At 41.2% G+C, this 141063-nt stretch overlaps 10 protein-coding genes, 1 long non-coding RNA gene and 5 other non-coding genes across 27 annotated transcripts in view; 5 read left to right on the forward strand and 11 right to left on the reverse strand.

Moving 5' to 3' along the window:
- Positions 1-2262: 2262 nt before the first annotated feature.
- LOC144052760 (small nucleolar RNA SNORA50) lies at positions 2263-2399 on the reverse strand. The gene has a single exon (XR_013294312.1). It is a non-coding gene; the product is annotated as a small nucleolar RNA SNORA50 (small nucleolar RNA).
- Positions 2400-24948: 22549 nt separating this feature from the next.
- LOC144052679 (uncharacterized) lies at positions 24949-37019 on the reverse strand. 5 transcript variants are annotated; one of them, XM_077566955.1, is made up of 14 exons: positions 32291-33301; positions 32048-32194; positions 31481-31561; positions 30419-30663; positions 29897-30112; positions 29582-29716; positions 29119-29253; positions 28676-28810; positions 28409-28543; positions 27111-27333; positions 26466-26582; positions 25495-25564; positions 25254-25408; positions 24949-25099 (listed from the first exon to the last, which is right to left on the reverse strand). In XM_077566955.1, exons 1-14 carry the CDS (start codon positions 32848-32850, stop codon positions 24949-24951), a joined length of 2505 nt encoding a protein of 834 aa, XP_077423081.1. In that variant the 5' UTR covers positions 32851-33301. The 5 variants fall into 5 exon arrangements, with proteins under 5 accessions (XP_077423081.1, XP_077423082.1, XP_077423084.1 ...); XM_077566956.1 differs by having other exon boundaries at positions 27111-27306; positions 32291-33299; XM_077566958.1 differs by having other exon boundaries at positions 32048-32214; positions 32291-33299.
- LOC144052746 (U2 spliceosomal RNA) lies at positions 33488-33678 on the reverse strand. The gene has a single exon (XR_013294300.1). It is a non-coding gene; the product is annotated as a U2 spliceosomal RNA (small nuclear RNA).
- Positions 34279-34442, reverse strand: LOC144052727 (U1 spliceosomal RNA). Its single transcript, XR_013294282.1, has one exon. It is a non-coding gene; the product is annotated as a U1 spliceosomal RNA (small nuclear RNA).
- LOC144052739 (U2 spliceosomal RNA) lies at positions 34912-35102 on the reverse strand. Its single transcript, XR_013294293.1, has one exon. It is a non-coding gene; the product is annotated as a U2 spliceosomal RNA (small nuclear RNA).
- On the reverse strand, positions 35703-35866 carry LOC144052721 (U1 spliceosomal RNA). Its single transcript, XR_013294276.1, has one exon. It is a non-coding gene; the product is annotated as a U1 spliceosomal RNA (small nuclear RNA).
- Positions 37020-37649: 630 nt separating the features above from the next.
- opa3 (outer mitochondrial membrane lipid metabolism regulator OPA3) lies at positions 37650-48476 on the reverse strand. Of its 2 annotated transcripts, XM_077566968.1 has the most exons (4): positions 48367-48476; positions 40472-40687; positions 39269-39449; positions 37650-38485 (listed from the first exon to the last, which is right to left on the reverse strand). In XM_077566968.1, exons 3-4 carry the CDS (start codon positions 39408-39410, stop codon positions 38157-38159), a joined length of 471 nt encoding a protein of 156 aa, XP_077423094.1. In that variant the 5' UTR covers positions 39411-39449; positions 40472-40687; positions 48367-48476; the 3' UTR covers positions 37650-38156. The 2 variants fall into 2 exon arrangements, with proteins under 2 accessions (XP_077423094.1, XP_077423095.1); XM_077566969.1 differs by lacking the exons at positions 40472-40687; positions 48367-48476 and having other exon boundaries at positions 39269-39495.
- ppp1r13l (protein phosphatase 1, regulatory subunit 13 like) lies at positions 39399-57237 on the forward strand. The gene is made up of 13 exons (XM_077566963.1): positions 39399-40013; positions 49076-49138; positions 49249-49370; positions 50503-51019; positions 51531-51623; positions 51714-51802; positions 53238-53604; positions 53737-54188; positions 54353-54487; positions 54588-54721; positions 55012-55178; positions 55839-56032; positions 56591-57237. The coding sequence occupies exons 2-13, from the start codon at positions 49102-49104 to the stop codon at positions 56624-56626; spliced, it is 2343 nt and encodes a 780-aa protein (XP_077423089.1). The 5' UTR covers positions 39399-40013; positions 49076-49101; the 3' UTR covers positions 56627-57237.
- Positions 57238-65323: 8086 nt separating this feature from the next.
- Positions 65324-83879, forward strand: tmem91 (transmembrane protein 91). The gene is made up of 5 exons (XM_077566966.1): positions 65324-65684; positions 71755-71806; positions 72127-73771; positions 78430-78576; positions 80956-83879. Exons 3-5 carry the CDS (start codon positions 73361-73363, stop codon positions 81109-81111), a joined length of 714 nt encoding a protein of 237 aa, XP_077423092.1. The 5' UTR covers positions 65324-65684; positions 71755-71806; positions 72127-73360; the 3' UTR covers positions 81112-83879.
- A 1217-nt stretch (positions 83880-85096) lies between these two features.
- exosc5 (exosome component 5) lies at positions 85097-87132 on the reverse strand. The gene is made up of 6 exons (XM_077566967.1): positions 86999-87132; positions 86541-86654; positions 86166-86287; positions 85722-85862; positions 85502-85591; positions 85097-85256 (listed from the first exon to the last, which is right to left on the reverse strand). The coding sequence occupies exons 1-6, from the start codon at positions 87093-87095 to the stop codon at positions 85161-85163; spliced, it is 660 nt and encodes a 219-aa protein (XP_077423093.1). The 5' UTR covers positions 87096-87132; the 3' UTR covers positions 85097-85160.
- Positions 87133-88258: 1126 nt separating this feature from the next.
- bckdha (branched chain keto acid dehydrogenase E1 subunit alpha) lies at positions 88259-94389 on the forward strand. Its single transcript, XM_077566477.1, has 8 exons — positions 88259-88564; positions 89255-89431; positions 90146-90232; positions 90319-90427; positions 90869-91030; positions 91129-91335; positions 91533-91674; positions 92594-94389. The coding sequence occupies exons 1-8, from the start codon at positions 88442-88444 to the stop codon at positions 92940-92942; spliced, it is 1356 nt and encodes a 451-aa protein (XP_077422603.1). The 5' UTR covers positions 88259-88441; the 3' UTR covers positions 92943-94389.
- A 340-nt stretch (positions 94390-94729) lies between these two features.
- Positions 94730-98069, reverse strand: b3gnt2l (UDP-GlcNAc:betaGal beta-1,3-N-acetylglucosaminyltransferase 2, like). 2 transcript variants are annotated; one of them, XM_077566479.1, is made up of 4 exons: positions 97927-98069; positions 96161-96700; positions 95945-96060; positions 94730-95451 (listed from the first exon to the last, which is right to left on the reverse strand). In XM_077566479.1, the coding sequence occupies exons 2-4, from the start codon at positions 96596-96598 to the stop codon at positions 94854-94856; spliced, it is 1152 nt and encodes a 383-aa protein (XP_077422605.1). In that variant the 5' UTR covers positions 96599-96700; positions 97927-98069; the 3' UTR covers positions 94730-94853. The 2 variants fall into 2 exon arrangements, with proteins under 2 accessions (XP_077422605.1, XP_077422604.1); XM_077566478.1 differs by having other exon boundaries at positions 96161-96824.
- A 461-nt stretch (positions 98070-98530) lies between these two features.
- On the reverse strand, positions 98531-104016 carry napab (N-ethylmaleimide-sensitive factor attachment protein, alpha b). Of its 2 annotated transcripts, none has more exons than XM_077566569.1 (11): positions 103807-104016; positions 103118-103197; positions 102922-103038; positions 102292-102338; positions 102132-102209; positions 101427-101482; positions 101230-101314; positions 100801-100905; positions 100649-100717; positions 100390-100440; positions 98531-100303 (listed from the first exon to the last, which is right to left on the reverse strand). In XM_077566569.1, exons 1-11 carry the CDS (start codon positions 103869-103871, stop codon positions 100202-100204), a joined length of 855 nt encoding a protein of 284 aa, XP_077422695.1. In that variant the 5' UTR covers positions 103872-104016; the 3' UTR covers positions 98531-100201. The 2 variants fall into 2 exon arrangements, with proteins under 2 accessions (XP_077422695.1, XP_077422694.1); XM_077566568.1 differs by having other exon boundaries at positions 103774-104013.
- Positions 104017-105824: 1808 nt separating this feature from the next.
- bicra (BRD4 interacting chromatin remodeling complex associated protein) lies at positions 105825-124479 on the forward strand. Of its 5 annotated transcripts, none has more exons than XM_077566115.1 (15): positions 105825-105942; positions 108640-108685; positions 108788-108833; positions 109756-109821; positions 110387-112522; positions 113426-113578; positions 116066-116659; positions 116799-117105; positions 117185-117282; positions 117720-117854; positions 118939-118985; positions 119097-119245; positions 119765-119859; positions 119935-120040; positions 121101-124479. In XM_077566115.1, the coding sequence occupies exons 2-15, from the start codon at positions 108645-108647 to the stop codon at positions 122540-122542; spliced, it is 5415 nt and encodes a 1804-aa protein (XP_077422241.1). In that variant the 5' UTR covers positions 105825-105942; positions 108640-108644; the 3' UTR covers positions 122543-124479. The 5 variants fall into 5 exon arrangements, with proteins under 5 accessions (XP_077422241.1, XP_077422243.1, XP_077422240.1 ...); XM_077566114.1 differs by lacking the exon at positions 105825-105942 and adding an exon at positions 106153-108130; XM_077566117.1 differs by lacking the exon at positions 109756-109821.
- A 1143-nt stretch (positions 124480-125622) lies between these two features.
- The window catches only part of ehd2b (EH-domain containing 2b), a 16466-nt gene continuing 1025 nt past the window's right edge, over positions 125623-141063 (forward strand). The window contains exons 1-7 of the mRNA XM_077565721.1: positions 125623-125884; positions 128811-129042; positions 130129-130305; positions 134404-134501; positions 136322-136734; positions 136942-137106; positions 138738-141063. The exon at positions 138738-141063 is cut by the window's right edge and continues 1025 nt beyond it. Coding sequence (XP_077421847.1) covers positions 128822-129042; positions 130129-130305; positions 134404-134501; positions 136322-136734; positions 136942-137106; positions 138738-139298 — 1635 coding nt within the window. The 5' untranslated portion in view covers positions 125623-125884; positions 128811-128821 and the 3' untranslated portion in view covers positions 139299-141063. The remainder of the gene's footprint in view (positions 125885-128810; positions 129043-130128; positions 130306-134403; positions 134502-136321; positions 136735-136941; positions 137107-138737) is intronic.
- The window catches only part of LOC144052003 (uncharacterized), a 7989-nt gene continuing 862 nt past the window's right edge, over positions 133937-141063 (reverse strand). Inside the window, exons 2-3 of the long non-coding RNA XR_013294093.1 lie at positions 134377-134470; positions 133937-134301 (exon numbers count right to left, since the gene is read on the reverse strand). This is a non-coding gene — a long non-coding RNA (uncharacterized LOC144052003). The remainder of the gene's footprint in view (positions 134302-134376; positions 134471-141063) is intronic.

Consider the following 141063-nt stretch of genomic DNA (forward strand, 5'->3'; position numbering starts at 1 on the left):
AATATCATACTTGCAGAGTTTGTTTTTGCAATATAAAATTTAATTAAATAGTTAACATGACATCCAAACCACCAATACTGGGAAATTTGCTGAATAGAGTATCAAGGAGGCAATTTAGTTGAATGTTGTTAAAAAACAAAAAGTTAAAAAAACATGACACATCTGCAGCCATGAATCTATCAATCTTGGTCTTTTCCTTCTCATAGTGATCTTGAATTGGTTTTCTGCAGTTCTTTGTCTCTATTTGGAAGGATGATGCTCCTGCAGCCTCTTGTGCATTTTCTTGCTGCCTTTGTTGTTTTTAAACACGCCAATGTGAAAAAGACGGTGCTGTGTTGCCATCCAATCTTGGCAGGGAATGACAACTGTCTGGAAATAAGAAGGGATCACTATTTTGCTATGCGAGTACATTTAAAAACTCAAACTGACACCCCAACACTACTCAGCGTGGGAGTGTTCTGACAGGCAGAGCGGAATAACTTTTTTTGAATTTATGTACGCTTTGTTATCATATCCCCCGTGAGCCCACAACATTTATGTAGGGCTGGGCAATAAATCAAATTAATTCGATACATCCGTCATTTTAAAAAGCAAATCGTTAAGTTGAATTTCGTCTTTTGGATTATTAAAAGCTGTTGTTCTTATGTTGTGTTACATTGAAATGTTTTTGTAAGTTGTAATTTTGCACAAGTGGCAGAATGCTGGATGTTTACAATAGCTACCAACTACTTAATTGTGGCTTTTAAGAAAAAAATATGAATGCTAAGTTTATGTTTACAAATTAGTAACAAAAAGAAACAAATTTAGATTCAGTGTACATTATTGTTGTCTGAACATTTTGCACAATTATTTTTGAATAAATGAATCCTTTAAATAAATGTTTTTTGGGTTTATTAGATTTAAATCGATTAAAACCGTAATCGTCCTGAATGTCTGTAAAAAAAGAAGATTTTTTTGGGGGGGGGGGGGGGGCATATCACCCAGCCCTACATTTATGGCAATATTTCAAAATATTACATTTAAAGTTGTAACTGCGTTAGTGTGTCACCTTGCTTATGATTCTCATATCGTCAGAATCTAATACTGGCCCATGACTATGAAAAAAAGCAATAAAAATGATCTAGCTCGCAAGCTAGTTCTTACCTCCACTTCTTTCAGGAGCATCTGTGGACGAGGCTCGGCTGCTCCCAGTTGATCCAGACGTTAACCACTCATCTGAGGAGTCAGGTTCACCATATTTACCTGACCAGGATTCATCAGACAAGCTGGGCTGTTGCAAAACGCGATGTAAGCTACATTGACTTGTATCGCATGAGCTGGGTTGATTGTCAGCAGTTTTTTGTTAATAGTCTCTGTAGCTCTGGGTCAGTTTGACAGTACACCGTTTAACACGCCTGACATCGATAGTCGCCCGTCATGTTAAAAAAACTATTGACAAATTTTGACGCCATTGGCAATTAAAGGTGTCCTAACATGAGCTTCGCAGCGACAACAACATCCATCCTCTGGATGCCCTAATACTGTGTCAAAATATTATTTTGTGAAATTATGCCTTATTGTAGAAATACAGGCTCCACAAGATGGTCTACTGTGAGCCCAGTTTCAAACGGATGGATTTGGGTAGGCGTGGCCAAGGCTTGCCCGATTCCAAGCGCTTCTGTTTACAAAATGAGTTGTGCGTGGCCAAGGCTCTCCGGCTTCGGTCTAGTACACACCGTCTTGGGCTACCTGCTTTTTTGCTCTTCAGTTTCACTAGATGATCACCAAATGCCACCTTTATGTACAAAATGCCATTACAACATTATTCTCTGTCCTGCCCACCTCGGCAAACTGGGTTGCCGCATCCCACACGGCGGTCTTTCGACGGAGCCGGCCGCAGTGAACCTCCGTGAGAGAAAGAGTGGAAGTCCCTGCTTGACCGGAGATTAGACGAGCCAGTCCCCGCTCTATTGTGGGGGACCCTCCGCGAGAGAGAGCAGGGAACGGCTAGTCTCACTGATGCCGCGCGGCACTGCTTCCGCGGCCGGCGGCTTCCGCGAACAGTATAAAACCGAAAAAGGTGGGGTTAGTGACGTATAAAACCGATCTGCTAAAACAGCCCGTTTGAGAGTGCTGTTTGAGCTGTGTTGACAGACACCGCCATAGACAAGGGAAACAAGGGTCGTTTTCCTAACAACTCTGGGGACTTGGGGGAATGCATATTATGCCCAAAAACCTCAAAGAATTGCAATTTTGAAGGATGATCAGCGTTAATATGAATGAAGTTGTGGCTTGCTTTTAAAAGAGCCACTTGGAGAATGGCCAAGAGGCTCCAGTTATGAACAAGCCTATTTACTTTAGCACTGTAGCTTGGCCCGAGTGGTCACGGGTCAGACTAAACGGATTCAAAGGCAGTGCTAATAACCTTACACACATTACCGATAATTGGGCCTAAACCTGAATGTCCAATATGTCAAAAAAGTTATCCTGCAGTGTGTTGAGAGATATTTTCTCTGCGATCTGCCCGGAATATATCACGGGAATGCAAATATTTACAGCAACAAACACCTGTTTTATATTTATGATCTCAAACCCTTATGTGTGTGGTTAATGCCAAGCCAGGGACTCTGTGATTGCCGGGCACAAAGAAGAGCAAACTGCTTGCAATATAGCTAGCACATAAGCTAACAGCCTGAAGCTGTTTCTACTACTACTTTTTGTATTTTATGGCAGTCAGATGACCTGTGTGTGTGTGTGTGTGTGTGTGTGTGTGTGTGTGTGGTCATTTTGAGTATGTGAACCACCGTTTATCTCCGTTATTTATACAGAAATTGCTGTCTGCACTGATTGCACTTTTGCCCGTCATGTACGACGTTGCTTCGGACGCAGTTGATTGTTGTGCCAGTATACACTGTATTTTTCTAAACCTTTTATGCCTTCAGTTCTTTAATGTTTTGTTTTAAATATTGTTCACTGCTTGCTGTAACACTAATTGCCTTTCGGGGACACAAATAGCCAACCTCAATGGTTTGAGGAAGCAGCCAACCAGGAACAAGCATGAAACCCGCCCACCAATCAGAAGCGCGAGTTGGCACAGCAAAATTTGCCCTGATGCGTGACCGAGAGGATAACGTCTTTGGAACTTGGAGCATACAAAAGGCGTACTACTTCATCTTTCTTTGCTAGCTCAAAGGAGCGGCGGGTCGGATTTAGCAGCGGCGCAGCTAAAATGAATACGCTGGGCCTGTATGCAAAATCTGCATGAGGACTGTAACAGTGTGAGATGGAATATACTTCGTATTTCCGGACTTATCTGAGGACCGATATCCCATGCTCACTGCTTCAAAGAGATGTTTGTCGCAGAGTCTGCATACGTTTACCAGCTACCGGGTACTATTAAGTCCATATGACCTCCAGAAGCGCACCACAAAGCGCTTTTATTTATACCCCAAAAAATCAGTAATTGATTTAGTTTTGTCCATGGACACACATCAACCCAAGACCGCGGAATGTAGGTGAGTGCATCTGTGAGTGCTCTGGAGTGGGGGTGGAGGCTGTGTGCTTATGTTTGCGTGTCGCGTAGATGTCGAGTGTGCGCCCACAGCGGGGTCCATTAAAGAGTCCAGTAAACCGAGAAACAGTTTGTAAGTGTGGAGGACCGCTAGACGTTTGTGCGCGTCCGCGGGGAATAGTTTATGCTACGGTAATGCTATCTGACCTTGGCTCCGCGGCGTAAAAGCAGCGCATGCACGTCAGGTGCACACTTCAGCCAAATGTCATGGAGTGACGGACATTCAAATGCACTCTCCGTGAGACAAAAAATTATTACAAATGCAACCGGAGCACACAAGTGAACAAATCTGTGACCATTCTAGACAAGATTGGCTGTTAGCGCAAGATGAGTCTTAAAAAAAAAATGTCTAAAATTAGCAACAGTATTACCGTATACCCCGGTGAAATGTGGGGACAGTAAAACGGTGTCAAAATTTGTATACTGCCGAACCCTAATCTGAGATACGAGTCTTTTTTGTGACAAGCACGATCACGGAACAAAACTTGTTAGTCAACGTATATGGTCTCTCTATTTGAAGGCTTTTTCAAATCACGGGTGGGTTTGTAAAGGCTCCAATGCAATAAACCGGGGTGCATTGTTTAAAAAGAACGATCCATCAAATTCCCTCCTCATACATTCGCTTTTGGACAATTAATGAGGAAGTACCTCTTTTCCTCGCGGTGCTCGTAGTAGTTGTAGCCCCTGCTTTCCTCGTGTGGTCGCTTTCGGCCATACTGCCCACTTCTCTCAGACTCCGCCTTCACTTGCTCTGCCAGACCGCTGCCACCTTGTCCACGTTTCGGCTCGGACTCATGGGGCTCCCGTCCAGCATCGCCGGCCGACTCTGGGGTGTCCTCAATTTTGATGTCCCCTTTAGTTTCTGTAATGAGGTACAACAAACACTATTTGGTCAGTCTCTGTACCAATAGAGGCACCGTCTGAAATAAATAGTATATATATAGTATATTGTAATTCCTTCCCATAGTCCTGGTTGACAAACACACATTCAAAGATTCACATTTTAACCTTGACAGCTATTCTCTCAGAAATTCAGCTTTCTATATGACACGATGATGCTACAAGATGGCATTAAATCCCTGCCTAACAGAGTTGTAATTGGTGCCAGGGAAAAATGCATGTCGAAGTGATGCATATCGGCTGAGAAATGATCAGCTTTCTATTTTGTAATACCCAATATGATTTAAAAATAATAATAATTCTCAAAAACATATCACAAACAATTTTTAAGAGTAATATAAGTGTTTCAGCTATTTTTCAAGTGTTGTGGGATCATAGTTTGTGGTGTATATATATAGAGTTTAAAACGTTTAAACCAGGACTCTGTAATTCAAGCAAAAGCTGCTCAAGTCTCTCATTACACCACTTCAACAATGCTACATTTAATTACATTTCTACACTGTCTATCTTGTCAGTCGTTAAATTGAATACAAACTAGGACGTGTCTGTAATTTAACTGTCACACACCTTGTTTGATGTCGACGCCTTCCTCTTCCTCCGGTTCAAGTTTGACATCCGTCTCTGCGATGGGGGCGGCTTTGGGAAGGTCAATGTCGGCGCTGAAGTCAGGCTCGCTGTGGTCGGACACCGGCTGACTCTCGTGCGGCTCAGCCTCGACCTCCGGTTCGGCTTCCTCCTCCTCATAGTAGCCACCTGAATCTCTGCCTTCATCTTCATCCAGCAGCAGATTGCCGTCGTCTTCAGCAAGGGCCTCAGCTATGAATGTCCACAGAGAAAAATGCATTACTTTGATTAGTTTGCTGCTCCTTTCACCCCAATTAAAACACGACAATTATCCAATTCTACTTTGTTTCCATTTGACTTTCACAAAATGTTTACTACAATGTCTTTGTTCATCTAGCTATTCCAGCGATGTATAGTGACAACAAACAATGGAGTGTCATTTAATTCTACTGATAGCTTTTGTGCTCAACTAAACAGGCCCAAATTTAACACGTGGCAAATCATTTATTAAGAGTTTTTTTCAACCCTAGCATGTCAAAGGAATCAATATATACCATGATATGAATTTCAGCCTATACTCACTAAGCTCCTAGTCCCCGTTTGAAGCAGTTGGGTCTCTACCAAAAATATGGGGTAAAACATTTACTTATATCCTTACATTTATACATATACAATACAAAGAGCATGTACATTAGTACAAAATTTAAAACATGTTACGTAAAAAATATTTGTTTTATATATACTATGAGACATAATTGCAGATTTATATGTGTATGTAAAACAAGTATACAACAAAATTGTTAATTTTAACATCAGTCACGTACATGTAGTGCTCAAATTCCTGTGTTGGCATTTCTTTCTCAAAGCTACCCCTGCGCCGCTTGGTGTTAATTACATTTATTAGTTTTAAACAACCCCGAACCTTCTGCGTCTGTTTTCTTCCTCTGTATTCCTCACTGGCAGCCATGTTCCACTGACAACAAGCATGGTTCTGGGTGGCATAAATATGTTTTTAAAATTTATCACAGATGCCGACATTTTTTGGGTCCGATTTTTTTTTAGGTCGTCTTAACTGGCAGGGTGTTTTTGGCAGCCCTACATGCATATTTATGTTTAAGTGTAGGCAAGACATTTGTTTTTAGTTTAACTAAATTAGTAAAGTAAGTAAGTTAAATTAGTAAATTGAACTTATTTCACTGTTAAAACTGCATTATTTTTTTTTAATTTGTTCCTCTGCTAGACGTCCCTTTGAAATTAAAAACTGTAACGGCGAGCACATGGTGAACAATTAACACAGGAGCTTGTGTTCGTTTAAAAGAAAACTTTAGAAGTTCAAACCGGCGGTTTACCTTGCTGCTCTTGCGTTTCGCCCCCGTCGTCGTCGTCGTCGTCGGCGGGGATGTCCTCGTCGTACTCCTCCGCGCCGCCGTCGTCCTGCTCCTCATCTCCACCCTCCGGCGACTCGGCAAGGGCTTCCTCCTCCAGCGCCGCCTTGAGCCGCTCCACCAAGTCCGCCTTCAGGCCTCTGGAGTCCAGGCCGCGACGCTGGAGCTCGTCCTTCAGCTCGTTCACTTTTAGTTTCTTCACGTCGAAACTCATCGCGTTGCCTGGCGTGTGTGCGTGCGGTACAAAAGGCTGGGTGGGGAAAAAAGCGCAAGGGTGTGAGACACTGGAAAGTTTCACAGCTTTGAGTTTAACTCACAAGGACGCTGCATTAGCGCGCCATTAACCGAGCGTTATGCTAACATTAGCCATTCAGCTATATGGTTACACATATTCAAAACACGTTACAAACGGGGTAAAGTCGACGTAGTAGCGTAGTTGTAACCGCTAACAAACAAATTTGAGGACGTACAAACGTGCAATTTGTCCACAAAACCACCCGTTTATAGTTTTCGATTACGCGCTTATCGCCTTCGATGTTACCTAGTTAGCTAGCTTAGCAAAATGGAGCGTGCGGTGCAGTGTGCGCGAGTTGCAACGTTACAACAACAAAAAGCGCAATTAGCAAACGTGCGTTGGCTTCACATGCAAGTTGTACACTTAGAGCGCCGTTCGCGAGGGTAATAACAAAAGTTACACGGTGAATTGTGGAGTTCAACTCAAGGCCTACCTCTTCCAACGCGGGTCTCGCGGGCAGTAAAAGCGTAGTAGACGTGAAGCGACGACTGCCCTCTAGCGCCCCAGCCAGCCACTTCAAACCGCCGGAAGTGAGGATATTGCCGGAAGTTGCAGTTTGCACGATTTCCACCCCGTTTATTTAAAACTGTCGTTGAAATAAAAAATGAACAATTTTACCTTCAACTACCAGTTATATTTTAGTACTAAATTACGATGAAAATTCAGTAAATTATTGCAGTATCGCCCACGTTCATTGAAACGGAAATTACGTAGCGCAATACTTAAAGGTTCCTGGGCAATGTAGTTCAACTGAATGCCCGCCAACAGCAGTCATCTTGCTAGCCCTTATTGCAAATTAAAACGTTTGTACAATCACAACCCTTACATTGAATACTGCCGGTAAAACATCATATTTCCTCTAGTAATTAAAAATAAATGACATGACAATTTTGAGGAACAGAGAAACACCAAGAAAGACAGTGGCTGGGATGACAATTTTATTTTATTGCTTTAATGACACCCTCAACATCTTAACAGTGGTTTTCTCTACAAAACACTTAAAAATTGATTTAATGATGAAATTTATTTGGAGTAGAAATAAAACTGTGTACAATTTTTACATATGACAAGGTCCAGGATGTATGAACTTTAGAGTTAACAGTTATGTATGTATTCGGTCACAGGTGTGCATTTTCACTACGCAGCATAGTTCTGCTTTGTGTGGTAAGCTGTAAAACATTCTCCTGGATGCAAGGCGACACAACAGGACACGCACCACATTCTAGTATCTTTGCGCAGGCCTTTGCGAGAGCAGACCCTGCAACATCTTCCTGATCTCTTTTTGGCGTCTATGCTCCTGCTAGCTGTGCTCAGGTATCCGAGTTTGTGTTTACCGAGCTGTCCGTCTAGCCTGCTGTCTGGGTCAGTCCTTGGTGACCTTTTAGAACACGCCTCTAACTTCGCAAATGCACGTTCCTCCTCCTCCTTTTTGACCTGCACAAACGCATGTCGCTTTACAGTCCAGGACTTCACTACATTGCGAATGAACTCCAAAAGGGTTACACACGCCTCTGGGTGCCTGGCTCTGTAGAGGACATGGGCATTAGACATGCATATTTGAAACAGATAGGCGACAAACTTCTTGGACCAGTTTGTTGCCTTCCGGACGAAGGGGTAGTATTCAATGTTCTTGTCCAACTTTTGCACTCCGGTCATGGAGGAGTTGTATGCAACAACGCAATCTGGCTTTAATTCGGGACCCTTGTCTTTGTGTCCCTTCTGTGACACGTCAACATTCCGCATTCTATCTTCGTGGCAAGTTGTCACCATCCGTTTGTCCTGCCACGCTACAACCATCACTCTCTTATTGTGCCGCACCAATTTCTCGGCCACCCTAACGTCATTCTTTGTCACCTGCCTAAAGATCTTAGGTTCTCCCCTATTCTTCTTCAGCGTTCCACAGACATTGGTTTCTGCTCCCAGTAAAAGCTCACACATTGCTACGGAATTGTAGGAATAGTCCATATACAGTGTATAACCATGACCTGGGAGACGGTCAAGGAGAGTGAACACTATCTCCGACGTAGTTTGAGCTTCCCCAAGATCAGGCTGCATATTGAAACAATAGCCTGTGGCGGAGTCGCATAGTATGTACGATTTGATTCCATATTTCACGGCTTTTTTGGGGTTGTACACTTTGAATGATACGTGCCCCTGCCACTGCATCATACTCTCATCAATGCAAATGTTTTGCCCCGGTTGATACAGTTCCTTGAACTTCCCCACAATGTAGTCAAATACTGGGCGGACTTCGTACATTTTGTCAGCGTCATCCTGTAACTCTATATTGTTGTAATTAAGGAACTTCCAGATAATCTGAAATCTATTCCTTGACATGGTCCGGCTAAAATGGGGTGTTATGTCGACCTCGTCCTCACTCCAATATAGTGAAATGTTTTGCTTTATGACATAACTGGTGATAAACGTGAGTCCAAAGAAGGTTTTCAGTTCTGGGACGGACACGGGTTTCCATGAATTACCTCTATATGACAGTCTCTCAGACGGATCTGTAAGACACTGAATAGCATACAGGTTGGTGTGATCCGCAATATCTTGGAGGAGCTCGTCAGTTAGGAAGAGCTCCAGGAAGTCGGCTGGCATGTTGGAATCCAGCTCCGCGGCAGTACTCCGGGGTCCAGGAGTTGCGGCGAAAGAGAACTTATTTGGTTGCCAGTCGGCTTCAAGCCAGCTACAGTCTTTCTTATGACTGCATGCAGAATCTGTAAATGATACATTAACAACAGTTACCATTATATATATATATATATATATATCTTTTAAATGCTGCGGTGTGAGGTGGACGATTTTTTTTAAATGTTTTTTTTTTACCTTCGTTCAAACTGTCAACATGTGTTGCACTGGAATCGCTGCTTCATGCACGGCATGCAAAATATAGAAATACATATTACCATAAAAATACATGTTTTTTTTTTAATTGCAACCTGAAATGGATTACATGTAGTTAAAAATAATGAAATACTTTTTTTTTTTTTTTACACAACTTTCCTCTCCAGACTGCCAACTGGAGGGGGATCCCTGCAGGATACATTTCCTTTTTCGTATTTTTTTATTATAAAAATAATAATAGACAAATAGTAAAATTTCTTTATTATAAAAATGGGACAGAACATATGAATGAACATATGTGTGAGTGCATGAATAATGTATCCATTCCTCTATGAAGCGTCTTTGAGTGTCTAGAAAAGCGCTCTATGAATCTGATGCATTATTATTATTATTATTATTATTATTACTACTTCTGCAACCATGAAATTTATGTTTTCTTTTTTGTTGTTGTATTTTTTGCTTTAGTGACACCTCAAGCTGAACATTGATTTTCTCAGAGGAGGAAAAAAAACACTTACAGTAAGTCTTTTTTCTTTCTGGAGAGCTCAGTATTGTTCATTCGGTAATTTTACCCATTTGACATGTCATCATCATTGCGTGCGTGCGTGAGTGTGTGTGTGTATTCATTAGTTCACCTAAAACCTATTAAAAAATCCCATACCGTTCACCTAAACCGAACACTTCCAGCCAGAGTCGTGAGGCCGTCAGGAGACCCGAGGAAGGACCAAAGAAAAGAAAGGAAAGTGAAATCCAGCACCGAGCACTTAAGTCTTTTGATGGCAACCTTTATTTACAAACTGTAAAATGTTTACATCTGACAAAAAAAAGTAAGAACTTTTGAGTTGTCTACAGTTATGCATGTATGTGATTTTCACACCGATGCACCATAGTCCTCCAGAGTGTGGTAAGCTGTAAAACATTCACCTGGATGCAAGGCGACGCAACAGGACACGCACCACATGCTGGTGTCTTTGCGCAGGCCCTTGCGGTTGCAGACCCTACAACGCCTCCCTGGTTTCCTTGCTGGATTCACACTCTTGGCGGATGCTTTCAGGTATTCCAGTTTGTGTTTGCCAATCTGTCCGTCTAGCCTGCTGACCGGATCCATCCTCGGTGACCTTTTCGAACCCCGGCTGTCCGCCGAGTACCCGCGCCCTTCAACCCTGACGATTGCATGTTCTTCCTCCTCCTCCTTTCTGACCTGCACCAACCCATATCGCTTTACGGTCCAGGACTTCACGACCCTGTGCATGAACTCCAAGAGGGTTTTGCTCTCCCTGGGGTGCCTGGCACTGTAGAGGACGTGGGCGTTAAACATGCATATTTGAAACAGGTAGGCGACAAACTTCTTGGACCAATTCATGGACTTTCGAACGAAGGGGTAGTATGAAATGTTTTGATCCAACTTATCCACTCTTATCATGGAGGAGTTGTACGCAACAACACATTGTGGCTTTAACTTGGGACCCTTGTCTTTGTGTCCCTTTTGTGACACTTCATTCTGCATTTTGTTTTCGTGGCAAGTTGTCACCAACTGTTTGTCCTGCCACGCTACTACCATAACACTCTTATTGTGTCGCACAATCATCTCCTTCGCCCCTAAATCACTGTTTGTCGCCCCTCTAAAAACTTTAGGCTCCCCACTATTTTTCTTCAGTGTTCCACAGACGTTGGTTTCTGCTCCCAGCAAAAGCTCACACATGGCTACGGAATTGCAGGAATCGCCCATATACAGCGTATAACCGTGACCGGCGAGGCGATCAAGGAGAGCCAACACGATATCCGACGTGGTACGAGCTTCGGCAACATCCATCAGCATGTTGAAGCAATAACCCGTGGCGGAGTCGCACAGTACGTACGATTTGATTCCATATTTCACGGGGTTTTTGGGATCGTCCACTTTGAAGGCGACGCGGCCCCGCCAGTGCAGCATTCCTTCATCGAGGCTAATGTTTGTCCCCGGTTGATACATCTCCTTGAACCTCCCCACAATGTAGTCAAACACTGGGCGGACTTTGCCCATTTTGTCAGTGTCATCCTCTGATGTATTATTGTTGTAACTAAGAAACTTCCATATCAGCTCAAATCTGCTCCTCGACATCGTTTGGCTGAAATAGGGCGTTGAGTCCACCTCATCCACAGTCCAGTACAGTTCAATGGTCGGCTTTTTGACATAACTGGTGAGAAAAGTCAGCCCAAGGAATGTTTTCAGTTCCGGGACCGACACGGGTTTCCACGCACGCCTTCTGCTACGTGGCAGAGTCTCAGACTCATCTTGGACACATTGAGTAGCGTACAGGTTGGTGTGATCCGCAATACTTTGGAGTAGCTCGTCAGTTAGGAACAGTTCCAAGAAGTCGGCTGGCAGTTTGGAATCGAGCGCTACGGCAATACCCCGCGGTCCCGGGGCCGCAGTGAAGGGGAACTTATTTGGTTTCCAGTTTGCTTCGTGCCAGCTACGATCTTCGTCATCACTGCTCCGTGCATCATCTAGAAATTAGACAAATTTAAAAAAAAAATGACCATAAAAATACATTTGTCCCCTTTTTATTTGACTAATTTATTTCTTACCGTCGTTAACGCTGTAAACGGGTGAGAGACTGGGATTACTGCAAAGAAAATATAGAAATATATGCAATTAACCCACTAATACATTTTCTTAATTGCTGCAATGTTAAGAAAAAAATGATATGCACACACACTGCCCTCTATAATTATTGGCATACCTGGTGGAGATGTGTAATAATCCCCCCACCCCCGCTTAAATATAGGCACTTTTTTGTTGTTGTGAGAAAAAAATCCATCCTCTAATTCAAGTGCATTTAACTCTTTGACTGCCAAAAACGTTAAATAACGTTTAGTAAAATCCGATGGAGGAGTGCCAAAGACGTTAAAAGACGTTTGTTTCAAAACAGAGGTGAAACTAACCATTTTCTATTGTTGATTACTGAAAAACGGAATAAGGTAGAAACAAACTTTTTTTTTTCTGATGAAAGATGAGAGTCCAATCTTTCATTTGGTAGTATGTGTGTTTCCATAGTCCAAACACATAATTTTCTGTGGACCTTGAAAGATCACTCAAAAATGCTTAAATCGGCTGGCACCCACGGCATCCCTTTTCTGAAAACGTCGTGGCAGTCAAATAGTTAATCAGTGGGAAAAAAATCCCACACAAGTTAACAAATTATTTGACTTTAAATCATGAGTGCCACAATTATTAGCACCCTCTGATGTTAATACTTTGCACAAACTCCTTTCGCCAACAAAACCGCGCCTCGTCGTCTTCTCCAAGATGGGAGAATACAGGAGCGATCCTGGCTGTGGCTCAGGGTTGTAAGAGACAACCTGTGCTACCTTAAACGTAACCATCCGCTGTCAGCTAAAGGATCATCTGTGGTCAAAATGAATCGTGTGATTAATCCGCATGGATTAATGCAATATATTTTTGTGATTCATTCATTATTTAACACAAGCTTTGACAGCACCACTTTTAACACTGAACCAGGGTTGCCAATAATCATGGAGGGCTTTTGTGTGTGTATAAATTCACTTTTTTTCCCTTTTTTTTTTTTTTACCTGTCGTCATCAGACTGCCATAAGAAGGGGGATCCCTCCCGGGTGCGTGATCTGTAAATGGAAAGTTCCGTCACATAAGTAAGAGCAACTGATTTTCCGATATAAAAAAAAAATTGTGGGACTAAATTGTGTTCATTTGACATGGAATGAAAGAGTGGAGAAGAGCGATTGCTTCCATCAGAATTATTCCTCCTTTATCAAAGTAGGCATGGGACGGTTAGTGGTTTGACGGTATATATCCGCAGTTGTAAAAAGTCACGGTTTTAAAACCGCGTCAATTTTTCCAAAAGACGGACAACTGGTCCTCACAATAATCTTATTACAAATTTACCAACTCGATTTGTAACGAACTTCTCAACAAATGTGACAATTAGCTTATTTTAACAAAATACAAAGCCCATAAAAGTGTTAACAATTCAATCTTTATTACATGTATCGGTAAGTGTCACACTTCATTACAAATCACAAACATGCATCACAGACATTTTTTTTTTTAAACAAAATCACAGACATTTGTAATCTCACTCTATATACACACACAGAGCAGGTCTAGATGTTGATAAAATCAATTACAGAGTTTCTTTGAATCTTGCTCCAGGATCCAGTTTGCCACTCAAGGTGGTCCTGGAGGACCAGTTGTCCTCCAATCAAACGTACTAGTATTAACTGATTTTTATTTTATTTGAGTTCTGTGCATGAATCTGTGGTGATTTGAAATGAGATTGGAGTAGGCGCGGAAAAGCGAATCAGAATTTTTCGGCTGGATGTACCAAATTGTTCTATATACGAAACCAAATTTTTCAAAACAATACATTTCCGTGACATTTTTTTAAATCTGATACTGGCCCATGCCTATGTCAAAGCAAATCAAAATGAGCTGGCTAGCAAGTTAGTTCTTACCTATGTGTTTTTCAGGAGCGTCTCGGGACGATGCTCGGTCCCTTCCCGGTTGATCCAGAGGCTAACCGCTAGAAGCCGAGTCAGGTTCATCAAGTCCATCTGACCCGGATTCATCAGACAAGATATGCTGTGGTAAAATGCGCCGTGACTGACGCTGACTGCCACAACATTAGCAATTAGCAATGCTAAGATTAAGCTAGCCACCGAAGCACTAACCACTCCTTGAGCTGCGTCTTTTTTCCTCACGGCCGCGACACCTTCTCATTCATAACTACTATGACTCATGCACTATTTCCGATCGAGTTCCTTGAATTTGTCCGACTTCCTTTTGGCAATGATCTCTCTCATGCACAGAGTTGCACTGCCGCCACCTACAGGCTCAGCTTGACAGTACACTTGTTTACAAGCTTGACTTCCCGTAAAAATAAAAAAATAAAAAAGTTCTGTGGCTCGTAACTAGAATAATCATCATTGGCAGTGAAGATGCACTCCATAACTTCCAATGATGATGAATTCCATGTAAAAAAAATATGCTGCAGAAGTACGACAACGAATTATCTGATGAATACCAACTACATAGTAAAGCTACTTACAGGTCTTCTGAAGGCGCCTCTTCAGGAGGGATACCTTCTTGCTGCGGGATTTCAATTTCTTATGAAGGCACAGGTTTGTCCTTTTTCTTTCTTTGAGTAATTAAGATTTTTACAGGCAGATGGTGGCCTTGCTTTTTTTGTGCCAGGAGGTCTTTATAGACATTAATAGCGCCGTCAATAGCATTTTGAAAATGCGATGCCCGGTCCATTTCCGGATCCCAATCTTCCGCCATTCCCCGCAGTTGCTCGGCCGCTCCCACCATTTTGGTCAGCCGTTCCGGTGACAGGCCGCTGTCGTCTTCCTCCACTGCCTCCTCCTCCTCCTCACTCGCAGCTTTCATTAGTTCAAGCAAATCTGCGTTCGTGAGTGGATTTGAGTGCGCGTCGATGAGGTCGACTACGTCGTCACGCGTCATGTCCTTGAAGCCCTCCCCTCCGAGCGACTTGGCCAGCTTGACTGACTCGTCTACTGCCGAATGGCAAATTTCATCTGGGGAGAACCCGGCGTAGTCCCGGACACAATTAGGCCACAGCTTTACCCAACAGGCATTTATTGTTTCCTTCTTCATCTCCTTCACGGCCTTTTGGATATTTTGGAGACATGTTGCTATCGTGTAATCACGCCAGCACGTCTCCAGCTTGACATTCTCGGCAGAATCCGCCGCCTCGACGAGGTGGCGGAGGACGTTACGTACGTACAGAGCCTTGAAGACGCGCAGGACGCCTTGAGCCGTAGGCTGAATTAGCGACGCTGTGTTTTGCGGCGGGAAATCGACCCGCACGCCTTCGTGAGACAGACCCAGCGCGTGGCCTTCTGTGTTGTCCATCAGCAACAGCACCTTGAACTCAAACCCAAGTTGGCTGAGGTACGACTTCACTGCCGGAATGAAGCATTGGTGGAACCAGTCGCATGTCAAGAGTTTTGAAATCCAGCCCTTGGGGTTATGCATCCAATAAACTGGAAGCAGGTTTTTGTTTTTGTTCTTCAGTGATCTGGGGTTCTTGGACTTGTAAAGTAGTGCTGGTTTTATCACGTGACCAGCAGCATTGACACACATGATCAAACTCAATCTGTCTTTGTGAGCTTTGAATCCAGAGGCTCTGGCTGCCTCGGTCATGATGAAGGTACGAGAAGGCAAGCTCTTCCAATACAAGCCAGTTGCATCCATGTTGAAGACTTGTTCGGGCTTGTAAGCGCCTCTCTCGACGATTGCCTTGAACGTCTCCTTGCCGTACTCGTCGGCTTCCTGAGCCACAGACGCAGCGTCGCCATACGGGCAAAGGTTCGAGAGATTGAAGCGTTTTTTAAATCTGTTGTACCAACCCTTGCTGGCATAAAATTCAGTGGGGTTAGCTGTGGACTTGATTGACGATGGTCCCTCTTGAGGTTTTTCGTAATCGCCGGGGGGGTCATCAGCTTTTCTTGCAAAACTGGCAAAAAGCTGCCTCGCCTTCTCTCTGACGTCCATATCCATTTGAACATTTTTCTTTCTGCAGTCAGTGATCCAAAGGGCCAAGGCGGATTCCATCCGAAGGATGGCTGTGTTTTGAGAGGTTGCGGTTCTTTTTGCTGACAGGTTGAAGGAAACTGAAGCCGTGTATCTGATTTTCTTTTCCTGTTTTTTGATGTAGCGTACCGTGGATTCGTTTAAGCCGTAACGGCAAGCGACGGTGGCATAACTATGTCCCTCCCGAAGCATATCCAGGAGTTTGATCTTCTCCTGAATGGTCAGCATCTTCCTGTGGCGCTTAAGATCAATACCTGAAGCCTTCTGAGGTGCAGGACGCTTGTGGGCCATTGTAGGGCTTAAAACGAAACAAAAAGGGATGATGCCGCCGGCTGTTCTGTTCCACATTATAGAGCCCAAATAAAATTAAAATACTGCAAACTTGCTTATAAATTCGGTTTATATGCATATTTAGTTTTTACTGTTTTAAACCTAATTTATGCCTTTAATGCTAAATATGTCTTTCACGTTGAATAAAAACCTGTAAAAAACTATTTTTTTTAAAAAAAAAATCTACGATCATACTGTTAGCTTAATGCTAACATAAAATGCAAAGTGCCATAGACTGGCTATGAAATTGACATTGTCATCAAATCTTTGAATAAAAAACAAACTTGAACACAAGCAATAGTAATACATCCAGATGGAATATCAATGCAGGCATACAGGTGCCAAAATATTACAATGTTGAGGTAAAAAACATTTATTTCAAAAAGTGAAAAATGTTGCATTAGTTCACCACACACAAAGTGAAATATTTCAGGCCTTACTTCATTATTGTTTGTTTCAATTTTGATTATGCCAGGAAAAAAAGGGGTCTTAAACACAGAAATATTGCCCTTCTAATATGAGTATTAGCTAATTTAATCCCAACCATTTTTATTAACGCTACCCTTGACCACTGGTTTTACTGGATTTTGACTTATTTTGCAAGGCACACAGAATATTGTTCTACTGCTTTATAAATATGGAACCTACGAAAATATTGCTCATTTTAAAAAATAATAATAAAGTATTTCCATGTTTTGATGTTCTTTAGCAATCAGAATTAGAATATACCCACCTCTGATGGGGGGGGGGGAAATGTATGTTAGTGAAAACATACATTTCAAGCATAACTGACTTCTTTTTTTGCGACAGCTCAATCATCAAAACAATGCTTTCCTTCTACAAAACAAAACACTACAAAAAGGGCTTTTGATAGCAAAATTTATTTGCACGTAACAAAACTATTGAACTGAACTACAGTAGATACAGGAGTGTGTGTTGTGCGTGTGAGGCTCCACCCTACAAATTACGCACAGTAGTTCTTTTTGGTGTGGTACAAAATAAAACAATTCCCCTGGTGCAAGGGCACGCTGCACGTTTCACACCACATTCTGGTTTCCCTGCGCATGCCTTTGCGCAGGCAGACCCGGCATTTCCTTTGTGCTATGGCCTTTTTGTTGGTGGGCGGCAAATATTTGAGCTTGTGCTTGTACAGCGGCCCATCGAGCCGACCTGGCGGGTCGGCCTTGTAAGGCGCCCTGCGCGCGCCGACGGAAGGCGCCCGGCGTTGGTGTTTTCGCGCAGACACGGGGGTGTCGACCTCGACTTCGATCTCCGCAACTTCTTCCTCGTCCACGTGCGGCTTTGTGGTCCAGGAGTCTGCGGCCGCCATGGTAAAATCCAGAAGAGATAGAGTTTTCCCGGGGTTTCTGGCTTTGAAAATGACATGTGCGTTGAACATGCACAACTGAAATAAATACGCAATAAACTTTTTGGGCCAGTTGAGTGCCCTGTGCATGAAGGGGTAGTAGGCCGTGTTTTGATCGAGTTTGTCCACGCCCTTCATGTGTGTGTTGTAAGCCACGACACACTCCGGCTTGAGCACAACGGCCTTGTCTTTCTCTCCTTTCCGGCGCACCTCGACTTTACGCATGGCGTCCCTGTGGCAGGTGGTAACCATCTTGACAACGCGCTTGTCCTGCCACGCAACCACCATCACGTCTTCGTTATGGCGGGCGACTTTCCCCTCGGCCGCCAAGTTGCGCTGCGTGGCCTCGTTTATGAGTTGCGGTTCTTCGCTGTGGCTGAGAGTCCCGCACACGTGAGTCCGCGCTTCCACAAGGCGTGTACACATGTCCACCGAGTTGTAAAAATTGTCCAAGAACAACGTGTAGCCGTGCCCGGTGAGGCGGTCCAGGAGCAAAAACACAATGTTTTCCACGGTGCAAGCTTCCCCCTTGTAAGGCTGCAAATTGAAGCAGTAGCCGGTTTCGGAATCGCATAAAATGTACGACTTTATTCCGTATTTCACGGGCTTTTGTGGGTTGTAAACCCTGAACGAAAGGCGGCCCTGCCACTTCAGCATACCCTCGTGGATGCAAATGTTTTTGTTGGGCTGATACAGGCTCTTAAATTTGTCCACAAGGTAGCTTAACACCTGCTGGACTCTGTACATTCCATCAGATTCATGATATGACACATCTGTGTTGAAATGAAGGAACCTCAAGATATTCTGATATCTGTTCCTTGCCATGGTTTGGCTAAAAATGGGGTTTGTGTGTAAGTGATATACTGACCAGTACATGGGGAGAGTCGGTTTTTTTACAAAGCCTGTTATGAAACTCAGTCCAAAAAATAATTTGAGTTCTTCAACAGAAACGGGTTTCCATCCCAATTTTTTGCGGCGTGGCAGACCGCTGGAGTTTGCTTGAAAGAAATTGTCGGCAAAGCGGTTGGTGGCGTCGGCGACGTGCTGCAGCAGCTCGTCGGTTATGAAGAGCTGCAGGAAATCGACCGGCTGGTTCGACTCCAGCTGTGCAGCAGCGTTCAGTGGTCCGGGGGTCGCTGTGAAAGGGATGTTTTTGGGCTGCCAGCCAGTTTGCTGCCAGCCCGAAAGATCCCCGCCACTGCTAGATGCATGACCTGTAAATCATAGAAATAAGCATTTCATTGCTCCAAGTATTTATTCACCTTTTCGATACACCAACAAAGCAATGGGGAGATCTTTGACTAAATGAAATGAGCAGCAGTGGTTTTAGCAGAACTGACCAGATAAAGTCTCTCTTTTATGCATTGATGCCTATAGCTGAAAACAAAAACGCAAGTCCACTTATCTAGCTAGCGATACTACGGGGTTATGTAAACTGATGAGCGCAACTGTATGTACTGCATATATTTGTCCACATCTACAAGACGCATGGTTTGTACTAGGGATGTAACGATATTCCAACATCACGATACGATATTACGCTATGAGCGCGCGATACGATAATTATCGCGATCTTGTGGGGAGTTTGGCAATATAAAAAACAGGTCACAATATTGTAAAAAAAAAAATAAAATAAAGAAAAAATAAGCTCATACTAAAAAACAAAAAATAATTTTGTGCTTTTGTCAGGGATGTGATTTGACCAAAGTGAAATTATCTGAAAATTTAGCCGGGGGTCTGGGGGCCGCTGGCACCCAGCTAGGTCCAGGGCTCCAGAGCTCATGGGTTTTCTGTGTTTTTAAGTACTTTCAATGCACTCACATGACAAAGAAATAGACAAAACAACAGCATAAATTTTCAATGTATATTGAACTATCCCATATAAAATGGCAGTTTTAGTCAACTCAAAATCAGTCACATTCAAAAACATTGGACTGCCTTTGCTTTTAAAAACTATCACTGAGAATATCATCATATCTAACTAATGTGATTACTAAATTAACACATAAATAATGTTGAGGGGTTCAAATTTCATGAACAAATAATTGTATCATGACCAAATGAAAAGTAACTCATATTAGAGCATACCACAAATGTCTTTGTTATAGCAGAAGATGTTATCTGCCGGAGTCATGTGCATACACAATGAACTACTATAAAAAAAATAAAATAAAATAAAAAAAGAAATCTGACTTTTTTTTTTGGGAGGGGGAGATAAAAAAAGCGGAATTCCGCGAATTAGCGGAAAAATCACATCCCTGTTTTGTACATAACAGCAATACATATAACAACCTACACTTAATATTGAGACATTTCACTTGCTTCACAAGCATATTATGTTCCCCCTTCATCTGACAATTAGCGTGGATTTTAAACAAAGAAGGGCCAAAACCTGCCTTATGAAAATTAAATTGTACTAAAAAAAAACTAGCCACCAGAGGTTGCTATAACTGCAAAAACAGAACCGGACTTTATGAACAGATGAGCTGCTTTGAATAACGTGACACGATGGCAAAGATATTGTGGCAGTTTTAATATCGCGATATCACGATATTGCCGTTATCGTTACATCCCTAATTTGTACATACTGTATATCATTTTTTTTGTATTACTGTCAACTTTATAGTATAGTAGGACAAACTCATGTTTTTATGAGGGGTGACCGTTCAAGCGACAAACATGAGATTGCAAGCTAGTCAGGCTCTTATCTTACCTCCTCGTTCTGGTGGTTCCGGCGAAGAATCCCGGCTGCTGCTACTCCAGTCTGAAGGCACATACTCATCAGACATATCGGGATCCAAATCCGGCTCGCCTTCATCGCTATCATCCAAAGAAGCCTCGGGCAAAACGCACCACGAGCCATATGGAGCCTCACTTGGTGGCAGCTCGTTACATTTTCTGGAACGAAGCGTCATTCTCTCAACCAAAGCCACCCGATCACCGTCACGTTTAGATGAGGAAGCTTAAAAACAATCGAGTTAGCTGTTTTAGGCTTTTTTTATCCATCGCTTCGGTTCCTGCATTCTTTCCACAACTGCTTCTCTTTTTCCTGTAACACAATTCTGGCCGGTCTTACACCTACTGCCACCTGTCGGCGTTTTTTTTTTTTTCCTGACTGATCCTTCAGTCACAAGTTGCATCAGACCCTTTGCCATAATCATCCAAATTGAAACAAAGGCCCGAAATATTTCATTTTGTGTGTGATGAACTAATACAAATGATTAAAATAAATGGACTTCCCCATGATAATCTAATTCTTGGCACCCACATGTGTTCCACTTTGCAAAAATGTCTATTGCAGCTGTTTCATCAAAGCTACGGGTTGCCCCAAGGTGACAAATGCATGCACGAGATAAATAATGGCATACTGTAGAGAGTCATTTCCTTCCTTATTTAAAAACAACACAACAAACACACATTGCAAAAATAGTGTGGATTTTTGTTTTTAAATAAGGATTACAATAATGGCATTGGCATTCATTCTAATTGGGAACGATGATTTAGGACATGAGTGGTTTTCCACATATAAAGTGTGGATTTGGAATGTACCACCCCACCCTGCGAAAAATAGGGGTACATTTTAACGCTATTTGTTTTTAAGAAAAGTCACAACTGTCTCTTAAAAAAAAAAAAAAACGGTCCATCAAACTTCCTCTTCACACATTTACAAATAATGACCAAATACCTCTTTTCCTTATGTGGTTCAAGGTGGTCGGAGCCATTGCTGCTCTCGTACCGCCGCTTTCTGCTGTCGCATCGGCTTGTCTCAGACTCCATCTTCATCTGCTCTTCCAGACCGTTGCTATCTTGTTCACTTTGAGGCTCAGACCAATTGGCCCCAATCTCAATTTTTATGTCATCGTTCATTTCTGTAAGAACAAAAAGACAAATATGGTCACCAGCAAAATCAGGCTCGTCAGTTTTAATAACCAATATATTGAAAACGAACCACAGCATGCCTGGAAGTGAACTGTCACGCACCTTGTTTGATGTTGACGCGACCCCCCCCATCCGTTTCAGGAATGATCATCACCTCTGCGATGGCGGAGGTTTTGGGCAGGTCAGTATTGGTGCTGAGGTCTACCAGGCTGTGGACAGACTCGGATGCCGACTCTGAGTCTGCCTCTTCCCGGTAGCAGCTGCCCCATTCACTGCCTTCGTCTTCCTCTGGCAGCGTATCGCTGTCGCTTCCTTCATCTGTGAATGCACACAGAGAAATATGCTCTTTAAATGGGTTTGTTGCTCATGTTCCCTTCGTTACTGCAACACAGGTGTCTGTGTCTGTAAATAACTTGAACTTTAAGCTTAGTAAGTACATTCGCACACTACGTCTGGGCATTATTAACTCTTTCGCTCTCAGCCATTTTCACAGAAGCAATCCCCTTCACTCACGGATTTTGGCTGGATTTTGACTGATTTTCCAAGGCCCACAAGAATATTGTGTTGTATTGCTATAAAAACATTAAAACTTACCAAAAGAAAGATCAAGCCTCTTTGTTCGTCAGAAAAAAAAAGTATATTTCTATCTGTTTCCGTTTTGCAGCAATTAGCATTAGAATATAGCTAAATGTCATCATTATTCACAAATCTATTTAGAACGCTGAGTAATTGAGGGTTTTTCAACATGGCCTGGTTCATTTCCTATGCTCTGCTGCCACCTGCTGGTCGTTTGTGAAACAACTACCATTTCTACAACCGTTTTTTGCAGTCGAGAGGCTACATCAAAGCCTTCTTTATGCTCTAGCAAAAAAAAACGTATAAATACGTCTTTGGGACACGTATTTATACGTTTTGGGGAGCAAATGAGTTCAAAACGTGAATACAAACCCCGCAAATGTGGTAAATATTGTAACCTACTTTTGATTTCTCTTTTTTTTTTTTTGCGCTGAATGTTAACTGCTGTGTTTGTTGATGCTTATAGGTCTTGCCTTTCCTTGTGTAAAGCACATTGAATTGCCTTGTGTATGAACTTGCCTTGCCTTATTCAATAAGTCAGTTTCAATGCTGGCTTTCCCCCAGCTTAAACCTGGCAGCCCAGCATGCTTCCCTTGACCCCCACTAGGCTAAGATCACCCAAATACTAATTTTGAACTCATCAATGAACCAATCACGAGTAGCAGTCGCTTACCTTGCTTCTCTTCTGTTTCGTCCCCTTCGTCACCCTGTTCCTCGTCCCCTCCGCCCGGTGTCTTTGCGAGGGCTTCTTTGTCCAGCACTGCCTTGAGCCGCTCCATCAGTTCCACCTTGAGGCCCGTGGCGTCCAAGCCGCGACGCTGGAGCTCAGCCTTCAGTTCATTAATGTTCAGGTTCATCACGCTGCAACTCATCGCGTTGCCAGGCATGTGTGAGTGTGTACGTTACAAAGGCTGCAAAGAGAAAGCGCAGAGATTAAATTGGTAAATTTACTTAGTGTTGAGTTGAACTTAGTGAAGCGTTAACACGGAATTGAATGAACAATGCCGCTTACTCGTCGTCGTCCGCTAAAAGTAAAGCCGACAGCCATTTTATGTTGCTATCCGCTAAACACACAGGTGAGTTTTTTCTGCGAAAACCTAACAACGTAAAATAGCTGCCCTCTGACTTCAGCTGTGATGAGCCAATTAGTTCATGTTGATTCCTAATATATAAACCAGTAGTACAGTAGATGTTCTCAAGGCAGTGTCGTCACTGATCAGCCATCTTAGGACAGGGGACTGCTCTGGTACACTGTCAGTGGTATGATGGGTTGTTTACCCACTCGTAGCTTGCTGAATTATTTGCGAATTTACAAATGTAATGGTTTATTATAAAGTTATCGACGTTGCTAAGTTTCAGGCCTAATTTTAAAATCGTTTTTTTTAACGCAGCAAAATTGTCTGTCATCTCTAGCGTCATATCAACAACAAAAATGAAAATCAGTTGAGATTTTGGGCGAGTTTAGCAATTTACAGGTAATTCAAAGCCCGTGCTACATTGACTGTAACTTTGTGACTTCAACTTATGAGTGCTCCAGCAGCCCTGTCCCAAGATGGCCGCCATGTGACGATGTGTTGGTATAAACCTGTGTAGGCTAACATACTATCGTTTGCAGTTTAGCTACATGGCTACAAATATTGCAACCGCGTAAATAAACGGGGGTAACTTATCCACTAGCATATTTACAACCGTTACCAAACAAAATTGGCAACTACTTACACAAAGATATAATTTCACTTGTTGGTCGTTTTCGACCATATCGCCTTCGATGTTAGCCACCTAGCTTAGCACAGGCTTCGGTACAATGCATTGAGCGCAATGTGAAACTTTACCGCTTGAAAAGTGCCATGAGCAAAAGTGCATTGGCTTAGCATGCAAGTTGCACACTTTGTGAGGTGTTCACGTGGGGAAATAACAAAAACATATCACGCAAAGTTCTGCGACGAATTGTGCAATTCAAGTCGAGACCTACCTCCTCCGCCGCTAGCCTCGCGGGTAACAAAAAAAAAGGAGAAAGCGTGACGATTCTAACGACTGCCCACATCGCCCCGCCCAGCCACCTCAACCGCTGGGAATTGCGTTTGTAGCGAGTTCTAACCACTTTTATTTAAAATTACTTTTTATTTTCGTCATTTCAAAACAAAAAAATCACCACCTTCGAGTAGATAGTCGTATTAACGCCAACTTATGACGAAAATCAAGTTCGAGTACAATCATTGGGTGTACTATCGCCGACGTGCTTTAATGTGACGTAGCTAACGTAAGAATTATGGGTAATGTAGTTTAAAAAAAGTCATTTACATTCACTTTTTATCCATTTTTAAACCATGAAACGTTGTTCCTCCACCACTTCTTGGACCCGTATGTGTGGTGCTGTATCTAGAGACGTGTTGGTAATGAAGGTCGAAAACGCGGTTTATATTCATGCCAGGATAACTTTCGGGAAACTAACATGCAAACTTAATTTCCCAAAAGCAAAAAAAAGAAACAACTACAATGAAACCAGTAAAAACACAACCAACACACCATAAAACCACAAGTTGTAAAAATATATTTATTAAAATAAATCACAAATGTGATGAACAATTTTGAAATGTAAAGCTTACATTTAATTTGAGCTGTCACCCAACATGAACACAAGACCCGAAAAAACGGGGCCTTTGCGGCGCGTTTCATGCTTTAGTTGGAGAGAGGAGGATTGGCCTGCTGTATCGGAAACCGCCTGTGAATGCGTTGGACCACACAAGAGGGAATAGCAACACGCACCTCCTTTCCAAGAAATCCCCAGCACCAGCTGACAAATGACCTGCATGCCAATTTCCTCAAACGGCTGTCAGGAAATAACAGTAATTATTAATATACTCTGACCAGACGTAAAGTTTGTTCAAAATGTCGTGACTTTCACAATACAAACTTACAAAATTGTGTCTAGACTTGTTCAATCAATGTTTGTAGACTGTAGACATTCTTTCAATTTCACTTACCTTTTATAGCCTTTAACTTGCAATTTCCCATAATCTGCTTTATAAATGTTCAGGGCATTTTGCAGGGAATATTTATTTAGGCAGACTGGAATAAATCCTGGGTGGCGGGTCATGCAGTTTACTGCTGGATCTATCTCTTCCATTCTTTTGGCAACCTGTGCAGTCAGATGTGAAATAAATATCTTAATGGAAGTATACAACCAAAACAGAATCAATATCACTCATTGTGGCACTGGTTTACCATTGGTGACTCCCTGCAGCACACATTCTCTACCTCTGTCTGCATTGTACAGCAATTGCCACAGGTGCACCTGCAGCAAAAAGATATATTTTTTTATTTTATTATTTTTTTTGTCAGGCATCAATAAAATGCATATTAGGCACAGTATTGGAGTCACTAGCCGGGTTTACATGGAGACTTTAAGTTATTGCCATTAAATGTATTACAGGGATGTGATTTGACCAAAGTGAAATTATCTGAAAATTTAGCCGGGGGTCTGGGGGCCGCTGGCACCCAGCTAGGTCCAGGGCAGTGCCCTGGTGGGGGGACAAGGGTGGGCGGAGCCCCCCGGAGCTCATGGGTTTTCACATGACAAAGAAATAGACAAAACAACAGCATAAATTTTCAATGTATATTGAACTATCCCATATAAAATGGCAGTTTTAGTCAACTCAAAATCAGTTACATTCAAAAACATTGGACTGCCTTTGCTTTTAAAAACTATCACTGAGAATATCATCATATCTAACTAATGTGATTACTAAGTTAACACATAAATAATGTTGAAGAGTTCAAATTTCATGAACAAATAATTGTATCATGACCAAATGAAAAGTAACTCATATTAGAGCATACCACAAATGTCTTTGTTATAGCAGAAGATGTTATCTGTCGGAGTCATGTGCATACACAATGAACTACTAAAAAAAAAAAAAAAAAAAAAAAAAATCGGAATTTTTTTTTTTGGGGGGGAGATAAAAAAAGCGGAATTCCGCGAATTAGCGGAAAAATCACATCCCTGGTATTATTTTGAGAAACTGACAAACTGGTTACAAAGTGGCTAACAAGGCCATGGTTTAGGGGCGGTCCTTACAAAAGCCCTGAGCTCAACTCAGTTTTTAACTAAGAGGTGCATAGTTACCATATATGCATAGTAACCATATACCCAACCTGCAAGTTTGATGAGTTAAGTAAGTCAAAAATCACATTACCATTCTGAAACGTCCATCTTTAGACGTGCTTGACGTGGTGGCGGTTCTTCTCCTTCCGTCTCCTCTTCAGACTCCGGGTCAAAGGCGTAGGGTACAATTTCCGCCGTTGTTGATATCCTGCAGAATGCAAGTTGCAATAAGCGATGCAATCAGCACAAAGATGTTTTGCATATTTAAATTAAGAACGGCAAGTCATTCAGTGCAATGCTTGTTTACATTTTGAATATTAATGCCACATCCAGCCATCTCATCTGCCAGGCATTTTGGACCAAAATAGCTTGGTGTGGCATGTGACAATTTGTATCTTCGTTTTTTTTAAATGACACCGCCAAGATGAATGAGTTGAAGAAATGACAAAAAAAATAGCTTCAGAATTGTGAAAAAATAATAAAATCAAACACAGTGGGCGTGTCTGCAAAATGCGCTGAAAATTCCTGTGACCTGGAAAAACGGAAGCTACTTCGTCTAGCATCTTATGCCGACACCCAATGACACGTGACCCACAAAAATATATCCCCTTGACTCCGCGCTCTGAAGCCGTCATGCCAACTCAGTCACACTTTTTTTTTTTTTTAATGAGGAGAAAAACGGTCCATCAAACTTCCTATTCAGACGTTCACTTTTGGACAATGAATGAAGGAATACCTCTGCTCCTTGCAGTGTTTATTGTCGTTGAAGTCCCCGTTCTCTTCATGTGGTCGCTTTCGGCCGTGGGTTCTGCTTCTCTCGGACTCCACTTTCACCGGAACGGCAGAACTGCCGCCATCATTTTCGTACTTCGGCTCTGGCCACCCATTATTGGCAACTGCCACCGGTACATCTTCAACCTCCATTTTAATTTCTGTAATGAAAGATGTCGAAGGTCGACCTGTGTCCCAACAGAGGCTCTGTCTCAAATATATGCAGTAATCCCTCACATATTTGGGATTCACTATTAAGGAATAGATGGATCATCGGCCGGCCCGATTATCACCATTTTGATGAATATTGGCATCGGCCATTTTGAATAATCCGACAGCCGATAATAGATTGATTTTAAACTGTGGTAATTTCAAGGAATTATTTATTTAAAATTTCAGTTAATTTTATAAGAGATGCTGCTGACCCTGGGAACTCTCTGCACTTTCTAATTTTGTTTAAAATTCAAAGATAAGTAAAAGTTAAACATTAAGAATTTTTTTATTTAGTTTTTAATTAACTTTAAAACAAAATTCAACTTCAAAGAATTGTGTTTGTGGCACCTTTCTTCATTAAAAAAAAACAACAACCTCACAATCTCACTGCTGTCAGAAACTGGCCACCGATGGAAAAAATATCTGCCTCAAATAAAAACCAAATATCAAAATTTATAGAAGCATGGTCTACGTATATAGACTTTTTTAACCTAATTCTGGTTACTTAATTCTGTCTGTTAGCGAGAGCCACTACATCGTGATAACTTACATTGATGGTTCTGCATTTGGCAATTTATTATTATATTATATTATTAGTATGGGATTTTTTTTTAATGGGCTTTAGGTGAACTGATGAATACACACACGCTCGCACGCACGCACGCACGCACACACACACGCACACACACACGCACATACACATTCTCACCCACATACAAAAAAAAAATATATATATATATATATATATATATGTGTGTATATGTATATATATTTAAAAAAAAAACATTTATTAAATTTTTTTAATTTATTTGTTTTTTTTAAAAAAAGGAGAGCAATGATGAAAATAAATAAATAATAATAATTAAAAAAAAGAAACTGGCCACCGAGCAGAAATTGATTATCAGCCAATAAACTCTGATTAATAATTGCATTTCAATTTTCTGCTTTCCTTATTTTAATAACAGTTTTAAGGCGTCAAGCCCAAAAAGGTAAAACGATAAATTAACTGAAACTAAACCATTGTGTGTCTGGAATTTAACTGTCATGCACCTTGTTTGATATGAACATATTCCTCCTCGTCAGGTTCAAGTTTGACGTCTATCTTGGCGATGGCGGCCGTTTTGGGACGGTTGGTGTGGATCTTCAAATCCGGCTCACTGTGGTTGAGTTTGGACGGTATCGACTCTGGGGAAAAAGAAAACAAAAAAAACCTGTCTCTCTCTATTTATGAGTAAATTGAAAGCTTAGTGTGCTATTCTTTTAATGAAACGATAAATTAAACAAAATAAATCACTGTGTGTCTGGAATTTAACCCACCTTGTTTGATGCGAACATATTCCTCCTCGTCTGGTTCAACTTTGACATGTATCTCGGCGATGGCGGACGTTTTGGGATGGTTGGCGTCGATGTTCGAATCCGGCTCGCTGTGGTTGGGGTTGGACGGTATTGACTCTGAAAAAAACATATCGGTCCATCTCTATTCACTTTTAACAAATTCAAAGACGTGTGCTTTTTTCTGTGGCTCCTTTCCTCATTAATTAAAAAAATAATAATCCCTCACAATCGCACTTAATGTGCAGGCTGTCCAATTGGCTCCCAAGGAGAAACTGTGTGTCTTCTAATAAACTCTTGATTAATAACTACATTCCAATTTCCAGCTATTCTTCTTTTAATAAGTTTTATGGCATCAAGCCCAAAAACATAGAACTGAAAATCAAATGAAAATTAACCAGTGCGTTTGGAATGTAACTGTCAGGCACCTTGTTTGTTGTGAACATATTCCTCCTCGTCTGGTTCAAGTTTGACGTCTATCTCGGCGATGGCGGCCGTTTTGGGGTGTGGGGCATCGATGTTCAAATCCGGCTTCCTGTCTTCGCGGTCGGACTGTAACGACTCTGGGGGGAGGGGGGGGGCACATATTATTCTTTTTCCATTCGCGATTAACAAATTCAAAGATTTGTGTTTTTTTTCTGTGGCAACTTTCCTCAAAATAAAATTATAACAGCTCATTGTGCGCTGCTGTCATAAACGGATGCCCTTAAATTCAAGCAGAAACGGTTTGTCCTCCAATAAACCCTGTGTCTGATTAATTATTAAATTTCAATATTAAGCTCTTCTTCTTTTAATAACAGTGTTTATGGCATCAAGCCCAAAAAGATAAAACTGCAAATAAAACTGAAACTAAACGTCTAAACGTGCGTCTGGAATTTAACTGTCACACACCTTGTTTGATGTTAACATATTCCTTCTCGTCTGGTTCAAGTTTGACGTCTATCTCGGCGATGGCAGCCATCTTGGGATGGGCGGCGTCCTTATCCAAATCGAGCTTGTTGTGGTCGTGGATGGACTCTATCGACTCTGGGGGGGAACAAAATAAAAACCTATCTCTCTTTATCTATTCACTATCAACAAATTCAAAGATTTGTGTTTTTTCTATGGCAGCTTTCCTCATTAACTAAAAAATAATAATCCCTCACAATCTAGCTCATTGTGCTTAAGGTAAATAAAACAAAAAATAAACTATTGTATGTCAGGCACCTTGTTTGATGTGAACATATTCCTCCTCCTCTGGTTCAAGTTTGACGTCTATCTCGGCGATGGCGGCTGCTTTGGGACGGTTGGCGTCGATGTTCAAATCCGACCTGCTGTGGTCGAGGTCGGACGGCAGCTGACTGTCGCACGGCTCGCAGTTGACGCACGGCTTAATGTCCTCTTGCTCATGGCAGCCGCTCCAATCTCTACCTTTGTCTTCCTCTAGATGTGCCAAGTCACTGATGAGTTCATTTCACATTTTATTTGATTTGCCCAGTAAATGGCTATGGATGAGAACTTAAATTAAGAGCAGTGATCCTCACTCACAATTTCATTTTTTTCCCAGCTTCATGACAAATGTATTGTTAATAAAAATGCAACTTCATTTTGCACTTGAATGACTATTTAATTCTGCTTGTTGGTATTTACATGTGTTTTCTCTTTGAAAGCTTGTAATCATTGGCACATGCAACATATGACTTCATGCTCTTTTCTACAAAATCTAAAAAGTGTCAACTGGTGGTTTACCTTGCTGCTGCTGCCTTTCGTCCCCATCGTTGCCCGCTCTCCTGTCATGGCTTTGCTCCTCCTCCCGTCGGTCCGGCGACTTAGCCCGGGCGTCCTCCTTCGGTGCGGTCAAAAGCCGCTCCAACTGGATTGGCTTCAAGCCGCTGGTGTCCAGGCCGCGGCGCCGGAGCTCATCTTTAAGTTCATTTACACTCAGTTTCTTCAAGACGTCTTGGTAATACATTTGAGCATCCTTGGAATAAACGCTGAAAAGAAAAAGCACAGTGGTGAGAATTTGCATAGTTTACAATCGTGCCTGACCAATTCATCAGCCGAGCGATGTCTTCTTTTCCTTTCGGCTTTCCACTGCTCTCACACCAACTACCTTCATGTCCTCTTTAACTACATCCATAAACCTCCTCTTTGGTCTTCCTCTAGACCTCCTGCCTGGCATTTGAAAACTCAGCATCGCTCTGCCAATATTCTCACTATCTCTCCTCTGGACATGTCCAAACCATCTCAGTCTGGCCTCTCTGACTTTATCTCCAAAGCATCTAACATGTGCTGTCCGTCTGATGTACTCATTTCCTGATTCTATCCATCCTGGTCACTCCCAAAGAGAACCTCAGCATCTTCATCTCTGCCACCTCCAGCTCTGCCTCCTGTCTTTTCCTCAATCAGCCGACCGATGTGAATGACCGATCGGTGAATATTAGGTTTTCTTTCTTTATTTTATTCAATCAACACATAACATAAGACGAAGAATATGACATTCAAATATTCTCGCCCCTAAAAAACTGTTTTTTGCACATTTTTAATCACAATCCAATGTTGCTATAAACATTTAAAGTTGCTCAATGCAGTAAATGGCAATACAAATCACATCTGCCATGTGGCTGAAAATTTTAACTGCACACTCCCTTCTTCACATGCAAAGCTGTGCACATTTGTGTGAGTACAACTTTATTACTGCAGACTCCGCACCGAGGCTGGAATCGTCATGAGTTAAGATATCTTTACATAGGCAACAAATATTTTATACAATTATTGTTTGAAAAGCTGTGCAGAGAAAACAATGCCTACCTGTCTGATTCCTCCGCACTAACTGTGTTTCGCAATTTCAGAGATGTTGACGGAGCATTGGCCGCTCTAGTTTTCTCATATCTGTAAAGAAATGACAATTGAGGACAAAAAAAATAAAAACCCTGCTCAGTGTGATACGGTTGTGAATGCTCGAGAGCGAGCGAGAGAGAGACACTTCTACAGAACTTGCTGATGATACAAGTCAGCTGTGTTGGACGAGGCCGACGTAGAAAACAGGCAGGACAGTGGCTCTTGAGGACCAGAGTTCCCTATACCATATAGGCTATACTGTACATATACAAACATACAGGCTAACTGATAACAATGTACAAAGTCCAGCATGAAAATAAAATAAAAAAATCATTAAATTGACTGCGGCAAGTATTTGTTAGTATGTTTTTTTTATATATACACTTTAAAAGATGCATTGCAGATATTTTTTTATTATTCGCGACTGCCACCTCTGGCCTAAAAGCGTAACTGCAACCTGCGTGGAGCTCGTGCATGCTATGCGCATGAGTACGTGCACGCTTGTAGATTTTTTTAATACTGTACTGTAGCTCTTACCTTTCAAGCAAAAGCAGAGCCAAGTGCGGGTCGTTTTTCATACCCAGAGCAGCTCTAAGTGTTCTCCATTGCTCAAATGCTGGTCCGATGTTAATTCTTGTTTTTTGCCGTCGTCTATCAGACTCCAGTTTAGATCTTTTCGTCGTGCTCAGAGAAAGAAGACGTGACTGACCACTAAATGTTTTTACGTTTCTTTTTTTTTTTAATGATAAAAACGATTTCTATTTTTAATGATTAACTTACCGGTCAAGCAGAAATGTTGCTACTTCCGCATCGCTTTTGAATCCTTTCAGGTCTCTGAAATCCCTCAACCTTTCAAAGGCATTTCCTCCGGACATACTAATCGTTTCGTCTTGGGTTCTATCTAGTTCATCCTTTTTAGCCTTTGATACTCCTTCACTCTGCTCCTGTTTGTGAGTATTGTGCCCAGTTGTTGGCAAACAAGGGATGGGCATTTCTTTATTTTCTGTAGGTGGAAATTCTGCACATAATTTCGGCCAAATTCTTGATGCGCAGTTTGATTTACTAACAACTCCGCCCTCTTCATCAGTTTCGATTGTGGGAAATGAGTCACTTCTAAGGTGTAATTTCATGGCTAATCCGCTTTTGTACAGGCCAAGATTCACCAAGCAGTCCTCCGAGAAATGGCGATCACAGACAAACTGCTGCTGGATGTTTTTACTCTTTATCCTAACCCTCCCAATAGAGTCTAACCATTTTTGGCGAAGAGGTTTCTTTTTAGGAATACCGAACAAACTCCTAAACGTCTCACAGCCAAACACACATTTTCGCCAACTGCTCATTTTCTAAACTGAAAAATGACTTGTGCAAAAGCAATCGCTTCTCCCCCAACTCGGTTCAAAAGAATCGTTTTGACTGCAGGCTACTCGGAGCACGTGGACGTGTTTAGGGGGCGGCCCACTCAATCTTACACGAATAATGAAAAAAACAATCATTGTCTTTGCCTACTTACACACTCATATCCTTCGTTCGCGTTCGATGTTAGCTACCTAGCTAAACACAATGGCCGGGGCAGAGCAGGTATGCAAATTGAAACTTTACCGCTTAAAAATGAAATTATCACGTCATGTGTAGTGTTTTCCGCACACTACGCTATGTTGTTAGCGTTGCTGATACATTTTACGCGGCGAATAGTAGATCATTATCATTCCTCTCAAGTGCTCCGGCCAGCTAAGTGCCAACGAATAATCAATTCGGGAGCCGGAAGTTGCGTCACTAGCTATTTCTTATTCTTCTCCTGGTGTAAGGGCAGATTTACAACTCTGTGGTGCACACTGCCTCCTAGACCAATGGCTCTTTTGTGGTTTTCTCGAGTGCGCAGTTTTTGCTAAAAATTAAGTTGTCTTCACTTAAATCGCTTGAGAATTTTTAAGTGAATCAGACAACTTAATATCATACCATCTTTAATTTAACAATTTCGGGTGGTGCACCGTTCCTGGAGATTCTGCAATACCAGATCGATGCGTGGAGTGGACGGAGCAAGCACCTATTCCATCTTCCAGTTCCAAAAATCAATTTAATATATGGTCCCCGGATAGGGGACGTATCAGATATTAAACTGATAAGAACAGATACTACACTTGATCTTAGCCAAAAGGCCGAGAAGCGATACCCACAAAGGGTCAGAGGCAAGAACTCAATTCCAGAGACTACAACTTTAAGTTGCGGTTACACACATCACCCGACACGCCAAACAACGCATCGAACGTGTTGAACATTAATGTGAATGTTTTCAGATGTTCGTGTGTTTGTGCATGTTTTGTGTCACGTGCTTCACGTCGACCCAATAGAATTCGGCATTAAACCATGGATGAATAAATAAACTGAACTCCTTCTGCCGTATGAGAATAGATTTTTAACTGACGAAAATAATTAGTCATTTGCAATAACACTCGGTTGGTATAATGCTGTGGCTGAAACAGAGTAGCCGTTTAATCAACATTTTGACAAAAAGACACTTATTGGCTACTATTGACTACTTCCTGTTTCCTGCTTGTTGGCAAAATGACAGTAGCACTCGATCGCCGTTAACGTAGTGGAGCTGAACTACCTCTATTCATCAATTTGGACGAGAACCCTTCAAATTATTATAATTATTCCTAACTACAGCTGAAGTACATTTTGAATTACGGTCAGGGTGTTTCTGTGCGGAACGAACTCATGTGCATCCAATCCTGATTTTTCTCGTGTATTATTATTCACATATTGATCAGGGTAGAGCGCGAACGCAGTCCCCCACTATCAGAAATTATGCAGTCGAGATTCCCACATTTGGGGAATTCGCAGGGGTCAGCACAGCCGGAGTGCAATGGCTGAGCCTCACCCTGGGTGAACCACCTTCTTGATCATGGTATCTCCCCTGCCAGGTAAGTATGAGTTGGATGCGGCGCGAGCACGAGAGTCATTCACGCGCACACTATGTGAAGCGATGGTTTCATATCACGTGAACATATCCAAGTAATGCTTTTTTGACGTCACAAGCAGACCAACACATTCGGTTAGGAGTGTGTTGGATGTGCATCTAAAATGCTACTGCCACCTACAGGACCTCCATTCACATGACATGTATACTGTCACGATCACAAAACTTTTAATAACATGACAGCAAAAGTTGCACACAAATGAATATCTTACTAAGATTAAACACTTTATTAGTTTAACCTTCTCCAACAAGGCTGGTGCAGCACCCACTGCACCGTAATGTCCATCTAAAATGCTCCCGTCACCTCATAATGTAAACATCGCGTTTCTATTACTATGCATACGCGAATCTAAATGGCTTACTGATACTTAATAAGTACCGAATTATCCCAAAATTCTAGCGGTTTTTATTTGACAATTTCAGGGGGTGCACCGTTCCTGGAAGTACTGCAATACCAGGTCGATGCGTGGAGTGGACGGAGCAAGCCCCTATTCCATCTCCCAGTTCCAAAAATCAATTTAATATATGGTCCCCGGGTAGGGGACGTATCAGATATTAAACTGATAAGAACAGATACTACACTTGATCTTAGCCAAAAGGCCGAGAAGCGATACCCACAAAGGGTCAGAGGCAAGAACTCAATTCCAGAGACTACAACTTTAAGTTGCGGTTACACACATCACCCGACACGCCAAACAACGCATCGAACGTGTTGAACATTAATGTGAATGTTTTCAGATGTTCGTGTGTTTGTGCATGTTTTGTGTCACGTGCTTCACGTCGACCCAATAGAATTCGGCATTAAACCATGGATGAATAAATAAACTGAACTCCTTCTGCCGTATGAGAATAGATTTTTAACTGACGAAAATAATTAGTCATTTGCAATAACACTCGGTTGGTATAATGCTGTGGCTGAAACAGAGTAGCCGTTTAATCAACATTTTGACAAAAAGACACTTATTGGCTACTATTGACTACTTCCTGTTTCCTGCTTGTTGGCAAAATGACAGTAGCACTCGATCGCCGTTAACGTAGTGGAGCTGAACTACCTCTATTCATCAATTTGGACGAGAACCCTTCAAATTATTATAATTATTCCTAACTACAACTGAAGTACTTTTTAAATTACGGTCAGGGTGTTTCTGTGCGGAGCAAACTCATGTGCATCCTATCCTGATTTTTCCCATGTATTATTATTCACATATTGATCAGGGGAGAGCGCGAACGCAGTCCCCCACTACCAGAAATTATGCAGTCGAGATTCCCACATTTGGGGAATTCGCAGGGGTCAGCACAGCCGGAGTGCAATGGCTGAGCCTCACCCTGGGTGAACCACCTTCTTGATCATGGTATCTCCCCTGCCAGGTAAGTATGAGTTGGATGCGGCGCGAGCACGACAGTCATTCACGCGCACGCCATGTGAAGCGACGGTTTCGCTTATTAAACACGTTAACAATGATACGCACACATCAAATCACATTGCATACATATATGAATTTAAAACGCAGTGTGATCAAATACACTAACAAATATGCTTTTGATTGGCGTATTAGAAGTTCGAGTTGACATCCAGTAGCTTCCCATAATGCATAGCGGCACCAACACATTACGGCATAGAGAGACAATAACCTGACATTGGACTGTGCCCATTCACACCCCAAATCATGCAAGGACTCAAATTGGAACAAGACTGAGGAAAAAAATAATAATTTAAAAAAATAAATTAAAATTACCCGACTAAATTCAAAACAATAAACATAACCCGTCTGTCGAACGTCAAATACAGACAACACTTCCGGTTACGAGTGTGTGTTGGATCTGCATCTAAACTGCTACTGCCATCTACAGGACCTCAATTCACATGACACGGCGTGTACACACATTCATTTATTACTACATAGATTGAAAACACTTTATTAGTTTCAACAATGAGGAGTGTGAACCAGGGAGTTACATACTAGGGACGGGCGGATCGATACCAAAATATCGATATTTCATTCCAGCGTGTTCAGTCGATATATGCAATTGACTTATTATAATTTCTTTATATTTTTGGTATATTTTCGTGCAAACGAGCTACTTTTTCTTTTCCGCTTTCTACACGCATGTAAGCAGTCTACCGGCGTCTTAATTCTGGTGACTATAACTTTAAATTGCAGTTGCACACATCAGCCAAACACAATGGCACGTACCGACACGCCAAACAAGCCAGAGAAGCATTAATTTGCTCAGCTTCGCCGTTTGCCCTGTGTAAATAAATATGATACAAGCAAAGTTTGAACCTTGTTGTGGATTGCAACTAGCATGTCGCTAAATTAGCAGGCTAACATTCTGTGTTTACCCGTTCAACAGCATGCAGGCCAACTCGGCGTCGCTCTTCAGCCCGAGCCTCTCCTTCAGGGCTCGGAAACGGGTAAAGGAAAAGCCCAAATTCGCTCTTGTTTTCGAGCGTACACTATCTGCTGTACGTTTTGTAGCAGAATATACCCTCTTCTTGGCACTATCAGCCATTGTTTGTGAGAAATCGTTTTGACTCGGAAATAAACACTTCTTAAATACAGGATATTTAAACATAAACTTCTCGATCTTCACCTCTGGATTTCTGTTAGTATGTGGTGGTGACTTTGCTCCCCCCCCCCCCCCAGCCTGTATTTTGCAATTTTGTGTTTGTTTTGCCAGCAGCGGGACGTTCACAGTTGTTTACTCTCCAGCCAATCGCGGAGCGGGGGGCGTGTCACTGTAGGCAGACGGGACGTTGAGTTGAGTGACTTGAGTGAAAAAGTGCTCATTGTACCTAAAATGTATCATTTTTCGAGATATACAAAAACACAAATAAATTATTTGTACTTTTTAAAAAAATTTTTATTTAGGACTTAACATAATTTCTCTTTATAACATTACGTGGCCCTTGTGATTTTCTTCTTGATCATGATATCTTTTTTAATTAAAGAATTATACCTGAAATTCAACAAAAGATGCCTCCGCCAAATCTAATATTGGGGTCTAAAAACTCTTGAGGTTCAAGGTTCGAATCTTAGCTATGGCCTTCCTGCGTGGAGTGTGCAAGCTCCGGCTCTCCCATGACCCTTAAGAGAACAACTACTTTGGAAAATGTGTCAGAGGATTTTTTTTCCCAGCAATGTAATGACATTAAAGTATGCAACAATATTTTTATTTTCTCAGCAATTTGTACAAATTCATTATGAATTCCATTATCGTCTTCATTTGACACCATCGTTCATTCATTACGCCAGTTGCACATTAACCAGCCAAGTGATTCAGTGATTTTGACTGTCTGAGAGTTTTTTTTCCTATTAGTGGGAGAGGCATGTTAATAATTAACCAAGCCTCTCCTAAGTTATTAAATATCAAAAAGGTCACCGTTATCAGCTATATTAACAAATTTGTTGATGCAATTCCCTGCCCAATCATCCTACTTTGTAATGAGCATGCAATATCAACCACAGAAAATACACTATGAATATCATAGCAATCTCCTTACTTGCACACGTAGTTGCTCCGAACACATTCATTACAAAACACAGCCCCCTGATGATATGTCTACTTCTTCCTCCTTGCATGGGCGTGGCAATGAGTGAAGTAGCAGCTTCAGGCGTTACATTTTGCAATCGTGTGTTCTCGATCCAACTTTACAAAAATGTATCACTTTTTGGTGGGCGTTGGAAAGGAGACCAGCTGCCTGTTCACCTCTCTCAGTTGAGCGCTTAGCGTCTCTGTGGTGAACGTGAGCTCGGCTATTTGAGTCTGTAGGCTGGTGAGCGTCTGGTTGAGCTCGTCCTCTTTGTGACGCGAGTTGATCGCCTGTCTCGTGTACTCCAGCACTAAGCAGCCGCCGCCCACGAGGAAGATCACCGTCTCGCCCAGCAGCTCGGCGCCCAGCTCCGCCGCCGCATCCTCGTTCAGCGGCTTGATGTTGGCCCCACGGAAACCCATGATGCGCATCTTGGTTCTCATCTCGATCCAGTGATATACTGCAATGACATTACGTGGTAAAATGACACACTTGAATAAGGTATTGGTGCACTCTGGACCCACCTAACCAGGCTCCATAGATGGCAATTGTGGAGGAAATTCATAAAATTCCGATGATAGCATTTCACATAAGAATTCATGAACTCCAAGAGAACAAAAATGGGCAAAATGGACACTGTAAAATATCTAAATAGTGACGACAATGAGAAACGACTGAAATGCTTGAAAAAAAATTGATTCTTCTTTTCGTTAATGTGTTTATATATATCTTTTAATTACCTTAAAGAAATACTTAAGCGACTCAAAAAACACTTTGAATGCAACAGAGGCTAGATTTTCTTAAATGTGTTAAGGTAATTAAAAAATATTTACACATGAATGGGGGGCATTTATTGTCGTTAATCTGGAACCATTTTCAAGATAACAGGGAGCAACTAAATGTACATGATAAACAGACAATAACTAGCTAGATAAATTTAAAATGGTCGTCACAATCCGAACAAGTTTATTATTATTAATAGTATTTAATAACCACGATTGTTAGTAAGTGAAGTTACCCTGTTTGCTAAACGCTAGCATTCAATGACAAACAAGAACCACCCATCATGCCTGTTCTTGTCTACTATTGGTCAGCCAAGAGTATTCACAACGCCAATTGGATGCAAGCTTTTATCAAGCGCAATCTTATTGGTCAACGGCGAATGTTCGGCTATATTCGGTCCGGGGATGTCTGACACGGGAGTCTAGCGGTCACCAGACGCCCTTAGAGGCCAGTTACTCACGCTGAGCCGGCGGCAAGCAGATGTAAGTCTTGAAAAACTCGCTCCTCCGAGCCCCGGCTTTTATCCGGTTGGCGACGGGCTTGCTCAGATGCTTGACTCCGAGGTAGAGGAGCTTGGCGATTGGGAAGGCGCCGACGACCATCTTGAGGCGGAAGTGCGTTCAGATCCAGGGGCGGGACGTCTAGGGAAAGCGATTCACGTGGTTACCACGGTGACCAATCAGACGTCGCGTTGGCACGTCGCTGACGTTGTTATGACAAAATCACGGTGGGCAAGGAATCATTCATTTGTTTGCACACGTATTTGTACTTTGTAAGTCGATTACTATGATTTTTTGGGAGGGATTTAAAAATGTAAACTGAGGTTACTTATTAATTTGAAAATATGAGATAATGCATACATATGAATAATAACAAAATTTAATAAAATAAAAAAAAACTTTTTTAAAAATCCAATGTAAAAAAAGAAAGAAAAGAAAGAGCAGCATGCGTTACCTGGCCAGCTGCGGCTCAAACACCTGGCTCAGGTTACTTGCGTTTATGTAGGGGGAGGAGCAGGGGCGGATCTGGAGCTATGAATGTGTGTGTGTACACACAGACTCACACACTGACTGGGCAGCCGACTTCAGGAAGCCCAGAGGAGAAAAAAAAGTACAGTAGTCCGGATCCAAGATCAGGACACGCAGATTTCCTCTCTCTCGGTCTCAAAGGGAGAAGGAGGACAAGAGGTTTCCATTTTCTTTGAGGTAAGAGATTTCTCGTGCATTCCTGAAGGAAAGTTAACTCTCACCCCCTCCAAAATGACGTTGTGTGGAATTTTTAAATGCGTTTTTCCTTTTTTTGTTCTCAAACTAATGAACATCAGATGTTACTATTTCAGTAACAGTCTGGCTTGCAACCATTGAAGTGCCAAATCCAGTTCCTAGACATGACTGCACAATTCATTTCAGGCAGGCAGTTAAGTAACATAACAATCCAGATTTGTATTAATTTCATGTTCATTCATACGACTTTATGGTCGCATTTTAGGGACTTTTAGGATGCAAGATCAATGAGGTAGCGATTGTAAATGTTGCATAGATGAGTTCATAAGAATGCTTTAGAAAGTATTAAAGAAAAGCGGATTGCTTGTGTTTGTTTAAAACATATATATGAAGATGGCCTTATTTAATCACACTATTGAGGGTGGGGAAAATCCAATTACCTTGTCAGCCCGACAGGATGTTGACTAGGGCAGCACGGTGTTCCAGGGGTTAGCATGTCTGCCTCATAGTTCTGATGTTCAGGGTTCGAAACTCTTCAGGCATTCCTATGTGCAGTTTGCATGTTCGCTCTGTGTTTGCGTGAGATTGTTTTTTCACACATTCCAAAAACATGTTAGGTTGATTGAAGACTAAATTGTCCATAGTCATCCGTGACCCTAAACAGGACAAGTGCAAAAGAAAATGGATGCATGAAAAAAAGACAATTAGAGAAAAGGAACTGATGTGTAAAAGTCACATTCTGGTAGGTTTGAAGAGTGGGAGTTCTGCCAGAGGATAAAAAAACACACCAAAAAAATTACAAAGCAAAAAAGTACTTTTAATGATGTTTTGTCAGAACACATCAAGACTTACACAAATCCTTGTGTAGACTTGTTCAAGACTTGAACCCTCAAGGATTTTTGGCCTGAAGCTTGACGCAGGGATCGAAACATATTTGGGTCTTTTCTCACGTCTGCAAGCAAATCAAACCTGCTTGCAGAATGTAAAAGTGGGGCTCGGCCAAGTCGTGTGCGGCCACTTGCCGCAACTTGTTGTTCAACACAACAACACACCTGCAAATTTCTCCCAAGTGATACATTTTTTAATTTGTTTTGTATCTGTAATTCAAAAATATTTGTATCTCAAATCATCGTTGTACATTGAAATGAATGAAAATGGCATTAATCGGTTCCAGCAAAAAAGAAAAAGAAAATTGTAATGTGTTTTTAATGAGGAAAATAGCAATCAATAATATAGTACTTTATATTAGCATAGAGTATTATTTAGATAATTAAATAGAATGTAAAGTATTAGACAGATTGTGCATCATGATTAATTTTATTTTGGCCTCTGGTGTGCGTAACTTGCCGACTGTTGGAACAGTATAATAGAGTTATGCAGACACATCCAAAGACTTTCACAACTACTCTAAAAGACTCAATAAGCATCACTAAAAAAAAAAATCATTGAGGATAAAGAATATATGCCTGTGAGTATTGTTATATTGTCTGTCTACGTTTGTTCAAATATCTGTTGCTTGAAGCATTATAACCACACGGAAGCTATTTGTTAGCCCATCTATGGTGTTTCCTATTATGTGTCAGCATCAAGCTAGCAGGCTTCAAAACAAAGGTTTTGTGTTTAGTATAACAGTAAGTTTCAACATCAGTTCCAATTAGCCAAATTGCTGCTTGTTGTGAAGTGTTAAAAGAGGCAAATTGGTTGTGAAAATTTCAGCCTAATTCTCAATTTTACAACAGCAGAGAGCGAAACTTTACTGTAATAATGATTAAGTAAAGCCTCTGCATTTTACAATGATTTTTTAAAAAAAAAATTGCGGTTTAAAAACACACTCTGGGATCACTGTGGGAAAAGTGAAACTTGCAGTAGCAAATAGGCAACACATGTTCCGTACGGTTCTCCCCAAAGTGTTTAATCACAGTCGGGAAGGACACACAAATAGCCCGTTGCCCCAAACCACCACTGCTCCTGTGCATAAACACTCAACTGAACAAAAAAAAAAAAAAGCACATAATTGCTTGGAAGGGGAACATAAATTGTGGGAAACGACCTGCAAATCTCTGTGTAAAGGCCCCCACGTTGTTCCCCGTCTAGAAATGTTCAGTATGTGGTGCGGCACCGACAGATTCCTGAGTCACATGTAACAAAAAAAGCAACAGCAAAAAAGTGTATCATTTCATCTTTCCATTAACAATTTGTAATCAAACATTTCGAGTTAAAAATGAATTACTTGCACTTTTACTATGGTAGGTTGGCTTTAAAAACACATAACAAAATAATCCTCACTGAATATTTATATTTCAATCTCGTGAGGAAGTAGTTTGGAAAATGGATGGGTTGATTTTTATTGTAAAATCGTGTTTTACGATATATGATCAAAAGCAAGCTGACTTTCATTTACAACTTAAATTCTATTATTAGTTCTATAAAATTGGAATAAATTATCCCAAGCAGTCCATTATCATCATTTTGTAGCATTTCTCTTGCCTACACGGCTTCCAGTACATTTATGTGGATTAAAGTTATTTTGTCCAATCAGATTTGGACCTCTTTGTGTTTCTCAAATCACTGAAGTCATTCTTTTAATTTTTGATTACCAATTAAAAATAAATAGTATGAATAACACACCGATTGAGAGAGTTTTTTTTTTTTTTTTTTTTGCTGCTGGGTCTGTTTTCTTGGCCTCTGATGAAAAGAATGTGTCCTCGCTCGTTTGGTGTGTTTCTCTCTCCCTTTTTTTTTATTTTTATGAGGTAACACCATGCACCTCCGTGGCTCACTAGGAGAGAGTTGTTGTGAGGAACTAGGGCGTAACTCTTGCTAAATTCTGCAAATAGAAAAGACTGACTGAGCCATTCTTTGGTAGGTGACATGTCGGTTTGAGCATACTTATCTCAACGTGTGGGAATTGAGGATGTACTGTGAAGTCATGTTAGGATTTGTAATGTTTTGCACAATGACTACACAACCAACTGACCTATGAGATTTAGCACAGTTTCGTGTGATTTGGAGTCTGGAGAAAGTCTTGCTTGACTTCATCAAAGTCGTGTTTGATTGAGCGGAAATCTGACAAGGATTTGTGTAAGTGTTGTGTGTGGAGTCCTACGGCATTAAATGGAATTCTCAAGGGATTTGCAGATGTTTTCAATGGTTCTAGTGCAGTGGTGTCAAACATACGGCCCGCGGGGCAGAAGTGGCCAGTCAGGAGGTCCAATCGGGCCCGTGAGGACAGAACTCAAACCGCAGTTTTGCACTAAAAGGTAACCTTTTGCTCATTTTGTCTACTGGAGGGCGCCCACTTAAAATGACATTATGAAATTTGGCAGTTACTCAGGTTTTGATGCAAGAATTTCAGATTACTCGGCTATAAAATGATAATAAAAAATGGGAATATATTATTTACAAAACCAAAAAAAAGGAAATGTTTTGACCTGTTGTTATTTATTTACATATTAGTCTGACGTGTGAGATCAAATTTAGGACACCCCTGGTTTAGTAGAAGTCTTGTAGATTTCAGTGGAAGTCTTTTAGCTTAAGTATCATGAGATTGAATCATCTGAGAGTTTGTTCAGTCTTGCGGGATTTGGGAAAATCTCGTGTGATTCAAAGGAAGTCTTGCATGTCCTGGATGATTTAACGCAAGTCCAGCTGGATTTAGCAGAAATCCTGCAGGATTCGTGGAAGTCTCACAGGATTTGTAAATGTTTCCAGTAATTTAGCGGCAGTCTCGTGTCATTTGAGAAATGATCGTTATTTTACAGAAGCCTTATGGGATTTAGAGTCAATCTCCCTCAATTTGTTGAACTCCTTTTTAAAGTGTTTTTTGGCAGTTCTTGCGTTATTCAGCGGCAGTCTCGTGGGATTTCACATGACTTAGTGAAAGTCTTGCCAAATTTCACGGAAGTTGAGGATTTAGCAGCAACTGCCTTGTGCAATCAGTCCTCATGAAAGAGACGGAATTAAAGAAAAGAAAACATTACATAGCAGCCAAGTTCCTTGCAGGAAGGAAATCGTGGACTGAAACGGAAGATGTAGAAAATCAATGGAAGATTTGAAGAATTCAGCACAGTCAGAGCAGCAATTGTAAAAAAAAAAAAACACAGTAGCAGACACACCCTGCCTGATATTCTGCTTAACTAACAATTATTGTCCTCGACTTTTACATATACAGTCTGTCTGGTCCATGTTTGCATGTCAGGGTGGAACCGTGAGCGGCCTTTGTTCCAGCCGAGGAACCAGTTGCATGCTGAGAAGGGGCCAACGTCTTGTTTTTTTTTTTGCACAACTTCTCTTGAGAAATATCCCAAAGTGAATCAGCAGGTCAACAAACTGGGAATGAGGGACACCGCTAACACATTTTGTATCAGCGTGTCAAGCAATGGGTGGGGCTGTTAAGCAATAGCAAACTGTCTGTGTTGTCAAAGCATTTATGAACAAAAGCAATCCAGATTCACATTGAATTGGTTACGTGACCCGGATGTTTGGTAACAAGTATTGTTAACGATACGTTAGCTTGTAAGCCACCAATTTTCTATAAATCAAAAGTCTGGACACACATTAGTATTATAACGTGTTTCCAAACTGTATCCAAATGTTATCAAACTGTAGTGGGCATAGATGTAAGCCTTGTGGGACAGAACAAGAGTTAACAGCACTATTAGAGCATGTAACCATTGAGCTGTTTTTGTAGCATATAATCTGTTTTTGATTGCACCAAAAGTATTTATGGAACACGTGTTTGAGTGTCATCTTTACCACCTCTTTGAGGACACTCCACAGCGTAATAAATACTGCTGATAAGAAAAGCAAAGGAGAAAAAAAAAAAAAGAAAAGCAAAGGGAGTAGCAGTTGACCTAAAAACAAGTTATTTACAATCTACAATACATACAAACATTAAGATGACAGCAAAAAAGAAAATAATCAAAATTGATCATTTCACAAAGATTTATAATATCAAAGAAAACACAAATTTACGGTAAAAAGTGTCGATTTTTTTTGTAAAGAATATTTTATGAGAAAAAAATTGCCAAAGCATTTACATATAATAAATCAAATGATTAGTTTATTGCTTGTGTTGTATTAAAAAAATACATGGAAAGAGGACCTTAAAAAAATCGCATATCAAATTGTAATCACAATATTGAGGGGGGTCGCAATTTAGATAATTTTTTAGAAATCAAGCTGCACTGCTTTTTGTTTAGAGTTTGACATTTCCTGTCAATCCACCATACAGATTTTAGTCACTTCCCTGATAGTGGACCAGTGCCATTGCAACAAATCCAAATGACCTTTGGACACAGAACAAACAACTGTTTTAGAGAAACAGAAGTTCCATATGCGTTCCAGTAAACTTGGAGGGGGTGAACGGACTGAGCGGGGGTGTCGGGCCAGGAAGCGGAGGGGCTGGGCCAGGACGTGACTTGTGTGTAATTTGGCTTTGTGTTGCACACTGCTCTTGACAAAGATAAGATGAGTGTGTCTGTGTGTGTGTGTGGGTGACGTTGGATGTCTGCTGCGGAATGCGACTGCGCCCTGCACAGGCGAGCTTATCGATAGTCTGAGCCTGTTCTCTGACGAGGGCTCTGACTAAAATTTGACAGATGTCACTTATCATGCCGCTTGTGCCGTCTGGCAGGAAATAGGCACACTTGATGAATGTGACCTATAATTGGCAACACTTGATCACTGACCTGTAGATATGACCATATAGCCGATAGCCCATACACGCCCATACAAGCCGTTGAAGTCACAGGGCGGCCATCTTGCTCCTCCCACCTCGCGAGCAGACTACTGCATAAACTATATGGTATACGTACAGATGAGACATATACAGCTCGTAGGCGGTTAAGTATAAGGCCGGAGGCGGGGTGGGTGTTTTTTTTTGTGCCGGGGTAGTCACTATTTTTTATCAAGTAACAAAACAAAACAAGTGGACAGTATGTGCTGCTTAGAAGACCCCCTTTTTCTTTTATTGCTTAGTTCCTTAGACCCCACTATTAGATTTGGCAGAGGCATCTTTTGTTAAATTACAGTTAATTATTTTATATATATATATATATATATATATATATATATATATATATATATATAATTTATTTATATATATATATATATATATATTATTTATTTATATATATATAATTTATTTATATATATATATATGTATATATTATTTTTATATATAATTAATATATATATATATATATATATATATATAATTATTTATTTATATATATATATATGTATATATTATTTTTATATATATATATATATATATATATATATAATTATTTATTTATATATATATATATATATTTTTTATATATATATATATATATATATATATATATATATATTTTTTTTTATATATATATACACGGTCTTTTATTTAACATCCATGTGATCCGTACACTTCAAGTAAAGTACAACAAACTGTTTCCCAATTTTTCCTGCTTCTTGTCCAACGTAAATGTCTTTCTTTTAGATCAGTGGCCAGAAAGCGTCCACACATGTTGGCAACCAAGGCCAGCGGGCGCAATAAAAACAAACAAACATGTGAGCATAAGTGAGTTTTAATAACACAGCCACGTTACAGTGGCCTTTGGAGGTTGGTGAGGCGAGCCCAGTGTATTATGGGTGTTTTGGACATTTTAAGGATAAGGAAATGGCACAAAATATATTTTCATCAGAAAGTTTTAGGTGCTGTTGTTTAAAAAAAAAATTTCTTTTTAAATCCTCAACAGGAAATTTTGTAGATCTTCTTTTTTTTAAATTTTTTAACAAAATTAAAATCAAAGTATTGTGAGGCTAGCGTATGTCATTATTTTACAAGAATTTTTTTTTATGAGTGGCAGACTTTTTTTTTTTAAATAATTGCCTTTAAAAAAAAAAAGTATGGAAAAAGTTTTTAAAAAAAACTAAGCACACAGCAAAAATAATTACAGATATTACACACATTTAAATACAGTGGAACCTCGCTATTTGGAACCCCGCTATTTGCAGAGGATAGGGACTGGTCCGTCCTGCGACTCATGCCAATCACAAAAATCCGTGTATCGTGACTGACGCCCATTGCAAATGCATTGCAAAATGAATTTTTAAAAAATTAATATTTTTTAACCCCTCCAAATATCTTGAAAAAACAGGGACAAACCACCATTAAGCATTTTCCACCAAAAAACGAACTAACCCTAAATAGAATTATTTGAAAATATTTTTTAACATATTGGGGGGGGGAGGGGGGGGGGGGCTTCCTGCCTGCTAAACTCTCACTAGGTGTAGTTAGCACAATGGTACACCTGAAAAGGCTGCTTGGAAGTTAGTGGAGGTGTCAATCTGACACAGTGGTAAAGTCAAGCTCCAACAGCTGGTAAGAAAAGGCTGAGTCAGCAGACAGGAAAGACGACCGACCGGAGGGGTTTCGGGGGCGCCCTGAAGCGAGTGAGTCAGAGTTCGACGGTTCCGCCAGCACATATGCAGACATTAGCTCATTTCAGTGTGGGGAAGCAACAAGTACAAATACTTGGTGACTAGGGCGTGACAGGTTAATCGTCAAGCCAATTATATTGGCTGATATTCGGTCTTTTCAAAATAAGAAGAATCGTTTGGAGTTTTGACAGGAAAACACTGATAAAATCTTACTTTTATCTTGAAAGAGTAAATGCTGTTAGGTTGGGAAGGGCAGGAAGTAAAGGTCAAGCATAGCTGGCGTAACTTTATTCTGTCTGTGTCAATGAAATCGTTCTCTATCTGCTCATAAGCCAATTAATACGCAATGTCTGAAAGTATGTTATGACATGTTTTGTTTAAAATAAAATAAAAAGGTGAATCTATGAATGCCAAAGGTCCACTGTATTGTAAGTAAGTAAAAAGTCACATTTTACGATATACTTTATTACTTAACTCTTTGACTGCCAGACGTTTTCAGAAAAGGGATGCCGTGGGTGCCAGCCAATTTAAGCATTTTTGACTGATCTTTCAAGGTCCACAGAAAATTATGTGTTTGGACTATGGAAACACACATACTACCAAATGAAGGATTGGACTCTCATCTTTCATCAGAAAAAAAAAAAGTTTGTTTCTTCCTTATTCCGTTTTTGAGTAATCAACAATAGAAAATGGTTAGTTTCACCTCTGTTTTGAAACAAACGTCTTTTAACGTCTTTGGCACTCCTCCATAGGATTTTACTAAACCTTATTTAACGTTTTTGGCAGTCAAAGAGCTAAGTAATTGCAAGGTCTGTACTCATTCTTTTGAAACTACACAAAAAGGGCGTGAAGGTCGTGTGGTTGCACGTTTTCCCCTTCGGGGAGGACTTTAATGGTTTCTACATACCTGACAACTGATCAAGGCTTCTTAGTATCGAGGTAGAACCAGACGAAAGCAGAGCGAGAGAGACCATCCCAGATGAAACGGTCAAACTGGCCTCATCGTTAAATCTTGATCAACTGTGCACAAAATAAGTTCAAATACGTAAATAGAAACACATAAAAATCGTCGGTTTTAAATGACACTGTGTTTTTCAATATTCTTAATTGCAATAAAACCATCAAGAACATCTTCTTCTTAAATGACAGTAGCTCCCCTTTTTTTGCCATTTTCCACAGAGGTGTAAAAATTTGTTAACTGTTGTTCTCACCAGCAAAATGTTCCCAAAGGCAATAATGTTTCTGGGTCAAATTAGAACCATTTTGAAAAACGTACAGGCCATGTTTAACAGGCACATTTGACTAAACATAATTAAATTAAATTAATTTTACTTATACTTATTTTTTAATTTACTTAAATTAAAATTATGTGACTAATAAAAAAATATATATAATAAAATACTAATAAACACATAAATTGATACATCTTTTGATATATAAAATTTTGCTTTGAAAAAAAAATTCCCCAAATGATCACATTATTTTCACAATATTCAGCCTTTATTTAGTCCACCATGCAACCATAAATTTCCAAATGTCACATTTCTTTTTTTTTTTCACATCTAAAAATGCAATGAAAAAATCAAAAGTCCAAAAAGTGTTGCTTTGTTTTCCAGGATCTGAACGTCGCTGCCTGACAGCCATGACTTCTCAACGCACATTAGGCAGCAGCCTACTGTGTGAGTACCCCCCCCCCCCCCTGCCCCCCCAAACTTCAAATTTCATCACCCTGTCAATCATTCGGTTCATACTGTGCTAAATGTCTGCTTTGTGGTTTGACGCTGTCCAGTCCAGACTATGAACGATGACCTGAACGCATCGCTGGCCAGCGCGGACGAGCTCGACAAAGAGTTCAGCTCCATGCTGAGGGAGGCCTCGTCTGGACCCGCAGACACACAGCGTGGATTTCAGGTACACACACACACACACACACACCGATTAAGCATTGCACATCTACCGACGCGCTGCAAGGGAAACACTGTGACACTGTATCGGGTTTTGGGGCTCCAGTACAATAATGTACTTTATTTATTTATTTTTGTTATATTATTTTTATCATTATTTATTATTATTTATTATTAACCGAACCACAAAAACATGGTGTGATTGTCAAGGAAGAAGCAGACGTTTACGTTTAAAGCCTGTAAATGTTTGTTTTTGGCATTAAGTGTTTCTTTCTTCAATTTGAGATATTATCTCTTTGACTGCCAGACGTTTTCAGAAAAGGGATGCCGTGGGTGCCAGCCAATTTTAAGCATTTTGACTGATCTTTCAAGGTCCATAGAAAATGATGTGTTTGGACTATGGAAACACACATACTGCCAAAACAAGATTGAACTCTCATCTTCCATCAGAAAAAAAAAGTTTGTTTCTACCTTATTCCGTTTTTGAGTAATCAACAATAGAAAATGGTTAGTTTCACCTGTTTTGAAAAAAAAACGTCTTTTAACGTCTTTGGCACTCCTCCATAGGATTTTACGAAACGTTATTTAACGTTTTTGGCAGTCAAAGAGTTAAAGATAGATATTTTATTTTTGATATTTTTGGGGGCAAAGCTCTGTAATAAAAGCGATTTAAATGTGCCCACATAATGTATTGGTTTATCATTTCTGTTCACAAATTGCTTTATATCAAGTTTTTCAGTTCTGTTTTTGTGGATGTGAAGAACATGCTTCTTAAATATGACGTGAATGGGCAGTCTTCAGCACATTCAGGCTGTCGGTGACAATTGATCACTCTGACTGGCTGTTAGCTAGTTAAATAGAAACGGGAAATGACAAAAGCCCAAAAAAAAAAAAGATAGAACCATCTAGTAAATCAAGCTTAGTTAAATATTGCCATTTACTTGGATTTGTTCCTGCTCATATTATGAATGAAGGTTGGTATGTGAGCATCATGAAACAATGACTGGATGGTTTCCTGTTTAGATGACGCAATACCGGGGTGAGCTCATTTTGCTCATCTCATCTGTTTACATACGCCAACAACTTTGAACACCATGCTGCTTCACCAAGCATTAAAACTGCCGCATGTGTGTGTGCAGGTTCCTAAGCACCACATCTCTCCACCGCCCAGCACATCCAACACACTTCGGGGGTCAAGTAGCTGGAACAACATCAGCTCTACGTCAACGCCATACCCAGCCAACACGTCAACCCTCCGCCCGATAGACTCCATGATCACCATGATCAAAAGTGCACCAACTTCCCCGGTGCCCTCCATCAGCCCGCTTTCCTCGCCCAAGATCAGCCAAGCCCCCTCACCTCAGCCCCGTGGCGGTCCTGACGGGTACCCGTACCGCCAGCCCAGCCCCAAGCATTCGCCGCACAGCCAGAGGCGAAGCTATGACCGGAGTCCCCGCGGTTCGGTGGGCTACGTGGAGAGGAGCCCGTCCCCCAATCGCATCGCCGCCTCGCATCTGCCCCCGCCCTCGCCCAACCGGCTCAGCCCCTTCGACGGTCGTAGGTCGCCTCGGCCCGACCGAGGACCCTCACCTTTGGCTTTTCATCATCATCCCGTGGTTGAAACGCTTCCCCGCAGTTTGGCTTTCAGACAACCGGGTGAGTGCCTGTTCATTCACTGTTGGGGGGGAAAAAGATACGAAAGGCCTTCTTGCCTTTTGAATCCGAGTCAATAAAACAAATACCAGTCTCTATATGAGGAAATACAATAGTAGTATAATTTAAATTCCTTCTTGGTACAGTATCTACACTTAACTGTGCTAAGTAAACATAACGATTTGTGTTGGATGTGATGTTTCGCAAGAAGGTTTCACATTGCTTACAAGGGTGGAGTTGCTGCTGGATTGGTTTCTGTGGATCTGATTATTTTCACCATCTATGTGGAAACACAGAGAGAGTAGAGTAGTAGAACAGGTTCGTGAAAGTGGCGAGAAAAGTCACTCACTTCAAAGCTGGCATATCCGACCCTGTATTTGCACCACATCAGAACAAATCACAACCCTCTTGGAATTGTCTCAATGCTTTTAAAGTTACTCCAAAGTAATGTCATCGCCATTTTGAGGCTATTCAGCTAATCCAATTTTTTTTCTTGTTGCGTGGTTTCTCCCAGATGAGGGTGTGCAGAAGCAAAAGAGTCCCGGCAAGTGGAACGAGACAGATCTAGACATGTCCTTCGAAAGCAAGCCTCACCACACCTATGACAGTTAGTCCTTCATATTCACTTGCTGAGTGGGGGCAAACGAGCAAAAAAAAAAAAATGTCATCAAAAGGGCCTTTTGTGTTGTTGTTCCAGAAAGCGAGTGGATCAGAGCAACCGTGCCCAACAGTAACTGGAGAGAGTCCAACCTGGATGGGCCTCCTCCGGCCTCCAGTCCCAAAAAGGTGCGTGCTGCGCATGAAACGGATGGGAGTAAATCACATTTATGCAAGTCATGAATCTCGAGTCTTAACCTTCAAGGTTCAATAAAGTCCCAAGTTACTGTGGCAAAAATCAAGTTACCAACCTCAACTGGAATTCTAAAAGCTTAACTGTACAGGCAAAACTTTTAAATAACAGTGAGAGACCCCCATGCATGACCAGGAACAAATCTTGAATTCCAGATGACCAACATAGCCCATCACACACATACAAATATCTCCTATTGATAATTGTGAGTCTTCTCTGGCCAAACCAGATCTCTGGTGTAATACCAAAACTGACCTGTGAGAGGCAGCACAGCACTACAGGGCAACCAGACTGCCAGAAAAAAAATGAAGAAGAAAGAGAAATGGGAGAAGCTAAGCTAGGCTAAATGTAAGCTAACTTGGCAACTACTTTGCAGCGCCACCTTTAGGTCAAGCCCTTATTTGCCATCGTTCCGTTTCACGTGACAATCAAAGCCTGATTTAGTGTTAATTCCACACATGAAGCCATCTTGAATATTGGTTATGATTTTCCAGTTGGACTGTCTTCTGAAATATATATCTTAACACACCCCACATCACAGGATGATCTTTCACCGATGGCGGGTAATCACGCCTTTGTTGCAAGGCACAAGAATGGGTGTACTTCACTTTAGACATAAAAGAGACTGTTTCCTATTGTTACATCATGACAAAACTAATCCAGCCCTGCCGGATTGGGTGACATTGTACTGGATCAGTCTAGCCTATAAAAGTCAGTTATAGCTGCCTTTCATTCAGAAACTGTATCATGGGCACACCCATCCTTGAAAAGAGTTTTCCAATAAAGGTTATGGTGAAATTATCCAAACCACATGTTTCCTGGCACCACTAGCAGAAAACATCAGTACGATATGGGTGTGGAATCCTAGAATTGGCTTCCTGGAAAAATTCGGGCAGTGTTTTTAATGGATCAGATAGAAGGAGTTTCCCATTTAAAAATAACACAGGAGAGAATTTCATTGTGCAACATTGTGGATTGACCACATTTCATAGTCTGTTGCAACACAAATCGACGTCTGAACAAAAGGCAAGATCTTCTCCTGTAGTAATGCAAAATCAATAGGTGCTATTATTTCGTTAACAATAGAGTTCCTCTGCATTTAATTCTTCAAGGTTTGCGTCTATAAACGGAGAAAAATACATCTAAAGGTCATCTCCACACATGTGTTACGCAATACCTTCAAACTTGCAGATGAAATCTCGTAAGATGTCATGAGCATCTAAAGCGCATAATAATGGGTCCTAAGACTGACCCTTGAGGAACACCACAGGAAAGTCTGGGGGGGTGACACCCACAGTAAAAGCTCCGCGAATTTAAGAGCCCAAACAATAGAAAATGAATTGATGAATGAATTACCATCTTTCTTTTCAGAATCCTCGCGCTCCGCCTGTCCAGTTACCGCACGGCTCCCTGCCCCGAAACACTCGGGTGCCAGTCTATCCGGACGTGGCCTCATCGACCCAGTCCCATCAGTACCACCCGCAGCCAATCATCTCCCGCATTTCGATTCCGCCCGTTGCCGCCGATTCACGGCAGCGCAAGCCCATCCCGCTCTCCGTCATCATGCGTCTCCAGAATCCCCAATGGGGTGCCATGTCCGCCCAAACCACCCAGCGGGGGCCTCCTGGAGACCATTGGGAGGCACCTTACCAGCCTGCCGTATCCAGGAATTTCTTCTTCAGCCATGCTTCTATGCATCCGCCACCAGAACTGAGACAACCGGCCGTTTACAGTGATGGTAATTTATTTATTTATTTTTAACTATCACAAATGCTCATCAAGGTTTTATTTATTCCCATATTTTTAAGGGTCCCTGGATCAAAAGTCTTCATTCACACAATGCGCAAACTGTCTCTTTCCTTCTTGGCAGCATTGAACCCGGGTGACATTGATGCTGAGCTTTCCCGACTGGACTTAGTTCACCACATGCCAATGATCCACGAGGGCGAGCCTAGAACCCCTCAGGACCCTCCCCGGCCCCTCAGTCCTACCCGGCTACAACCCGTGGTGGCCCCTGAGGCCCAGAGCCAGGAGATCCCCGACATAGAGGAGCTGCTGCGCATCCGCTCGGAGATCCCTCGACCTCTCAAGAGGCGCGGCTCGGTGGACCAGTCGCGGCCCCTGAAGAAGGCGTCGCACTACGAGCCCAACCAGTACAAGAAGCTCATCAACAAGCTTTTCCAGCGCAAGGAGCGGCGGCACAAGGGTGAGGGAGGCGGTGAACGGGGTAGCGAGAGCAGCAGCTCGTCGGAGGGAGAGGAAAACACTGCTGCGCTTCCTCCGCCGCAGCCGCCCCAGACCCCCAGCCCGCAAGATTACAGAGTAAGAAACCAGAAATCTTTGTATTGTTATTGTTGAGGAATGCTAAAATGCTAGAGCTATTTGTTATTGCTTTGGCTCCATCTGACGAGCCCAGGAAAGGGTTGAGCTTGACACCTGTGCTCTATACATTTGAATCAGCGCTCAAACCATGTCTGTCCGATCAGAATTACCATTCCATCCTGAGGGCCAGCCGGCAGCATAAAAGTTCCGGGAGACGAGCCCGCCTCAGCCCGCTGGTCCTGGCGCTGGACGGAGCGCTGGTGGGCGAGCTGGAGACGGTGCAGCGGGCCGTACAGGAGGTGCTAATGCTAATGCTGCCATATAACACTAACAACGGTCCACTTGAGTCTCCTCCATGCAGATAAACATACTAACGGAGAAGTTTCTACGTTTTCACAGATGCCGGACCCGAGCCAGTCTAACGACGAGGGCATCACGGCTCTCCACAACGCCATCTGCGGCGGCCATTACAAGGTGGTGGACTTCCTGGTTCGCATCGGCGCCAATGTCAGCGCGCCGGACAGCCACGGGTGGTAAATGCCTACACGTCTTAAGTCACATATGGGCAAGTCATAAGAAAGCCTTCATCTTCAGGTTTCAAACAAGTCCTAAGTTACTGTGTCCATTAATTATTAAGTCAATTTATCGCACATTAGCCATTTTGAAATATTTGTACGTGCGTTGGCTAGCTGGACTAACACATTCACAAACACGTCGCAAGTCTGTCGACAGTCAAGTTACGTAACTCAAGCGGCCCACCTGTGATATCCATTAGAAGTCATGTGGCTCACAGTGACAACGCGTAACGTTCTGTGTCTGGCAGGACTCCGCTGCACTGCGCGGCCTCGTGCAACGACCGGCCATTGTGCGAGTTCCTGGTGAGGAACGGCGCGGCCGTCATGGCCATGACTGAGAGCGACGGCGCCACAGCCGCGCAAAAGTGTGACCCGTACGCCATCGGCTTTGAAGAGTGCGAGAGCTTCCTGAGAGGTGAAGCACACACATTCCAATGTCGTCTGTAGACTTGTCTTTGATGTTGCTATTCATTATGTCAGAATTCAAGGCTGTGTCTTTGATGCTAGTGACTGAACAACTACATGTTTGTGTCTTTAATGCTACTATCAGATTTGTCATTTTTCTGTCGTTGATTCTACTGTTTGTGTCAATGATGCATGTTTGTCTTTAAATGTGCTAGCAGACATGTTTGTGTCTTTGATATCAGAATAGTTTGTGTCTAAGATGCTATTTCCTGACCTGACGGCGATGTTGCTATTAGACTGTGTTTTGCTCTTTGATTTTGTTAGACTGCATGTTTGTGTCTTTGATGCTAATACCGGAATACATGTTTATACTTCCCGACGGTGTCTAAGTTGTTGCTATCGGACTTCATGTCTGTGACATTACTGTCAAGACTACATGTTTTTTATCATATCTATATGATGCTATCAGACATGTTTGTGTCTTTGATATCAGAGTACATTTGTGTCTGTGACGCTTCTTTGTAACAATGTTGCTATCAGACTGCATGTTTGTGTCTTTGATGCTACAATTTGACTACATTTGTCGCCGATATTGTCAGACTACAAGTTTCTGTCTTTTAAGCAACTATGAGACTGACTCCACGGTTTGTGTCTCTGATGTTACTGTCAGGCGTCGAGGAGGCGATGGGCCTGGAGAACAGTGGGGTACTGTACGCCCTGTGGAGTTACCCGGCTCAGGCCCCTGACGAGCTCACCTTCCGAGAGGGAGATATGGTCACTATCCTGAAGAAGCTTGACGGTTCCGACTGGTGGTGGGCCTCACTTTGCGGCCGCGAGGGCTTCGTGCCGAGCAACTACTTTGGGGTAAGAGTTTATCGTGATTAGATTAAATGAAACTACGTGTGTCTTTGATTTCAAATTACACGTTGCTGTCAGACTACATGTTTGTGTCTTTGATGCGTTTGTCTTGATTTTGATGTCTTGTTGGCTACTTACTGTCAGTCTCCATGTTTGTGTTTCTGGTGTCACTATCGTAATACACGTTTGTGTCTTTGATGCTGCTGTCAGACTCAATGTTTGTGTCTCTGGCATTTCTATTATTAACAAACGTATGAATCTTGCCAAAGCTGGCTGACTGTTTGTCTTTGATACTGCTGTCTGCCTGTGTTATGCACGTGTGTATCTTTAAGGCCGCTGGCAGACTACTTTGTCTCTTTGATGATGCCGTTTGTGTGTCTTTGATGTTACTGTCAAACTCCCCATTCTCACGTTACATGTGTGTACAGTGTTGCTGTCAGAAAACGTGATTTTGTCACAACTACTGGCCTGGCATGAATATTACAAGGTTTTCTGTTTGTTATTTGTATGGTCCCTGTGAACAAGGAACTTACTTATTATTGTTTTGTCTGTTTCCCCCCCCAGCTTTTCCCAAAGGTTCGGCCAAAATCTCTCTCCTAGCTGGGAAAAATGCACTTGGGTCAAACAATTGCGCGTAATGTAGTGTGTCATTTGTGTTTCATGCATTTGGTCAGTCAAGGACAGTTGAAGGACGAGTCTCAGTATTCTTTTTTTCTCTTCACTTTGCTGTCAGTTGCTTTTAATAACACTTGCACTCACACTCACTATCATGGAATGTCGGATAGCTTCCAGGTGGGCAAATAGGAAGTGGACCTTATTTTACTTTTTTTCTTTTTTTGGGTGAAGGGTGGGAGGGACAAACAGCTTATTTTTAGTCCATCCTTCTACTCTGAATTTCAATACTCATGTCAGCAATATTCCATATTTTTTAATATGTTAAAAGTGCCATGTGTAAATTTTCTACTGCTCCAGCTGTCTTCTTATCCGACTAGAAAGGAGCTACAAAAATTAGAATTAAATGTGTGTTTTTCTTGTGTATATTGTTTGGAGAATTGTATTATAATAATACTGACTGCGTACACTTTATGTAATATTGTATGTTTAATAAGAGTGCAATGCCCAACGCTGACCACAGGGCGGCGTCATGTAATCATGTTGTATTAATACTGCACTCTGTCTATAATGTGATCAATTAAACCATTCTTTGCTAAGTTTTTTTTTCCTTTGAATTTTTATGATTGTGTTTGAACATGAAGCCTATCCCAACTGACTTTGTGCAAAAAGTCTCCACACTCATATTCACACATATAGACTTTTTGGAGTCTTCAAAATAACATGCACGTTTTGGGAATGTGGGAGCGAGACCGAAATGAGGAATGCTGGGCCAACTTATTTCCGACCTGCAGGTCATCAATGTTGTATACTTTGCCTTTTAACTATTAAACACACGTCGAGTGGAGTTTGAGTATTGAGGAAGATGTTCAGTCAGTGGGAGAGTATCAGCACGGGATGAGTGTGGACCGCTGCTGCATTATTTAGGGAAAAACAACAACAATGTGCTTTTAATGCATGTGAGTGGCCTTGTGGTAGATCATAGATACTCTTACAAGATGTTTTCACCTAGTGCGCAACCGCTAGTAGATTGTATACATAATAAATAATCTAGTTTGCCTTTTGCACTGATTTAGAACAGTGTTGCTGTTCTAAGTGAACACACAAAATAGGAGGACGGGGGAGGGAGGTTATTGACATGTTTTGAAAATGTTTTTTTTCAAAAACTATTTAAATACATTTTAAAAATGACTAAGTCTGACTAATGGGAAAAGGATGTGACAGCCCCTTTACATTCTCTCTGCCTTTTGTTAAAATTTTTTTTTAAAAAAATGCAAGTATGGAAAACTGGAATTTTATTTAATAAATTTCCAGGTCTCTAATAGTATGGAAAATTGAATGTTTCCAAGACAAAACAGCTTTAGTTTCTAAAACAAAAAATTATAACTGTCTAAAAAATAAGTAAATAAAAAATAATCAGCTGCACCCAGCAAACATTGTAATAATTGTAATACAGTAGTTTCTGTAAAAAATAAAAAATAAAGATTGTTAACATAACTAGATGTCAATTCTCTGATGGCTGCCTCATCAAAAAAATCAGAATGATACACACATCCATTTACCAGTTGTGGCTTGTCAATAGAGGGTGCTAAGGGACCGCCTACCCAGTTGAGTCACCTCTTTGACTGCCAAAAACGTTAAATAACGTTTAGTAAAATCCTATGGAGGAGTGCCAAAGACGTTAAAAGACGTTTTTTTTTTTTTCAAAACAGAGGTGGAACTAACCATTTTCTATTGTTGATTACTCAAAAACGGAATAAGGTAGAAACAAACTTTTTTTTCTGATGAAAGATGAGAGTCCAATCTTTCATTTGGTAGTATGTGTGTTTCCATAGTCCAAACACATAATTTTCTGTGGACCTTGAAAGATCAGTCAAAATGCTTAAAATCGGCTGGCACCCACGGCATCCCTTTTCTGAAAACGTCTGGCAGTCAAAGAGTTAAAGGCACAAAAATTAAATTATGAAAATGATATGAATAATAATTACTTTAAAATATTTGTTTTTAGTACGTCAAACGATGACATACTTACGGTTTGCTTACACAAGATATCGCTGATACATTCGTGTTAAAAGAGTGACATGCAAAAAGCACGTATTAGGCACCGTTGGGTGCTGAATTCCACCGCCCACAGCCAATAACGTTTAAATGGAATAATTCTCTCTAAACCAGTATCATTTCCTGCCTGGCTTCTTGCCTTTGATGGGAATTTGCCCCTTCCGATATGGCCGCCATGTCTTATGATTTTTGTCTTCGTATTGAACTCAGTGAAATTACCTGAAACATATTTGGTTGATTTATGGAATTAAGGTTTCTCGACAAAAGCACAGACAGGCTACAGTCAAGTTAATTGTGACTGGTTCCTACTGCTTTATCAGTGAAAGATAATGATTTTCCTGGTGCAAGTTTGAGTTCCCGCTGGTCCACCAAGTACGTATGAGCCTGACCATTGAGTGCTCTGTAAGTGACTGTTCCAATTCTGCACTGTAACCTAAAATGAACATCTGAAATGTGTCTGTTGATGCACACGCCAAAGCTGCAAATGACTTTTCTTCAGCACATCCTGCGGCACCTTTTGTTCCCCCCACTCTGCATTCCGAACACATTCCCAGTGACGTGAGCCGCCTCCTCCTCCCGCTGCTGCTCCTCGAGTGGGATAGCTCCGAAATCCCACAGGTTCAGCCGCATTACTCCGGTTGTGTCGACCCAGTACAACATTTTACTGTATTACTGTATTATTCACTTACTTATTTCCATTCAAGATGCATAGTGGGAGAATACTGAGGGCACTAAATGCATTGCACTATAAAATGGCAAATTCACTATACAGTAAACCCCCCTCCATCACATTATAAAATATGTAACACTATATAACACTCTATTTTGATTTAACTCATTTATTTTGGTTGTAATTATATTCTTAGAATTTTAGGGGACTTTGATACCAAGTAAACTATGATGGCTGGTGTTTGTGGATCTCACTCTGTTTTCATCTAGCCTTCCTTCCCTCCTTTAGTCTTTCCTCTGGTCTCTTGAGGTCTCCCTAATCCAGAGGTGGGCATCGAGGGCCGGAGTCCTGCAGGTTTTGCATGTTGCCCTTCTCCAACACAGCTGATATATGATCAGCTCATCAGCAAGCTCTGCATAAGCCTGATAACGATCCTGCTGATTGGAATCAGCTTGTGTTGGAAGTGAGAAACCTCCAAAACCTGCAGGACTCCGGCCCTCGAGGACCGAGATTGCCCACCTCTGCCCTAATCTGTTTGAATTTAGATGTTTCTGGGGTTGGTGAAAGATTTTGGTTTTGTAATTCTGTGGGTGGTAGGTGGTGTCTGGTTGGAGTTGGATTTCACTTTTGTTTCCTCTTTCTTTCCTTTGATCCTTCCTCTGGTCTCCTGACAACTTCACGACTCTGGCGGGACTCTGAAGTGTACGGTTAAGGTGAAGGGGCTGGGATTTATAACAGGTTTCAGGTGAATTAATGAGAGCGATGATGATATGTTGACTTGCAGGGATGTGATTTGACCAAAGTGAAATTATCTGAAAATTTAGCCGGGGGTCTGGGGGCCGCTGGCACCCAGCTAGGTCCAGGGCAGTGCCCAGTGGGGGGGGGGAGCATGAACAAATAATTATATCATGACCAAATGAAAAGTAACTCATATTAGAGCATACCACAAATGTCTTTGTTATAGCAGAAGATGTTATCTGTCGGAGTCATGTGCATACACAATGAACTATTAAAAAAAAAAAAAAAAAAATTTTTTTGGGGGGGGGAGGGGGGGGGATAAAAAAAGCGGAATTCCGCGAATTAGCGGAAAAATCACATCCCTGTGACTTGGGAAGGCTGCCGAATGAATAACACTGAGCTCTAAATTTAAAAAAAAAAAAAGTAAACTATGTTGAAATGCAGGGAAGAACTTCCTTTACTCAGGCCATAGCCTTGTCTAATAGGAAAAAAAAGTATGTTTCTTTCATCTTGAGGCATCTATAGGCAATTGCAATTGTTTTTTTTTGGGGGGGGGGCAAGAATAGCACGTGCTCGCTGCATAGGGCACAACGGTAAGCAGTGGAGAGGGAGTGATTCCCAAAAGAGTCTGTGAAGGGCACACGAAGGGGAGGGGAGACTGTGTAACAAGACAAGATGGCAGAGTTAGCCCGCGCTGATGGACTTGTCATCCCGAAGGCCGGAATGATTTATTCAAGTGGCGAGAGCAGCCGGGGCGAGCTGGGATTAACTGCGGAGGGATAGAGAGAGAACAAGCTCGGTGTCTATTATTCAGAACTGTGGATGCACAGTGGGTGACATACTGACAGACTTACGGACGTATCACTCCCTAATTTAATATAGCTTGCCGTTGCTATTCAGAATTAATTGTAATCCATAACAAGTCGCTATGATAGAGAGAGGATGGAAATAGCTGCCGGTTCACTTTCAATCGCTATATTTAACAAAAGTTCAACAAAATACAAGTGACCTGCCAATGGCCTCTAATGACGCCGTCACTCTACACACACACAAAGGCTAACGCAAAAGCCAGTTAGCAGCCGGCCAACTGTTTATTCTCATTCACTCACTCTCACGCCATTCAACAACTATACACATTCAACGTCACAGATACGACAGTGTACTCTGAGTAAGGTGACCGCCAAGTGGATTAAAATAATACCTGCAATTGTATGTTGGTTAGCTATGCATGAAGATTTCCAGCCCCCAAATTTGTGTTCGCAAGTCAAAGCAAAGCTGGTCACTCATATCTCAAGGCACCACCAAACCACGTCACAAAAAGTATGTACACTGAAATAATGATGATCTTGCCCCAATTTCCTCACAAAGGTACTTCCTAAGTGGGAGATTTGTACACCAAGCCAAATTAATTGTACCTTGTGCCATCCTATTGAAGAGCATTCCATTGTTCCTCCTGTCACGATACGTCATTGGCATAAACAGAGGAACGCAGATACATTACACTGCTGGCAGCATTCCAGTCCATCGTTCCATCATATGGGTTTTCTCAGCCTCTTTGACTTCCTAACAGTCGGAGCAACACTTCCTCTTAATCTGCCTCCATTAACCACCACAACCCTCCACAGGGAGGATATTAATCACTTTAATTGCCCGAAAGCCTGAAAGCAGAACACCCCCATCGCTTTCCCTTCCTCTGCTTCCGTGCCTCCATCTTGTATTGTTGGCTCTCGTCTTCCTTGACAGTGACTCAACTCCATCCTCACGGAAAAGACTTTTAATCCCCTTAAACGTCCACTTAGGCTTTCATTTCATTATTTGCTTCTGCTTCATTGCCACCATCGCCATCCATGCGCGTGTGTGTGTGTGTGTGTGTGTGTTTTCCCGCTGTCTGATTGGATTAGCGCCCATCCCAGCCCGTTTCCTCGCAAATGCCCATAACGAGGACTTGAAGCCGTATCAGTTTGCGGAGAGGTTGACAAATGCATCCGGATGAAAAATCTTGCAAGCCTCTCAAAGGGGAGGAAAATAAAATGGAGATGGTGAAAAAAAAAAAAAGTGACCCAAGTGCAGCGTTGTAATTCGGACGTTGTGCCTGCCAGCTTTGGTTGATGACCACTTTACCGTGTGGACCTCAGGATCGGAAAGTAATGAAGTAAAATTACTTTGTTAGTGTACTTAGCCCTTAAATACTGTTCATTTTCCATGCACGAATGCACTGGGTTAATTTTGACGCAGGCCAAGAATGTCCCCATGATAAGGAACTAAAGATATTTTTAGGTCAGTGTCATTCGCTGTGATCCTGCTTTCTACGCCTACAGAAAGCGACATATGTAGGTTAATTTTATGATGTACAGTTTTAGCCAAGGTTATTTATGTGTATTGTAAGATGATAAGTTTGTTAGTTTGGGGGGAAAAAAGCGATTTGAACCATGTTTTCCGAGTTTGGTCATATGAGGTTCGCATGCTGAGCCGTGATTGGTTGTTACGTGAGTTCTGAGTAACTGTGATGTCATTTTTTAGTAAACGGCAAAATGGCCGTCCCTTGAGATGGATAAAAACGTGGATTTTGCTGCTGAATTTTTATTCCTCAATCAGGAAACTGTGTTCAGACTAGTGCGGGTACTACAAATATTTGACTTGATTTTATAACAACAAATGCATGTTTCTGTGAGAACAAGTACAAATGTGGTGGAAACACAGAAAGCTCACAGGACTATGTATGGATTAATTTGATTTTTCAGGAATCTGTACTTGGGGTTGAATGGCAAAAGATTTCATTGCAGTTGACTAATGTGATGAAAGTTGGGTCTAAGTTTTTTCAGCACAGTAAAAGATTACGGTCCTCAACTTTATTTGTACCATGTCCCGGTTCCACAAAAAGTATTTTGTCAGACCGGCATAGAAACAAAAAGGAGATCTGGCTCTTTCCCATCTTTGGAGGTAGCATTAGAGGCAGAACAAACGTTCCTTTCACGCTGCCTGTAAACATCAGCATTTTCCAAAGGTGGCCCAATTGAACCCTGCTGCAAAAGGCAATCATTTCCCATCTTTTATTAGCTGTGCTGCTGTTTTACAGAATGTATCCAATTTTACCTCATCCAGGAAGCGCAATTCCCCAAATGTGCTTACTTGCTCCGAGGGCTGCTTGAGAACAACAAAAACCAGGTTGCAACGGAATCTAATGGGAGCGTACAGATTGAAGAGGCATAAAGCAAGTTTTGGAGCTCTGCAGGAGAATTGGATTCGTTGTGTTCTCTCTAATGAGCTACTTACCACCTCAGGCTGTCAACCCCCTCCCCAACCTACCCATTGCCCAACCCCCCCCCCCCCCCCCTGAGAAACACAGGGTTTGCTGAGGTGGGCTTTCAGGATGCTGCTGCCACAGCGTTCCTGGGGAGGAACAACACAAGCTTTCTATGTATTTTCTATATACAGAGCTGGTTCACACGTCCACGGGGCCCCTAAGAAAAAAAAATCTTGTTCATAGTGGTTGTTAGCTTCTGCCTCGGGTCAGCTCTATGTATCAAGCTACTTGCATTCCCAGCATGAGTAAAGTGAAATGCTTGATGGTCGACTGATTGCAAGGTGGTCGTGGCCTTGTGGCCCCAATCCCCCCCGTTAGCTGATTATTCACAAATTGGCTTGTCGGGAATGAGAGACGGACCAGGAGCTAAGAGTCTTACTGTCAACTTGTCACCTTTGCTTTTTGAAGATGTAAAATACTGAATTGATATTTAACACCTCTAATGTACCCTATTCGCATTGTAGTCATGATGTAGAACCACCGGTTCATGGGCCTCGTGGTACCGAACCGCACATAACGGTACCAGGCATAAATATCCCAATTCGGAATGTACATCAGCAACCCCCCCACTTGGCGACTAGTTTCCCAACCCCACCGCTTTAATGTATCATATTTAGAAATCGTCATATAAATTATCTGTGTACCATATTTACAGCACATTTATTGAATTGTCTTTACACCTAACGTATTATATAAATATATAAAGGCCCAACGTTTTAATCAACTAATATTAGCCCTTTTCAAAATTTTAAAAATATTTTTAGCTTATTTGTGCTCCATAGTTATGGGACAAAAAAAGAAGCTCTTATATGCATTAATGAATCAGCCGATTCATTGGTTAAGAAATGTATTCTGCCAGATATCAGCATCAGCGTTGTGCCCTAATTGCATATACTTGACAGTGAAAATTCATTTTTACTTTTGCACTTTAGCATACCAGGCTCAGACTGTACTTTTTTTTTTTTAAACTGTCGCTTACATAAAGCAGTTGAATCAGCATTTCTATTTTAACCACATTCTTTATGTTTTAAACACAAGTAAAAGAAAATAAATGATTGTGCATTGAGCCCTGCCCCCCCGTGATGGACTCTGAAGACAAATACGCTTTCAGACAGGCGGCTTTGCGGCCACTCAAACAATAACAGCACCAAAAAAAAAAAAAAAGTATGCTGAGGTGTGTGTGTGTGTGCCTCATTAAATAGTCAACATAAGCTAGAAGCAGCCAGCCCGGCCATTGATTGGCGCTGTAGCGCCTCGTCCGCACGCATGCTGATGCCTTCTTGAGTGTGACTCAGGAGGGCCAAAGTGGGTCAGAGAAAGCGGCGAAGTGGGCATGGAAGAAAGAGTGAGATAACACCACACGCGCACACACAATCACCCACAATGCATGACAACCAGCCACTACACACCCACAACCCCCTGCCCCCCTCCCTCCTCCATCTTTGGCTCGCCCACCTCTTTACGTTGATTGCTCACGCCTGCTGAGCAGATTTGCACGTAATTATTTTTGGGAAGGATGGACAGAGAGAGATCGATAGATAGAGCGACAGACAGACAGACACACAGACAAAAGAATGGATGGATGGATTGATGGACGGCTGGATGAAAAGGATATAAAAACTAGAAAATGACACACAATGCAGCCTGAATTAAGAAATAAAGATCAACTCTCAGCGTGCACACGTACGCACACACGCGCTAACCTTAAAGCCCTCCCGGCGACATGTCTGGTCTTAACCCCAATCCTAATTCCAACCCAAAATCATGCCTTGACCTTCGTAATCCTCTTAAACAAGTAAGAAAAGGCAAAATGTCCTCACTTAGTATGCTTGTTGCTATCCCCCCCCCTGCAGTAATTGAAACACCAAACACACATTTAACAAATGAGGTTTTAGGACCCGGTAGTGATGTAGCTGCAAAGCGGAGGAGGAGAGGCTGCAGTATGTGGAAAGCGAGCGATATTGAGAGACATTGAGGGAGACAAATGAGAGGGGGTCACAGAGAAGTTGGGGAGTCAGGAGAGAGGAACGCCAAGCTCCCTCCACTGAGGAGGAGTCAGGAGGAGACAAGGAGGAGGAGGATGATGATGATGATGATGATGATAACGGGAGAGGAGACGACGCGCAGGGGGGAAGGGAGTCCGACGCAGTACTGACGTCCTACCGTGCGCGCCAGCGTGGATGCAAAACAATGCAGGATGAGTGGCCGATTGTCTCCTTCCCCGGCTGACGATTCATCGAAAGGACGGACGGGCAAACCGACGAGCCAACCTGAAGGTGAGGCAACAATATCAGTGAAGATTATTCATTTGCCTTTACTTCAATCCATTTCATTACCTTTTTTTGTCTTCCTTCTTTTTTTATAACATCCATTTATTTTTGTTTTGGTTTACATGTATTTCTATTTATACACAGTATTAACACCTGTATGTCATGTCATGTATGTTTAAAAAAAAAAAATCATTCAAACACATTTAAATTAAGTTAAAAAAAAAAAATTCAAATCAAAGATGTACAAATCAGGCAGTATTAGGTTTTATTATTGGTACTATTGTTGCACTGTGATCATAAAAATTTAATATACCGTTCATGCGTATAGTGTATTATTTTTTAACTATGTCAATAATACACACAAGGTTTAAACGAATAATAATATTACACTTTATATAATATGCATTATAATAAATATATACAGATATGAAAGTGCTTCTTTATTATTATTTTTTTACCCCCCCAAGAAGATGAAATGTTTCGCAACCTCCCCCCGCCCGCCCCCTCCAAATCTCTCCGCCGCAACTCTAAATACATTTCGACATTTCTCTATACAATTCTTATAAGTGCGCCTCCTTGCACACACTCTGACAAGGAGCGCGCCGCTGCCACCTAATGTAGTGGATGTTCAATTACACTAGTTTATTCTATTACAGCATAAAACAAAACAAAACATGTTCCTTGAGGTCAAGGGCGCACCCCCCTATTTGAGAAGGACTGTTAAATGATACTAGATGTACGACAATAATGATGATAATAAAGATAATAATATACAAGTACAAAATATACAAGAATATATTCATATAGCTTATACATATATGTACATACATACTGTATGAAAATAATAATAACGATGCACATACAGTACGTAGTATATGCATATATGGCCATAGTGTATTATAACAATAATAATAATAATAACCATAACAGAAATACACACATTGTGTATAGTATGACAACAAAAATGTCACATAAAGGTGTATGTACAAATATACAAACATGCATAGCTCATTCAAAAAAATATTGATCACATAGGAGGATATATCATTTTACTAATTTTAATAAAATGTATCAAAAAATAATTACAGGACTAAACAAATACTTGTATTTATTTATTATTTTTGTATTTATTTTATTAATATTGATTTAAAAAAAAAAAAAAGAGAGTGAATTGTGTGTGCAAGTCAAATAATGAAAAAAAATTTCCTGCTCATTTTCAGACACACATTGGTGCCTTTGAAATAAAAACGCCAGCTTGTATCGATTGCGATGCTCCTGTACAGTTATGCTCCCATAGGGAAATACGTTAAAACACATACAGTACAGTATATGTGTGTGCATTCATGTCATGTTGTAACAACCGAAATGCAGTGAACAGCATGTGTTTACCTTGTTTTGTTCCGAGCATGTCTGTGTGTGTGTGTGTGTGCGTGTGCGCCTCGCCTGCAACATTACACGCACGCTTCTTAAAATGTCGTGCTTTTTTTTATGTCGTGGTAGACGTGTGCTTGAATGTGCACCAAGTGACATCACCCTCACAATTCAAACGTGCGCACGTTCAGAAGCAGAAGACATGATTAATTAATGCAAACTGGGTTGAAAAATAGCTGCAGGAGGCAGCGACACACCATTGGCTCATTTTTCACACACACACACACACACACACAAGTGGGAGCGCACAAAAACACAGCAACGCACTATTGCGCTAAATGCATGGATGGAAGGAGCGCATACGAACACATACTTTAACAGGGATGTGCGGGCATTTAATCTGCGCCAACACTACTACACTTGCACAGCAGTGCCAAACTGATGACCGAATAAATGTCCATTAATCACACAGTTTGGTCTGTTGTGTGTACTGCTAAACTGGTAGAGGGAGCGCATACATACACATAGCAAGACATGTCAACAAATAAATAAATGTAAATGAATCACATATTCTGCATTCTGATGTGTATTTTCTAAAATTGGATGGAGGGAGCGCATACGCACACATACAAAGATAGAGACGTAAATACATGTTTATCAATCATACATCCTAATTTGACCCTAGTAAGGATGGGCATTCAGTGAAGGGAGCGCATACATACACATAAACTATGGATGTCAATAAGTATTTATTGATCATACGCATGTCGTGGTTTAACCCTGGTAAGGCTCAGAAGCAGGGTTGGTCACTCAGTTGTGTGTACTCCCAAAATGAAGGAGCGCATACATACACATGCTATTTAGAGAAAGTGTACACACACTATAAAAAAAAATGCTGGATTGTTTTCCTAACCCACTAGTATTAGGAAGCTGTGGATTTTGAGCTGATTGGGTTATTTACTTTTACCCAAGGTTGGGTTAATTATATTGACCCAGCAGAATGGGTTGAAAATTGGATTTGGGTGAGCTCTATTGATAAAATGGTCATGCATTTCAAGATCAAAAAATCTCAATCTTGACCCAACATGCGGTGTCAAATCCTCAACCAAATACACTGGGGTACAAATAACCCAGCATTGGCTCATTCCCTTTTGGACCCAATTTGGATTATTTTTAACCCAGTAGTGAGTGCGGTATGTCATCATAGAATGGCAAATAAAAAGCCTTCCCTTCCCTTCTCGTGCAGCCAACTCAATGTGTTTCCATAGGAACAGGAACGGAACGTTACATTGCGAACAGCAAGAAAACTATGTGCACCATTTTTTTTTTCTTTGCTTAGTTTTAACTCATGGAGGCTCATCTTTATCACAGGGATGAAATCAATGGGTCCGTTTAAACTCCACTAAATCCCCCCCTCTCGCGGCGTGTCTCCAAGGAAGGCCGTTCGACTCCGATTGGCCGGCGGGACGCGTACATGTGTTTTCATTAGCGACTGAGATTTCCCGCATTCCGTCCCAAGCTGCTCGTTTGTGCACGAGCTGGACTGGCCGACCAATTACCTCCAGCGCCGCATGCGTGTGTGCTGAAACATATCGGGGGAGACTGCAGAGTGGCTTAAAATCACACAAAGTCAGCAGCAGCAACGGCAGTTTTGCTTCCTTTTCACGTTCTACCTCAGGTTTGCCTCACTAGCATGCGGGATCCTTTGTATACATGTCTTCCCTGAGGAAATAATGGAAATAATAATCATCTTTTTGCCCTCATAAAAGCTTTATTAACTTTGTTTTGAGGTGACGATGTTTTGAGTCAGTGGTTCTAAGACTGGAGAGTTGTAGCTTGGGGCTGCGCAATTATTATTATTTTTTTTAAATCATTAATTATAATTATAATTAATTAGGGGTACACACGTTAGTATTAGTGGTGTTAGGATTATGAGGACGTCTTAAGGAAAACTTCTGTGGGCCCCCTTTTTTTTCTCATTTGCTACCAAAAACATATAAATGGGTTTTATTTTAAATGTTTGAAATGTCTCAAAGACATATTTATACTTTTTTTTTTTTAAATGTTTTTTATGCTAGAGCATTTAGAAGGCTTTGATGCAGCTTCTCAACTGCAAAGAATGGTTGAAGAAATGGTAGTTATCACACAGACAGCAGCAGAGCAAAAGAGATCAAACAGGGCAATGTTGAAAAAAAGCCAATTTACTCACAATTCTAAAAAGATTTGTGAATAATGGTGAAACTTAGCTATATTCTAATGCTAATTGCTGCGAAACAGAAACAGATAGAAATATACTTTTTTTCCTGATGAAAGAAGAGACTCTAATATTTCTTTTCGTTGGTTCCATGTTTTTATAGCAATAGAACACAATATTCTGTGGGCCTTGCAAAATCAGTCAAAATGCAGTAAAACTGCCAGGAGTGAAGGGGATTGCTTCAGTAAAAATGGCTGCAAGTGAATGAGTTTTTAAGAATCATTATAAAAAAGGAACACTAAAACAAAGCAAAGTAAGTAATGCAAAAATTGCTTACCTGATACTTAACCTTTAGTAGCCATCCAAAGGTATTCCTGCAACAGTAAAATATCACATAAATGTAAAATCTGTATCCGCCAGCTATGAATCTATCAATTCTATATTGGGCATGTATCAGCCAGGTATCATGATGAATCATTACGTATTGATCAAAACTGTACTGGTCAGGGATCAATCCGGTATCATCAATTCTGTTCCGGTTTTAGGTCAATCAATACAAATGTGGAAGAAGTGCTAAATGACGATACGAGGAATAGTGATATCAAAACACTGTATCATTCCGGCCTCGTAGTGAAATTGATTAAATAAAAGCATGGAGGTGAGTCCGGGGTGGCGGGGGCGCGTGGGTGGGTGGGGGGTGGATGCTCTTGTTACACGGTGTTTGTGATTTGTGTCAGCGTCCTTGTCGCAGTTTTATTAGCGTTGCAGAATGCGAAGAGGAGGATGAGAAGGCGGGCGGGCGCAATAAGCTGAGTGCATCGCTACTGGAATGAAGGTGGCGGCTGGTTGGGAGTGTGTGAGTGTATATGGGAGAACAGGAAACATGCATCAAACGAGTGCATGTGAAGTACAAAAAGAGTGAAAGATGCTGGATGATGCAATCACAGGTTCTTCTTCCTCTGCCGGGTGCAGTGAAATGCTCCATTAATGTGCTATTGATTGCTTTCATGCTTCACTCCAACACTGCAGCACCTTCCCCATAACACGAGAGCATCATGTCATCTCGCTGCTAAGCAACTATAGTTTATTATTGTGACGTCCCATGATACAAAAAGAAAACATGTATCATTAACTCTTTGACTGCCAAAAACGTTAAATAACGTTTAGTAAAATCCTATGGAGAAGTGCCAAAGACGTTAAAATACGTTTTTTTCAAAACAGAGGTGAAACTAACCATTTTCTATTGTTGATTACTGAAAAACGGAATAAGGTAGAAACAAACTTTTTTTTCTGATGAAAGATGAGAGTCCAATCTTTCATTTGGTAGTATGTGTGTTTCCATAGTCCAAACACATAATTTTCTGTGGACCTTGAAAGATCAGTCAAAAATGCTTAAATCGTCTGGCACCCACGGCATCCCTTTTCTGAAAACGTCTGGCAGTCAAAGAGTTATGTAAATGTTGATGCAGTGTTTTTTTTGTTTTAAAAGATGCAAATGCATCAAATCGAATCGTTCTATTTAGAAAGATATCAAGATACGTATCGAATCGTCCTATAACTTAGAAGTTAATGGCACATTAACATTACTGACAAGTTCATTCAAATATATGTAAAATGACAACAAAAAAGTCTTTGCATCGTACACTCTCAAACTGAGCCGTACCAAATCCAATCGTATTGTAATCCCAATGAGTCGAACCAATTGAAACCTTCCACAAATTGAACCGAACTTGAATCACTTTGCACCCCCATGTATCCAAAACCGTATCGAATCATCTCTTGTGGATGCACACCCCTACACAGTAAATTCTGTAGAGAAAATTTAAATCTATTTAGAGTGGGATCAAATAGACTAAATTTTAGAGTAATATTTACACTTGGAAGAGAGTAAAATGAAGAATTGGGGGGGGGGGGATAAAAGTCATTCAAGGGTTGAGGAACACACTCACCACCTTCATCTTGAGAGACTGCTACACTAACACCTGACCTATACCCCTCCTACTGTTTACTTTTATTCAAGAGGAGACCAAAAAATTTGTTTTTGGTCTCTTGGAGTTACGAAGATTCCAGCTGACACGAGCGATATACTAACAAACAGCAGGAGCTGCGAGGCTCAGGGAGTAGATGGGCTGTTTCCCAAGCTGAAGGTTGTGAGTTCATTCCTCAACCCCCGAGTGACTTTTAATTATTTTGCTGTCAATTCTTTATTTTACTCTCTTTCAAGTGTAAATATTACTCTAAAACTGGTCCCACTCTAAAATGGAGTCAAATTTACACTACATAATTTCCTGTGTAATCACCATGTATCTATCAATCTTTTATCAGCCATCTATCATGTACAGTATGTATCATTTCATCTGCATGAATCTATCCATGACTCAACTCCTTTACCTTCTATTCTGGTGTATCGCATTTAAAATATAGCAGCAACGGTCATATTTTAAAGTTGTTGTGCTGACGCTCTCGAATATTGTTTATTTTTATGCAACTCCCTCTCCCGTGTCTCTGCAGAGCCCTTCCTGATCTTATTTGAGGACGCCTGGAACACATCAAGCTGAACTAAGTAAGTGTTACAGTCTATTGAGCCGAAAAGTAACTTTCTAAACTCTGAGCTGTTTTACCCAAAAGTCCACTTGATATAAAAGGTTATGTAGCACACATCTGCTCTGCTCCAGAATTGAATTCAAAGTTCCTCTTTGGGATTTTGAGGGTTTTCACACTTCACTCAGCAGTCTCACATAGACTGAGATTTAAAAAGGAAATGATGACAGTTCTACAGGCGCACTATCGATGCGCATTGATCAGTGCACTCCTGGAGGACGATCGTTTCTTGATCAAGGGAACGTGGATGCTGAAATGCCTTTTTTTGTTTCTCTTTAACAGACACCCTCTTCATCCTCCTCTTCCTTGAGGCAGCCCGGATAAAGAGCCTGGCGCTCCTCATTTGTCCTGACTTAAACCTTGTGAAGTCGGACGGACTACATTAAAAATACACGTCCCGGAGGAGCTCGGGCCAGCAGCAAAGCCGGCGTGCCATAAATCAACACGGCGGCTTCTTTGATTTCTTCATCATGATGCTATGCAACGATGGACGCTGCATGCCGGCGGGCCGGTTGACCTGCCGATGTGTACCGTAGGATTCTATTTGTGGAGCCTCATTGCTTTTACAGATTAACTGCCCTTCAATATGGCCCCAATCCGCCCGTGCCGCCAGGAGTTTGACTGATGCTTTGGCATAATCAACACGCACCAGTTATCAGAGCAGCCATCTGAAACACATCATCAAGCCATCCATTTCCTTCCACTTACTCAACCCAGCTGACTTTGGAATATCAAAACCCGGATTGTCAATCGCGGGATATAAAGACGACGAACCTGCACCTCGAAAATCACCCAAAAAAAACAAATCACAGGGATTACAGAGATTGAAACCGAAAAACCTGAGCATTTAAATCGAGACTGCTCTTGAGTGTTCTCCATTCATTTAGAGTCATTCCTCAACTGTCATCTCCACTCTGAACTTTTCTCCGATCCTTGACGGAAAGGATTGATGTGATAATCCCAAACCCTGGCGCGGTCGGCAGTCAGTCGCAGGACAGATCGAGACAGACAGCAAACCTGAGCATCTAAAATCAAGACATCCCAGAGTCTTATCCATCCAGTTATTAACTATTCCTCAACTCTCAATTCCCCTCAGAGCTTTTTTTTTCTATTCCTTGACAGGAAGCCTTGATTTGATAGTCCTAAACCCTGCATTGGTCGCCAGCCCATCACAATGTTCACAGATACAGACAAGGCACAGCAAGCATGCGTATACAAATGCATAGATAACTTCTGACTTTTATCTTGTGCTTTACGATCATTCCCAACCTTTTATATCCACCCAAAACTCTTCTCTAACAGAAGATAACCTGCAGGGGACGACGTATATGACGCGTGTTGTGGTCTTCGGCAGCTGAGCTTTCACAAAATGAAATCATAGTATTGGATTAAAAATGGATTATCGCTGAAAACACTAGCAGCCGGCAAAGCGTCTAATCCCATTGTGCACTCCGCGGGGGAGCCACTCCGATTCTGTAGATTACATTTTGGCTGTAGATGTCAGTCAAATCCAGCGATGGAGAACCGTGACGAGCTGGAGCACCCTCTACTGGGAGAAAGCCCGCATCCGCTATCGGGACCGGTTCCTGGCGGAGTCTTCAAGGGAATGCTGGTCAAGTGCGAGGAGGACATGGCCTACCCTCCCCTGGCGTGGAGGGGCTACTGCGGACACCCTCCGGATGTTCAGCAGCCGCATCAGCTTCTGGACCCGTGTTCCTTGCCCCGCACCTTCGAGTCCTTCTACCCGGCGGCGCCCATCTGGAGCCACGGCGACTCGCTGCTCAGCAAGGACTACCTGGAGACCACCTTTGTGGACATCGGGCCCGGATCCACGCTGGAGCGGAAGCTGTTGGCCGAGGCGCACAGTGACTACCACAGCGCCTCCTACAGCATGGACGATGAAGACGACCTGCTACCTGACTCGGATGTAAGTCGGCATTTTGCTATGAATGCTACATGTTTGTCTGCTTTTACTTGGTGAGATCACATGATAGATTTAAGAAGTGGATCTCAAACTAAGTTCCCTGGGAAAGATATTTGTTGTCCAAAAAGAAACAAACAATAAAGCGAGTATGATAAGCAATTTACTCCTCCCTACCTCGGGTTTAGACCAGTTGAAAACTCTGATATGAATAACAAAAATAAGAAGACAATTTTACTGATCCCATTAGCGGGCATAGAGGCAGTGGTGGTCCTGAATGGTGCCCCCTCTGTTACCTCCTGACTTTTTGTGCCCATGACATTCCAAGCCACTATCTGCCAACAACATGTGACAGTACTTTTGTTTGTTCCCCAAATACTAAATTCTTCGAGCAACCATGTCCTACTATACTCCCTTGAGTGATAACCTCTGACTTCAACCCTTGAAAATCCCTCGTGTTTCAATAAGGGGGCAAGTAGACTCTCCTTATTTACTGAATTTGTTGTGTTCTGAAAATGTTAAAAAATGACTAAATGACTTGGGCAATTATGCTATTAGGCTACCAATTTTAGGTGATGCCAAAAATCAATTCATGTACCGTTTGCCGCCAAACACATCACACATACCAGAAACCTGCACTGATGACAAGTCTTTTTTCCCTCCCAAGATTGTAGTCCTATATTTTTAGAGAATAAAGGCAACTTTTCCAGAATAAAATATGTAATATTATGAAAATTTGGTTATATTTAAATGACCCCTTTATCTTGGAAAAATATGATTTTATTCAGAAAATATTTTCAGTTTTTATCCCACCGAAACACATCTTTGTTCTTTTGAAGATTATAACTTTTTTTCTGAAAAAATATGACAATCGTCGTAACATTCTGACTTTTTTCTCCCAAAAATAGGAACTTCGGCCTTTTTTCTTCTTCTTTTTTTTCAAATAGACAACTTTTTAATTTTGATGGCATTTCGTGGTAGTTAAGTTTAATTAATGACTGTTGAAAATATTTCTCCCGAATGGACACCACCAGACAAAAAAAAGTAAATTTCTCCATAACACCTTTAAATTGAGATATTCCATCAGCCTCGAATGTAAAATTATAAGGCAGACAAGATCTAATAGTGCAGGTGTCTCCATCAAAAAAACGAAAATTTGACTTAGAGTGAGTAAATTGTGAGTTTGGGAGACCATGCAATATATAATCACATCATTTTAACGTGTGACACATCCCCTGCCGCCGCTACTGCTGCTGTGAGGAGGATAACTGCATTATAAGCACAAGCGTCTCTCGACTTATTAATAGACGCGAGCGAGCAAAGTATTTTGGGGACAGCGGCAAGGCAAAGCTGTCAAGGAGTCACATTGCATGAAGCTTGGCGCAGGTAACGATTGTAGGATGACAGCTCTGTTCCAAAAGCCGGCGACGTGGTCATGAGGAATATAAATACAAAAAGAGAAGAGGAATGAATATAAAATCAGCATCCCGTAACAGGCTATTTTACATTCGTTTTTACGGGCACTGCGCAAACACTTTGTCAAAAGAGTTTTTGCTCCTCAAGGACAGACAAAAAGCTCATTCGGAATTCTGGCAGCGGTGCAGTCATGCAAAAAGTGCCGGCTTGCGGGAAGGAAACCTCGCCGTGACCTCAAAGGCAACACGGCATCTTCTTCTCCTTCGTCGCACACTGCGAAGCCCAAAACATTTTGCAAAAGAAAATAGCGAACATTGGAGAATTGAAGTGGACAGGAACAACCCAAGCACAAAATCGCATTATTTATACTTCACGCATCAGCATTATTATCTTTGTACGCAATTTCCCATACAGCTCCTGTATCTTGATCACAGATATCGAAAAGTCGGCCTAATTGAAACATTTTGATTACACTCGTGGGGTTACTTCAGGTTGAACAACGTGTCAATCACAGGTTATCGTGCAATGACTGCAAATAACAAGTCAAACGATCAAAATAGTTGTCGATTAATTACATGAGAAATTAAGAGTTTCCCAACTACTAAAAATGTCTCAGTAACTCACAGTAATTAATATTAGTCATTTTTGGCACAGGATTAAAAAAAATTTGGACTGCATGTGTTGATGCTGCATTTGGGTTCAAATATCCATTGCTTAAAGCATTATAACACCGCCACATTGATTGTTAGTCATTAGCCCGACGTTTTGCATTGTTTGGTAGTATTAAGCTACACACATGTAAATCTCTTCACCTGGGAGGGCATTAAACAGCTTGAAGCATCTATTTGAAGAAATACTCACTTTATTCCAAACAGCTGCTTGTTGTGAAGTGAATTGAGTTGAGCTAACTTTTCTTCCCTCACTGAAGATGTTAAAAATGGATGTGTTTTTCAGATGGCGCAGGGGTGCCTAATATTACGGCCGGCACGCTAAAGCCGCAGCTGCATCATTTGCACACGCGCATTCACGCGATAAAGCGAGACATACAGGAAGTCAGATTGAATAAACCCTCGCTCGCCAATGACGCGTGAGTCACGGGCGACCTGTCAGTGCTCGTTCGGCCTAACCTCATTCAGTCACATGGCACCAGCAAAGTTTCGCTGCTGCCAGACATAAACACCGACAAGGCTTTTTTTGTTGTTGCTCTAAGGCCTCTTTTAGAGCAGAAATAACATCGCACAGAATTAACACTGAATTCTACTGAAATTATATGCATTTGTATTATACGGCACTCGTTCCCAATATACTGCAGGAAATTATCCAATTTCACTTAATTTGTCCAATTTGGCTCACCTGTTTTCTGGGTTTGGCCACGTGACATTTGCAAGCTGAGACCTTAGGCACTAGGATGTCATTTTCAGTCAACAGCAAGTGGCAAAATGGCTGCCTCCTGAGATGAAAAAAAGCCGCTTAATTTATATTTCACAAACGCAATATTAATCAGAACGCCGTATTTAGACTAGTGGGATCACGAAAAACGTATTGTACAGAAAATTTTGGACTCTCCATTAATTGAACTTCAAGAGTGATGCTATCCCATTCCTGTCCACTAGATGACAGTAATGGTTTTAACAGAGCAAATGTCAACTGACACTCAGGTTCCTCTGCTTCATGTAGTGGTGGGCCCACTGACGTGAATATATGACTGGATAGCCGATAGCCCAGACACGCCCATGCAAGCCGTTGAAGTCACAGGGCAGCCATCTTGCTCTTCCCACCTCGCGAGCAGACTACTGTATAAACTATGCGGTATACATACAGTTGTGACATGTACAGCTCGTAGGCAGTTAGTATAAGGCCGGAAGCGGGGTGGGGGGTTTGTGCCGGGGTGGTTACTATTTTTTAACAAGTTAAAAAATATTTATATATATATTAATAAGTGGACGGTATGTGCTGCTTTGAAGACCCCCTTTTTCTTTTATCGCTCAGTTCCATCTTTTGTTGAATTACAGTTTACATAATTACATAATTCTTTAATTTAAAAAAAAATATACAAGTTTCCTCCTGTAAACATAATTAAGCATATCATTTATACATGTATTCAAGGCAAGTTGTAAAATGTCTGAAGTCCTCTTTTTTATGTTTAACAAATCTAAAACATCATAAATCATGCCGTTTCTACTAACTAAGTACTGTGTCAAATATTCTCCAATTTCGATACTGTAAATCTATAGGATCGTATGCCGAGAAACGTTTCTTGGGAGGAGCAATATGGCGGCCTCGCGACTTCAAAAGTCTTGGCCTATCGGCTATCCAGTCATATATTCAGATGAGTGGGTGCGCCACTGTCCTATCAAGGCCCAAATGTCAGCAGACTGAATAGACAAAATGAAAATAAGGTCCTCAAAGGGCACCTTTATTTAATTCATCAACAAATGTTTAGACTTTTATTTTTGCTGGATATGTAAACAACTTCCCTGGTTATTTTTACACTAAAATAAAATATGCTTTTGGCTGCATGCAATTTACGTTAGCATCTGCTTGGTAAAATAATAATCTGTGATGATGGTATCACCCAAAAGGGGAAAAAAACACACACAAAAGTTGAGTTAATTGCTCAATTGCAAGTTTTGTTTGACTTCAGAGACAAAATATGTGTTTTTTTGGCTACTGACATCCTAAATTCCATCTCTTTCACTGCCACTGACGTTTAAAGACGTCAAGTAAAAACCTACGGAGCACTGCCAATGACGTCAAAAGACGTCATCCAATGAATTTTTTTTTATTTTTTGAAACGGGTGGAGGAAACCCTTCCGCATGTCTGGTGAAAGTTTCCAGCCTGTCTGTTGTGCCTAATGACTAATTTTGGCCCCTAGAGGGCAGCGATGACTCTCTTTTGACAAGATCAGGTGGGCGTCAGTAGAGGCGGAGCTAGAGCATCGAGCAGGAGATGAGAATGGAAGACAAAGGAAAAATGGCGGCCGGTCGCGAGGAGCTCACGCCCGAGCCGTTTTTTTCAAAGACCAAAAGCATCGCTGAAAGAGCACATTGTTGACGACGATGATCATCATTCAGTGTTGACATTTTGAATGGCCAACTACTAAAAAAAAAAAAAAAAAAAAAAAAAAAATCAAATTAAGAAGTTAAGTACCAGAATTCCAAAGGCCCAAACCCTGTCAACCGACCGGTGCGTGCATGTAGAAAAGTGTCCTTTCTGACCTCTCGCCTGTGTCCACCCGCACCCTCAGGACTCGTCCATGGAAGACTTCAGCGATAGCGACAGCGAGAGCAATTTCCCCCTGATGATCCCTCAGGACTACCTGGGCCTCGCCTTCTTCTCCATGCTCTGCTGCTTCTGGCCCCTGGGCATCGCCGCCTTCTACCTCTCGCAGAAGGTAAACACACACACACACACACACACACATTTGTGCCAAGCTGATGAGATGCAACCTGGCGCTTTAGTTGGCAGCAATGGACTAACAACAGCTTCACTGTTTTAAGTGCAACACAAGTGCAGGGATTACATAGATTTGCGGGATTAAGTTAACCACAAAGGATCAAAACACACACAATGTGAGCACAATTTTAAGATGTAAAACAATTGTAAGGAAAGAAGGGATTACATGTCTAAATCAGGGATTTTTTTTTAAGATCCAGTTTGTTTTAGTGTCTTAAGCAGTTCTTATTAAACTGTGGTCCCCGCCGGTCAGTGAGCCATAGCTTGATTGCTGGCAAAGTAATTATTTTGCAATAAAACAAACATACTAAACCAATAAACCATCGCTTTGGGCCAATTAAAATCTATGACATGCCTCTCAAGTATCCTCACATAAATCTGAAATCCCTGTAATTAGTATTTTTTCAGAGAATTAACTCTTTGACTGCCAGACGTTTTCAGAAAAGAGATGCCGTGGGTGCCAGCCGATTTTAAGCATTTTGACTGATCTTTCAAGGTCCATAGAAAATTATGTGTTTGGACTATGGAAACACATACTACCAAATGAAAGATTGGACTCTCATCTTTCATCAGAAAAAAAAAGTTTGTTTCTACCTTATTCCGTTTTTCAGTAATCAACAATAGAAAATGGTTAGTTTCACCTCTGTTTTGAAACAAACGTCTTTTAACGTCTTTGGCACTCCTCCATAGGATTTTACGAAACGTTATTTAACGTTTTTGGCAGTCAAAGAGTTAAGGTGCTTTTTTCCCCCCCAATAAGTATTACACAAACACAGTTGTATATTTTGAAAGCCAGGACTCTTACCTCGTTAAACTAAAATTTTACAACTTTATCTTGAAAAAAAAAAAATTCAACTTTATTGTTATAAATATGTCTTTGTTCTAGTAAAGCTTACTGATTCAGGAAAACCGCAGAGTTCCGGTTGACAGGTACCCAAGGCTGTGCCAGATGAAGTTGGAGAACGCTTGTTCTTGTGGACCTATAAGACAAAATGGGCGACAACATCAACTATGTAAAAGTCCAATTAACGCTTCCGTAAAGCAAACTGGCAGCCAAGTGGCATAGGCCATCCTATGGAATCAATCGCCTTCATTAAAGTTTAATTAGCGTCATAACAAGAAGCCTTAAGGTGACAGAGAACCAATAGTGTCAAGTGGAGGCAGAAAATGGAGGCGAGGGTGGTCAGAGTGAAAAAAAAAAAAAAACATGCAGCAAAATAGCCTCCTCCGAGCAGTAACAGGCTCAGCGTCATAATTTTTCATTTGACGAACATCCCCTCCCCTGCATTGGTGCTGTGCACAGAGAACTGCAACCAGGGGAAAATTCACGCTTTTAATAGGCAGGGTTAAAGGGGCCAAGGACTGGCGAGGGAGTAAGGAAGTGATGAACGAGCCACAAACGCTGGCACCGATTCACAGGAAACCCTCAAACTGAATATTTAATTAGCGTCTGTCTCATCAAATCTGCTGAGTCGTTATTTTATCAGATCTCTAAAGCAAAGGATCTCAAGCTTTTCAGGAGTCCAACGATCCCTTCATACAATCCTCAACCTTATGCTTTATCCTTAAAAAAGTCATTGTATATTTTTTTGAGGTGTGTGTATTTTAATTATTGTTATCTGTAACACTTGAATTTCCCCTTTGGTGTCATTAAAGATGATCTTATCAGGATTCCAAATTCTAATGAACTTAAGTACCAAAATGCCATTGGAATTAAAAGGTTAGCCTATTTTTGACAAATAAAATACAAATGTATCATTTTCAGACAAAACGCTGAATGTCATGAGAATAAAGTTGCATTTTGTTCATCTTAAAGACAATAAAAAGGTGTAATTTTACAAGAATGTGTATTCATCTAAAGTTAAAAGTCTTAATAGTACACCAATAGTGTGACAACAAAGTGAACAAGGGAAGAAAAGTAAAGTTTAAACTTTATATATATTTTTTTAAATACAACTAGATTACTGTAATGATGCACCTTTGCATTTGTTCTCTAAAAAACAACAAAAACAGAATTAATTTTGGGGGAAAAATACTTTATTCTTGTAATAATACTAAAAATTGATTTATATGATCATCCATCGCAATCAAATCAGAGCTTTTAATTAGCCTAAAGCTAAGATAGGTGAGGAGTTATTGTTTTGTATGTTGGTTCTATTTGCTCGCCTGTCCCCATAAATATGCACTTTTTAAAAAAATAATTTAATGCAACATTTTTAGCAGACCAGCAAACTACATCTAGCAGACTCCATTTTGAGAAGAACTGCCCTAAAAAAAAAACCTGACCACTGACTCAAATTCTTCCGTCCTCTTTCAGACCAACAAGGCTTCGGCTGAAGGCGACCTCCAGGGGGCCAACGCGGCATCCCGCCAGGCCCTGTGGCTTTCCGTGCTCTCCATCGTGTTCGGCATTGTCACCTACATCTGCGCCATCGCCGCCCTCCTTTCCTATCTGTCTGCCAAGCCGCCATAATAAAAAAAAACAAAATACAATAAGCTGTGAATGCTCTCCTGGAGCAAAAAAAAAAAAAAAAAAAAGGACCTTGTGCACATGCCGCCGACAGGTACTTGTAAAATAATCACATTCTAGTGCATCGGCTCTTCTACCTTCAACCATAAACAATTGGCCTTTCGCTAAGACCCACCCAACGTAGGCCTGGTACACACAAAAGGATTATTTAAATTGAACAGTTTTGATCATACTGTGCATGGTGTGCTCTGATATCCCAACACAGCACACCACCCACATTCAAATGATGTTCCACCACTAGAAAGTAGTCCTCAAAGACTGAAATCTCGCACAATCAAACGTAATCTTACATAAAGTAAGAAGAATAAAATAGCAACAACCGGGAAAATACTACAAACTCATCATGGAAGAGGACACAAGAAAAAAAATACTAGAAGAAGAAAAATCTCTTTTTATTATTACAGTGATTCAAAAAGTAAATCTTTGTTCTCTGCTGGCTGTGATTGGCCACTATGCATTTAGGGGGTGTGGCTTAGCGCAAGCTCAATTTCAGGCTATTCTTTTATCTATTCTTAGTGGAAATGCGCTTGATTTATCCACCTGCAGCTCCCTGCCGCCCTCTGGACTCTCGTTAGCTGTACCAAAGTTAGAAGAGAAACACACTGTAGTATATCATCCTCACAGTAACAACAAGGGCGTGTAAGCGAATTTTAAAGACACGTGTGCGGAGAAGTGGATCTTGGTGGACCTCGCCGTGGGCTGGTGAAGTTCTGAAACCACGCCACAACTCAATTCTTTTTTTAATAGAAATATATATACGAGCGATGAGAAGAATATGGAGGCCCAGACATGACATGGGGGGTGTATGTTGCTACAATATCATTAAATGATTAGCACAAAATGCTAATTTGTGACCACAAAATAGGCATAATATGCGCACAAATACTAATATGTGGATTTAATATCTTTCGCATAAGCAAATTAGACATCCGGATAAGCAACTGGAGCAGACATTTCTTACTCATCTGTCTAGGAATTACTCTTATCAATCGTCTTGCAATGAACCACTGTATTAACTTGTATTTTGTGAGCAGATTATGTGGCCATGATTTAGTATTTTGTGCGCACGTTTTACTTAATTCGTTGCCACAAATTAGCGCGTAATGTACCTAATTTGTGGCCACAACTAAATGTCCATGGAGCTCTGTAACACTGTTGGATGGAAGGAAAGGAACATTTTTAAAAGAATAACAATGTAATTCAGGAAAAAATACAATTATGTTGACATTTTGCTGAGTAGTCTTCTCCTGATAGCCTGTGCCCCACATATACAAGCTAGCATCTTGTGCGCTTGTGTTAACATCTCACGTAGAGTGAATCCCCGCTCGTCACAAATCCGCCAATCCACATTTATATTGCTGTATTTATGGGAACTTGCTGTAATGCCCTAAGACACGGCAATAAGTCGCCAAGTGCTATATAGAAAAATAGCATTGTGAACCCCCGACATTTGCAAATTCACTTATTCAATTTGTTCCCGTTGAATCTAACCTGTGTTCTTTCTAGAAAGGTGCCACCAAATCATTTGTTACAAGGAAAGTAGTACCGGTAATTGTTGTTTCAACAGGTTGTGAATGCCAGATAGAGAATCAAATCATCTGTGGGACATCTTTAATGAGCTTGGAATAATGTTAAAGTGTTTTGGAAACATAGTTTGGGGTATAGTATATTTATGGTTTAAAATACATATAGGCCATATGATATACTTAAAAAATTTTGCTAAAGGGGGTTCACTGTATCCAAATTGTTATGTAGACAGTTTTTGACACGTTTTTTTGTTTACATTTAACTGCAAAGTCTTTGAGATAATACTCAATATATTGGGATATGTTTGATTTGATTGAGTGACAAATTGATTACACACATTGGTATAGCTTGTACATAGCACCCAATCTCTGTGTGAAATCAATACTCAATCACTGGCAAGATCTCGTCTTCATCAAAAGCAGACAAATGCTGGGTCTTCCGTCATGATGACTCCGATTTTATCATTTTTGACGGATCTCAGTGTGAAACAAGTTTTAAATCTCAGGTTTTATTCAACGCTACTCTACGGGCACAAGATATCTCGTCCAGACAAGTTACAAACATAACATATTTCACTTTCACACAAGATGCTAACTCGTGTGCTCAGGTTAAAAAAATATCATCACCCTTAAGGACCTATTGTATTCAACTTTAAGATTTCTAACTAATGTGCAGTTGAGAGAAGATATAAGAACGTAAGTGCCAAAAGATGTTATATTAAGTCCATTGAGTTGGCAAAAAAAAAAAAGAGTGCTCAACTATTTGTTTGGGAATTCCAGAGAGACAAAAAGATGTCCAGCATGAGTCCATCACCTGACTTGGCTTGAGCTTCAGCGTGCCATTAACATAAGCCAGTGACTATTTTAAGGGAAAAGTCCACATTTTCTATGTAGATGTAGTTTTTCTATCATAGGATGCACCGATGATTATCAAATATAAATAATAATAATAACTGTGCGTGAACAGTACACGATGATGACCCACGATACCTCGTCAGCTTCTAACCTCCCGACAATCCTCCTCCACCGTCTTCTGAGCTTGAGTGGCTCTGCCTGGACTGCTCATTTCTTGTCTCATGACATGTGGACTTCGTCTCTGGGCTGACGTTCTTCTGTTCAATGTAAATACAGTGGAAGAAAAACCAGTGAATCCCAATAAATAAAAATGCACTTCTTTGAAATTAACTTGGCTTCTTTGTGTTTTATTGCCTCAAATAATGCCCCAGTTGTCCACCACAAAAAATAAGCGCCACACCTCAGACAATGTTTAAATAAAAATCCTTTTATAGCCTCCTTTTTGACATTTTCCATTCGCCACGCCTCAGACGATGTTTTTAAAAAATCCTTTTATAGCCTCCTTTTTGACATTTTCAATTCGACTTGAGTTTTTCTGTGGTTCTGACAAAGATAAAAAAAATTATCAATTTAATTCCATCCTCAGCTAATAATACCGATACGGGCATTTTTCAACCAAAGACTCAAATTTACTTCAATTTTGTTTAAGTCAATTTGGGTTGCTTCATGACATAACAAGTGGCATAATAGGGCTTATTTTTGTTTCAAATATCCATCCAATGATATAATCTATTTTGATGTACAAGTGGTTTGAAATTTTCTTTACATCCTGTTGCTTACAGCTAGCGTGTGACATATGTTCTTCTGCCTTCCCTGAGTGTTTTAAGATGTTTATTGACACAAAACACACTACAAAAAAAATTCACACACTCGAATTTTTTTGTTTTAGGTACATGATCGCTAGCACTTAATAGAAACCCCGTTTGTATTTGCACCAGATTTTTCAGACATGTACAACACCTGTTGGTAAAATTAGCATTTAGACATCACATTAAGTATTTATTTACCTTCAAATAACAACTCGTCACACACAAACGCTGCAGGAGCACATAAAGATAGCGAATATAACAATACTCACGGTTAAATATGTGTGAAAAACGATTTTTTTTTAAATTAATTGTTTGCCACTTTCTTCTTCTATTTTCTGTAGTGCATCTCCAATCGTGCACCACACTGCCCCTATGAGGCCAAAGCGCGCACAGCAGGAATTTATTACTGTAGAGCCACAGTACATTTTAGTACTGTTGTGTATCAATAACACACATCAAATAAACTGCTTTTTTTTATGTCATGAAATGTTTTTTTTTTTTGTACTAATTAAGTCCTCCCTTTAAACACTCCCACATCATTAAATGCAAACTAGTGATCATCTATTATGGAAGAATTTATAAAATTCCTACCTCGTGACCACAGGAGTTCTTCAAGCTTTTGTCTCACTTACGTCATTCCATCTCTTTTAATCTGTTCTAAAACAAACAAAACACACACACAGACATACACACAATCACACACGTCACCTAGAAGTGAACTGAAGCAGAGGCGGCCCAAACTGGCTGATGAATATTTTATTAGAAAAATTGGTCTTTGTGCAGCGAGTAGAGTGAAAAAAGATCAGACGGTTTTGGAGTAGCGCCGCCTGAGCGACTCTCTGTGGAAGCTGAAGATCTTCTCGGACGCCGCTTGACTGATGGCAATACACTGCTGCATCTGTACACATGCGCGCGTGTACACACACACACACACACACACACACACACACACACAAACATAAGTGGATACATACATTGGTTTATGATGTTTGTGTTATTGACGTGCTGGTCCTCATACTGTAATGTAGATACACACTTTTTTTTAATGATAAAACATACTAATTTATCGCAAATGGTTTTGTTGACCCCCAAGTTAAAGCTCTGAGAACCCCACTTTGAGAACCACTGGCTCATTTCACCAACCTCTTGCACTGAAAACGATCCTTTGGTTGAGGTCATCATCACTCTGCGCTCTTTGCTATCGATGGCGAAGGTCATTAGAGCTCGACTCTCCTGATGAGGGGGAAAAGGGTGATTATTTTTCCGCACTGACTTACTGCAGAGCAATACATGTGAGCCAGGATGTGTAAAAGACAAAATGTCCCAAGTTGGAAACATTGTGCTATTGTAAACTCACACTTACCGCTTCCTGAGCAGCGATCGGGTCGGTGATAATTTTTCCATCCGGGTGGATGGCGCAAGTGACGCCGCAGAACAGGCAACTCATCGGCAAGCCGGCGTCCATCATAGCCATGCAAGCGGCGTTCAGAAAGCAGGACAAGAGCTGGTTAGCGGGTCAGGAAGAAAACCGTGGCCCAAAACATTAGCAAAAATAGATTTAATTTTTTTTTTTTTTTTTTTTTTTTAAATTACATTTATGATAAAGATATTTAAAAGTTAAAAGTGACAAAAGAACTCTGCCCAGGCTGCAATGAGTTTACAGTATAGTAGGTGCATGAATGCTCAATAATCAAAACTATTGGCAGAAAAAAAGGGCCCCAAAACCAAATTTTACTTCGGGCCCATGGAAGCGATGGGCCATAAAGGAGAAAAGCTGCACAAGTCTCGCTGTGTGAGCGAAGGATACAGAGCCATCGTTATGAAGCTCCTGTAGGACGAGCGTGAGGGACGAGCGAGGGTGAAGGAACATCAGCAGAGACGCCTCACAGCTTTCGCGCACACACTTTTCCTGGGCTCGCTCCTTCACACCTACAAATAAACAAGTTTTTTCAAACACAGAGATACGGTATCAGAGTTGGAACTGTAGATACAGCATTTATCCACCCCAAAAAAACTCTTCTGCCAGCTCTCATGCCAGCATTTACAAGCAGTTTAGGGGGTACTTATTTTATTTAAGGTAATTTAAAATACCGTAGCACACTAACTCCACCTGGTGGTGATGCGTAGCATGATAGCAACAAAAAGCTCCCAACAATTGCACTGGACTTTGCTCAGGACTTACTTGGAAGTCCAACTTTAGGTTGTATGATCACCTCCAACGTCGCACGGTCATAAATCTCCTTGCTGACTTTAACTTCAGCAGGTCCGTACACTGCAGCCAGTACACTGGTGTCACCTCGAAACAAACAATATTGTCGATTAAATAGGACATACCATTTGTGATCCAGATTTTGTTCAATAGTAGTTATGGATATAAACTCACTCATAAAAACGAACCCTGGATTTAAGAGCTCCTCCAAAGAATAATTAAACATACAAAGAAATGCTAGTTTACATGCATAAACGTGGTACAGCGTTTGACAACTTATACATCACGGCTGTTCGTACAATAGTAGAAATAGTATTTCACATAAGACACAGCAGGGCTAATCACTATTCATACATTTTCTGAACCGCTTCACACTGAGAAGCAGCCAACTGCTTATTTCTTATTATTGAATCATATTTCAAAGTTGCTACCTTGCGTGAAAGACGCAGAACCGTCAGGACGAGACAGTAAATTTTGCTCGCACCCAAACTCTCTGAGAGAAACTGTTGACTGACTGCACTCCTCCATCGTGCCGACAAATGTGTGTTGGACCGGTCGCGGGGAAATTACGTCTCTCCTGTTTACCGTTTAGGGAGGCGCTCATCAATGACATCACACTAGCACAGTCCCGAGTCCCGCTGTGCGCCGTTCAGGTACCGTCAGTGAAAAGAACATGCTACATTAAAAAGCAAAACAAAAAGAATCTCCGTACAAATAATAACATCAGGTACATTTGTGAATATTTGATTATTGTATACTGACCCTTTTTAAGTATTTATAGTGACATTTTATAACAGTTTTCAACTTATATTACAGTCCAGATTTGTACAAATATAAACAATTTGGCCGTCTTGAAGTTTTCTAGTTAACAGTGAACGGCGCACACTCGGTCATGCAAAACACAGGAATAAATCATATTAATACCTTTGAAAATGTGTGGGTGCAGATGTGTCTGATGATGATGATTATGAAGATGGTGACAAAAGTGGTGGAAAAAAACGAAGTACAAACTCAGTTCATTGATACTGCACGTCCCTTTTCAGGTAAGCTACCTGAACTTACTACTTTGAGTAGGCGTGTTTAGTTTTCTGACCACTTAATACTTACCCCCTTCTGAAATTATCTACTCTTTCTACTCCTTTTGTCGAAATGCTAGTTACTTTTTCAACCTGTGTGGATGACAAAATGGCTTTAAAAAATGTAAATAGATGTACAGTCAACCATGGCATCTGATTGATTCAAATTTGTGGGTTTTAAAGGGCGGCGAAGAAAACAAGAACAGCAGCGACATGGAGGAACGTACAAACAGGGAGAATTAATAACTATTCAGAGAAGTGTGATATTCCCAATTCCCACCCATTGCAATACAATAATTATTAGCGCCAAATGTGTTCTGTTTTACGTCAACCTAAAAACACCAGCTTCTGGCTTTCGAAATACTAGTAAGATGTACTTTTTAAGTTAACATTAGCTTATTTAACTTTTTTGTTCCTTAATTCACAATGTTAAAGTTACGGCATGCTGTTTTGAAAACATTTCAGAATCAGAATTTCTTCCTTTTTACTTTTGACTAAATAATTTCACACACACACACACACACACACATATATATATATACTGTATTTATATATAATTAGGTTTAAAAACAAAATAAAAATAGCATTTCGTCTTATTTTGAAGCCTCATTTGACATCCGGTACGGTGCTTGTCTTGAAGCTGTGTGCGTAGCTTTCCTCCCATACTTGCGTCTGTGCGGTTGCATGTTGAAAAGTGTCAAACTCAGCGTCGTGATCGGATTACTAATATTAATTTCCAAAGACGTGCAACGGCCGCCGACAATTTATTTGTTCTAACACAGCGTGAGGACGGTCCTAATGGCAGCTGTTAGCAGCATTAGCCATATGAACAAAATGTATAGGGCATGTTTTCACGCTGCCCGTCAAGCGGCTGCCCTGAAGGCGTCGAGGCTTTCTCATCACAGAACCTTTAGAGTCAATGTAAGTACAAAAATCTGATTTCTATTTTGTAGTGTCGCTTAGCTTTGCAACCTCGAAGGTCGCGTTAGCTTAATGCCCCCAAAAATATTATGATGTGGATCGAGCCTGGCAACCAGGAATGATTATTTGTCCCACTAAAACGCATGATTATAGGTCATTTTCTTCTTCATAATGTAACCGAGTGTGTGATTTAAATTAAAAACAATGAAGTGGTTTAACTTATTGTTGCCTCGGCATTCATGGGAATCTGACTCCTTCAAGTCTCGCGATACTTTGGCACCGAAAAGGCTTGGCAACACTCGACGAATTCAAATTACGTTTAAAACGCAAATAAGGCTTTGTGGAATCTAGCAGAAAACATGCGGGTTTTACACTGTAAACATCTTAGGTTTGGAAGAAAGGCGTTCGTGCATCGTCTGTTTGTTGCTGGGATGTTCGGAGCGAGATAGCTGTGTGGCTAAGCGCCTAGCTAGCCGGTGTTCATTGTCGCTTGTGATTGGTTGAACAGTGGGAGCGTCTGAAAATGTCAATGTGTTTGTGTGCAACAAATGTGTTTTAAATACTGTAAATAAATAAATATGGAAACCATCTTTCTAAATCTGATCCAAACCTCTCTTCATGTTTTGATATTGATTAATTAATGTACACATTGTCTATAAACTTAAGAAAATTAATCAAATAAAATTCCAGGCCACACACAGACAGCAGCCATTTGACCCGACGCTGGAGAAGCCTCAGTTTCCCGGCGCCTCCGCGGAGTTTGTGGACCAGCTGGAGTTCATCGAGCCCAATGTAATTTCAGGCATCCCGGTGTACCGAGTCATGGACCGCCAGGGCAACATCATCAACCCCTCCCAGGACCCACAGGTAGAGCCCGCCCACCTTACTGTCTCGAACCGGCCCAGGCTATTTATGACAATAATGTTGATTAGTGATCATTCAATGTTGGATTTTAGAGAAATGCAGAATTGAAAGAAGTTTTGTAATAGGTCATACGGCATGACTCCCTCTTGTGACTGGCTCCAAGTCAGTCGTCCAAAAACTGCATTGCCAAGTAAACAATATGTTTTGATCATTTTTGTGTATATGGCATATTTACACAAGCAGAAAATATCAGTTTTTTCATTGTCTCTCTTTTTGCTAAACTTGGGCATTGCCAACTTATCTACTCACTCCCGCTGATTGTCAATCAAGAATCAAACACGGCTGCGGTTTGATTTGAAGAACAAGTACAGCAAGTATGGGTGCAGGTTTTCTGCCACAGATATTTGATTAAACAGAACAGCAATTATGTTTTTTGGCTTGTTTACATTCAACAGTAACCGTTCATCGTCTCAACTAAATATATGCTACAATTTAATAAGTATCATATAAAAAGGGCCCAAGTGTTTTTTTTTTTTTTTTTTTTTTTTTACACATTAACTCATTACAACATAAGACAAAGATAATTACACTGAAACATTGCCCTCACACTCCAATACTTTTTTTTTTCTCTGTTGTGGTTCGGCACTGCACAGATTCACACATTGGCAGATTTTTTTAGAAATATTTTTCTGAACAAAAAATGTATGTTTCTTTCAGCTCTCCAAAGAAACGGTTCTGAACTTTTACCAGAAGATGACGCTGCTGAACACGATGGACCGCATTCTTTATGAATCCCAGAGACAGGTACTTCACGCGCACCCGTTGCTCACTTCCTGTTTTTGAGCATGGGGGGGGGGGAATATGAATGAGTTTAATGTTTTCAATCACAGGGGAGGATTACTTTCTACATGACCAACTACGGTGAGGAAGGCACGCACATCGGCAGCGCCGCCGCTCTTGATGCAACTGACATGGTCTTTGGACAATACAGAGAAGCTGGTCGGTATATTTATTTATTTATTCATTTAAAAAAAAAAAAAAGCCTTTTAATTGAAATATTCACGTGTGGACTTAGCCATCAAAACCTAACCTTTGCTTTAAATCTTCTTTTCAAGGCCTTGCTATCTTAAAACCCTAATTTAACACTATAACCCATGCTTGAAACCCAAAATCAGGATTTGAAACCCTTACTTGTAATCCTGACGACAGTTTGAAACCCAAACTTGAAACCCTGACCTTGGCTGGAAGCCACGCTTTGAAACCCAAATTTCAAATTGTATCCGTTTTTGGAAACCCTAAAACAGTCTTAAAACCTTAATTTGAAAACATAATTTTAAACTGTAACCCTTACTTTAAACCTTAAACCAGAATTGAATCCCTAAATTGAACGCAAAGTAAATGATTAAACATGAGCATTGAGCTGTTGTGCGCCCCCTGCAGGCGTGCTGATGTATCGCGGCTTCCCCCTGGACTCCTTCATGGCTCAGTGCTACGCCAATGCCGACGACCTCGGCAAAGGCCGCCAGATGCCCGTCCACTACGGCTCACGGGACCTCAACTTTGTCACCATCTCGTCGCCGCTGGCCACGCAGATCCCGCAAGGTGAGTTTGCCATCCCGCAAAGTGCGGGCGCAGTTTTGGCTCGGGTGCCCCTTACCCCATGAATCACAGCAGGTGACGTTCTGTTTCCTTTCGTCCAGCTGTGGGAGCGGCGTACGCCATCAAGCGGGAGAACATCGACCGAGCGGTGATTTGCTACTTCGGCGAGGGGGCAGCCAGCGAGGGCGACGCCCACGCCGGCTTTAACTTCTCAGCCACGCTGGAGTGCCCCATCATCTTCTTCTGCCGCAACAACGGCTACGCCATCTCCACTCCCACCAATGAGCAGTACCGTGGCGATGGCATCGGTAACAAAACTTCCGTGGATTTTTCTGTTTTTCATGTTCCACGCCTCTTAACATGTTAAATACACGGATGGGTGGATGATGGGGGGAGGAGATAGATAGATAACAAACTCATAGTTCCAGAATGATTTCTTCAGTCTTCTATTTCTAGTCACAATAATATAGTAATATTAATACAAATACTGTTTACTGGTTAACAGCTGCTCGCGGTCCGGGCTACGGCATGCTGTCCATCCGTGTGGACGGCAACGACGTGTTCGCCGTCTACAACGCCACCAAGGAGGCTCGGCGCAGAGCCGTCGCCGAGAATCAGCCCTTCCTCATTGAGGCAATGACGTACAGGTGAGTGAGTGCGACCGTTCACGCCGTACAATCCCACAAAACACTGTCAGGTAAGTTTGAACCAAGGCATTTTTTAAGATACATTTTGGTCTATTTTTATTTATTTTAGTTTATTTTTTCTATTGTTCGTGTATCTTTTAAATTATTTATTTCCTAATATTTTGTCAATTGTATTTTTAATCAATTGTTCAAATATTTGTGTATTCCCGGCAAATGTTTAAAAAATAAAAGAAGTCAATTTTCGCAACATTTGTGTAATATTTTGTATTTTTCATCCATCCATTCATTTTCCTTATAGACCACAAATAATTGACACCCACCTGCCCAGTCCTTTAAAAGGGTATTTGGAATTATGTAGATGCCACAAGATGTCATAAAAGCACTTAAAACGAAGACGATCATAACATGTCAATACCATACAGAATAATGAACCCATGTTAGATAAGACTGTTATTAATGTTTAAATTATTTAACACAAACCCTTCCACTAAATCTCAAGTATCAAGATTTTGTTTGTATATTATTTTTTAAACTGTCAGTTTTAAACAGAGAGAACAATTTTATATAACATATGAAAAAAATGTGTCAATTTAATTGAGCTACTGTTAGCGATTTTAGAATTGGCAACAAACGGACGATTTTTGTTGATTCTTTTTTTCTCTCCAAAAGGACACATTACAAGACAAAGATTAGCAACAACAACAAAAAATCTCGTAAAGTAAAAAATGACAAACTATTGTAAACAGTCAGATGGTGTGCCTGTATTTAATATATTTATTGTTGTAAAGTTATTCTACAATTGTCATTATTATTCCTTTAATTAATCCACTGATTATTGGTTAGCGGAATTTCCTATATCAAAAGCAGCCTCGAAAAAAAATCCATATTGGCTTATAAATTTGGGATGATTTTGGTACAGGATCGGTCACCACAGTACCAGCGACGACAGCTCGGCGTACCGCTCGGTAGACGAGGTCAACTACTGGGACAAGCAGGACCACCCCATCTCGCGCCTACGCCACTACATGGCGACACGGGGCTGGTGGAGCGAGGACGACGAGCGCGCCTGGCGCAAGCAGTCACGCAAGACCGTCATGGAGGTGTTCGAACGGGCCGAGAAGCGCCTGAAACCCAAGCCGGAGCTGCTCTTCACCGACGTCTACGAGGAAATGACGCCCGCCCTCAGCAAGCAGCGCGAGTCGCTCTTCCGGCACGTGCAGCAGTACAAGGAGCACTACCCCCTCGAGAACTACGACAAAGACTCTTAATTAAATGCTTTTTACCAGGGGTTCTCAAACTGAGGTGCGCACAATTATTTGTAATAAATTGGCATGTCAAAAAGAAAAAAAAATTTTTTTAAGACTTAAATGTGCATATTGCTAGCCTACTAGCATAATTGCCTATGCCATTTTTAAGTTACTGTCGCAACACAAATAAGAATGCGCTTTCTAAAAATTTTCTTTTGTCTTTGTAACTGGATACTTTGTTGTATGTTGTATTTGTTTTTTCTGAAAATGTTGGGCAACTATGCTATTAGACTAATGATATGGAGAACATACCGTAAGACAATTAATTTCTCTCTACATTAGTTTAGACCAATTAAAAGTGCTGATTAAATTGTGATGTATCATACATAAATCTGACATCCGTATTTAGAATTTTTTTTTTAAGGCGTATTACTAAAGGAATAAAGATTTTTTATATATATATATATATATATATATAAGGCACAAGAACATATTGTAAAACATTTTTTGTTAAGAGTATAAAGGCATTTTATTCTTGTCAGATTACAACTGTCCCTCTTAAGATATTTATCTTGTCCAAATACATGTTATAAAGATTATACACTCATAAAATTGCAGCTTTTTATCACCACAAAATATATGTTCTTGTAAAGATTTTAAATTTTTTCGATCAGATCTAACTTTCTTCTTGAAAAATTATGCTGTTTTTTCTTGTAAAGATTAGAGGGTGGGTTGGGGGGGGGTCATGTTAAAGTACTTTATTCTTAAAACACCAGACTTTTATTTTTCCTCCCCAAAAATACGGTTATTGTAATATTACAACTTTTTCACGCCTAGAAAATAATTTCTCAATTCCTACAGTACTTTGGGGTACAAATTATTAGACCAATAGCATAATTGTCCAAATCATTTATAACTCACTATCACACAAATATTGTTGTGCTTACAAAAGAAAGAAAGGAAAAAAATCACGGTTATACACAGAAGTTGAATCAAGACCACTGGACTGGATAGTTCCCCCCCCCAACACACACACACACACACACAATGTGATATGTCAATATGACTTGGGCAATTATGCTATTAGGCTAACGGGGTTGCTTGTAAGAAAAAGGGAAAAAAATCCCCTCTAGGGTTCCTTAGAACCAAAAGGTTTGAGAACTCCTGCTTTCTACTGATGCACAACAATGTAGTTTTTTTTTAATGAAGAGTGTGTGCTTTCATAGATGTTCTTTCTTCTGCTCGGTGCCTTACAGTTAGCACACTTCCTTGTCATTTATCACTCATTGTAAACCGTTGTACTGAAGGAAGTTGAATACTTTGTATCAATCATGTTCGGGTTTCTTTGTTCTGGTTTTCAGTGGGTTGGGTGAAACTGTTACAAAACTCATCGATAGCACACTGATGTAACTCCTTCACAGGCTTGGTGTGTAAACCGCATAAATAAACCATGGTGAATTTGCACAGGTCTAGTGTAGAAGGAAAGCGTGGCCATCAAATTCGGCCTTTGGAAGTCGCAGCTCACGATTTTAGACACTTTGTTTGTTAGCTAGCAGGCTACTTCCTGGTTTGTGGCCAATACATTTGTCGACTGCTCCATTCAGTCGTCTCCAATCATTCGTGTCTCGTTTCTACTAATTTTCTAAACTTTCACCGTTCTATTTTTGTTAGCTACTAGTCTCCATTGTAGCTGTTTGGCCACCATTTTGATTGGACTATCCCATTCACACCCAAACTCCTCAATCCATTACGTTGCTTTAGTATATACTTGCTAATTTAAAGAAAAAAAACTTAATTCCACTCTTAACACACAGAATTTTTTTTTTTTTTATTGTGTCTCATAAACAAGGTCTAATCCTACATGTGTTCTATCAGCGAAAATGCTTTAAGCAATGTAACCCTTTACAACCCCACCAAAAAATATATTTCACCTTAACAAGTCAGTAGCGGGCTGTGGATGCCCCTCCAGATCCTCTTCAACTCCTGGGGAGACCGGCGGTGGACTAGGATCAACTTCTTGTAGGCGCACAGGTTCTCGCGGTCTCTCTCTCGGATGTCAAAAGTGTGGAAGCCTGCGTGGGCCTGGGGCGAGACCCCCAGGGCACTGAAGCACATGCCCACGTAAACATCGTCGATGGGGAAGAAGGGAATAGCTCCGCAGTTGGAATAGACCGGTCGCAGCAAGGCCCCGGAGATGACGACTCCGCCTCCGCCCACATAGGCCGGGTAGAGCCCCTCGTAGAAGCTCATAGGAATGAAGTACTTGCTCTTTGGGTCCCGCACTGGGCCCGCCGTCTTTATCACATGTCCGGCGTACAAGCGAGCGGCCATGGAAGAGTTGAGAGATCTGAGGTAGCTCAGCAAGCTCTGTGTGTTGACCATGACGTCGTCATCCCCATAGAAGATGAAGGAGACCCGTGGACATCTTTCCAGGGTCCACCGGAGGAAGGTATCCATTTTGAGGGTCAGGTTGATGAGGGACTCGTGGAAGTCGGCTTGCAGGACGTCGCCGTAGCGCTCAGCTTCGAACCTGAGTCATTGACGTCAACTTAGAACTTTTGTTGCTGAATTGAGCTACTTTTTAGACACTCCAAATTATTTTTCCAGGAAGAAAAAAACCTAGCAAAAAATTTCGATACTTTTCAAATGTTGTAGGGAAATATTCCTTGGCACCAGGACACCACTAGATGGCGCCAGAGCAATATAGTACCGTTATTGCGCCTGAGCATAAATACAAGAATAAGTCAATTTTTCAGCATTGACCAAAGGATGAGCCACAAAATAAAAGAACTAGCCTCAAGACTGACGTCTTCCAAAGTCCTAAGCCCACGGAATGATGCCATTTCTTATTTTACATTAAAATTAATTATAACTAGTAACATAATCTTCAATCAATTTGAATACATTGTCACTCAAGCGCAAAAAAAATAATGCTTCAATTTTTAAGTTTTTGGCAGTGATCATGATGCAACAGCAATTATTTAACCCCTGAGCTGGCAATACTGACAGTTTGCAATACTGACCTGACCAGCGCACTGAGGTCCGGGTCGTCCAGCGAGGCGCTGCCCAGCAGGAACGCCGTCCTCACACGTAGGCCACCGTCATGGAGGTGCTCCCGCCCCCAGGTGTTGCGCACCGCCTGTGTGAAATAAATAATGTCGCTATTCAGTCATTTGTGGTGCCACTAATGGGCTCGTAAGAATTGAAATTGAATTCAATCATTATTTAAGTCACGATACCTGCCGCCGCTCAAAGTGGGCCGGCATGGACTTGATGGCGAAGAGCAGGAAGGGGGCGTTCCCTCTGCACTTGTCCGGCTGGTCAATGAGGAAAGGAGGCGAGCGGCACATCATCCCCAACAGGAAGTTCTGCAGCAGGAGTGGATAGGAGGCCACGTCGTGCACGTTGGTCTCAATCAGCTCTTGACTGGTCTGCTGGCAGTGAGGCCAAGGCGGGTCCCGGTTCAACGGGTCCTCGCCCCGGTCTGTACGTTTCAGACTGGAGTGCAGAAGCCGGTTCCAGTATGCGCCGTTTTCCGGGATGGACGTCCTGAACGCAGAAGATATGTTGACGCTCGGCTGGGACAGGACTTGGTTCCGGACCGGGGTTTGGAATTGTGTTTGGCCCGGGGTTTGGACTTGGGCCCGGACCGGGGTTTGGCCTTTTGCCCAAACCATGGTTTGGACTTGGGCCCGGACCGGGGTATGGACTTGAGTCAGGACCTCCGCTTGTCGCGCAACGGCATGCTTTGGAGGTTTTCCCGCCCTGGAGACCACCTCCTTTCGCAGGTTGGAGTAGAGGAAAACAAGGAGTAACGTGGAAAGGATTAGCAATGCTCGGAACCTCTGAGTGAGTCTCATGAGAGCGTTAGTGGTGGATCATCTTCTAAGAGTTGGCGCCAACCTGTGCGAAAAATGTAAGGCGTTACGGGCCATTCTACAATTCTACAAAATGTCGTTGGGACCAACAACAGAAAAAGCTTTTTTCGCCTCTGAGCTCCCACTTCGGTACCTCCAAATGCTGCTGATTAGATGACCCCGCTCAGAGAGGTAAGGCATAGAGACCATTTCAATATTTTTGGGGGGGTTGGGGGGGGGGCATTAAAATGAACTCTGAAACAGCTTGTGGAGAGAGGCCAGAACAGAACAGGAGTTACGTGCTCCCTTTTATGTGTTCTAGTTAACAGGTTAGCAGCATTTTTAGCTAATTCCTAATTGTTTGTGTTATGACAAGGCAAAACTGAAATACAGACATCTGCACCTGTCATTTTTGGCGAGTCACAATTAAGTTACAGATATTCCAGCTCTTCAAAATGCAATTACGTCTAGTCAGAATGACGTTATTGTTATCAACAAGGTTGGTCAAGCAGTTAAAATGTTAAATGATCCGCTTGCCTTACTCCGCACAATTGCAGGATTTAACAGGATCATTGATGCTGCAACCGGCAACCAAAAGAAATGTCGTTCAACAAGTCCCAATACTGCTTAAACCGCTTTTGCCCAAGCTCACCCTTCTCACTTTTTTTGCTCACTGCTGTTTTTATAGAAACCAAAACTTTTTCTTTCTTTTTTTGCATTAGAATTTGCCTTTGTGTATGAAAATGTTGCCAATATATTGCCAAGTCACATTTGGGGAACCTGCTGTGCTCTACAAGTTGTCGTGGTTACGCTCTCCATGGGTGTGTTAAACACGATGCAATTAACGAGGGATTTCCTAATTAGCCGTGCCTCGTTCACTAGAGCAAACAAGCACGCATGAAAGCTATATTTAGGCCTCTATTTTTCAGCCCCGGTCCTCGAGTACCCCTATCCATCTTGTTTTCCGTGTCTCAGATCAGGCTTCATGTGGAGCTTGCTAATTAGCTGATCGTTTGAAACACGTGTTACTTGTGGGAGACATGGAAAACAGGCTGGATGGAGGTACTCGAGGACCAGGGTTTGAGAACCACTGATTTAGGCAACTAACACAACCTTAAACATAAAAAAAATAATAATTATAAACTTACTGGAATGGAACTTTTACGAGGCTCCTCACGGCTCGACGACGTCGACGATCACGTGACCTTACCTGGAGGGTTTGTCATCGAAAATGTACGATTGATGCTACGAACAGCGCGCAAGGAACTAGTTTGCGCGGCGGTGGCCAAGCTCAGTATGTGCCGTAAATTTGTTTTATATTTATAGTAATATATTTCAAGTGGTGTTTTTGTCTTAATGTGTTTTTTTTAATCTATTTATGTTTACATATCTACTGGACTTACTAAGTTTAGTAAGCAAGGACGTGCAAAGTACAGTAGGCTTGCATTGTGCATGTGCATGACGTCCCCAATAATTATTTTTTTTTCGGTAAGGGGACGGGGGCTCCATATGCAGTTAAATTAGGGTCAAACGTTTTGTAAATGAAACAATAAATGTGGAACTGAAAGAGCGGTGCGTGGAACCATGAGTGGCAGCTGCGAACCAGTGACAATGCCTTTAGAAAACGTGGGAAAACAAAATAAATCTAACTAAATGCCCTAGTCATGCGATTGGCAGAATAAGAATTGATGGTCCGTGTACTTTTCAGCCATTCGATTTCATTTCTGATGTCGGTAAATAGAAAACAGGAAATGATGCAATTTTCGTTTTTATTTTTTACAATTTTTATGTATAGGGAAAAGTTCGACAACCACTTAGAATAAATTTAAAAAAAACACACACATTTTATGCTTGTAAATGTGTGCGCAAAAATGTTTAGGAGTTGGTAGCACAAAAAGGTTGTAAAACGTCCCTTGAAAAAAAAAAAGATTATTATTTGTCATTTTATTTTAAAATACAATTTGAGGATCACGCGACACAACACAATGCTCATTACCTTAATTAGTCAGTACCCACAAAAGGCCACTAGGTGTCGGGTATTGCTTTGCAAACACTTCCACTTCCCCCTTCCCTCTCTATTGTTGCATCTGTCAGATGTCTACATGGGATATTTTTACTTTTGAGTTTTATTTCACAGTGGTTAACTTAATGTTGTACAAGTATAACAGTGGGGAATGTGACTTCAAACATTGTCTGTACAGTTAAAGGTTTTTTACTTGACTTTACATATATTTTTTTTTGGGGGGGGGGGGGGTTCTATACCATCATACCTCCTGTTAAGAGAAATACACAAAACCCATAAAACAAAACAAAACAAAAAAGAAAGCAGAAGCGCTACTCTACTGCTCTCGTCCCAAAACATGCAAAAAGTTCCTTATGACTTAGAACAAAAACACAAAAAGCACACAAGTCCTTGAGGGGGGAATATGAGATTCTTGTCCTGAGGACATGAAATGAAGATGTCTCCGTTAATTAGTATTGGAGGAGCCGTGATGGCACTAAGATATGTGGAGACATTTAACATTTAAGGAGAGTGTTTTCACGTTCTTTGTGCTTTCAGACGCCCTACGATGCCACAAGATGGTGCCATAGCTGTCTAAATTGGAAAATATAGGGCGGGTGAAAAGTTACTCAGCATTTGAAATTGCTTATTGTTTTAAGTATCGTTTAAGTCATTACCAAAACATCTTATTTTAACATGCATCACTAATGGGGATTTCTTATTGTGTCTTAGTTTATATTTTCCAGTTGGCCAGTCACCTGACTTTTTGTGAGTTTGTTGTTGATGCCACTGATGAGCATGTTAAAATACATTTACTTTAATTTTCTCACGTAAGACAAACTATGGATTTATTTAAATTTGTAATAGCAATATACGTATATTTTATCATCAATTTTTAATGCCTGGTTTCTTTTCACCCACCATTCAGTTTGCAAAAGGAAGTTTGTTGAAACGATGTCACGGGAGGAGCCAAATTTAGTCTGGGTTATAGCAGCGACTTTGCCGCATGTGCATGTACACGCTCAATTTAGGTGCGATTTATTTGTTAGCCGTTTATTTTTAAGGGTAATGTAAGATGAGGTCAAAGTGTTGATAAGCTATTTTGAGATCATCGTTTGTGCTGTATTTATAGACTATCAATAAAGGGGATTCTAAATGTTTTTGGGTGTCAAATTGCTTGTGGTTCACTATTATTGGCAGGGCTCGGTCTCTAGTCATGTGCTGGCAATATGACAACAGACTAATAACCATTTAATGTACTCAGGAGGGTAGTGTTCATACTGAGAGATCAGATCCCGCGGAAGTTATGAAAGGAAAAACGTAAGGGCTTAAAAGGTAAGTAAAGATGATGGGAGGGAGCGAGAGAGAGAGAGAGAGGCAAGGCAAAAACACGAAACGCCGTGGCGAGGGCTGCGGGGAAGTCAGCGCAGGTCGCTCTCCTCCTCCTGTATGGTCTTCTTGATGCGCAGGAGCATGGTAGTGAGCCACTGGTCAAGCCGCGAGATGGTGTCAAACTCCTTAACCTGTCCAAATGTTAAAAATCCACTTTTAGTTTAGTTGGACTTGAGACACAAATGCACAATACTAATAAACAAACGTGTCCGCTCACCGAGTCAGTGTAGGCTTCAACGTTCTGTTCTTCATAAGCATCTAGGAGTTTCTGGTCAACAACAAAGTGACATGAATTTTTAAGCGACGGTTCAGTGTAGTACCACGTTGTTGCCACAACACGCCAGGGCAGCACTGGGGTTTACTGGATGTATGTAATATGCAGCGAAAATAAGAGAAGAAAAAGCAGAAGAAAGCCCTACACGATACAGACAGGTACTAAGATCAGCGGGTGACCAAGCCCCAAATATGAAACCTACCTTCAACAACTTGCATTCTCGAGAGTCCGAGAAGGCCGGGAACATTTCTTCGTACTTCTGCACAGCCAGCTAACATGGTTTGAGAAACGATGAGTATTATTACCGTGACGAGATAAAACGTAGCAGGGCGCCCGCCGCCTCCGCAAACTCACTTTGGCGTTCAGCATGTCCACGCAGAAGTGACAGAGCGCCGCCTTGAAGAAGTGATCCTTGGCGCTGTATTTGAGCAGCGTGCTGTCCATGGCGTAAGTGCCCACCTTCAAAAACACAAACAAAACACTTCATGTACTCAAATTTTCTCTTTTTGTACTTAGGGCCAAAGCACGGCGCCATCTTGTGGAATTGTTAGGCTTAATTCATTGATGATGTCAGTTTCTGTCTGCATTTGAGATGCCCCGTTTTCTAGGCAGCCCTTGAACACATCACGTGCAAGGCAAAAACGAATGTGAATAATGATTTTGTTTTGCTTCTTCTGTCATGGAAAAGATTTGTTTACAGCAATTCTTTGAATGGGTTTTCATCAACACAAATAAAAATATTGATTAAGACAGTGAGTCATTGTACCGGAGAATCAAACTGACCTGCTCGTAGATTTCAATGGCTTTGGGGTACTGCTCCAGCTGGGCGGCGTAGGTGGCGACCTTCAGAAGGCACTTGTTGGCCGAACTGCGAAAAAAGTCAAGCGAAGAGCTGTCAGTCCGAGGCGACAAATGACAAAAAGGAACCTCGTGATGACAATAGTAAGACCGCTGATGGAGTTTACATAGGAATTATTCACCTGGTGGATTCTTCGCCTTTGTAATAATCTGCTGCTTGTTCATAGTGAGCGATTGCCTGCGTGGAAAAGACACACCTGGGTCATTCCAATATATATGAAAATGTTTCATTGCAATTATCGTTCATGCAAATTTTGCGTCCGTGAGTAGATGTCTTGAAGCCTTCTCCATGTGGCAGGTGCCACAATAAGAAAAAAGAAACAAATAAAATGCAAACTATAGAAACAGCGAAAAAGAAGACATCAGATGTATACGGAACACGGCAGAAGGAAGTCATCTATCATTTGTTTCTTTTTTTTTTGTCTAACATTTTTGTGTATTTTTGTATTCTTCATCTAAAATGTAATAATTTACTAACTTGAACATACTTACTTGGGCCCAAGATATGACAAGATGGAGCACAAAAACAAAACAATGAAAAGGAAAAACTTCTGGAATATGTGAATTTACAAAAGCTAAAACCCGATTATGTGTCGTTTACTGTATTTTGTATTATTTTAACATTTTGCTATTTTTGTCTTTTTATTTGGGGATTTTATTTTCATTTCATGTTTTGTATTTTTATAATGTTTTCTAAACTTTTTCCATGTATTTTTTTTTTTAACTTTTTTCCCCCTAATGTTTGTGTATTGTTTCCCAATACTTTTGGATGAACTTTGGCTCTTGTTAGACAGCGTAAGCGTGCCTAATATCTTGACTTTTGGCACCTTGTCTATGTCCACTAGCTCTGTCTCGTAGATCTCGGCGATGCCCATGTGATGTTTGGCCGCGATGGTGAAGCGGCCCTGAAGTGTTGAAAAAAATACATTAAAAATGAACACCGAACAATCACATACATAAACATTAAAAAAATATATCCAAACTTACCATATCTGTATATATCTCGATAGCTCGGTTTAGACAGTTTATGGCCTCTGTTGAGACAAGATATAAATAAATATAAATTCAGCCTTGTAATCCCTTCTTTTAGGCAATTTTTATTATTTAAAAAAATTATGTATTTTGTTTATTTATTTTTACACAATTAGAAGTCTACATATTACTATGCATTTTAAAAAAAAATGGAAAAACCTAGACGATGATGTCTTGCCTTTGGAAGATTCTGACTTAGAGACACTGCTAGCTTGTTTGCAAGCACCAATTTCAAGGCAAAAATGGGTTTACATGATGCAAAATGAACACTAAATGATTAAAAATATAAGAAAGAAGCTCAAACAGTACCAATTACGACACAGTTAACAGAGCTGTATGAACAGACTGCTAACTCAGAGGTGACACTTTCAAAATCATTCCCACTCATAAGTGTCCACTACTGTCATTTTCATTTCGCCAAGTAAACACAGTATTAGAAACATTTCTCAGTGTAACGCAGTGCTATGCAACCACATTAATGTTCATATTGTCACATGAATACTTCTCAAAAGTCAGCATCCCTTCTTTTGTAAAAGACAATGGCATGACAGTGAGTGCCATAGTGTCATTATGAGACCATGTTACCTTGCGGGTCGGCTTTTTTGAAGGCGTTTCCGGCGTCTATGAAGTTGGTTGCCGCGTCGTGTTTGCTCTGCATCTGCAGGTGGAGGCGAGCCGCCTGGGAGAAGGCGTTCCCTGCCGCTGCAAAAAGAGGACTTTTCACATTAAAACAGAGATAAAGGAGCAGCACAAGTGCCAATGATCAGGAAAAGTGACATACCACACCAGTTCTTGGCCATCTTGAACATGTTGGCGGCTCTCACGTACATTTCACTGGCCTCTTCCTGCTTGGAGGAACCCCTGTGCGTGACAGTTACTAATATTTAATATCAGCTTCTTCAACAGTTCACACGTAATTCCATAATGGGCATTTAACATTGTTTACTTTTTTCACACTTCTTCACATTTTTTGGGGTGGCGTTCCGTGAGATTTTTCTAATTGGCCGAAGAAAGGTTGAGAAAGGCTGTTGAAAACAAACGATGACCTGATATCTCCTGACGCGTACGACCTTCTCCGCTAGATGGCGTAATCTGATGAACATTATTCGTTTTAGTCACGAAATAATTATTGTTAATCATTCACTATTCTAGTCGTGAGCCTAATTGAAACGCAAGCATCCTCATGACAAGCAATTGACAATTTCAATCGGTGTGTAACGCTAGATAGAGCCTATACGCACTTTTAAGTCTTTTAAGCAGTGACCACATTGGGAGTAATCTATTAAAATGCTCCACAACGATCAAACGACACATATAATACAGACAGTGACATGAATAAATTGTTTTTTTAATCACATATGACTTGTCAAGTTTGGCCAGCTACCTTTTCCGCTTACTTGGCCCTTTAGCAAACGCGGCTACACTAGTGCGACTCACCCGAAAAGCGCCCCAAAAAACGACTGCGAGGACCTTAATTTCTTTTCGGCCTCGGCTATCAAAGCAGTGGCTTCCTTCTCTTTGCCGCTGTTGTTCATGTTGGCGACGAGTCTCACGGCTTAGAGAGAGGAGATGACAGAAAGGCGAAAAGTCAACAAACTTGTAGCATAAGCAGCAACCGTTGATTTGTCACTATTCGCCAGCTCCGCTGTCACGTGACATGGGAGCACCGGAAACGTTCTTTTGGTGCGTTCACGGACTGTCCGTTTAAATAACAACATCCTAGACAGAAGCTCTACATGCAAAATTGCAAATGTATTGCGCTAAACAACTGAACTGTGCAAAACAGATGTAATGAATCTGATTTTTTTTTTTACAAAAGACCCATGCACATTGAACATTTATTTCACTGATTCTTTCGTATACCACGCCGAGAGAATATGTCATTCCAGAGATGGCTTGTGTTAATAAATAAATAAATAAAAAGGAAGAGTCAACCTAAAGGGAAAGAGTATATACTGTACTTTGAAAAGCGCAACTCTAAAAATAAATAAGTACATTTTTACTGTGAATAACTGTGACTAATACACAATACTGGTTTTGATCATTTGGCATGGGTTAAAATAAAAAAAAAACTGTACACAAAATAGTTTCCTTTATTTACTAATGTGCATGTTGCTCGTACTGATAAGAAGAAAAAAATCACCGGGCACAGTTTTAATCCTAGTTAAAGACTGAGAAGACAATCCCAAACAATATGTCCTGCATAAGCAAAACAAAACAATATAGCATAGAGTATTATTATTATTATTTTTTTATATCAGGATCAGTACATAATCAACATTTCTGTAAATATCCCAGAGTTAGTCAGAAGGCTATTTTTTTCATCTGCAGTCATCAGATTGTAAATGTCACCCTAAAAGAGTAAGAACAAAATACATAACAATAACAATACATTTATTAAAAGTACTATTAAGATAAAATTATGTTTACATAACAATCACAATACATTCACTAAAAAGTACATGTACTGTTAAACTAAAATATACATTTGAGACACAACGGACCAAGAATTAGATAAACACGTATGTTTTTTTGCAGATTGCAAAAGCAGGAAGTAAAAGTAAAAGTCATCAGAAAAAAAATGTTTTTCCTCACAAGCCACATTGTAGGGGCTGTTGTGACTGTAGAACCATATAAATGTATAATCACCTCATGAAAAATATTATATACACAACAAATTGAAGGATAACTATTTTTGAAATATTAAGTCAATTGTTCAACTATGGTTGAAGTAAAGGAGTTTAATAATGAGGGGGAAAGTACTAATTAACATGCAGGTCTGGTATATAAACATGAATCATAAGGTAGATCAACATGAGTTGCTTCAGGAGGCCACATAAAAGGACCGAGGGTTTGACATTTCTGATTTAGTCTTCAGTGAACCTGCATGTTTTAGGGAGGAATCCTGAATACCTGGAGAAAATCAACACAAGCACAAACTCCATGCAGGGAGGTCAGAACTGAGATTCAAACCTAAACAGAAGTGTGAGCCAGATGTGCTAACCACTAGTCCAGTGATTTCCAGCTACTAATGTGTGAGAGAGTGTGTTATGTGAAATCCAATTCCACTTAATTGGTAAGAAAATTTGTGTTTATCACTACTAATAATGTTCCACTGCTCATCTTTTTATGCATAACCAACATATAGGGACACCTTTTGTTCAGGTAAACAGGCTCATAATTCCTAGGAGTAATCAAATTGTTACATTTTTGTAACTGTATGCAGTTTTGCTTGGTGATGTGCCGTGACTTTTTTTTCCTAATGTAAAATATGTAACTTGGCTCAAGAAAGGTTGGGAAACACTGCACTAGTCCACAGCGCTGCCGTATTGACATTTAATCTTCTTCTTTGTTGTTTGAAGATTTTCCTTTAAAAAATTTAACTTTATAAACAACTAAGAATAATCATTTTAAAAAAAACAGCAATATTCGAGAGAAAGGGATAAATGAATTCGCTGATGGGAAATCACGAAAGTACTGAGTGTTGACTTACCATCAGGCAAAGCGGCGGTCTCCTATGTTCCTTGCCCGTAGTCGGGTCCTGTGCAGCAGCCCGTGCGAGGCTGTCCTGGAGACCCCGCGCTGCCTGCACCTCTATCGTCTCTGGTGAGTTTGTTACAATGTAGCAATTTCTCTATTAATCGCAATAACTGCAACAAAGCTGCATTTATTCACGCAGCGCATGGGTCGCCGCATAGTGCACGGCGGGCGGCGTCTACTCGCTACACTGCCGCACGGCCCGCCAAAAACGCGCTGCTCCTTTTTCCCAGCGAATTCCCAAGCATACCCCCCTCCATCCAAGAGTATTCCAACATTAACTCATATATTTTTTTGCTCGCTAGGAGTCATCGGTTGCCTCTCTACGCGTTTTGCAGCCTTAACGTCCCAGCTACGAGCAACTTCTCGGGCAGAGTGTGGACGTGCAAGCCTGGGCGTTTAAACCGCCTCCGCTGGCGGTTTGTTTTGAATGTCAAAGGCTGTGGAGCTAGCGATACACGTCCGAATATTGTTGGTAGCCTAGCTTGGGCTAGCAGGCTAACCAGCTAAGGCTAACCAAACGGAGCCCAGGCGATGTGACAAATTACGGGCGTCACAGCTGGAGGCTGATAGTTTTATTCGTCACGCGAACATCTTATGCGGGTTTTGGGGTTGTTACCGTAAGCGGAACGTGACGGAAAAAGAGTTACGAAGGCGTAGATGTTGGGGGGCATACTAGTTAGCATGTAGCTCGCAGCGTCTCCCATTCATATCCTGCGCAGTGGCGCCGCTAAGAGGCTAATATCCGCTGTCTTTGTAGACTAGGCAAGCAGGGGGCACTTTGGTTTGTTGGGGTACCGTGTGGGTTGTGTATTTGTATGTATAAATATACCAGGGTCGTCCTGGATCAAGGCGGCGAGAGACCGCAAGTAAAAGCTGCTCGGGATGCGTGGAAACCGCGCGTTCTCCGTTTGTTGTCTTTTTGCGTTGACCTGCTGGAGGCTGTGTAACTCACTTCTTTAAAAAAAAGACATAATGAAGATGTTTTGCATTTAAAAAACACGAAGCGATGCTAGATTTCACCAGATGTGATATAAGTACAGAATACAAATACTTGGTAATATATTGGGTATGCGTGGAAAATATCAGAGCAAGTGATTTACACAAGACTACCATTATCAGACAGATGATTTCAATATAATTCTAGTGACTTAAGTATCACTTTCCTGAGACAAATATTAAGAAAGCAATGACTTCTTTTTTTTTTTAAACGGTGAAAATGCACTAGTTTCTGGCCATTTTGTTTTAATACAGGCAATTGCGGTTGATATTTTTTATGTTACCTTTTTTTTTTGTTGAATCTAAGTTTCAAAGTTTCCTAACTTTATTAGTCTTTATACCCTTTTTCACAAGATTGGTATCATTGGGAAGCTTGCTTAACACAAAAACATTCAACTAATGATGAACTTAATGTAATTATAGAAAACCAAAAGCCCAGGCTGACCATGTTATAAGAATGAAAAAAATCTAGTAAAGATGTACTTATGAATTTGAAATAGTGCCTTTCCCGTTTTTTAAAGGGGTTGTCAACTATACATTTTGGATATGTTGTCTGAGAATTTTAATGCGTGCACTTGCTCGTTTGAGAAATTCTGAAATCGTAATGAAAACAGACACACGTGTTCTTCATTATCAGTTGTTTTGTATACTGGCAAGGTGAATAACTCGAGCACAGTGAAACAAAAAAACAGCTATAGTATCGCCGCTCAAAATGGGCGATCGAGAGTGTTGCTCTTTGAGTGACCACTTCCAACTACGGCAGATTCACACATACTTAAGTATACGACGCTGGTAAAAGTAGATGTACTAAATTATTGAATTAAATAACTGATTTGAACACAAAACACACACACACCTTTTCAAACTCTAGGTATTTGTGATTTAATAAATGGGACCAAAATAAACAATTTCAAAATGTTTATTTTTCCTACTCGTATTGTGATCTATAACCTGGAAAACTTATTTGAAAATAAATAAATGTTGAGGGTAGAGATAAAAATAAACAACTGAGATAATGTGGTTGCACAAGTGTGAACACCCTCTTATAATAGGATGCGGTGATTAACCCCTAATGCGTACAGTTCCGATGTTCCAGTAGGCTTTTCCTGTAACTTTTGTAGCTTTTAAACTCACACATTCAGAGGGATCTCATTCAAAAGTATTAGTCAGGAGAAGGGTAAAAAATGCCAATGCATTAAGTACAGTATGGAGCACATCAAGTGGAGAAAATATGTCACAACTGGATGTCAACAGAGGGGTGTGTAGACTTTTTATATTCACTGTATATTGTTCGGTAATCTAACTAGGGATATTTCTAACAAATATTAGATTTTTATTTATTTATTTCACGTTTGTCTGGGAGGTCGTTACAACATTGCCTTGCCTACAATTACAGTTCACGCTTGAACTTTTCTTGAAAATCTTTTGTTAGTCTTGCTACACCACAATGCAAAATTACTTTAAATTCTTTAATCATGAGTGACTTAATTTGTATAACGTGCAAGTTTTTTCTCATAACATTGCAGATTTTTCCAAGAAAGAATGCGACATTGTTCACTTAATTTTTTCTCTTATTTGGGAGACATTGCAGCATTTTTTCTGCAGCTTTGATTTTTTTTTCTTCTCTTGTAATTTAAACAGTTTGTTGTTTGCTTCTGTTCATATATGAAATCTCAGGTAGTAAGTCGTGGAAGAGTAGACTAGATTGATTGTATTTCTTTTTGTCTTTCTGTGCTGACTGATAGCATTTCTTGTTACCCTAAACAGTTGTCATGGATGATGAAGACGGCAGGTGCCTTCTCGATGTGATTTGGTAAGTTGGCACCAAGAGTTTGCCAATAAGACTTTTCTTATCTTTTTTTTTTCTTTCCTCATCATGCACTGTTGTGAATTTCACTCTTGTTTTCACCCGCAGTGACCCAGAAGCTCTCAATGACTTTCTTCATGGATCTGAGACCCATGTGAGTATGACAACAAGTGGCGGGGGCTTTTTTATCTGCTGGCATGATGATGATGATGATGATGATGATGGGAAGGTGCTGGTGGATCGTCTTTAGACGATAGCTGGATTTACAGCCGGGGTCCAATTTTGTGCTGAGATACATTGGTTGTATGGATTTTCAAATCTAATATCGCAGTTTTTTCTTTTAAGGCTTTAACTATTAAACACATTTTTTCTATTTATTATCCATTTTCTATACGTTTTATGCTTGCAATTTTTAGGTGTTCAAATATGTTTATGATCTGTATAAAAAGATGTGTTTTTATGGGTTTGAATGTGTTCAGATGTGTTGGAGGGGTTTTATATGGTCTCTTTATTTTGCAGACTTTCACCTACGGGTGGGTGGGAATATAACCTCACTAGATACCAATCATAAAAATCTAAACATAAGTTGACATTTTTGCCAGCCTTGACTGGCCCGCATTGTTTTAAGTGTTAAACTATCATTCCGCGTATAACAGAAGATGATTTGCTCAGGTCTATTATTACTAGCAGGCTATTGGTTGGTGCACCTTGCAGTCAAATCCCTTTTTGCTTACTCTTTTCCCTCCCACTGTTTTGGCTGTTTGCTTTTTGAATGCACTGTTTATGGGTTCAGCCTGTCCTTTCCCTTTTTGCTCTTAAAAAGGAAAAACTAACGCTTCCCAAGTCTGCAAAACCCTTGTCGTCGTGCCTCTCTTTCCCTAATCTTTTGGCTGATTCCTTACAATCTTGGTTCTCTTTTCTATGTTCTGTCCTCTTCCTCGCCACCGCCTTCCCCTCCTCCCCACCACCTCCTCCTCCGATGTTCTGTTTCCCTGTCCTGGTGGCTTTTTCCCTGCTGGTTTTGGGGGGCCTTGGGGGTTCTGTCTGTCCTATCCCGGGTGGGCGTGTGTCTGTAGTTGGACACTGACGACCTTTTGGATGGCTCGGGCGATCCCACCAGCTCGTTCTTCTCTACCACCGGGGTGAGTAGAATCCCCCCCAATCCCCTTCCACCTTGTTTTCTATGTAGCATGCCTGTCAAACCCCGCCCCCCACTTCTCTGCCTGTTCGCTCCACTAACACACCTACAAGCTTTGATTTGCCTTTTTGTGGGTATTAACATCTGAGGTTATAGATTGATTTGGAATCATTTATTTTATATTGACGAAAACATTGGCCAAAACAGGTGCATTTGGTGTTTTAGCGCAAGTGCTCTTTGTCAACACGTGTCCCCAGGAGGCTTATTAGAAGATAACTAAGGTACCAGTAGACTGAAATTAGCCTGAAATTACCTTCTTTTTTTTATTGTCAACCATTTTATTGTCTAGCAATTCTTTCATTATCCAATATTTTCATTGCTTTGCTTATTAAAACCAAGTAATGACAATCAGCTTGCTTCTTGATGGCGTTCTGACTTGATCAAACTGGATGGACCGAACAGCAAATGCAGATCAGTAGAAATCAGAAATGTAAAACAGAATATACGGTAGTCTATATTTTCTCCGACCCCTAAATTCCGTTATCGTCTTGTTTACTCCTCGATTCAAGGGCCATGTTCCAGAGGTCCAGCCTACAGTCCAGCTCTCGGCCAATGAGGCGGCAGGCCTGCCCAGAGTCAGCGTTGACCTGGACTTCCTGGAGGATGACGACATCCTGGGCGGCTCCCCCGACGGGGAAGGCGGGAGCAACGGCATCGGGACCAACCACGAGCCCTGCGACATCCTGCAGCAGAGCTTGGCCGAGGCCAACATCACCGAGCAGAGTTTACAAGAAGCCAATGCGGAGCTGGACCTGGAATCCTTTGGGATTCCCGGCCTTCCGCAGGTGGTTCAAACGTTGCCTGACGCCAGCCTCACGGGAGCCGGTGGCGCGTCCGTCGGTGTAGGCATCAGCGTCGGGGGGGCGGCGGCCATCTTTCCCGGGTCGGCCCAAAGCGCCACCGCTACTCCCCCGAACGCTGCCGCTGACATGCTGGGCTCCGTGCTGGCTCAGCAGGGTCTTCAGCTCCAACCCCAGGTCATGAATAAGGCCATCAGCGTTCAGCCTTTCATGCAGCCCGTGGGCCTCGGGAATGTGACACTTCAACCAATTTCAAGTCTTCAAACTCTCCCGAACGGGAGCCAGTCTGGACATTTGGGGATTGGACAGATTCAGGTTGTGGGGCAACCCACAGTCATGACTATCAATCAGTCTGGGCAGCCTATTCTGGCAAAAGCCATGGGTGGCTACCAGCTGCATCAGTCTGGGCCAGAGGTTTCGGGTGCCACAACTCAAACAGGGCTCGGGGCGTCAGGAGGTGGACTTCTCATCCAAAGCAACAAAACCACTTTGGGATCTCCAGCTTTAAACGGACCAGCCGCGGTTGTTAGCAGTACGAACAGCACCAGTAGCGGCACCATGACCGCACCTGGACTTTTGGGATTTGGAAGCACGCCCCTGAGTTCGGGAATGGCACCCCATTCACAAACGCAAGGCCAAATCATGCACAACGTGATCATCCAGCGCACACCAACACCCATTCAGCCTAAACCTCCTCAGGGGGGAGCCCTCCAAACAAAACTTTTCAAGCCACAGCAGCAGCAGCAACATCAGCAACAGCAGCAGCAGCCGCCAACGCCCCAAAGCCTGCAGAACGACACCACCAAGGCCCTCGGGTTGCAACAAATTCCTGTGTCTGCAGCTCAGAATGTAACTTTTCTGACTGGAAAACCAGGCTCAAACGTTGTACTCAGCACTCAAGCCGCGACGCAAGGCACGCAGTTCCAGCAAACGATGTTCAAGCAACAGGTGCCCCAAGCGGCGGGCAAGCCGCTCAGCGTACACTTGTTGAACCAATCAGGCAGTATCGTTATTCCCTCTCAGACGGTCCTGCAAGGTCAGAACCATCAGTTCCTCCTGCCGCAGTTGCAAGCAGGCGGGCAGATCCTGACCCAACACCCCGGAGGCCACATCATAACCAGTCAGGGCCCTGGTGGGCAGCTCATTGCCAACCAGATTTTAACCGCGAACCAGAACATCAACTTAGGTCAAGTGTTGACTTCCCAGGGACATCCTGGGGCAGCCCACATTCTATCTGGACCCATCCAGCTTCAACCTGGCCAGATGGGCACGCCTACTCTGTTTCAGATGCCGGTTTCGTTGGCTCAGACGCAGAACCAGGCGCAGACCCACACTGTGTCGGGACACGGCCCGACGGTCATCCAGGGCATGCCTATCCAGAACTCCTTGACCATGCTAGGTCAGGTGGAGGGTTTAAGCCCGGCAGTCAGCCTTCAGACAACTCTGCAAACCCAGCCGGGTGGAGTCCCCAGCAGCATCAGCATCAGCACTAGTAGTTGTAGTAGTACTAATAGTAGTAGTACTAATAGCAGTAGTAGCAGCAGCACCGGAGCATCCACGATGGCAGCCACCATAACCCAAGGTCAGCCCGGAGAGTGTTTGACTGTACTGGGGAGCGCCACCGACCAGGCTGCCCAGCAGGCTTCTATCCTCGCCATGCAGCAGGCGCCTTCCTCAGTCAGCACCGTGTCATCCTCCGCTCCGTCCATGTCCTCGTCTTCGCCAGTGACCGCGGTCGGGCTGGTCTCTCACCAGGCTCAGCACAGCCCAGGAAGGCTTCTGTTCACCAACCAGGGCTCGAGCATGATCCTAAGCCAGGAGTCTCTGCAGATGTTCCTGCAGCAGGTCAGTTTCTTCCTCTTGGCACATCTAACCCCAAAACATTCATTAACATTGTCACAGAGTGGGCTGTGTTGGGAATCACTCCCTTTCCATTAGAAAGTATAGTGAGTTTGCCATAATGGTACTTTATTTTGTAGTCTTGTTTGAATGTGTAGTGAGCATAGGCAATCCCTTATATAGTGCCCTCAGTCATCTTGGAAATTAGTTAAATCCGTCCAAGGCGCCCGCAGTTGGACTGAATTACGGTACATTGCTTCCATTGGCTATTTTCTATATTTGCTTTATACAACACTGTAACATTTTTCAAGCATGGTAACAGCAGACTGTGTCGTGATCTTATCTTCTTTATGTTATACACACACAAACGCTGCGCTCCCCCCGGGAAAAATGTGAGTGGATGCTGTCAAGTATACGGGCGTCGATTCTAAGTTACTGCTCTATGTTTGCAAACCTTTTTGCTTTTTTTGGGGTGTTATAACGGATTAATAGCATTTCCATTCATTTCAGTTGGGAAAGATGATTTGAGTCAATGTTTTTGAGTTATGAGCGTGGTCATGGAAAAAAAATGACTTTTATCTCAAGTCACCACTGTACTGTTAATATTTTTGGGGGGGGAGATCAAGCAGCTGACATTCATCGTGTATGTTGTAATTATGTAACAGCCACGATGGAATGACCTAACCGCGTGGCTGAGTGGTGTTTGAAAAGTCTTTTTCATTTGACTGATGAGCAAACTAGATAGTCTACGACATAAAAATCCCTACACTGTGCTTAGGGAGTCAGCAATAAGTAAATGATTCCAAACACAGCCTTGGTCTGACCTCTCTGGCTCACCATTCTGCTTCTCATCCAACCTCCTGTCATTCCTTCTCTCCTCCCTCAACCCCGGTAACGGTAAACTATTAGCCGGAGAACAGAGAGGGTGAATCGAGCCCCTGTGCGGGGGTCCCTGCGTCCGTAATCGTCAGCAGCGCCGGCGTCATGACTCCGGCCCGCACTGTCCATGACAGCCAATTAAGTGATTCGCTGGTGGGTCAGAGGCCCCCAGTGGTAAAGCAGGTAGACGTGCCCTCTACGTTAAGCCCCCATCCACTTGCTGCTGCCGCCACAGCCCTTAGACGTTATCTCCTTTTTCCCCCTTAGCTGCCGTGCTATTTGTGTAGTGTTGCTTCCATGTCAATGTACTGTAGTGCACAAATAGCTAACATGCTTGCAGCTTGTGTGTGTTATTAAAACTGCTTTGCTGTGTGTGAAAGCATGAGACTTGGTAATTAATAATCTCTTAGAATATTCCGTACGATTGGCAATCAAATGGCTTTCTTTGAAGTGTAGTAAAATGGAATGCTTTTATATGGAGTTAGGGACTATTTTATCGGCTGCTAATCTGTTGAGAGAGCAAGAGCGATGCATAAAACAAAAATATACAATGTAACACCAAATACTTTGTTTTTTTTGTTTTGTTTTTTACAAAACCAGTATTCGCGCAGTATAAGGTAAGTAAAGGTGTACATTATAAAATGTACCCACTTTGCTTTCTGTAGGCGTAAAATGCAGGACGATAGAGGATTGGAAAAATTCAGTAATCTCTAATCACTTTAGCAAAAATGAAGTTGGAGACACTTCTTGTTTTCCCCTCTTTCAAATGTAGTGTTCAACACAATTGTGTTCTGCCACCTGGTGTCATAGTGTGGGGTTATATCTCCAAATGTTAAACACAGTTGAGTTCTAACTAGACAAAAAGAATAGTAGGACTACAAACCCATAATCCACGATGAAAGGAGCGGAGGTTTATTGTTACTCCATTCTTAATTTCTCATCAAACACCTCATGTCCGTTTGTCCACTAGAGGGAGTTTCTTTTCATCTAATCCAATATAGTGACAACTTTTTTGAGACGATAAAATGGTTGTCTCAGTTCTCACATGACGTTTGCGCCAACAGTTACAACAATAGTGGATTGCCATGTTACATTCTTGCGGCCCAAACTCCTGAACATAATAGTTTTTTTTTTACAGCAAAATCTTCACAAAAAAAAAATCCGAACATAAGTAATCTATAAGCAAGGTATGTCAATTGGTAATGCTGTAACATCATGAGTTTAAAACGATATTGAAGTGTTTTGAGCAAGTAAATGGTGGTATATTTACAGTTTCAACTAATCATACAAATTTGGGGGGGGGACACGTGTTTTTACTTGCAGTTTTTAGCCATCATGGCAGGGCTCGGTCCATACCCTCCTTGTTGGTGTACTGTATCGTTCGTAATACCTTCATCGAATGTATTTTCTTCCTTATTTCTTTACTAACAGTTATACAATTCAACCAACTTACTCTCACTGTTACTTATAATGACAGATCAGTCAGTCAATCAGATCTGTTAATGCTGCACTAAACCCTGAGTTGTATTTTTAAGGAACCCAAAACAAAAGTTCTCCATCCCTAAAGTAGTCCGATCACTCCAGTCACATTATCGTGTTTTGTTTTCCTGTTAAGACAAGAAATTAATTCTTCTCTGAGATACAATCATTAGTCTTTTCCATCTTTTACATTTGTGCTGTTTTTTTTTTTTTTATGCAATACGTGTGTTGAAGATCCATTTGTGGGCAAGAACTGTATTTTATAGCATTGATGTTGAGTAGATTGGAAGATTATGGAGCCAAATGATAGCTTCTGGAACATAAACAGACATTCACCAGCCATAGCGTCCAACTCTTAATTATTCCTAAAATTCAGGACTACTTTGGAAACAGTTTTCATCAAATGTCTACTTTTCCCACAATTCCACATTTTCCATGAATATACAGTACGTCCTATTTAAATGAATGAGACATTTTACAAATTTAACACACCCGTTTACTTTTTTTTTTTTTCAACTGATCCAAACTATTCCAGCCTAAAAATATTGGCACAATTCAGGATATCTTTGCTTTTCGCTCTCCCAAATTTCCAACATTTGTAGTACTACATTCTCCATTTTACATGACAAAGTTCCCAAATTAATAGTTCATATTTAAAAACGTTAACGGCATTAAAAAAAAATCTTTCAACCCTATATTAACCCCCCCACCCTCTTCAAAGCTTTTATTCTCTCCACTTTTTTGTTTTAAAAATTAACACGTTTCCCGAGCAATTCAAATTCCATTCAGGACCACTTCTGGGAACTATTTTTTACAGTCCAAAAATTCCCACACTTTTCTCGAGGATTTTCTCAAATCAATGCAAATGTTTGAATATCGACCATGTTTTTCTACATCACTTGACTGCTTCAAAGAATTCAAACTGTTCAGCTCATTCTAGACATCGATACTTATGACATTCCCAAAATTTCCAGTCACAAAAGCCACCTGATCAAGAGATAAATGTGGCATATTTATCTCCTCTCCAAACAATTCCATCCAAGTCTCACATTTTACATTTCAACAATTCATTCAAATTCACAGCATTTCAGTTCAGCTTCAGCTCCAGCTTCTTACACAAATTACATTTTCTAGTTAGTTATGCGTGATCCAAATGATTGCGTGTTAAATTTTTATATTCCTCCTCCTCAGGTACCCTCCAGTGGACACCAGCAGCCCTTGAAGATTCAGAGTATGTCTCCCTCGCCGGCCCTGGCCGGTCACGCTGCGGCGCCCCCTTTAGCCGACAGCCCGCAGCCCTCGCAGTCGCCGCTGACTCTGAGTCAACACATCCAGTCACCGCACCACCAACAGTCACGTCCTCCCTCGCAACCCCAGCCGTCGTCGCAAACGCCCTCACGCTCTTGCACGCCCTCGTCCCACCCGCCGGCCCTCTTCATCGTCCACAACCAAGCCACCGAGTCCCCCTCGCAGCCCCAAGTTGCCCAACAGCAACCCACCCAGATCCAAGTGCAGCTCCTGCCTCAGCCGCGGCCCGCCTCCCAGCCGGCGCCCTACCAACACCAGGAGCAGCCACCCGTGTCGCAGTCGCCCAAGCCACCGCTTGCTCACCCGTTCGCCGCCCCTCCCGCTGTCGCGCCGACCCCCACCGTGTTAAAAGCCGTCCACAGCCTGACGGCGGATCAGCAGCAGCACCTGGCGCTGCTGGGATCACAAATCCAGACGTTGTCGGCCATCAGCCAGCCCACGCTGCAGCAGAAGCAGCTGTTGGAGAAGCTCCACCAGGTGTGCAATGGCCTTCAGACTTTTTTTCCTCCAGACAGCACAAATGAAAAGAGTAGACTGCACATATTTGATGCATCTCCTTAATCTATGCATTGATTGGTATCATACTTTTCTGCTGTCTTTGTCAATGTGCTTCCAGATCCAGCAAAGCATCCTGCTGCAGGTCAAGCAGCCAACTCAGGCTCAAGCGCAGGCTCAAGCTCAAGCTCAAGCTCAAGCTCAGGCTCAGGCTCAGGCTCAGGCTCAGGCTCAGGCTCAAGCTCAGGCTCTAGCTCAAGCGCAGGCCCAGGCTCAGGCTCTGCCTCCCGCCAACAGCCAGTTTAGCGTGCAGCAAGACGTGCCTGTCGACAAAGCGGTGATCACCTCATCCGCCGGCGCCGCGACACCCGCTCAGCTGTCCTCGGCGCTGCAGCCCACCTCCGTGCTCATTACGAGTCCTGTTACAGGTAAGCCTGCGTCACATCCTGGGCAATGCGAGGCAGCAGCGTTCTGCCCTTTCTGACAGTCTGCCTGATTTCTTTGCAGCCTCAAGTGACTTACAGGTAGTCTCGGGAGTCCAGGGACCAACTGGAGCCAAGGTGAATCAGACTATCGCTCCCGCGAGCCTTACTCAGCCTACACAGGTGGGTAATCTTTTTTTTTTTTTTTTTTATCAACACGGAATCTCACATCAAGTGTCTTTTTATTTACAAGAGTGTCTGCGACACTGCAGATTTTTTTAAATTGAATGTATCTAGTTGTCTGTCACAGAAATCTGCATTTTGTGTCCATTGTTTTTTGTTCACACACATTCACATACAGAAACGTCAACGTTAAGAGGCCCTACATATCAGACACACTTTCTACAATTCACATTTTCTTTACATTTTATGCTTGCATTTTTTTTAATGCACGTTTACAGTGTGTTAAAAAAAAATTTTAATAGGTTTAGGAGGGGTAAAACAAAAAGTAATTGCTGTTCACTTTTTGCAGTTTCACTGCATTGCAGATTTTTTATTTTTTTTTATCGTACTTGAATTGTTCTATATTATGTATCTTTTTCCTTTTTTTAATTTTACAGATTCAGCCAAAACCGGGAGTGATCAGCTCAGTTGGAGGCATGACTCTTGGTAAAGCTGGCATGCAGATCCACGTGTTAGGCACCAATGTCACCCAAATGCCTGCTCCACAGCCCCCCGCTCCTCTACAACCTCAAGTAAGCCAAGATCTGTATTTGTATAGACACGTTTTTTTACGATGAAGAACATTTGGGGTTCAGTACAGGCCAACATTGCAGACATTATGTTTTGAACCGGCAGGTCGGCCTCACAGGCGAGTGCTTGTGAGTTCAAATCTGTTTCCTGTGGGGAGATAGCATTACATCTGCAGCTATTGAATGTTTTAGAAATCTATTATCTCATCGCCTATTCAAGTATTCTGATTTTAGAGATCTCAGGTCATTTTGTCCACTTGCGGTTGTCATTCTTAAGTTCTCCTGTAGTATCTGTGACTTATGTTTTTTTATAGCTTTAAAACAAACGGGGCCTGGTGAGTGACATGGCGACACCGAATGAGATTGTAGAGTTGATTGGCTTCCTCCTGCATTCTAAAAACTGATTCAAGGAAGACACTAAATTTTGCATTGGTGTGATTCCTTATTGTGCCCTGTTGAGTGACTGGCGACAAGTCCAGTGGTTCTTGCCCAAAGTCATTTGGGATCAGGGTTATAATAGTTTTGGGTTTTTCATAATAGTTTTTACACCAGGGTGAGATTTATATCCATGCTTATACTGGAATTGGTGTGTTGCTACCAAAATGTATACATTTGCTAACTCGATTTTTGTGTTATGACTTTATGCAAAGCATTAAGACGTGATGTCTGAAAGTGAACATAAACCGGTGTACATGTTGATCAAATTTATAGTCATCCTTAGTGTGCACTATTAGTGTTAAAATTGGCTCCCATTTCAATTTAACACTCTCTCCGTATATCACATATTTAAAAAAAATAAATAAATTCTGCCAAATGTTGGAATTGCCATCAGCCTCAAGACGTCCAAATCGGTCTGGCCTAAAAATTTACTCTAGTGTAAATAGTTTGAAGGAAGTGAACAACCTCTCAGAGACACATGTTCAGAAATTAGCAGATAACTAAAGATTGACTCGGTTGTTTAATTTCACACTTGGCACTCCAGAGACCCGACTATTTGTGTACAAGTACTTACTTAAAACGCCAATTTTCCATAATGTGTCCAAATGAAGTGTCTGTTTAAAGGTGGTAATCCTCTTTCACATTGCAGACAACAGCGAAGATGCCTTTCAGTGCGGAACCGAGCAAAGAAGCCAGGTTCGTGACACTCTCTTTATTAATGTTCTTTTCTTGATTTCATTGCACGCCTTTTTTTCTTCTTTTTTTTAACCTGCGGAGTAATACAATTTTTTTCTATCCCCTCTGCAGATTGATGGAACAGCTGAGGAAACATCAAGGCTTGGTGCTTCACCCCAACTACAATGCTCCTTTCTACTCGTTTGAGGACACGCTGCACCGACTGCTGCCTTACCATCTCTACCAGGGAACTGCCAACTCGTCTCAAGATTATCAGAAAGGTAACAAGAACTTTGGCGATTGGCTGCCTTTAAAAAAATAATGATAATAATAATACAGTGGTGCCTTCTTAACTTGCAAAATTAATTTGTTCTGTGACCCAAAATGAAACTAAATTTACTAGTCTATCAAATAGGGGCGGGTGCTTTGCGTGTGATTTGAAAGCCGCACTTGCTGAATTGGTATCCAAGCATTTAAGTCAATATTGAATTGAATCAAATGACAACCTAAATAATCAAAATCTAATTGAATCGCAATGTAAAGGTCTCTGGCAATACCCAGCCCTACTGCCAAATCAATTTTCCCCAATTAAATTAAATGAAATGTTATTCAACCTTTCCAGGTCCCTCAAAAAAAAAAACTTCATTCTTTGTGTTAATAAATAACAATAGCTTTGTATTTCTAGTAAGTAAACATTTTTACAAAGTGTTTTGACGGAGCAGGAAAGCATAAATAAAACAAAACGATGATCATCATATAAAACTTGATTGCGTGTTCCATGCAAATTTTGCTGTGCACAGTGGATGATGAATTTGAGAGCGTCTCCACCCAGCTGCTGAAGAGAACGCAAGCCATGCTTGATAAATATCGCCACCTGCTCTTTTCCGAGTCAAAGGTGAGCCCCCGAACCAGTTCTCCCTTGTCTCCCTAAACCGCTCACCTGAAAACTGAACTGCCGTTTGAATTGCAGCAGAGACTTGGCCCCTCGGCGGAGATGGTGATGATCGACCGCATGTTCATCCAGGAGGAAAAGCTCGCATTAAGCCAGGACAGGATTTTGGCCAAGGAGAGACCAGGTAGGCTGTGCCTAACCAGTAAAACCTCTAAAGTGGGATGCACACATCCTAGTTTTTTTAGCATGTGAAGAGACACCCCATACATGACTAGGAAAAGATAAATATAAAAAAATATTTAGCATGAACAAGACAGAGGTTGTATTCCCAACAGTCTAATATTATTATAAAAAGAAAATATGTTATTTGCAAAGAACAAAGACCACATTTTATACAAAAATTCAAATGCTGCATTAAGTCATAATATCACAAAGAAAAAAATGAATTGTATGACAAAGTCTTGCTATCATGGGAAAAATAACACCATGGTTTGAAAGAATAACATGAAAATATGAGGAAAACAGTAAAGACATAAAAACAAATTACAACAACAAAAAACAAAATTAATTAATTAACAATGAAGTTGTTATATTACCCGCAAAATAAATATCAGAACAAATATGTAATTTTATTTACAGGAATAAAGTAAAAAATGTTATAAGCAAAAGCTATAACATTTTAGGAAAAAAATATACCAAAGTAATGATTCAATTAAAATCTATTGTACTTACAAATTATACATGAATCAAAATTTTAATACAAAATGTTCTCAAAGATTAATTGCAAATGTGTTTACCTTAGAAGTGAAGTACTACTGACCGATGCAGTACTTGGACAGTGATTCATTTGGGCACCACTAGGGGGAGCCCATGTAAGCATAGTACTGGTACTCATACAACACTTTGAGAATCATTGCTTTAGCTTATTCATTTATTTGTCAGGGACCACAAAAATCATTAAATCCAAGAGTAGTTATGCTTTATACCAGATTACAATTTTGTAGTTCATTTCTATCCGCAGTCCTTGTGGCAGGTAGCAATGCAAATGTTTATTTACATTTTTATATAAAAAAAAAAATTAAAAAAGTAAATATTTTGACACTTAACTTTCACTTATATTTACATTTAACTTTTTTCCTACAAACTTTTTATGTGGGCCACATTTTGCTTCATTATTAGAATATTCGGCGGGTGGTTCTTCTTGTAGTTGTGCTGACGGAAATTGTACTTATGTGTGATTGCAGAGGAGTTTGTGGCCAACGCCCGCCTGTTGGAGAGTTTAGTTTCGTCCCAACAGAAGTCTCCTCCGGGTGAACCCGCCTCCAACGCCACCGGTGTCGCCGTCACCCCGGCTGCCGCCGCAGCCCCTCCACCGCCTCCTCCGCCAGAACCCGCACCTCCCACACCGGCCGTTCCTTCGCACGTCCCGCCGAAACCCCCTCCCGCCCCCAGCCCGTCTCCAGCGCCGGCTCCCGCCCCTGTCGCCGCCCCTCCTTCCGCCTCCTTCCCCCCGACAAAACTGGTCATAAAGCAGGGCGGCGGCGGGGCCTCGGTGTCGTGGTCCAGTAGCTGCCCCCCACCTCCTGGTGGATCCGAACCGACTGGCCAGAGCCCCTTTTCATCACGCACCCCTGCGGCGTCATCGTTCTTCTCCTCCTCCTCGTCCTCCAACTCTAAAATGGACGATGACGATGCGCTCCTGCAGAGGACAAGCAAGCCGCCCATTAAAACTTACGAGGCTCGGAGGAGGATCGGCTTGAAGCTGAAGATCAAGCAGGACCAAACGGGCTTCGGTAAGGTGGTCCACAACACAGCCTTAGACCCCGTGCACACCTCCCAGCCCAACACCCCCAAATCCCAACCCTCGTCCACCCCTGCGCCCGCCGGGGTCATCCGAACCCAGTCGCCCGTGTCGGTCACCGCGACGACCACTCAGTCCAACCCCTCTCAGAGCTCGTCCTCCACGCAAATGAACGGCACCCTGGAGCACCACAACCCGGCCTCCGCCACCCCCGCGCCCTCGCAGACTACCTGCCGCCTCCCCCTCAAAAAAACTTACCGGGAGAACGTTAGTCCCCGGGTCCGGCCGGGCGTCCCTGGGGGTGGAGGGGATGACGACTCGGCGCCCTACTCCACCCCCTCACACGAGAGAACGGTCATAGCTAGCGTGAAGGTGGAGAAAAGAGGGCGGGACCACGTAGACGACGTGTTCAACCACGCCGTCAAGGGGGTGAAGGGGGAGGAGCGCACGGAGCAGGACGCCGACTTCCCTAAATACAAGCGGACGAGCGGGAAAACCAAACAGAGACAAGCAGGGACTTTTCGGATGGACCAGCACGCGCCCGGGCCCCCTTCGCCGGAGTTCCCTTCGGTCCCCGCCAAGCGCTGCAAGTCGGACTCGCCCGACAACGCCAGCTTCTCCAGCGGCAGCCCCCCCGACGACTCCCTCAACGAGCATTTGCAATGCGCTATCGACAGCATCCTCAACCTGCAGCAGGAGCCCACGCTACGGGGGCACCACCAACACAAGGGGGGCAACGGCCGGACGCATTTACGCTCGGCCCCCCCGCACAGACCCTCAGGGCCCCCGTCGTCTTCCTCCGCCTCGTCCGCCTCGGCCCAGCACCCTCAGGTCGGTGGCCGCGGCCACAACGGCAGCCTGGTGCCACAGACTCAGAGCAGATAACGGCCCCCCCCGCCCCCTTGGCCCCGCATGGACTGACAAGGGGAGGGGGGCGCCCGAGAGACTAGGGAGGGAGTCTTGACGAGTCTGCTAAGTTTGTCCACCGGATTCTCTAGTCAAGTTTTTGTTGTCTTGTCCTGTCTGGGCTTCTCCTTGTCTTGTCACGTGATCATGGCCCCAACCCTCCCTTTATGTTCCTTTTTGTTCACAACACTTTTCCAAAACAGGCTTTCCCAACTTTCATTCAGCCAAGGCACATATTTTATGAGGAAAAACAATTATGGCATAACATCCAACTGGAAATTTCACCGAAGAAAAAAAAAAAAAGTGTGTATGTGGGTGTACACTGTATAAACACGGTATATATTTATAAGGGTGCCAAAATTAGCACGTTAATAACGATTTAACATGCCCCTTTTTTTTTTTAACACTGATTAACGCACGCCCCTTATTTGGAAAGCCGTCAACTTGAGGAATTCCAGTCGAGAAATGCACTGCACTGCAGCCTTTATCCGCAATATTTCAAAAGGAGAATTAAAAGATTTGGACTGTGAAGCACCACCACCAATTTCACAAACGCACTTGGTAGGCTGCAGTTAAGTCGTTAGCACCGAGCAAGGTTGCTACAGCTCTTAAAGGGGGTCTGCATCACCACGCCCAGACCCATTTGCGAACAGCGCTGTGAGTGCACGCCTGTCTTGTCCTTTGGAGTGACTCGAAGTCACTTGCTCTTTCGACGTGAGGCGTGTTTTATTCAGCTCGTCCAAAAGAGAGCTTGTTATACATCATCTGGGTTATTTCTATTTCTTCAACATTTAGAACGGGTATAAAATGTGTAATTTGCAATTGCTCGCAACTTAATTATCGTCGCTGCCCAGTGAAAAACATTTATGTCCCTATTTTTACATTTTTTTGGGATGTCTGCATTCAGTTTCATTCCAAAAAAGTAAAATGTAAAGTGGAAAAAAGACAAAAATTGTGTTTTTCACAGGATAGCGAATTTATGGAAATGATGTGATTCAAGAAATATATATCATCGAATGAACGGCAAAATTCGCAATACAATTGATGCATGAAAATTCCCATGGACGTCAACTTGAAGATGTGACCCATTGCAATTGATTAACATTAACAAGCCATCAAACCGGAAGTCACCATTGAGCTTGGAGTGTCGCCAGCATTTTGCAACGCAGACTGCAAGAGTCACAGAAAAGCATAGATATGGCCATGATTGGAAAATTAATAATCTGTGTTCGATGAAAATTTTCATGTAGCTGCTTGTTGGGGAGGTGCGGGTTGTGAAAAAATATTGCCACTTGGACATGTGCGTTCATCCTGAAATTTCACCCAATAACCCAAATAGTTTGTGAATAGAATATTTTACGTCATGAAACCAGTTTGAAATAAGGTGTTGCACAAACACATTCGATTGGGTGATGAGCACATAGCACAAGCCGCATAATGACATACCCCAAAAAAGTTTCAAGGCCCACAAAGCTGTGAGTTGTATTCATGATTATTAACGTGAAAACATTCAAATGCAAATTCTTACTTTTTTTTTCTCCTCTCTGACCTCGTTTGACCTTCAAGCTCACAAGGCCTTGATTCATTTCAGTCAGCAGGGGGCAGGCCAGGCTCATCCTGAAATCTTCATCTCTGTTCCCCTCCTTTCTTCCATGTGTGTGTTTTTTTTTTTTTTTTTTTTTTATGGAAGCCCAGTGGACAATTCCAACTGAAACGCAGCACAAGCGGCGAGGCGGCGGAGACAACAAAAGAGAGAGAAAAAGGAACAATAATAATGTACAAAAAAGACCGCAAGAGAATTTGAAGTATAGTATTACAGATTAATTTTGTATTGTATTTATTGTGTATAAGGATACTTTTTAAAAAGAAATGTACATTTAGTAAAAGTGTAAATTAAACCTTGTTTCTTTTATGAATCACATCCTCATTTTTGGAGACATTAAATGAATGATCATCATTCATTGGCAGCACCATCATCAATTTAAGACGGAATTGATGGAACAAATTGTTTTCTCCATGGAGAATAATGGAAATATAGATAAGGCATTCCACAGTCCAACTAAAAAAATTGTATTCCCTGTACATGCAATGTTTTATGGAACTTTTTAACATACATTTGAGCATAAAAATACCACTAATGTTAATTGAAAAGCCTAAAAACACTATCGCTAAAGGAAAAGTTTATTTTTCTTTTTTTTTCTTACGTTAAAGACAAGGGAATGTTTTTGTTTATTTTCCCCCAGGATAATTTTCCAACTGGTATATTTTAATATTTAATGAATAGTAAAATATAAATAAGATTTTTTTTTTTTAATAAAAAAAATAAGTTTTGGGGTGGCAACAAAAATTATTTCAAGAAAGTTTAAATTTACATTTTAAATCTTAACAGTGAGACAAACCAACATTAAGAGGAAAAGAAAAAGTCCGTTTGAAAAGTTCAAGGGTCAAGCTTTTGCCATTATATGTATTTTGTGTGTAAAAAGTGGTGTCTAGAAAAAAAGGTTATTTTCCAGAAACGTTTTAAATCGTATTTTTTGTCTTAAAAAAAAAATAAGATTAGAGAATTATTTTTTTCAAGCATGTTTTTATGTTGATTTGTACTATTTAATCTTAGATTTTAGCTAATTTTCACACAAAAACTCAGAACGGATGCAACAACTTCGTTATGAATACAACAACGTTTTATTTTAAATTGTATAATGAACCAAATATTTAATTTAAAGAAAATAATACACGTGCAGTAAAGAGATTCACTGATAAAAGGATGGACGAGTCCATTGCATAAGAAGGGAGGGGTGAGCACTTGAAACAATTTTTAAACAATTTTTTATTTGTTTTTAAATCCGTGAATTATTAACAGCGTGATAGCTAGAAATCAAACAAAACCATTATTTTCATTTAAAAATATATATTTTTTAATTGTTTTGTGTGTGTGTGGTTTTAACTACGGACTGTATCACAAAGTAGCAAGATGTCATGTGAAGTCCTCGTGTGTCATTTCATAAAAAGATTTAAAAAAAAAAAAAAAAAAAAAAAGGCCGCCCCGCCCAAATGCTTCATTCACGGCCCCTCCCTCCCTGTTCTTCCTTCTCTAGAGTGTTTTGTGCTGCCCACAGTGTTGCCAGGCATCCCCGCATAAATGCAGAAAACGGGAGGAGGAGGAGCATCCAAGTAGGAGTGAGGAAGAGGGCTGGGGAGAAGAAGAAGAAAAAAAAAAGAAGCTGAGAACGACATCAAACGTCGCAGGAGAAGCAAGGAAAAGACCCAACCTTTCACCTCCACCTACAGCCTTTTTATTCTACCAGGGGTCCACCTATACATGTGAGTACTTTACTTTTACTCTTGTCAAGTATTTTCACCTACTTTGAATTCTTTACTGTGTGCATGTAAAAAAAAAAAAAAATCTAAATATGTGTGTAAAGCTTTAAAAGTTAGCCAAACTTACACAATTGGTATTAAAAGTTACTTTTACAAAGTTTTAGTGCTTTTAGTACGCAATACTGGTTAGGTTTTGTTGCTTACGGCAGTGGAGAAAGGATTTCATTCACCTGACGTAAACATGTCAGGTATAGTCAAGCCTTTCTTAACTGTCATTTTCATAAAAAACGATGTTTCTTAGCGGATTTTGGCTTGTGATTTTTTTTTTTTGTGGCAGTGCTAGGTGGGCTCCCTCTAATGGAATGCAAAATAATTGTTTAATTAAATGTACTGTATAATGTTGTCAGGTTTTTTTTTAAAACCCTCTTTAGTACATTACATATGCATTAAATCTCTAATACTCATATTTAAGTGCAGTGATTTATGTTCAATCTGGCATCGTTACAATGACGTTTTTTTTTGTTTGTTTTTTTGCACAGGTCAAATGTGTATAACTTTATGCGCGATACATATGCATTTAGTCTGTTAGAATTGTTTTTAAATATTTGTTTAGGTGCAATATTTACGATTGTAATTGGTGTATCAAGTATGACAACCACAGCTCTTGTGATATGACCCCCCCCCCCCCAAAAAAGTACATTTAATACATACTGCATACAAGAAATGTCCAAAATGCTGCACTTGTTTACAGTGGAAAAACTGTTTTTTTTTTTTAATGCGCTAGTGAATTCCCCAGCCTTAAAACTTTCCCACAAGCCTTCACTATTTCAACACCAACCAATTTTTTTCTGCACGGATCTTGTGACATGTCAGGATTGTGCTGTTTTTTCCTCTCCCCCACTCTAACTAATGACTCCCAAAAATGGACAAGCCGCCTTCACTCCACTTAACGAACTGCGCCTTTTTCACTCCCAAACGAGGATTCCCAAATGGAACTTTATTTTTTTTATTTTTTCCCGCTTACGTGAACACAGTGGACGCTGTGAGGCAAAAAAAAAAAAAAAAAAAGTCGAAGGAGATGATGAAAAGGAATCTCTTACTCACTGCTGCAACTGAAGTCATGAACTGCGGCCTGAGCATGGGCTGGGTTTGAAAGTGTTCCAGCTTGGAGCACCAGCTTTTTCCAGGCATGCACTGACAATGTTAGGCAGCCTCCTGGAGGGCTCAAAAAGAAAAAAAAGAAAAATTCCACATCTGAACTCGAGGTGCAGCACTCCTTAATAAGCAGCTTCAGGCGGAAACAAACGGGGATGGTCTTTACGGGTTGCAGCCATGTCCAAACTTTTTCCACTGTGGGACACATACACAACAATGGAAGGAGGGGTGAGGGTGTGTGGGGGAGGGGGGGGGGGTTAATTACGGGACACTTCACATACTACAGCCTACTGTAGGTTAAAGGAAAGAAAATCTCTGCTTGGTGTTATTGTGACCAGTGCCGTGCAAAGGGGGGAGAGCAACTGGGCGTTGCCCCCCCCCAGGCATCCACCTGAGGTGGGGGCATCAGAAGGGGCATAGTATTTTTTTATAATCTTAATATGAAATAAATAGGAATAATAATAATAATTACATTTACAGTATCTACAGTTTTAAATTAAAAAAACTATAATTATTTTTAATTAAATACATACAATTTTTATATTTTAACTCATTTTTTTAACCTTGTAACAGTCACAATTATAGTACTCAAAATGTAATATAAATAGTGACAAATGCATGCATTTATCTCATCTTCGTGTTGCCACTGTAGATTATCCCCCAACTTCAAACGAGATCTTTTTTGGCGTGAGGCTTCAAGGACGACGGTGCAGCTTCCACACACAAATACAGGAAACATCTGAAGCTTTTTTTTTTTTTTTTCCTCTTCCGAGGAAATACGGCTCTTGCGCATCCAAGAAGCTCCCCGTGTCACTCTGTGATTACGTCCGCTTGGCATGCAAGTGTAAAAAGAATGCAGCTGCTGCATGGAAAACTGGAATGAATAATAAGCGAGTTGCTGGGTCAAATTTGTCATACAAAAACGTACTAACACATTTAAATGAGCAAAAAGACCTGTTTATGTTTTTCAAGAACAAAGGATGTGCTGTATTTGTAAGAGTACAATCCTTTAAAAAAAAAAAAAACATTCCTATCTTATTCAAATAAATTAACTTTAAAAAAAAAAAAATTATCATTAGTTTTTGTATTTTTAAAAATTAAATAAAATGAGAAGTGTCATAATGTAACATTTAAATCCAGCTCTATTTCCCATTAAACTTAAAAAAAAACAAGCACATTATTTTAAGATATTGGTCATAGTTGCAATTTTTCAACTTTTTAAAATTGGCATTGCATTGTTTGTTTAAAAATATATATTTTTTTAATAAAAAGTGCGAGAGTGAAACATTAAAAATCCTAACACAATTTTTAATTAAGTACAAATTTTAAGATAGAAAGTGTCATCTCTTGCTATGATCACATTTATTCAAAAAAAAAAAATTATTTTATTAATTGTCACATAAAAATATGAAGTAAGTATTGTCTTTATATATTATGAAAAAAATTTTTTTTTAATAAAAAGTGCGAGAGTGAAACATTAAAAATCCTAACACAATTTTTAATTAAGTACAAATTTTAAGATAGAAAGTGTCATCTCTTGCTATGATCACATTTATTCAAAAATAATAATAATTTCATTAATTGTCACATAAAAATATGAAGTAAGTATTGTCTTTATATATTATGAAATGTATTTTCATTTTTTTTAAAGTGACTTTTATTAGCCTAGAATATTTTTTCACTCTTTTTCCCCTCCTTTTTTATGACAAATTTTTAACAACTTAAAAAAAACAATAATTACTGACACTAAAACATGATCATTCCTATTCTTAAGATCCCGTCGAGATGTCACGCTGGGGGCGTAAGAACGTAAAGAAGGCGCCGGAGGTGATCCGCACGGTGACCGAGGGCCTCAAGTCGCTATACCGCAAGAAGCTGCTGCCGTTGGAGCAGTACTACGGCTTCCACGACTTCCACTCACTCAGCCTGGAGGACGCCGACTTCGACAACAAGCCCATGGTGCTGGTGGTGGGCCAGTACTCCACCGGGAAGACCACCTTCATCAAGTGAGTCACTTTCAAAATGGCAAAAATGCTCATTTGTTTACTATGAATATTGTTTCTTTGTTCATTCATCTATGTCAGTGACCTATAGTGACAGGCAGAACTCTGAAATGCTTTTCCACTAGATGGCAATCAAACCAATGGTGGCCACGTAAGAATTTTCAATTACAGTGGACCCAACTTCTTTGTAGGGGTTCGGGGGGCAACCCCTGTTTTTCCACCCAAAACACATATTTGCGGTTTATAGTCCTGCTTATTCAACATTTTTTGGGAGTTGATATTTCTTTTCTTTTTTTGTAGATAATATGTAAAATAATAATAATAAATTAAAATAAATCTGCAGATTTTTCTGGGTCCGTTTTAAACGAGTCAATATCTGCCGATTAAATAGGATGGCCGATTAGTCGGTCAGGCCATAATTTTAAACTATACATAAAAATAAAAAATAAACGAATGTTCAAGTGTCATTATCTTTGGCTTAGGTTGTAATATAATAGTGTAAATAATAATAATAATATTATTAAGCAAAAATCATCATTTTTTTGTCAATTTTTTTAAATCGCTAATATCTGACAATTAATCAGTCATGCCATAATTTAAAATTATATACAGTATATGTATGTAAAGTGAAATCATTGACAAAAAAAATGGCACAAAAAAAGGGTATTTTTTCCAGTTTTGTCAATTTTAAAAGTGAAAATATTTGCTGATTAAATTATAATTATATACATATAATTATATATAATTATATTATATTATATATACACATTATATTTCTGGAATCAGTTTTACCACAGCTAAAGTTACTATAATTTTCACAATAATTGCATGTTTTTAGTGACATTTTTGTTTTTAAAAATAGTATTTTTAGATTGTTTTAGTATATTATTATTACTATTATTATATATTATATTTTATATTATTGTTTTATTATAATTATGTATTTATTATGTATTGAATTCAAAGGGTGTGCTTTGAGATCTGTCTTCTGTAAATTACGGATATGTGAATTGGCTCAATAAAGGTTTGGAAAGCACAGAAGTGAGGCATTACCTTGGAGGCGGGACATAACCCAGCTATGATTGACAGGTACCTGCTGGAGCAGGAGATTCCCGGCAGCCGCGTGGGACCCGAACCCACCACCGACTGCTTCACCGCCATCATGCACGGCGATGTGGAGAGCGTCATTCCTGGGAACGCCCTCATCGTGGACCCCAACAAGCCCTTCCGGAAGCTCAACCCCTTTGGGAACACCTTCCTCAACAGGTGAGCTTAAGATGGAGGGCAGCTGGTGGGAATGCTGATGCGATGCCTTTGGAATTTTTCATGCACGCCTGCCAAAATATCCGCCCCCCTTGCCTTATTTGCGGAGCAGAGGAGAAAGGGAACGTTATCAGGAGGGAGGGTGATGAAAGAGCGGAGGGGAAGTGTAATGGATGGAGGCAAGGCAAGTTTATTTGTATAAAACTTTTCCCAGTGACTTCATACGTTTTTCCGGGTGTCAAAAGCTAAAGCATTTTCTGAGTAAACAAACCCTTACATGTCATTTCACCAAGGCAGTCATTGAGAATAGTTTCACGTTTAAATCTAAAACATGTCGTGCTAAAACATCAAACCTATTCATTTTTTTTTTGTGAAATTTATCACGGGAAAATGTGAAACTTAAATGTAACTTTTGTTAAACATAATAACATTATCGCATTAAAATGGGAAATTTATTATGTTTACATAATAACATTATCGCATTAAAATGGGAAATTTATTATGTTTACATAATAACATTATCGCATTAAAATGGGAAATTTATTATGTTTACATAATAACATTATCGCATTAAAATGGGAAATTTATTCTGTTTAAACATAACTTTTAATGTTAAAAAGTGAAAAAAAAAATTATACACTTTACATTTTTGTGTAAAAACAATCACGCACTCGAGTCAAATTCAAGCAAAGATAATTCGCCTCACACATCAAGTAAAAAATTTAAAACAGTATTCATTCAAGTGTAAAAATAAGATGTTCTGCCTTGTTTGGACTGAAGATGAGAGACGGAGGTCAGAAGGGAGGGAAGGGAGCGAGTGAGGTGGGGTGTCAAGACAAACAAACCCAGTGACGGACTTTTGAAGCTCGGAGAATCCGAGGCAGAATTCCTCCGTTCCCCCCCCCCCCCCCCCCACACCGCTGACGTCACAGGAAGGCAGGCGTAGAAATCCCGGGACTCCCGCTTTCGTGTTTGTCTGTGACTTCCTGTCTTTGGGAGGAAAGCGGCACGCTCGTTAATCTCAAACTGTCACCATTGTAAAAGCTTTCATTTATTTCATTCAAGTGTACAAGTAGCAATTTTTTTCAAGTCACATTTTAAGACTCTCAACCTGCCGTCCTTTCTTATCCCAGCTGACATTTTGGAACGAGAGGTGGGGTTAACCCTGAATTGGTCGCTGGCCAATCAGAGGGCACGTATTGAAAAATCACCATTCACACACACGCATTCATGCCTATAGACAACTTAGAGCCATGTTTAACAAACTTTTCGGTTCAAACAATATTTAGACGTAAAGACAATCACACACTCGAATCAAACACAAGCCAAAAAGATTTGCCTAACGTATTTCATTTTTTAAATATTCTTATTTACTTTCTTACAAGTATCAAAAATGGGTTAACCACTGTTAACGTTAAGGTCAAAGCAATCATGCACTTAAGTCAAACAAAGAAGATTCACCTAAAAAAATGAACATCACACACTGTTGATAATACAATATAAAAACAATGAATTCATGTCAAACTGAAACGAAGAAGATTGCCTCACACTCACGAATGAGCCTCACGCAACTAATCTTGCAAACACTCGACTACGTTCTAAAAAATGAAAAATGAAGTTAAACACTGTTAATATTGCCAAGCAAAAACAATCACGCACTCGGGTCAAATGTAAATGAAGAAGATTCACCTTGTAGATGAGCCTCACACGTTAACTTTTTTAAACAGAAAAATTCTGAACTTCCTTACGTCTGTAAAATGAAGTTAATCACTGTTAATGTTGCCAAGCAAAAACAATCACGCACTCGAGTCAAATGTAAATGAAGAAGATTCACCTCGTTGACGAGCCTCACACGTCTATTTTTTCTTTAATTCTTAATTTCATCCTTACATTCGTAAAATGAAGTTAACCACTGTTAATATTGCCAAGCAAAAACAATCACGCACTCGAGTCAAATGTAAATGAAGATTCACCTCGTAGATGAGCCTCACACGTCTATTTTTTCTTTAATTCTTAACTTCATCCTTACGTCTGTAAAATGAAGTTAACCACTGTTAATGTTGCCAAGCAAAAACAATCACGCACTCGAGTCAAATGTAAATGAAGAAGATTCACCTCGTTGACGAGCCTCACACGTCTATTTTTTCTTTAATTCTTAACTTCATCCTTACATCTGTAAAATGAAGTTAACCACTGTTAATATTGCCAAGCAAAAACAATCACGCACTCGAGTCAAATGTAAATGAAAAAGATTCACCTCGTTGACGAGCCTCACACGTCTATTTTTTCTTTAATTCTTAACTTCATCCTTACATCTGTAAAATGAAGTTAACCACTGTTAATATTGCCAAGCAAAAACAATCACGCACTCGAGTCAAATGTAAATGAAGATTCACCTCGTAGACGAGCCTCACACGTCTATTTTTTCTTTAATTCTTAACTTCATCCTTACGTCTGTAAAATGAAGTTAACCACTGTTAATATTGCCAAGCAAAAACAATCACGCACTCGAGTCAAATGTAAATGAAGAAGATTCACCTCGTTGACGAGCCTCACACGTCTATTTTTTCTTTAATTCTTAACTTCATCCTTACATCCGTAAAATGAAGTTAACCATTGTTAATGTTGCCAAGCAAAAACAATCATGCACTCGAGTCAAATGTAAATGAAGATTCACCTCGTAGATGAGCCTCACACGTCTATTTTTTCTTTAATTCTTAACTTCATCCTTACGTCTGTAAAATGAAGTTAACCACTGTTAATGTTGCCAAGCAAAAACAATCACGCACTCGAGTCAAATGTAAATGAAGAAGATTCACCTCGTTGACGAGCCTCACACGTCTATTTTTTCTTTAATTCTTAACTTCATCCTTACATCTGTAAAATGAAGTTAACCACTGTTAATATTGCCAAGCAAAAACAATCACGCACTCGAGTCAAATGTAAATGAAGAAGATTCACCTCGTTGACGAGCCTCACACGTCTATTTTTTCTTTAATTCTTAACTTCATCCTTACATCTGTAAAATGAAGTTAACCACTGTTAATGTTGCCAAGCAAAAACAATCACGCACTCGAGTCAAATGTAAATGAAGAAGATTCACCTCGTTGACGAGCCTCACACGTCTATTTTTTCTTTAATTCTTAACTTCATCCTTACATCTGTAAAATGAAGTTAACCACTGTTAATATTGCCAAGCAAAAACAATCACGCACTCGAGTCAAATGTAAATGAAGAAGATTCACCTCGTTGACGAGCCTCACACGTCTATTTTTTCTTTAATTCTTAACTTCATCCTTACATCTGTAAAATGAAGTTAACCACTGTTAATGTTGCCAAGCAAAAACAATCACGCACTCGAGTCAAATGTAAATGAAGAAGATTCACCTCGTAGACGAGCCTCACACGTCTATTTTTTCTTTAATTCTTAACTTCATCCTTACGTCTGTAAAATGAAGTTAACCACTGTTAATATTGCCAAGCAAAAACAATCACGCACTCGAGTCAAACGCGAGCAAAGACATTTACTTCTTAGAAATGTCTTATACAAACTCATTATTCTCAATATTCTCAAAAATAAGTTAATGGATGTTAATATTAAGAGATGTAAAAACAATCATGCACACGAGTCAAATACAAGACAATTCCTTTATTCATACTAAGCTAAGCAGTGTTAGCATCCATTGAGATGCAAAAACAATCGTTCGAGGTTGTCCGTCGGCGAAATCCCGGGACTCCGATGTTGCTCTTTGTTTCTCTTCCCATCCGGGTGGGTCGGGTCGGGAAGCGGGGCGCTCGTTAAGCTGGCAAGCCACAGGAAGTGGCGTTGTTGTTGTTCCAGAGGCGCGACATCATTAGCGAGCCTTATTGTTTGATTCTGGCAGCGGGGACGGCGCTTTTCCATTCAGGAAGTGCGAAGCAACGAGCGCTCGCTGACACAATGGAGCAGCCGTTTTTCCATTCCAGGTCGAGTCCGCCGTGGTTTGAGCTCAGGCGGGGCTGGGCCACATCGCACGAAAAAAATGTGTATCAGGATCAAATCATTCAGTTTTTTTGCCATTGTAGACCCCTTACCTGATGTGCGTCCATCTTGTGTTGCAGGTTCCAGTGCGCCCAGATGTCCAATCAGGTGCTGGAGAGCATCAGCATCATCGACACGCCCGGAATCCTCTCAGGAGCCAAGCAGAGAGTGAGCCGAGGTGAGAAATGAGAAATTAAGGGTGGGACGGGTGCGAATCGTAACTTGGCATTGAATTGTTATGTCGTTTTTTTCGATTTTGGGGGCCAGCATGCCAGTAAAGTAAACATAATAAACCCGTGATCCTCAAAGTGCGATACGAGTACCACTGGTGGTACGCGGGCTCCCTCTAGTGGTACGTGAAGAAATCACTGAATTGAATTCATTCCATTTGTATTTAATTATGTAATACATTTTGTATCATTATTTAAGTATGGTGTTTATTTTCCGAAACAGTGGACACACGCATACTCGCAGTTTAGCACCCACAGATTCACCTATTTTCGGGGATTTTTTTCAATATTTTAAAAAATATTCTTCTATATTTAAATAAACTTGTTAGGATCCCAAAAGCATATTTTAAGTTTATTGCAATTTTTCCCCCAATTTTCTTTTTTTTTTTGTGGTTAAAAAAATAAGCACATTTTTGGGGGGTGGGGGTTGTTCTTTGTCTTATATTGCAATATGTTCATCTCTAAGGGAAAGGTACGATTTTTTTAAAAAGACCAAATATCAGTCGATTAAATCAGCCAGCTCAGTAGTTGTAATTAATCGTAATCAATTTATGTTTTTGCATTTTGAAATAATATCCTGTTTTTTAATAAAGGGATGGAAATTTCAAAAAAAAAAAAATCCCCAATTCATCAATTAAGCAAACAAATAAAAATAATTATAATAATAGTCGACGGATTAACCCATTATTTAAAAATATATATCTTTACAATTCAGTACTATTTTTGTCTTGACCGGGGCTACAACAGATTAATGATTTGAATTCCTTTTTATGGTGAAATTTTTGGCTAAAAGCTAAGTTAGCAACACCGTCTGTACTTTTTGCAAGTAGCTCCTCTGCTGTTAGTGTGAGAAGTAAATCAGTTATATTAGTGACAATGGATAAATATGTGATTGAATTTATTTGAATTCGGTCGGCTAAGTTCCTTTTTATTGAACAGGTTATGATTTTTTTTAATACTGATAAAATTCCCATTTAAAAACCCTTGTTTGTAAGAGGTCATGACTTGCGACACCCTACTAAAAATAGAATCCCGTCCAAGCTGTTAAGAAATGAGTGCAAAAAGTCACACCTCTTATCGAGTCACGCACATATTATTACTCCACACGTCGACATATATCCAAAAAGATGACATCGTGTTGTTTGCACATAGTTTAGAGGTGCTTCGTTCCAAGTGAGGCAGTAGGAGTGGAACTTTCCATCTGCTTGCATTAAAAAAAAATAAAAAAAAAAGTTTTTCATTAACAGCATTACATAAAGGCTTTGACAATTGGCTCGGTGTAAAAAAATAATAAAATGACGCTGTTCTGCATCCGGGATTCACCGATTTTTTTCAAAATATATTTTTTAAATATTTGCTATTATTAAAAGACAATCTACATTTTATATTTAGAAAACCTGTTTTATGACTGATGCACACCAGGTAAAAATCTCTTTGACGTCTATAGCCGTCAATGGCAGTGAATGAGTTTTATTTTTTTTATTTTTTATTTTTTTAAGTGAATGAGTTTTAATAAAGATGACAAAAGTTACAACCGTACTATGTTAAATCAATTTGTAATCCTAATGAATCGAACCAAATTGAATCATTCCACTTGAAAATGTATCAGCACCCCCTATATCGGTATCAAATCATCTTTTATTAGACAAACGTGCAAACCTAGTAAACAGCGGGGCATTGATTTTTTTTTGTTGCATTTTTTGTCTATTGAGGGTCTCAGTCGTCCGTATTCCAGCTCTGACTGGCGAACCCGTCATTTTTCCCGCAGGCTACGACTTCCCCGCCGTGCTACGCTGGTTCGCCGAGCGCGTGGACCGCATCATCCTGCTCTTCGACGCCCACAAGCTGGAGATCTCGGACGAGTTCTCGGAGGCCATCGGCGCGCTGAAGGGCAACGAGGACAAGTTGCGGGTGGTCCTCAACAAGGCTGACATGGTGGGCACCCAGCAGCTCATGAGGGTCTACGGCGCCCTGATGTGGTCCTTGGGCAAGGTGTTCGGCACCCCCGAGGTTCTGAGGGTCTACATCGGCTCCTTTTGGTCCGAGCCGCTCATGGTGTCGGACAACCGGAAGCTGTTCGAGCTCGAGGAGGAGGATCTGTTCACCGACATCCAGAACCTTCCTCGCAACGCGGCTCTGCGCAAGCTCAACGACCTTGTGAAGAGGGCGCGTCTGGTCCGGGTGGGTCTTTGTTTTTGGAGATTGGCTGTGTGCAAGGAATTCAGGAGAACTTGAGTCCGCCTGATTAATACAACTTTTATCCCGACAAATACGTCTTTGTTCTTGTCAAGATTTATTTATACTTGGGTGGGAAAATCCCCAAGATCAGCTCACGAAGGAATTCCATGTTGGGCGGCGGGAAAATAACTTTCCATGTTCCGTGTTCAGGTGCACGCTCACATCATCAGCTACCTGAAGCAGGAGATGCCGTCGGTGTTCAGGAAGGACAACAAGAAGAAGAACCTCATCTACCAGCTGCCCGTCATCTTCTCCAAGATACAACTGCAGCACAACATCTCTGCCGGAGACTTCCCTGACTGCGCCAAGATGCAGGTCAGATGGATTCATGGATGGATATACGGATGAAAGATTCAGGAAACTGACGGATGGTATATAAAAAGTTGATGGATGGATGGATGGATAAAATAACTAGATGGGTGGGTGGATGGATGGATGAATGGATGGATGATGAAGGGAAGTACTGGAAGATGGAAGGATGGGTGGATGGAAGAAAGAACTGAAGGATGGATGGATGGTGGAAGGAAGTACTGGAAGATGGCTGGATGATAGAGGGATGGATGGATAGATAGAATAACTGGTAAATGGATGGATGGATGATGGAAGGAAGTACTGGCGGATGGATGGATGGAAGAACTGAAGGGTGGATGGATGGATGGATGGATGGATGGATGGATGATAGAATGGCTGGTAAAGGGATGGATGGATGATGGAAGGAAGTTCTGGAAGATGGATGGATGGAAGAACTGAAGGGTAGATGAATGGATGGATGGATAGAAGAACTGGTAAAGGGATGGATGGATGAATGGTGGAAGGAAGTGCTGGAAGATGGATGATGGGTGGGTGGATGGATGGATGGATGATGGAAGAACTGAAGAGTAGATGAATGGATAGATGGATAGAAGAACTGGTAAAGGGATGGATGGATGGTGGAAGGAAGTGCTGGAAGATGGATGGGTGATGGATGGATGGATGATGGAAGAACTGAAGAGTAGATGAATGGATGGATGGATAGAACTGGTAAAGGGATGGATGGATGGATGGATGGTGGAAGGAAGTGCTGGAAGATGGATGGGTGATGGATGGATGGATGATGGAAGGAAGTACTGGAAGATGGATGGATGGGTGGGTGGATGGATGGATGATGGAAGAACTGAAGAGTAGATGAATGGATGGATGATAGAAGAACTGGTAAAGGGATGGATGGATGGATGGATGGATGGTGGAAGGAAGTGCTGGAAGATGGATGGGTGATGGATGGATGGATGATGGAAGAACTGAAGAGTAGATGAATGGATGGATGATAGAAGAACTGGTAAAGGGATGGATGGATGGATGGATGGATGGTGGAAGGAAGTGCTGGAAGATGGATGGGTGATGGATGGATGGATGATGGAAGAACTGAAGAGTAGATGAATGGATGGATGGATGGATAGAACTGGTAAAGGGGGATGGATGGATGGATGGTGGAAGGAAGTGCTGGAAGATGGATGGGTGATGGATGGATGGATGATGGAAGGAAGTACTGAAAGATGGATGGGTGGGTGGATGGATGGATGATGGAAGAACTGAAGAGTAGATGAATGGATGGATGGATAGAAGAACTGATAAAGGGATGGATGGATGGATGGTGGAAGGAAGTACTGGAAGATGGATGGATGGGTGGATGAATGCATGGAAGAACTGAAGGGTGGATGGATGGATGGATAGGCAGATGATATAATAACTGGTAAAGGGATGGATGGATTGATGGATGGAGGGATGAACTGGTAAAGGGATGGGTGAGTGTATGGATGGATGCATATAAAGATGGATGGATAAATGGATGAACTGATAGCTAAAACTTCGTGACCGATTTCAAACCATCCCGTCTTCAAACAGTTTTGCCTGTTCACGAAATTGTGTCTATGGCATGAAAATGATGTTGTCTTTCTTGTGGTTGTCAGGAGCAACTGATGGTCCACGACTTCAGCAAGTTCAAAACCCTGAAGCCCAACCTGATGGCGGCCCTGGACGAGCTGCTGTCGGTGGACATCGCCAAGCTGATGCCGCTTCTGCGCCAGGAGGAGCTGGAGGCCGGCGAGCAGCCCGGCGTGCAGGGCGGCGCCTTCCTGGGCACCCGCGCCGGACCCTTCGGCGAGGGCGACCCCTTCGGCGACGAGAACGAAGAAGCGGGCGAGGGCTGCGAGCAAGAGCCCGACAGGTGGGTGGTGACCAAGGACAAGCCCAAGTACGACGAGATCTTCTACAACCTGGCGCCCAACGAGGGCAAGCTGAGCGGCACCAAGGCCAAGGACTGGATGGTCAGTTCCCGCCTGCCCAACTCGGTTCTGGGCCGCATCTGGAAGCTGTCTGACGTGGACCGGGACGGCATGCTGGACGAGGAGGAGTTCGCCCTGGCCAGCCACCTGATCGAAGTCAAGCTGGAGGGCCACGGTCTGCCCCCGGAGTTGCCCACCCGCCTGGTGCCGCCCTCCAAGCGCAGGCAGAAAGGTTCCGACGCGTGAATCGATGGATGGGTGATGGATGGATGAATGGATGGATGGATGAACTTATCAATGGATAGACCAATGGATGACAGCTAGACGGGTGGATGGATGGATACAGTAATGCCAGCTCTTCATGGTGAACGGGGACAGCTTGGACAGGTTTATTCAGAATACTTCCTTGATGCCAATTACTACTTGTGAGCCAATCGATGGGGAAATGAATAGATGGATGTAAATGGATGAATTGATCAATGGATATGCCATTGGATGACAACTAGAAAGATGGGTGGTTACAGTAATCTCCAGCTAATGGTGGGGGATAGGAACAGTTTAGATATGTTTCTCCTGTGAGCCAATTACTACTTTCCTATTAGCTGGGCTTTGGCGCCAACTTGTTGCATCTTAGAGCGTTTTAGAAATATACGAAAAATAGGATATGGAATTAATGCAAATACAAAAATGCATGGACTCATACCCCAAATCCACATTCACTTGAATGGGTTAGTGTATTTTTGCCCCCAAAAAAACATCATAGACCAAAAATTGAAAATCTAATTTGATCATAAATGGTAAATGGGAGGCACTTAAATAGCGATTTATCTACACTATATATCCAAACAGCATTACCAAGCCTGGTATTTTCTTTTTTGAAAACATATTGGAATGTACCATGAGTCTATGTAGCCGATGCGCTAACGTAGCCATGTCACCCTACAGAAACGTTTTCCTTTTTTTAGTTTAATTAAAGTAGCTTATTTTAACCACCAGGATCCCTCACTATACTCTGACCAAGGGTATTTTTCCCCTTTTGGTAAAGTTTTGAATCCGCGTCTGTCGTACTAGCTAGCTAGCTACCGCTAGGCTAACCAAGAAGGATTCGGCTCTCCTCTTTCCAATTAGATGGTGTCATCTTGTCTCACAAATTTTTTTTTTAAAGGACCGGAAATTGAGTCTTTTTAGCGAATAACTTTAACTTGGTTAAAATATGTATGAAGGGAAATTTGCAAATAGGGAACCGCGATTATGCAGGAGGTTACTGTAATGGAGGAAGAGATGGACAAATGGATGGACAGACGGGGATGATAGATTGATGGAGAGATGGACAGAGGCTTGATGAATAAACGGACTCTTCCCACATGTCCCTTACTTATGAGGATGAAATGGCGGCACTGCTAGTTTCAAATAACTCACTGGTTGCAACATTAGGTACACCTGCACACTTCCGTAACAAGCGCTGCCTTGAAAGTTGTATTTTTGCAAATGTTTTGCTACTGGGAAACTAGAAAAATATACAGTATTTGCAAAGAACAGAGAATTTGTTTGTTATGCTGCATTCAAGACCACTGGGAAATTTGAAATTTCCCCCTTGGAGTCTAACTAAAATCAAATAAGGATAGAACAAAGTCAGACCTTTTCCATGGCGAAATTATTTGTTTTGTTTTTGTTTTTAAATATGACAACCTGTTTGTAGATGTGACGCTGCATTCAATGTTGCTGGAAAATCAGAAAAATCTCTGTAGGAGCCACAACAATAGACCCATTGTAAAACTAGGAGTGTATTCAATGAAGCACAGAGTTTTCCTAAGGTTAAACCCTTGACAAAGTGAAAATAATTTGACGAATATTCTATTTGTAGATGTTTAGCTGCATTCAAGAGCATTGGGATATCAGAAATATCCCACTTGAGGCTTCTGAGGTCCAACCTCAGGACGTTCCAGTTGAATGTAAATAAAATACAGGACTAAGGTTTGCAACATGTTAATATTTGTTTTGTTTGGGAATA

This window comes from Vanacampus margaritifer, chromosome 5 (assembly GCF_051991255.1).
Source record: "Vanacampus margaritifer isolate UIUO_Vmar chromosome 5, RoL_Vmar_1.0, whole genome shotgun sequence".
NCBI lineage: Eukaryota > Metazoa > Chordata > Actinopteri > Syngnathiformes > Syngnathidae > Vanacampus > Vanacampus margaritifer.

Coding starts and splice junctions, on each gene's coding strand:
- ppp1r13l (XM_077566963.1), top strand. CDS start 49,102: ATGACTTCTCAACGCACATTAGGCAGCAGCCTACTGT. Junction 49,371..50,502: donor ACACACAGCGTGGATTTCAG/GTACACACACAC, acceptor GTGTGTGTGCAG/GTTCCTAAGCACCACATCTC. Junction 53,605..53,736: donor ACCGGCCGTTTACAGTGATG/GTAATTTATTTA, acceptor CCTTCTTGGCAG/CATTGAACCCGGGTGACATT.
- bicra (XM_077566114.1), top strand. CDS start 108,079: ATGGAGCACATCAAGTGGAGAAAATATGTCACAACTGGATGTCAACAG. Junction 112,523..113,425: donor TGCAGATGTTCCTGCAGCAG/GTCAGTTTCTTC, acceptor GTAAACTATTAG/CCGGAGAACAGAGAGGGTGA. Junction 120,041..121,100: donor TTTGGCCAAGGAGAGACCAG/GTAGGCTGTGCC, acceptor GTGTGATTGCAG/AGGAGTTTGTGGCCAACGCC.
- bckdha (XM_077566477.1), top strand. CDS start 88,442: ATGGCAGCTGTTAGCAGCATTAGCCATATGAACAAAATGTATAGGGCA. Junction 91,336..91,532: donor GTACCGTGGCGATGGCATCG/GTAACAAAACTT, acceptor ACTGGTTAACAG/CTGCTCGCGGTCCGGGCTAC. Junction 91,675..92,593: donor ATTGAGGCAATGACGTACAG/GTGAGTGAGTGC, acceptor ATTTTGGTACAG/GATCGGTCACCACAGTACCA.
- b3gnt2l (XM_077566478.1), bottom strand. CDS start 96,781: ATGAGACTCACTCAGAGGTTCCGAGCATTGCTAATCCTTTCCACGTTA. Junction 96,061..96,160: donor CCCACTTTGAGCGGCGGCAG/GTATCGTGACTT, acceptor TATTTCACACAG/GCGGTGCGCAACACCTGGGG. Junction 95,452..95,944: donor GACCTCAGTGCGCTGGTCAG/GTCAGTATTGCA, acceptor TCAATGACTCAG/GTTCGAAGCTGAGCGCTACG.
- LOC144052679 (XM_077566955.1), bottom strand. CDS start 32,850: ATGAGCAGTTGGCGAAAATGTGTGTTTGGCTGTGAGACGTTTAGGAGT. Junction 29,254..29,581: donor ATATGTTAACATCAAACAAG/GTGTGTGACAGT, acceptor CCCTCCCCCCAG/AGTCGTTACAGTCCGACCGC. Junction 28,811..29,118: donor ATATGTTCACAACAAACAAG/GTGCCTGACAGT, acceptor TGTTTTTTTCAG/AGTCAATACCGTCCAACCCC.
- opa3 (XM_077566968.1), bottom strand. CDS start 39,410: ATGGTCGTCGGCGCCTTCCCAATCGCCAAGCTCCTCTACCTCGGAGTC. Junction 38,486..39,268: donor CTGCTTGCCGCCGGCTCAGC/GTGAGTAACTGG, acceptor ATGTCATTGCAG/TATATCACTGGATCGAGATG.
- exosc5 (XM_077566967.1), bottom strand. CDS start 87,095: ATGGAGGAGTGCAGTCAGTCAACAGTTTCTCTCAGAGAGTTTGGGTGC. Junction 86,288..86,540: donor ACCTAAAGTTGGACTTCCAA/GTAAGTCCTGAG, acceptor GTTTATTTGTAG/GTGTGAAGGAGCGAGCCCAG. Junction 85,863..86,165: donor AGCTTCATAACGATGGCTCT/GTATCCTTCGCT, acceptor CCCGCTAACCAG/CTCTTGTCCTGCTTTCTGAA.
- tmem91 (XM_077566966.1), top strand. CDS start 73,361: ATGGAGAACCGTGACGAGCTGGAGCACCCTCTACTGGGAGAAAGCCCG. Junction 73,772..78,429: donor ACCTGCTACCTGACTCGGAT/GTAAGTCGGCAT, acceptor CCGCACCCTCAG/GACTCGTCCATGGAAGACTT. Junction 78,577..80,955: donor CCTTCTACCTCTCGCAGAAG/GTAAACACACAC, acceptor GTCCTCTTTCAG/ACCAACAAGGCTTCGGCTGA.
- napab (XM_077566568.1), bottom strand. CDS start 103,871: ATGAACAACAGCGGCAAAGAGAAGGAAGCCACTGCTTTGATAGCCGAG. Junction 103,039..103,117: donor GATGGCCAAGAACTGGTGTG/GTATGTCACTTT, acceptor CTCTTTTTGCAG/CGGCAGGGAACGCCTTCTCC. Junction 100,304..100,389: donor TTGAAGCCTACACTGACTCG/GTGAGCGGACAC, acceptor ACATTTGGACAG/GTTAAGGAGTTTGACACCAT.